Genomic DNA, 144,179 nt, shown 5'->3' on the forward strand with positions numbered 1-144,179 from the left:
TGTCCCTCTATATTATAGACAAGAAAACATATATCTATAACATTATATCACATCACATGTAGATGGACAACCCGGGTATGGATTGAGATGCACTCAGCGTTGATCTGGAATCATATTAATCTGCTGAGTTGGGGGGGGGAAATGCATAAAATAACTGAATTTGAAGTTAAATGTGAGCACTGAAGGTGGTGGCCAATGCCATCCCCTGAGACCCCAAATGACACCCCTGAGTGCAAGGACAGCGATGATGTGTCCTCCTGGTGAACCTTCATGCTCTGACTTGAGACGTTTTCTAATCACTTTAACCTGATGTGAAAGCTGTATCTGTTTGGAAAATAAGTTGCAGCAATAAAATGTGCAGACCCCGTCGACAGTGAATGAATCAACCATTCCCTAAGATGAATACTGAATTGGTGAATTTTTCATTCACCTGTAAAAGTTGTCCTTGGTTAGACTCATGATTATTGTTCCAGACTTTTAGCTTTGCTTATTTAAAAACATACCGTCACGCATCAACATTATTTAATTAGTGGCCATTCCGCAGGATCTGAAGAATTGCACACCATCCAGTACTTGTCAGTATCATTATGCATGTCTATACAAAAATATGACATATTAGGCATGTGCCTATAATGCCTTAACATGGCCATAATCAAGAGCTCTAACAATCAAGTTGAATGGAAGCCATCCCTCCAGCCAGCCATCCAGCCAGCCAGCCAGCCAGCCAGCCATCTTCAATTGCTTATCTGAAGTTGGGTTATAGAGGTCCAGCAGAAACCCCCAGACATCCCTTTCCATGCATGGACACATTAGCCAGCTCTGTCTGGAGGATCTGGAAGCGTACCCAGGTCAGCAGGGACATGTGCCCCGTGGCCTCTTCTCAGCTGGGCATGCCTGGAAAAGCAGATCAGGAGACATGCTTAGTATTGTACTGTATGAATGCCTGAACCACCTCAGCTGTTTCCTTTCTATGCAAAGGAGCAGCGGGAGACATCAGCTACCCTCCAGAGAAAACACATTTCAGCCGCTCGCATCCGCGACCTTGTTCTTTCGGTCATGACCCACATATCACGCTGTATCGCCTTTCAGAATCTGAACGCAATACCGCTCACGCTGCTCCGATTCTCCGGCTGACCTCCCACTCTGTCCTCCCCTCACTCGGGAACAAGAACTACTAGAACTAACTTGGGGTAAGGACTCCTTCCCTACATGGAGTGGGCAGTCCATCGGTTTCATGCTGAGAACCATGGCCTCAGATTTAGAGATGCTGATCCTCATCCCAGCCGCTTCACACTCGGCTGCGAACTGATCCAGTGAGTGCTGAAGGTCACTGACAGCACAATGATGACATCAGAACCACATCATCTGCGAAAAAGCAGTAATGCAATCCTCTGCTCACCGAGCTGTAAACCCTCACCTCCGCGACTGTGCCTTGAAATCCTGACCGTGAATATCACAATGGTGAAGGGAAGCATGCTTCCCTAATCCTTTTGCTCCTGTCCTTAAGACTGTTATAGCCTGTTCATTTGTCTTATCTGGTCTCTGCAGTGATGCGTGGTTGGTTACATTTGTTTTATTGTGTTTTTATATTGATTGTGCTCTTTCTTTTTCTTTAGGGTTTTATTTGCCTTTTACCTGATTGATTTATTTTCGCCCCGGTCTTCGTCCCCTTTCCCTCGAAAGGCCTTGCCTTTTGCTAGACCACAATTTGTCAGGTGGAAACCTTGTATGTCTGAAACCGTTTTTTTTTGTATTGTATTACTATAAAATCTACAAGGTCACAATGCGACACATTGCAACACATTGTGAGCTTATAGATCAGCTATTATCACTACTTTTCGGCGACACTCAGGTATGATGAAGTATGGCATTCATTTATGAAAAAATATAACATTTTGAAATATGGAGATACAAAGTTTCTGCCCAACAGCAACAAAATGCAAATAAGAATCTGTGCTTAATTTGTTTCGCCTGATTAAATAAAGGTTGAATACAAAATAAATAAATAAACTTTTGATTACATGTGACTTTAGAATTAGCTGCCGATAAACCAGGTTATCTTTCAAATACAGCTTTACTGAAACAGTGTTTCAGTAAACCATGAAAAGCTGGTGCTTTCATGGTCCAAGAATGACATCACAGAGTCAACTCTCTACAAAATACTGTATCTAGAGATGACTGGTGGTAACTTTATTTATTTGTTTGGCAGTTAAATTATCGCCATTGACAAAATGGTTTCGCTGTCTAAATCTTATTGCTTGCTGCCATCACATGCCATTGCTTTATCTTATGTAAGAACGCCATTTTTTTAATGAAGCCTCAGGGGAGGATGCCTAATGATATGACATTTTGGAATACTCCCATCAGTAATGTATAAACATTATTTGTGCAGCAGCAACTCTTAACATGCGTGGGTGCGATGGTGTGTGTGTGTGTGTGTGTGCGTGTGCGTGTGCGTGTGTGGAGGGGAGACTAGCAGCCTAGACCCAGGGATGGCAACTGTTCTGATGACTTCCGCTAGGTATAGATATATGTTCTTATGCTTCATACTTCTACATCTCAGGGGAAAATATTGTACTTTTTACTCTATATAACCATTTGAAAACCTTACTTTCTAGTTACAAGTTAAATTATTATACAGCAAAACATCACTTGAGCGATTTGAAGATGGGCGATATACAAGCTCACAATGTGTTACGATGTGATGCGTTGTGAGCTTGTAGATCTGCTATTTTTTACTTTGGTACTTTAAGTATATTTTGATTCCAATTCTTGTACTTTTACTCAAGAAAATGTTGAATACAGGCCTCTTACTTGTAACAGAGTACTTCTACATTGTGGTATTGATTGCTACTTTTATTTAAGAAAAACAAAATCTGAGTACTTCTTCCACCACTGCAGTTAGCCTGTTATGGAAACAACAACAACAACAACAACTGTCACCAAGCTATGGCTGAGTTATATTTAGATGAGAGCGGGTGTTGTACCGAAATGGTGCACGAACTGCAAGCTTGTCAGCTGTGAGCTTTGAATCAGGCTTTAGGTTGAGGGAATTAAGGCACACATGGAATCAGTGGTGGAAGAAAAACTCTGATGTTTTACTTAAGTAAAAGTATCAATACAACAATGTAGAAAGAAGAAGTCCTGTATTCACAATTTAACTTGAGTTAATGTACAAAAGTATTGGCAACAAAATATACTTACAGTACCAACATGTTTTTCAAAATGTGATGCGACACGTTTTGAGCTTACAGACCTGTATTTTCAAGTAGACAAAGAATAACAGGGCTTAATGATCTAAATCTGCAAAGTAACTCGCAACTAAAGTTTTCTAATTATTGTAGTGGAATAAAAAGTACAATATTTGCCTTTGAGATGCAGTGGAGTCGAATGTACCTTAAAATTATACTTAAGAACAGCACATATAGGTACTTTCCACCACTGCATGGAACATGTAGATTGTACTCCTGTACTAGAGCACACAAGTAGGGAAAACTGCAGACACGTGGAAACATGCAAAACACACACACACACACACACACACACACACACACACACACGCACACGCACACGCACACACACACACGCACAAAACACAAGTAATTACTAGCCTCATTATGCACTCACGTGTCAGAAGCATATTAGTCATTAACAAGTGACAGTAGACCCAAGTGTTTTGATGTTTACAGCCAAGGCACAGGAACCCACAAAACACACAGGCAATAATATGGATTTCATTTTACGGGATTACGACCATCATGGGAGGAACGCGCTCATACTGTACACAAAAATGAACACGCACGCACGCACGCACGCACGCACACACACACACACACACACGCACACACACACGCACGCACGCACACGCGCACGCACGCACGCACACACACAGCGGCCATGTTCTCCTCTTCCCTAATTCGTCTACATGTAATCAGATAAGAGAGTGCTGGATGAGGCACTTGGCGCCCACACAACACACATTTGAGGGCCGTTTTCATAATGGATAACACTGAGCTCCATGCCGGCCCACTTAGTCCAGACTCCATCAAACCAGGAGCAGATCTACAACACCGCCCAGAGCAGGTCACGTCACCTACCGTCCACCCACCCAGCAAATAAAATGGAAATCCTGCTTCCCGTAATATGGAAATTGAGTGGAAACTCAGACTCAGTGTGCTGAAGTGCTGTTGAAATTTGCCTAAAAAAGAATAATAAATAAATAAAAGAAATCCAATCTAGACTGGCTGTCAAACACGTGGAGAGGACTGCGTATGGAGAGTAGGGAGTAGTCGACGTGCGACACTTTGATGGCTTTAGATTAAATTGTCCGCAGCCACTGGAGACATTTAATAATGTCTTGAGAGAGACAATCTATTAGTTTGAGCGTACCAGGAGAAAGTTTAGTTGGGTGTTGTCAAAGGCAAGCCCTGCTGTGCTTCTTGTTAATCCCCTAGTGCCTGTGTTTCCCTCTTCTTTTGTCACCTGTTGTCCCTTGTCTGTGTCCATCTGTGTGTGTGTTTACACTGTAGGTGGCAGTGGCATGGTGGGCATGGCTTCTTTCCATCAAGGCACTCTGATGGCTCCTGGGTGATTGTGGCTCATACTGTAGGCTGCACCTGCCTTCCATCAACTCAAACATCTTTGAGGACAACAGTTAAAGCAGTTCAGGCATTTCAGACTTGATTTTAAGCATCTTGCCACACAGTTAACACTTATGGGCACAGTAGCTTACTCCTACAGTGCACTATGGCAAACTGCTTCAATTTATGAAGCAGAAGGGGTATTGTCTACAAATGTGTCAAAACATAATAATGATGATAATATATTAGGCTAAAGTTCCAGTCCAGTAACTTGACTGGACAGGAGGCTTTCTATGAGTGCTGACATCCAGTAGTAGGCCTACAGCGTATAGGCCCAACACATGACTCATGATAAAGAATTAGCTTAAAAGGTTCAGGGCAAATCTCATCAAGTGACACACTGTGGGCTCCCTCAGCGTGGATTATGAAGATGATGGATTCAAATGAGAGGGGCGGAGGAGGAGGGTAAGGGGGTTGATATTAATATCAAACCGCGCCCTCTCGCGATCGAGCGCCACGTCACCAACACCACGTGGTGTCAACACGTGAGTATGTTTCACTACGCACCACAATTTTAGCATGTATGCACATTGTTCATGCCAGTACTTCTCAAAGTGGGGTACGCTAAAATATTGATTTGTGCACGCTCAGAGTTATGAGGGTCTGTGGTGGTCTAATGTGCATGCCAAACTGCGGGTCCTTGAAATTAAAAAAGCCTGAGAAGCAGTGTTGCATGCACTGTTAAGTGGGTCCTGTACAACATGCCTGTGAGTGCGGCAGCACAGCAGAGCTCTCTGCGTTCATCTGGTTCTGAGAGTTGACACTTCCATCTGCGTCCATTTATACACCCTCAGCGGTTAAATTAACAATGAGGGTTTTACCGTCTCTAATAAGGAAGTCACGGCAGGGCAGAGGAGGGACTTTATGCACAAACTTTGGCACAGCGTTGCGTTTTATACACCAGTGGTTCTCAGATTTTTTACTCAAGTAAAGGCAGCAATACCACAATATGAAAATAATATGTTTGACTGGAGTAAATGTTGTGTAAATGTACACCATAAATGACCCCCCCCCCCAATTGTTTTCTGTACATATACATTTATTGCTAGTAGTGTTGATGATTTTGTGTATGTATGTCTCGATTAATTGAACACATACAGTAGGACCACAATGGAAACAAGCCCTTTAGCCCTACACCGGTAGGGTTAGGATAAAAAATGGCACAAAAAAGGCTTTGATAAAATTTCTGTCCTAAAATTCTGATGTCCTGTCCTCACTAGTATAATAATTCAAGTATGTGTGTGTGTGTGCGTGTGCGTGTGCGTGTGTGTGTGTGTGTGTGTCATGGACAAGGTACACAGTGCTTGTAGCTTTGATCCCTTGCCTGAAGGAAGGGCACCTTGAGGGTGGGTGGAGGGGGTGTGTGTCGCTCTCAGAGGATGACAGAGTCATTTGTCAAACAGCAACGGCCATGAATTTACTGCTCCCGCTGTCTCCTCGAGTTTAACCCGCTGTGCTCGCCAACACACACACACACACACACACACACACACACACTTTTTTTCTATATTTGTGAGGACATTAACGTTTAGGAAGGTGATTTTTTTAACACCATCCATCGGTAACAAATCTCTGCCATTTTCAACCATAAGCCTAAAACCAAAAATAGCTGATCTACAAGTCACACATCGCGAGCTTGTAGATCAGCTACTGTATTTTTGGTGCGCAACACATGTGCACAACTAAATATAAATCAGCAACTAGGAATGGGGACCGATAATCAATATTCTATCACAGAATCGATTCCAAAGTTATTGAGAATCGGCATTCAATAAGGCTTTGGCTTATCAATTCTCTTATCGATTCTAGCAGGATCTGAAGTGACGTCATTGAAATCAAATCATTGGCACAAGCATATGTTGTTCTAATAAAGCTTTTGACTTCTGTTCAATTGCGTACCATACTACCGGTAAAGAAAGGAACATGAATTGAATGGCTTTGCATTCAGTTGAAGCCAACATGCTCTACCTCTGACTGTCTGTGGAAATGAAATGAGAGTGAGAGTGGCCCAGGTCAGTACCAGTTTGCCAACAACTACCAATAATAGAAAAAGATCAATTAGTGGGATTGATAAGGAATCAGATCGATAAACTGGAATCATAAGGGGATCAAAATCGATAGAGATGTATGATCACCATCCCTAACCTCTAAACCTAACCTCTAAATGTCTAATCCTAATCTGAATCTTTTACTATCATTGCCTAACATCATTTTAACCATAATACAACCATTTCCCTTGAAACTCGATTTCTACTATACTTGTGGGGACATTTGGCCTCGAGTAGTATAGTGAAGTATAGTGCACACACACACACAGTGTGCATACATGTGCCTGCGTGGGCTAAAATAGTGGTGCGTAATGAAACACACACACACACACACACACACACACACACACACACACACACACACACACACACACACACACACACACACACACACACACACACACACACACACACACACACACACACACACACACACACACACACACACACACACACACACACACACACACACCTGCAATGTACAGCAGGCGATGCAGATCTAATGGAACCAGAGATAGAGAGATAGAGAGAGAGAGATTGAGGGAGAGGCAGATAGAGACAGACAGAGAGACAACAAGGGATTGACAGGGAAGACAGTGCAAAGTGACAGACACAGAAACAGGATTTTGTTGCTGTCGGGCAGAAACCTTGTATCTCCATATTTAAAATGTTCATGTTTTTTCGTAAATTCATCGTGCTGTTGCACAAAAGTAGTGAAAATAGCTGGTCTACGAGCACGCAATGTTGTGAGCTTATAGAACTATTTTCACTATTTGAAACCGTTTTTAAATTAACAATGAAAAAGGAACTGTTCTGGGCATACACGGTTGATTTTCTGTGTTTAATGAAGGTGAGGTGATAAAAGAGCTGTGCTGAGTGAATTCATTTCACTGTCGCTGCGTCAACCACTTCACTGTCACCATCTGGTAAACAACTGTCGCACACACACACACACACACACACACACACACACACACACACACACACACACACACACACACACACACACACACACACACACACACACACACACACACACACACACACACACACACACACACACACACACACACACACACACACACACACACACACACACACACACACACACACACACACACACTCTTAATGTTCACTCCTTCAGTCACACAGAAACACAAATCGTTGTGTCTGTCGGGCAGAAAACCTTGCATCTCCATATCTCGACCTTTATTGTTTTCCATAAATGAATGCCCGACTTCAACAGTGTACAAGAGTGTCGCACAAAAGCAGCAAAAACTACAAGCATGTTGTGAGCTGGTAGATCTGCTATTGCCTATTTTTGCTACTTTTGAAAAAATGTTCACAGTGAAAGTGAAAGTGGTTAAGTCTGTCCGTGGGTTTTAGAAATATTTAACCAATGTAAAGGACTACCCCAACAACGCGGAAGTGCCCTTGAGCAAGGCACTGAACGCCCAACTGCTCCAGTGGAGTTGCTCAGTGTCCTACAGACACTGAGCTGTATAGAGGATATGCGTGTGACATCATCATCAAACCCGGAAGTTATGCAGGAATGCCTTGAGTGTCAAAAAAATACTTTCTGGCCTTGACAGAAAGTATATTTCCCCCATTTCCTGAAAAGTCACGGTTTTGGAGATATGAGGTTTCCACCCTACAGAGACGATATGCTCCCTCAATTTTTCTCCCACGTCTGAGCCATGGATCGGCTGCATTAGTGTCATCATATGGGGCTGTGTGTCACCGTCCCTGTAGGGGTCCATAAAGCCAGCACCTCCACCCTGCAGCGAGCCCCCACGCCTGACATCACATGACCCCAGCAGGGGGGTTGGAGCAGCATACAGTAAACACTGATATACGGTACAATCGCTGCTGCTCAGTGGTGTTAAGTACATGTACTCAAGTACTGTACTTGAGTACAATTTCAAGGTACTTACTTATTCTCAAGGTAGTCAAGGACTTGGAATATGGAACAGGATCTGAGGGTACGGGGGGGGCGCTTGCCTGGAATGCCCTGCATGGGATGAGGAGAGTGTGGAAACCTGACATGGTGGAGAAGACCTCAAGGGGCTGCTGTTTGTAGCTACAGTGGAGTCAGCACTGCTGTATGGGGCTGAGACATGGATGCTCACAGTACCCGCAAGGAAAAGAGCCCTGGATGGCGTCCACACAAGAATGCTACGATTGGCACTATAGTGGTGGGGAAAGCACTCACATTTTTTACTTAAGTAAAAGTATCAAGACTGCAATATAGAAGGACTAGAAACACTGTACTTAAAGTACCAAAAGTAAAAGTACTCATTATGCAGAATGTTCCATTTGAAATGTATACAAATCTTTTGAAAATAGCCGATCTACAAGTTCACAATGCATCGCGATGCGACGCATTGTGAGCTTGTAGATCGGCTATTTTCAAACGGCCGAAATGTAGGGCTGAAGATGTATGTTTTGTAATAATAATCTACATCTACAAAGTAACTAGTAACTAAAGGTTTCAAATAATTGTAGCGGAATAAAAGTATAATATTTGCCTCTGAGGTGTAGTGGAGTAGAAGTAAAAGTATTGGAAATTGGACATACTCAAAGTAAAGTACAAATACCTCAAAATTGTACTTAAGTACAGTACTTGAGTAAATGCGCGTAGTTACTTTCCACCACTGGCACCGTAGATATCATGGGCGGCCCACATCAGAGACGTGGACCTCTATGGGGGGGGCATCCCACGGGTCACAGACCATCTCAGAGGGAGAAGGATGAGGCTGGCTGGGCTCTGCGTCAGGCATCCGGAAACTGGTGACTAGCAAAAACGACACTGTGAGAGCCGACCCAGGGAACAGCCAGGAGGGGAAATAGGCGCACCACTTATACCAAACTGTAGACACAATGCGGCACGACAGCGGAGCGAAGAACACTGCAGAGCTCAAGAGACTGAGGACGTGGAGGGCCGTGATTCAAGAGTCCCCGGTTGCACTCTCGCATCACATCGCATCGCATCATCACGTGCATGCTGTGTATGTGTATGCTCTTCTGTATAAGGATGGGCGTCACATTATGCAAGTCTGCGTGTGTGTGTGAGTGAGTGTTTGAGAGAGCGATGGTGTGTTTTATTATGGGTGGTTGTGTGTGATAGTATGTACATTATGTTGTACAGTATGTACTGTATATCTGTATGTCGGTGGGCCTTATGTCGATGTGTCGAAATGTATGCATGTGTGTGTGGTGGAGCTGAACTGATCCTTAGTGGAGACAAACAGAAAGGGGATTTGCTCCATGAGGTGTGCAGTGTACGCCTGTATGTATGCATGCATGCACAGTATGTGTATGTACACGTATGTGCTTTACATGAGTGGCCTGCAAATGTATGGAACCACTTTCAACTAGTGATGTGCATATCGATACTTGTATTGATATATCGATCGATTGTCTGAATATCGGATGGTATCGATATTTAAAAAAAAGTATCGATATTTTTAAATATTTCCGGTTCCGTTTCCGGTCTGGTTCTGTTTCCGGTTCCCCAAAAATATCGGTATCGTATCGAATTGAAGAAATGTGGTATCGGCACATCACTACTTTCAACCTGGTGAACCCTGTTTTGTTTCCTCAGGCTTTCGGCAATTAGTGTGTTTATTTTGTGTATTGTAAAGCGTCCTTGGGTTTCTGAAAGGCGCTATATAAATTCAAGTTATTACTATTATGTTGAGTGGTGTGTGAGTGTGAGTGTGAGTGTGAGTGTGTGTGTGTGTGTGTGTGTGTGTGTGTGTGTGTGTGTGTGTGTGTGTGTGTGTGTGTGTGTGTGTGTTCATCCAAGCGTGGTGCAGATGGGTGGGTGAGGAACAGTGGGGGGGGGTGAGGTGTCCATGAGTGCTGTCAGTGATCAGCATGAGCACATTTAACGCCTGAACAAGTGACATTTACTGTACAGTAACCCGCTCTGTTTACACCAAAGAAACTACTGGACTTTTAACATTTTGTCCCCAAAGCTCTAGCAATGTAGAAATGCAATTTTGCTGTAGCAAAAGACCTATATTCAAAAATCTACTTGAGTAAATGTACAAAAGTATTGGCATCAAAATATTATTTAAGTACCAAAGTAAAAGTATTCAAATTTGTAAATGTTCTCATTAAAAAATAGCCCATCTACAAGCGCAAAACACGTTGGGAACTTGTAACTTAAGTTTTCAAAGGTTAGAGTAGAGAAGACATTCAGTGTAGAGGGAAACAAGGAGGCGACCAATTATAGATCTCTGCGGGAACCCGGTTAATGAAGTACAGTATGGTTTAAGTGGTTAAAATTCTACTAACAAATGCTGGAGAAACTGTGGTATGGTCGGTCACCCTATACCAGTTTTTTTTTTACTTACTGCTTTTAAAATGACGAGCTCAACAAGATCTACCCACCCAAAAATGGATTGGGGGGGGGGCGGCTCCCTCCCATTCTGTATGGAAGTGGTAGGTTTTCGGTTCTATGCCTCGTACATTTGTATGTAACTTTCTAATACAACTGACGCTTGCGTGCAATTGCTCTTGAAAACAAAGCCTACTTCTATAGAAGCCATGAAGGGAGCTGACAGACCCTTCTTGATGTCAATCAAGTCACCTTACTCCAAGTGGCAGGTGCCAAAATATTTTAGGGGCATGTCATGTGTTCTACCTGTACAGCCTTTGTGATCTACTGGTAAATTGCGATCTACCTTTTGGGCACCCCTGCCCTATACTCTTTTGGGAGTGACGGAAAATACAGACATTTTGCAAAAACCTCAAATAGAGAGATCTCCTGCAACCGCCTGGCTGGAAGTTGTTCACGGTATTGCCAGCTAACCTCGTTCTGTCTGCATGGGGGTTTTGTGAGTGCTCCTCTAATCCAGACCATAAGCCCATCTGACCCATGTTGCAGTTAAATGGGCTTGTCCCCTGCTTTGATATGGTGTGACCTTCGACGTGGCAGAGAAAACTGAATTACCTCTGTGTGAGGGACCAGTGAGCTTGGACGCGCTTCATTCTCTGTCCTACTATGGTGGTTTGTTTTTCACCTCCAACTCTTTCTCCCTCTCAGAAAATGTTTTTGTTCAGAGAAGCTTTTACACAAATATTTTGTGAAATTCCATTTCATGATGACAAATCTGCCGTCTAAAGTGTTGTACACACAGAATTGTTCAGTGCAGTTTTAAAGGGCAATTTATATTTCAGATACTGGGAAAATAACGTGTATAGCGGAAGCCTACATAATATTTTTACATAAATCTTTAATTTTAACATTTTCTGCAAGCATTCATAATATCTTTCTCTTCTTCCACCAGCCTCTTTGTTTCTATGTTTGTACGCCATCGTCATTCCTCCCACACTCCTCTCCTTTCTCTTTTCATTCCTCCTCTTGATTATTCTAACCCCTTTCAATCATATCCTCCTCCTCCTCCTCCAACCTCTGATTCTTTTATCTCTCTTCCTCGACAAACACCTGATCTGTCCTCAGTTGTTAAACATTTAATAGCTGAGGGCAGATTCAATCTACCTTCGGTCATTTTATTTTATTAATGTCATTTATCCATTTGGAATAAATAAATATGTTGACCTGACACATACATAAATACAGTGCTAAAGGATTCTAATCGAGGGTCATAATATAGCCGTAGTCATTTATGTTCCACATTGAGTTTCAGTTTTCACAATATCCATTAGTATGGGTAGATGTCTTTTATTTTAATGGTGCGTGTCTCAGTTTCAAATGGAGCTCTTGAAGAAGCATTTTCCTGTCCCCTCTCAGACTCAGTCAAGCCCGAGTTATACTTCAGTTGCGAGCCATGTCGCGCGGCAAAAATAGCAGATGTACAAGCTATCGTCAGCTTGTAGATCTGCTATTTTCTGCCTGCGACGCGGCACGGTATTAAGTCCAAATCAGACTCATAGAGGGACATCTACACTGTGAAGATCCCTCACACAAACGCAATAACACCGTAGTTATCTTCTCTGGCCAGTGTCAAGCAATGATTGGCCGGCTCCTCGTCCTATTGTGTCTGTAATTGGATAGTGGCTCAAGGCTTGATTAGGGGTTTATTCTCTCTCTAGGCTGCATTAAGGATCAGTTCACCAGAGAGAATAAATGTGTTAGTGAGGAGCTGAGGACATGGTCATGGCATGTAAAAAGAACACAGTGCACCAATGTGTTAGAGCAGTGGTTCTCAACCTTTTCAGGCCGTGACCCCGCAAAATAATCATATTTGAACTGGGGACCCCCAACCCTGACAAGAACTTGGAATTGTAGGAGTTGAGGCATTAGATTTAGTTTGACTCGGTTCCACAGATAAATATTGTGATAGATAGCAGATCTACAAGCACCTTGTGAGTTTGTAGATTGCCTATTTTAAAAATTGAGCTTGTAGATTGGCTATTAAAAAAATTAATAATTGGCACTTCACTGTCATCTGGGGACCCCCCCAAAATCACGTGGGGACCCCCCTGGCAGATTGAGAACCACATGTTAGAGTAGGGTTTGCAAAGATTATTTTCTTAGTGATTATTCTATAGATTTTTTGTAAACGAATTGACGATTAATTTTCGTTAATTTAAACTGCTGTTTGTGTTATGCGCACGTGCACACTGAGCGCGATTATAACGAGGCGATGAAGAAGCGTCATTATTTTTCAAAAAGAGGTCGATTTTTCAGCGCGAATAAAATTATCAACCTGTGTGAATGAGGCATTCACCAAAATAAAAGTTTGATGTGAAACCCACAACGGTGACACCAAAGACTTTGAAATCCTAGCGGGCGTCCTACAGGGTGACACTCTGGCCCCCTCCCTGTTCATTACTTAGCGATGGAAAAAAGCCCAAGCGATGGAGTCTCGCAATCAATGGCAGAGAGGAGGCACTGGGGTTCACGCTGGTCCCGAGGAAGTCAAGGCGAGTACACCCCATCATGATTACTGACCTAGACTACGCAGATGACATTGCCCTAGTCTCGGATACAGCAGATTAAGGAAGGGAAACACCACTGGCAGTATAAATGGAGTGCAGGAAGTTCGGCCTCAGGCTCAATGCCAAGAAAACAAAAGTATTCACAGTTAACACAGAGGACAAAACCAAAGTCACTGCAGATGGGACGGTCCTCGAGGCAGTGTTCTTAGTGTAGACTCCATCCAGGGACTATAGTGGCAAACTGACACTGTGGGAGCCAACCCAGGGCAAAGCCAGGAAGTGCACCACCTACGTAGATGCACTGGGGCGTGACAGCTTAGCTAACAAGACCCTGATGCTAGATTGGAGGGCAGCGATTCAGGAGTCCCGAGGTGTTGGCTAGACCACACTCTCGCATTGCATCGATGTGAAATAATCGCGATGCATTTTCGTATCGTTTATTCGCGTCGCTCCTGGTGTGTAATGACCTTAAGTCAATTAGTTTGACCATTTAAACTTTTTTGTTGTACAAAAGTTCAGCTCAAAATGTGCCAAAATAGCGGATCTACAAGCTTAATGAATGCCGCTTTCTGACTAAAAGACCTGATCTGCCTGACAGCAAAGATATTCTTTCATCTAGGAGAAAGGCTGTGGTTCCCATACATCCCTCCACACTGCACGTCTTAGTATAAAGCCTTCACCTTTAAATCTTTTTGCTTCGCTTTTCCAAAGAAAATCATATCAACGATTCATGTTTTCAATAGCTTATTTTCCTTTTTATTTCCTTTCATTTTATTTATTTATTTTTCCCCCCATTTTGAAAGGATTTTATTTTTATCGAGCGTATCCCTTTATCCATGTTGGGTTTATGCAAACTCATCCTTCCGGGCAGATGCTGTGAAATTGCTTTTGTATTTACGCTACCTTCGTCCAATTCCCACCACACACACACACGAGCACACACGCACATACACACGCACGCATGCATAAAGTATATTCCTGCATGCACACAAATGTAGAAACACACACGCGCGCGCGCACACACACACACACACACACACACACACACACACACACACACACACACACACACACACACACACACACACACACACACACACACACACACACACACACACACACACACACACACACACACACACACACACACACACACACACACACACACACACACAGATCCCAAGAAAGACCCAATCCCTTTACTGTTTGAGCTCTCTCTCTGCACCCTCTTTCAACCCTTTATCTCCTCTCCCTCCCTCTCTCTTTCTCTCTTTCTCTTACAATCCATTCCGTTTTTAAATATGAACACACACACACTCGTGCTCTTTGAGAAAATACACACACAAATCAATAAACAGTATAACATTTCATGCAGGGAGATCAGGAAGTATTCATGACATTTGAGCCACTTAAACCCAGTCTAGAGTGTACTCTAGACTGAGTAAACTGGACCTCAGTTGGCTTGAAACACTTACGGAGCACTTTTTTTCTGTCTACACCACATCTCTCTAAAAATAGCCAATCTTCAAGCTCACAATGCGTTGTTGTGAGCTTGTAGTGAGCCAATGTTCCCCCCAGAATATAGACAGTGGGGTTCAAGGGGTTAAAATGCAGCCAGGGCTGTGATCGTGAGGTCAGTCAGGGAAGCACTCTCTCAGCAGTGGATCATGTGGGTGTACTCAGCCATTTTTCCAAAGCCGTTTTTCAGTCAGCAAGTTCTCTCTCATTTTCCGTTCCCTTCCTGTGCCCTTCAATTTCAGGCCCCCTATATATATATATATCTTTCCTTTGTTCTGCGCCCTTTTTCCTTTTCTTATCTTCCCTATTGGACCCCCTTCACCCTCTCCATGCCTCCACCACGCCATACCCATACTTATCCATCTAAAGCCCCATCAACGTAACGTTACGGAGGCGGACACGATCAGGGCTTCTCTGCCCCGTACCCTCCGTTCGTTTTAATCCGTCCTCTGCATTAAGCCCCAGGGCTATAGGGATGTACAGCAAGACAGACACATGGATTAAAGCAAAATAGAAATCTCACGACTGAAACATTTTGTTAGGCCTAATCTGCGATTTGTGAAACAGCGTGAAAGGAGCTCCCCCCCCCCCCCCCCCCACACACACACACAAGTGCTGTAAAATGAAATAATTAGTAGCCATACAGCCAGCCAGTTGAAGAAATTGCAGACTGTGGCTTTAATCTTTGCTTTTACGAAATATCCGAGATCATTAGGGTTTTCTGGAAGATTGGACATGTATTCTATCGCTAGTTTGACCACTTCAAATGCTCTTTAATCTTAAAATAACTAATAACCGAAAGTAGGCTATCTACGAGCTTGCAGCGCGTAATCAGCTGAAATCAGTCGTGGTGACTGAGAACTTTAAATCCATGCGGACACATCAAACGGCGCACAGCCAAGAAGAAAGACGTCACAGTTTAAAAGTTCATGTTAAGTTTGCAGGCGTATAGCACCTAAATCTGTCGATGAATTCTATTTACTTATGCTGTATATTTCATAACATAATCATACATAAAATAGGCCACAACTTGACTTATTTAATTGGTACAAGTAGAATGATTAAATTTAGGTTCTTTAAAATGTTCCTTAAAGGGACATGGACATTTGCTGTGTTGTGACAATAGACCCTCTGCTGGGAGAGACGGCCCCGGTAACCAAATGGGTGTTTGGGGAGACAAAGACAAACACCTCGCCTTGGTTAACAAAAGAGATTTGTGTTTGCACCAGGAAGAAAAGCTTTTGTTCTATTGTGATCATTTGCTTTGAGGCTCGACCCCATGGTATTCTATTTAGCATAGGCCTACCTGTCTGAACAGCCCTGTGACCACAAGCCCACATGAATGAAACTCACTTGAATGAATCTAACTCACTTGAATGAAAAACAAAGTTGCTTTGATTGTGTAACTATTATTTCTGGGTAAAAACATATACTGAAGTAAAATGAACAAAGTCTAACTATGGCCTGTGTGATTTTAACTAAAGTAGAAGCCAGGAGAAGTAAAAGTATCCACTTTGAATTGATTCCTGTTCCTAACCCTAAGCCTCATTGAGTAACTATTGTTTACAGATGAATGAGAACATGATTCTTGGTACCATTTTAAAGTGTATAATGTGCAGAGTATTAATCTCATAATGAAACTTAATTGTGAAATGTGGTTCTGTACTGAAAGCATATTATTGTTGAATTGATTTCAAGGCATTGTGTGACCCTATTAAAATGCGCAGTGGGCTACCCGCTCGGCCATGACGGATCAGCCTGTGATTGGTTGAAAATGAGGACAGGAGGGGCTCTGAAACCAAGGAGCCTATTTTGAAATCTAGAGTATATATGCGCCTGTTGAATGTGAAAGCAGTGTGCTGCTAATCCTGGACCCTCTGCAGTTACCTTTTATGCTCCTTGTCGACAAATAAAGACACGGAGGAACCTTATCACCACGGACTAGTCTCCTTTGTTCTGCAACCCCACTAAAAGCTTGCGTTTATTCCACGTTATTTAACCACGGTGTGTTACACAAAATATTCAACAGTTGGCGTTGTCGGCAGGACGATTTAACTATCCGCCTTAGGAGGACTTTTTCTGGATGTGTGGAGTTTTGTGCTGCTCAAACGGTGAGTGTTACTATAGCCACATTTCTGTGAAATGGTTTTATCTGAGGGGGTACTCGTTAAAGATCCTGTTGTTTTCTTGTATTCTGTGTACACATACGTGGCAACGTGCGCATTTATGGGGGATGTATGGATTGGGGAGGCCGTGAGGATAATGGGTACTTTGAAGTACAATAATACAGGTTTAGGGGCTCTATATGGGCTCACGGCTTGTTAGCGGCAGTACAACACATGTGTAATTTGGTATGCTGGTTATGCGCATAAAGAGGATGCAGAACCTGTTGTGTAATATGGCTTAAACGTACCTTGTTGCGATATTGAGAACTGAGGCATTGAAAGTTGGGGCTTCGCTTTTATAGCCTTCCCGTGAAAATTTAACTGTAAATAATGGTATGGGGACTTAGTGGCAATCTGTGTGTCCTCAAAACGTGCTCATAGTGGCACGCTGGCGTAAGGGCTGGTCACTCGTGGCCTTGACTGTGTCTTGGGAACAATGGAAGATACTTGTGATTATGAATATTATTCTCGGCATAAGTCTAACAATTAGTCGAGTCAAATCGTTGAGTAGTTTAGCAGAATAGGGTTGAATTCGTATGGTTATGTATTTTGTAGTGTTCTACCGTGTAGGGATAAGAGAGATACATTTTAGATGTTACCCGAGTGTGAGAGGATAAGCCAGCTCCGTTATACCTATGTGTGGCATTTGAAATGCCATGTTTATTTTTTACATGGATCCCGGTTATCAGCTTTATGCGTTTGTACAGGCGCATGGAGACGCCGGCGCGCGCTAGACCACGAGTGCTAGACGCCCGTAAAATGTCTATGACTAGAGGTGTAGTAGCATATGGAATGCTAAGAGGCATGAATCGTTCGTTCGGCTATAGGTGATACTTTTGTTGGAGGTAAAGGGCGATGGATGAAAAAGTGGCGATGTGTTTTTTAACGACTCGTTAAGCCCGGTCTTTATCCCTGGGGAAAGTGTTGGTGTAGGCCAGGAATATAGCATTGCGAATGCTGAAGTAAAGAGATGATATTTGATGAAATTATGTTTGGTTTCTGTTTAGGAGTACATGCGAAATGCGTTGCGTTTATGATTGGGGCTGGTTAAGTGGCTCTGCAAACACTTTTATGTTTCTGCTGAAACTTGCTCTTGTTGTGAATGTCACTAAGGCTTATCTTTTCTCAGCATGTAAATTTGGCTGGCTAATTCTCCTTCTTCCATTGTGCTCTTTTTGGTGAAATACAGCTCATGTCTGTATCTTTTCTGTTATTGTTTTTTTTTTCTCTCTTTCTTTTTCAAACTAGCTTTTGCTAGTCTGTAGTTTTTCTATACAATGTCCTGTGATAATTGACTATATCTGGAGCTGTTTCGTTTTCCAAACTTTTAAATAAGTTACGCTTAGTTGTCTTGATTTTCTGCAAATCTTCAGTTCAATTGCAAGCCAGTTAATAGTGGATATATTTTTATATATCTGCAAGATGTTAAGTACAGGTAGTTGACTGAGTATTTACAGAGGGGAAGATAATTAGCCTGGTTACCGTACCCGTTTGGATTTATAACAATATCATAGGACTTCATGTTACAGTAACCGACAATAATAGGTTTCTCTTTCTACATATCCCATTCATGATTACACTGTGGTGTGGTATTCATACACGTTGGTCTGTTGGGTTATTATAATTAGATTTGTAGTAGGCCCGATCGTTTTCACCTCTCTTAGTCACACGGTTGAGGCATATTATTGGGGCTTCAGCGTGTAATACTTGTCCTTTGGTGATTACATTTGGTGTTGAGATCGAATTCTAAGTATTTTGGCTACAGTGGTCTAGCGGTTTTGCGGCCATCTTGCTTTGTAGTTTTTTGGGAGTCGCTTTGTGGTTCCCTTTAAGTCTGAAAATCTTCTTTTGTTTCCTTTGTTCTCTTTTTGGCTGTTTTTACTGCACTCATAATCGTTTTCCAAACTTTTAAACAAGTTACGCTTAATTATCTTGATGTTCTTTAAATCTTCAGTTCAATTGCAAGACAGTTAGTAGTGAATATATTCCAGACCCATTGCCGGAAGTATAAGCAAGTAACCTTACAAATAACAAATGTTGACAAGGCGCTGTAGTTTTGACCGCATTCAGCTGCCATTTTTGAGGCAATAGGGGTTGGAGTCTAATATGTTTGCAAGATGCTAAGTACGAGAAATTGGCTGAGTATTTGGATAAGGGAAGATGATTAGCTTGGCACGGCTATGGTTTGTGTGGTTTAAATTTGATTTCTTTATTTCTTTACACTTTTTACATTTATACAATAACTCTTTTATGCGGTTTATTCTGCTTTCGTGGTAGCAGTGTATTTCGTTAATTTAATGTTGGCCGGTATTATGCATGAGGAGGGATGTGGTCTTTATTTGATTTCGTAGTAATTCCATTTTTGTAGATAATTTGGTTCTGTGGATTTGATTTTGTTAGCCCGTGGGTAGGTGTGTTCAAGTACGTGTTTGATGTTTGATGTTTTGAGTAAGGTTGTGTCTGTTGTGATGATTTGAAGCACTTATAGTTGTACGTTTTGACAAAAAGGTTGAGGCTTGAAGTTGTTTTTTATGTGAAAGGAGTTTATTAGCAGTATTGAGGAAGATGGCTTGTTCCATTGTAAATTGTTTAAATAGGTTGTATTGTGAGTTATTGGCGAGTTGGAGATCGTTACCGACACATTTCAATTGTTTTATGTGTCGTGAGGGGATGATGAAGCTGAAATGAATAGTATGAAATAATTATCTAAGGACTTAGGTTGAAATTACACAGATATGATTATTTAGGCCTAAAATCAACGTAGATGATCTTTTTGGAGTGTTAAATATAGTTGAAAAAAGGGACGAAAATAATTGTTAGTGTAATAATGGCATGTAGGAGTAGATTGATTATAATTATTTCAATTTGTGCTAAAGTATGGTGTTTAGTATTAACATAATAGTAATACTAAGATAATATAAAGGAAAAGATTTGTTAAAAAGATTTGAATTCGGTCCGTTTTGTGTTTTATACACGACAGATTTAATTTAATAATTTAACTGACTGTTTAAGTACTATAATTTTGTTCCTCCTTATTGACGTAAGGCTATTTTTCTGAGAAATAACAAACCTAGGACGCTAGGGGACTCGACGGGGTTATTGTTGTTTTTTGATAATGCTAAGGGTTGATTATTGGGGTAACGTTTTGTAGCGACATTTGGACACATCATGTTAATTATAGGTCAAACTATAGGTGTGATACGATCTGTGTGTTTTCATTCATGGAAGCATTACATTTTGGTTGGCTACTGGATCGTAAGTGATGCTTATATTTGTGATTGAATACAGAGGGGGGTATTTAGGGTTTGGTTATAATAAAAGGCTAAAAGGGAGGACGATTAAGTAGAAGTTTCTCAATCTTTCTAATTGCAGGGGTTTGGGGGCTTATTCCAAAAAGCGTCTTAATTGTTGCAACGGGGAGATATTGGTGATTCTTATTTTGCTAAAGTGAATTCAATTTTAGTTTATTAATTCAAGTAGACAGTTTGGGAGTTGTAGTTTTCTGCCACAGTGGTAGAACTCAGAACTACAGAACATTGTGTTATCATTTTAGTTTGTCGATTATCGCGCTCTGGTGGTTAAGAGATATATTTAGGTTAGTGTCTGGTGACGCATCTTGCAGTGGGAGTGGTTCCTATTTTATGAACCTGCCCCTTCCAGTGGTTGACGCATCCAAACACCTGGACTGACTCCACCTGGTGGTCGACACAAAGGTTGCATGCTCACTGTATGAATGAGAAGTTTGAGAGGTTCTGTGTTCTTTTGTGTTTTAACATTTCTGAATTATAGAACTTACCTTCTTCTTTTAACAGTCGTTGTCTAACAGTTAGTCAGCCTATTGGTGTTCTATGGTGTTTCTTGTGTGTGAGTTCACTGTTAAGTATGCTTGATTAATGTTGTTTGTTTGTGCTGTATGATTTAATGTTGTTTGTCTGTATTGTGTCTAATTTAATCCGTTCTTGTCTGTTCATAGTTTTCCGTGGGAGGGGAGCGCCAAATTCGGTTGAGTTGTTTCCAGTCCTGGCTAATAGAGGACGGTTCATGTCTGGGATTAAAGTAATGTATTGACCAGACTTACACATTTATACAAATTCAAACATTTAGGATATAGGAGCAACACTATTGGGTTGACTCACGTGTGTGTTGAGTGGTATAGACACATCACACTTGCATTATAATATTCCCATATTATTTCTCCTTCAAAACTGTTCTTAAGAAACTGACAGAGGTCCGTTGTGGACTCGAGACATTTATGATTTGTGTGTGATTTTTAGAAGAAAAAATTGATATAAAACATAGTATAGTGTAAGTAAAATCTGATTCCAGAGGGGAATACCTATAGAGGTTGGAGTAACGTGATAATAATTGTGGTTTAATATCAGTTGGATATTTGATCAACGATTATGGTATCGGTACAGCAGAAACACTCCTTGCAACAAGAGGATTCTTTTATTGATGTGATCAGCAAAATTTTGGGAATATGGGAGAACAAGTTGTTGCACCCTTCAAATCCTTGGCCACAAGACAGCATATTTGACCCAAAAATTATTGACACATTCGGAATGCTTGCTAGAGCATATCAGAAGGATTGCTCAGACACAAAGGCAAAGGAGAATACAGTATTTAAATTGTTTTTCAAAAAGGGTAGAAAATTAACTGAGGCTTATGAGAGATGCCAAACCAGGATGACAGCCGCGCAGGTACGCCCAGGACCAGCTGAGAGGAGCGCTGCATCTTCTGATCTCATTGTATCACCGGGTGAGAAACCTATCGACCAATTGTCAGCCCTGGACACAGGGCATTGCAGTGACAATGGACTACGAGACGGGCTGGGAGCTGGAGCAGTGGTTGATATGGCGAGACCAGATCTGAAGAGCAGCGTCCAGGAAGCAGGTGACAGGCAAGCAAACCCAAAGCCGTTACGACGACATCAGGGAGGTCCCTTCAGAGGGCCGTGCTACATCTGTCAGAAATATGGACTTCTTTGGCGCCAGTGTAACCAGATACCACCGGCTATCAACCCCATTGCTCCACGGGCAGCCCCAGCTCTTCTACAAGGTACCCCACAGATTTTACCAGGTTTCAGCCCGACCTGGCGGCTCCCTGACTGTGTGCAGCAGGGGCACATGGAGTATCAACAGCTGGTTCCCCATCCGGAAGGCTATCGGTCTGCACCACAGCAGACTCCCACCCCTATACCTGCACCGCAAGGGGCACATCAGCAAGTGCAAGGATTTAGACCATTTTCTGGGCCGAGGAACAGGCCTCTCAAGTATACGGGTTGCTTCACGTGTGGTCATATGACTCATTTTGCACAACACTGTCCCCTCCCCGGGCAACACACTTCAGTTATTGCTCCCTGCCGTATGGATGACAAGAAGATATAGGAATAGAGACATTTCAAAAGTTGACACGTACAGAGACATTACTTTAGCTGGACATATTGGAACAGGTGACGTAGGGCAATGATGGAATACATAAACCGTTGTTGACAAGAAAAGAAAACCCTGAGTCACCATTGAACTTGACCTTAAAAAAAAAAAAAAAAAAAAAAAAAAAAAAAAAAAAAAAAAGAAGCGAAGCCACAACTTTATTTTCTACCTATTTTGAATCATAATAGTGATCACTGTCAATTACTCTAATTGGAGATTTAGCATAGAGTTTGATATGCTTTTAGGTGGTTGACTAAAAAAAAAAAAAAAAAAAGAAAAGCATTTTGACTTAGTATAGGATGGTTTGTTGGATGGAGCTGGAGATGCTGTTAGTCTATTTTTGACACTGTTTTTTTTTTTTTTTCCTGCTTATTTCACGTATGGCTATAGGACATTATACGATAATAACAGAAATTGGGACTTCAGTGCTGATCTTTTGGGGTTTAATGAGACATGATGTCCATTAGTATGGCCTTCTGTCTCAAGAGGGGAGGTATAAAAGGGAACATTTAAAATTGGGGTTTTGGACATAGTATTTTTAGGAACAAACTGACCAGTTTATAGGCTAGATCAATATTTAATTAAGAGTTTTTTCGTGACCTACACTAATACCTTTGCATGAACTGAATTGAGTGAATGAGTAACACCTCTTGTGTGAGTGTATTGACTTGAAGGGGTGCATGTTTTATTTCTTAGGAAAGTGTAGGGACGTTTTTTCCAAAATCTTCTCGTGCTAGGAAGGAATGGAGATGCTGAGGAGGAGGTGAACGGATAGGTGATAAGCTGTCAGAGGAATCAGGCTGTCAGAACCGGGTGTCGAGGAGAGGTCAAACGAATCATGTCGGCGGAGGTCCACACGGGATGACAGCGGCTACAAGTGACAACCTCGACTCATCACTGTTCCTGCTGCCAAAAGGGAGACAGCTACACCAGGAAGGGACTCTACCCCCGCCATCAGCTCTACAGGAGACCAGGGTGTGGCCTCATAGCGATCCAGAAGGGGACGGGGCCTCAGATCTAGGAGACGACTGCAAAAGACGAGAAGGTCTACTGTTTCAACTCAGCTCTGCAAACCAGGGGCGGTGTGAATCTTCAACCTGAGGTCAACTTCTCATCTGTCTACTCATCGAACTACAACACTACACGACGGCAGAAGGATAGAGCCACAGACGTCAAGCGGACGGCTAGAAGTTCCAGAATACAGATCTGCAGGACTTGGAGATTCAACCAAGTTGCCATACCCTCTCTCAGTGGAGGGGTGATTTTTGGCGATCCGTGTAAGTTTTCACACGCCTTTTGCAAGCACAGAGAAATGCCCCAGTAAGTGTCATTGGAAAATGACACTACACCCCCACGCTTCATCATTTTCACCACACCCCCCTTTTCTTTTTCTCTTGTCCCAAGCTGTGAACAGTTTTTTGCTTCAATGACTGAACATTCCATAAATACAGGAACAAGAAGAAGATTGCGTTTGTTAGTATAGGCGAAAAAAGAAAAAAATACAGAAGTTCCTTCTGTAAGCGCGTGAACCTCCTGTAAACCACATATCGTAATGTATTCATGATGTCTTTTTTTGATTATGCTTGTTGCAGGTTGTAATGAGATACAGACTATGCTTGATATTAATTGGTTTATTTGATGAATTGTTTTGGTTCTATTTTTTGCAAAGGTTAAATTTGATTTGTGCTTCATTCATGGCGGTTTAATAATTTGACTGGTCTCTAGTGTATTGTTGTGATGTGCTGACCCGGTTGTGTTGAGATCAAGGTTTTTCTTTGAGAGATTACGACCCACGAGTGCACGCGTGGGAGAGTCGCTACTTTGGCCAAGAAGCGAACTCGTTTGTATTCTTTTCGGGGAGAAATTGAGATTGAACACGACTGGAGTGGCATGCCGCGACTATATATATTGGATCTGTCAAATGATTCTCTAGCTATTGAGGAAACGAATGTGGTTCGCGACACAAACGTGCCTTGGTTGATAGACATCTTATTCAGTTGAACTAAGCCAATGAGTGAGATACAGATGGAGCTGATTTTAAAAATGAAGGTTTTGGGTTTATTTTTTGATTTGTATAGGTTACCATTCTACAATCAAGAGGGGTATTGCGTACACTAACTTTTTGCAGGTTGTTTCCCAGGCAGAGGTTTGGATTATGATTTTGTGCTGAAATATATCCTAAAGCTCTGATTTACAGAAGACGTTATAAGTCTTCTGAGAGGGGTTATGCTGTATATTTCATAACATAATCATACATAAAATAGGCCACAACTTGACTTATTTAATTGGTACAAGTAGAATGATTAAATTTAGGTTCTTTAAAATGTTCCTTAAAGGGACATGGACATTTGCTGTGTTGTGACAATAGACCCTCTGCTGGGAGAGACGGCCCCGGTAACCAAATGGGTGTTTGGGGAGACAAAGACAAACACCTCGCCTTGGTTAACAAAAGAGATTTGTGTTTGCACCAGGAAGAAAAGCTTTTGTTCTATTGTGATCATTTGCTTTGAGGCTCGACCCCATGGTATTCTATTTAGCATAGGCCTACCTGTCTGAACAGCCCTGTGACCACAAGCCCACATGAATGAAACTCACTTGAATGAATCTAACTCACTTGAATGAAAAACAAAGTTGCTTTGATTGTGTAACTATTATTTCTGGGTAAAAACATATACTGAAGTAAAATGAACAAAGTCTAACTATGGCCTGTGTGATTTTAACTAAAGTAGAAGCCAGGAGAAGTAAAAGTATCCACTTTGAATTGATTCCTGTTCCTAACCCTAAGCCTCATTGAGTAACTATTGTTTACAGATGAATGAGAACATGATTCTTGGTACCATTTTAAAGTGTATAATGTGCAGAGTATTAATCTCATAATGAAACTTAATTGTGAAATGTGGTTCTGTACTGAAAGCATATTATTGTTGAATTGATTTCAAGGCATTGTGTGACCCTATTAAAATGCGCAGTGGGCTACCCGCTCGGCCATGACGGATCAGCCTGTGATTGGTTGAAAATGAGGACAGGAGGGGCTCTGAAACCAAGGAGCCTATTTTGAAATCTAGAGTATATATGCGCCTGTTGAATGTGAAAGCAGTGTGCTGCTAATCCTGGACCCTCTGCAGTTACCTTTTATGCTCCTTGTCGACAAATAAAGACACGGAGGAACCTTATCACCACGGACTAGTCTCCTTTGTTCTGCAACCCCACTAAAAGCTTGCGTTTATTCCACGTTATTTAACCACGGTGTGTTACACAAAATATTCAACACTTATTTATTTATTTTTAATTGGTTGATGCTCTGTATACTGCAGACGTCAAGTAGGCTACATAAGGAGCCGATATACGCTTGCGTCGCTTTCCAATGCGCACGTGCATCTCCGTACTACGGGAGTATAAATTGACTTTAAGATGGAGCATTTTCAATTTAGGGCTGTGGTTTTCAAAGTGGGGGCCATGGCCCTCAGGGGATGACGCCTAGGGGGCAATTGGTAAGGGGACAAAATGTATACCAACATTTTTACTTCAATTGAAATTATGTTAATACGATTTTTGCCATCCCCAATTTAAGCATGCCATTATTGATAAATTGCAAAAATAGCCAATCTGCAAGCTCACAACTTTTTTCCCCCAGCTATTTCGGGGCGGGGGGCTGCTGCCAGAGGATATTTTTCAAAAGAGGATATGGCTATTTGGGGCTACTTGACATGGGAAGTTGGGAACTAGCAGCACCTGCAGGGAGAAGTTAAGCTCAGCGTAAGATCTACAAGCTCAAAAGATCTTGTGGATCTGCTACTTTTGATGCAGTCAGTCAAGCGTCAGATGACTGGAGCTGTTTTTCATTTGGCGAACAAAGTGTCTGTGAAATGGTGGCACTGCACTGCAATGCTCTGGCTTTGTGCCTTGTAGGTTGATGCTGTTTGGAATCACAGAGGGCATCGAGCTTTCTGTTGCATGTTGATTTATACACTCTTTGAAAGCATCACTCACAGGGAAGCCACAGACGTTTGCTTGATCAGCGGACGTGCCGTGTTTTTCACCGGCGAGCTTGATTGATCGAGGGCCGCTGCTGAAAAGTACACCCTAATTGTTCCAAATGGTTTCCCTTATCAGACTCTCCCCGACTTGTAAACGCATTTGGGTTGTCGCAGAGCACGAGAATAACAAATATCATCGTTAAATCGCAGTGTTGTCTCCCAGTTAAACTGATTCCCAATGACAGGGTTGCAGTGCTGTTGAGAGTGATGGTGATCGTGTAATGGTGATTAATGTGGTGTGTCAGGGTGTAATGGAAGTCTAGAGCTGTGTTCGGGTGCTAACTAACTAACTAACTAACTAACTAACTAACTAACCAACCAACCAAGTAACCAAGCAATTATGTAACTCTGCAGGACTCCTGGGAGATGGAAGCAGTGAAGTCAAGCAGTTGAATCAATTAGCTATACGTTCAGCATGCATGCTTCAGTGCACACATACACGTGCAGGAAACGGATCGAGATAAACTGCGTGCCAGTTGTGCAACCACTCCTGTACTACTTACTTACACACACATTATGAGCACATTGCTGCATGATGACATTGTTTATCACATGCACAAATATACACAGAATTTAGACACAAAGATTCACTCACATAAATAAATGATACAAAAACAGACATTAAAAAATAAGAAATGAATATATTGTGTGGAACGTTGTTTCCCCTCAAGCAGGGATATAAATACTGTTTGAGAGCTGTTTGAATATGAAAACTAACATCCTAGTCAAACTTTAATTGCACAAGATCAAAGAGCTCTGTCTTGTTCTTCACACAAGCCATTACCTACTTCTTCCCCATCACACAAGTGTTGCCAGATTTTGCGAGAGAAATAAGCAACCAGGTCTATGAAAATAAGCCCAAAAGAAACAACTATAGGTCACATGAGCACTTTAAACCTATATACACATGGGCTACTTGAAAATAGCCGACCTACAAGCACACAGCGACACGTTGTGTGCTTGTAGAGCTGCTATTTACCAAAGATCTTGAAAAAAAGTGAAATATTTGGAATATTGTTTATTTTTTATAACAAATCCAAAAAGGTCCTTAATTATTGCTTAAACAATAATTAAAACATTTGGAAGCAAGCCCAAATAAACACTACACTTTAAACAACTTAAAAACACAACCCGCAACTACCAATTTTTACAAGTCATTTTACAGAAAAACAAGCCCAAAGTCGCTGACCTGGCAACACTGTATCACGCACGCGCATGCACATGCACGCACGAACGCACGCTCAGAATATCCCCATTTCCTTCACTCAAAGTGCTTACATTTCTGTGAGCAGGCAGGCACCCTTTGAAGTCTCAGTGATGTGTTTGTCATTCTGCCAAAGCAACAAAGAAATGGATATTCATTCTGAGATTCTTTTCATAATGTCTTTCATAATATAGTCGGAGGTAATGATCTAGAGATGTTCCACGGAAAATTTGCCTCTTGTGCTTTGTTCTTTTATAGTACTGTATATCACAGTGTGTCTAATAAATGTGACAAAACATTGATAATATTCTATGAGAAACTCAATTTTCTTCCAGAAACAGAAGAGCTTTCTCCCAGGAGCTCGCTATAAGCGGGTGTAATTTAATTTTCCCTCTCACCTTCCTGTAGTAGGTTAGTGTCTGAGAGGAAGGGACTTTATTACCAGGAAAACCATGATCCTAGCATTTCCATCAACCTTCAAGTAGTGGTGGGAAGTAACTAAATACATTTACTCAAGTACTGTACTTAAGTAACATTTTGAGGTACTTTTACTTTACTTCCATTTTTCAATACTTCATACGTCTACTCCACTACAGAGGCAAATTTGTACTTTTTACTCCACTACGATTATTTGACGACTTTAGTTACTAGTTACCTTACAGATTTAGATTATTACTACAAAACATACATTAACTAATTAATCCCTATTTTATACTTTTGTCTATTTGAAAATAGTGGATGCGACCAGTTGTGAGCTTGTAGATCCACTTGCTTGTTGATGAATTGAACACATACAGTAGGACTGCAATGGAAACAAGTCTCCAGGATTTTTTGGTGTCATCCTTTTAGCTTTAATGTCTTATGCTGCGTTCACACAGACAGATACAAAGATACAGTCTACTATTCATTTTCAATGGAAGCCAGCGACATGAAGATACAAAGCAACATCCGACGTTTGTAGCTGCTACAAAAATACACATTTTTGTACCTTTTCATCTTTATATCTGCCTGTGTGAACGCAGCAGAAGTAACATTTTTAATACAGGCCTTTTACTTGTAAACAGATTATTTTTTATATTGTGGTGGTTGGTACTTTTACTTAAGTAGAAAATAAAAAGCATCAGAATACTTCTTCCACCACTGCCATGAAGTGGGTGGGAGGTTTCCTCCATAAAATTCATCAGCCACACACACCTTGCATCATTGATCCCGTGACCCCGTTGACAGGGGGTTATGAGCAAAAGCTGCTTCCCCGCTGGTTTACAGCCTCCCCGGTGATTTCCCCCCCCGTTCTTGGCGCGAATTGAGTTTGTTTTCGTGCGACACTCCGTCTCAGCAGCAGCGCCCCAAGGTCAGGCCACAATGCTGTGGCAGCGTTTTCATGTTGTTAACGCGTTAAGACCGGGAACGCATCCGTGTCATTTTAGATTTGAGCAATAACCGTTATTCTATACTTTGGCTATTCAAAAATAGCAGATCTACAAGATCATAGCGCGGCACCGAGTGCCGCGCTACGAGCTTGTAGATCTGCTATTTTTGAAAAAGCATGAACATTTTGTGCAAATCTTTGAATATGTTATATTTGAAGCGAACATTTGTAACTCAAATCTTTGCTTCTTGGGGGCCCTGGAACTAAATATTTTGAGATGGGGGTCCGCGGCCAAATACATATCATTTTGGGGGTCCTTGACATGAAAAAGTTTGAGAACCACTGATAGAGCAACATCGTTTCAAAAAAAAAAAAAAAAAAAACTGTTAGGATTTAGAAGACATTTTGTAGAATCGGCCTCAGGTCTTCATGGGTTAAAGTGTGGCATAATCCAGTGGTAGCCAAGCTTTTTTATGGTCGAGAAGCCCACCTCGTTATAAAAAAAGCTGAGACCCTCTCATCTCATACACAAAAGCACACAAGCAAACCCCCCCCCCCCAAGGGAGGGACACGGGGCCCCAGGTGGTGAAACACTGGCCTAATCTGTGTGTTAGATGGGATGATGTGATCAACGGGATTTCGAGCTTTCGAGAAGATGGGAAAAAAAAGTGTTGGTGTGGGGGTGGGAGTGTTTCATGTGTGCTATGCAGATTGACTTCTCTCCTGGGCTTACTTTCCATCGCTACCCCTTTGCAGGAGAACCCCTTTTTATTTAGAGGGAGCGAGGAGAAAGCGTCTGCTCTGGTTACTCCAGTATACTCTGTGCGTATGAGAAATTTATGAGAGAACACTTTACGTCCACATCGTCAATGTCACTGTCTCATAAAAAATGGGCTTTTCTGATATGTGCGGTGAATAGTGAGACTGGGGTTTACAGACCACAGAACAAGGGTCCAACCCCTGAGCAGAATGTGGAATTGCTCTGGGTACTCCATCTACGGTATACGTGTATGAAATAACAATGTCTTTACCACCTTTATTGAAAAGGTACATTTTCATGTATTGCCAAACATGTAGACTATATTGTGGTGCTGAAGAAGCTGATCTGAATGCTGTAATAATCTATCCAAAGTCAAGAATGTATTATTTTAAAGTAACTTAACATGTTTCCTTTCTTCTCACTAACCCCCATAAAAGCTTTGTTATTCAGCTGCTGTTGGCCACGGTCTTGACTCTTTTCCTTTCTACAGAGGTACCCCTGATGAATGCAGCTTTGTCCTTGCATAATGGCCCTACTTATTGTGGGTGTAGTTAGTTATGTGTTTGAATGAATCAAGTAAAATTTGCTTGCATCCTCAAGTTTTAACCATGCGTCCCAATTCTGGGGGGAACATTCGACACAATTAGCCGATCTACAAGCTCACAGTGCGTCACACAACGCATTGTGAGCTTGTAGATCAGCTGTTTTTGGCAAAGAGATTTGGTGTAGAGGCAAAAGAGAGTGTCCCATGTACAGAGCCAACTCAGGGCCATGTTACTATAGAGGGTTTAAATACTAGCTAGCTACAGTAGGTATTTTTCTCTTAGCCTACTATGTAAACAGATACAGTATAGTAACAAAATGGGTTTTAAACCTTTTGTGCCCAAGACTCAGCAATGGGCAAGTCAAAATTACAAGGCACACCTGTATCACCTGATAATACACTAATATAGGGCATAGCAGTGGCGGACATTTTCTGGTTCCACTTCAAAATAGTCTATGCATATTCCATTGACATTCCCAAAAATATTTATATCAATTATTTTAAGCCTAGAATCAAGCCATCCAGGGCCCTGGTGAATCATGACCATAAAAACGTTTGATTCTGTGAAAAAACTTTTTTGAAAACGGCAAAACAAAGGGTATTTATTAAATATAGTATATCATATAATTAAATATAAAATAAAATCACAGAAAAAAATGTTTAATGGTCATGATTCACCAGGACCCTGGATGGCTTGATTCTAGGCTTAAATGAATTGATCAATATTTTTGGAAATGTTCAATGGGAAAAATGCATTGACTATTTTGAAGTGGAACCAGAAAATGGCCGCCACTGCTATGCCCTATAGAGCCCTGACGGACTTTAAGCGGCGTTAAGCGCCGGTACTTGAGTAAATGTACTTAGTCTACTTCCCACCACTGTCTCTCAGCCCCGCTGTGACATCTCAGGTGTCATCATCCACTATTGCATTCAGCTCCGGTTCCCATTGGCCTTTGATATGTAGAGTGTTATCTTACGTGGCCAGCATTTCTTTTGTTGATGCAAGTTGTTCAAACAGAATGAATAACGTAATATTATCAATTTGTAGACATCTCTATAGGCTGCGTCTGGCTACTGAATTTCCCCCACAGGATCCATAAAGGCCTCTCTATCTACTCAAGGGTAGGCCTGTAAGGCTAAACTTTCTTGGAGCTGTGAAAAAAAGATAAATATATTCTCATCAAAAAGTTGGTTAAATGTATTCAGCCCACTCTCAACTGATATTGTATAAGCACAATCACACATGGATGGGAAGAAACTCGCATTTTCTGCTATGGGCATGGTGCACTTGACTTTTGATTATAATAATTTGTCATAGAGGTTGTCAGATAATGGGATCTCAGGCAAGGTCGTGGGATAGTGTCCGGGCTGATGGAGAGACCTTCAGTATAGATTAATAAGCCACAAGAGAATGGCTTGCTTTCATATTTGTAGTGCTATCATTAGATATTTATGTAAATAAGCGAGGGCGTATTTTGCTGATGCAAAGACACATTTATATTGTATGCAGATGATGAAACCATAACATCTATGTCTCACTGTCTATACACTAGTCACCGCTCAATAGACAGACGGGTCTTTAATGCTGTTCCACACCAGCTAGAATAGTGTTTAAATATAGTGAAAGTAACGCCGTGCAAAACATTTAGCATTCCTCAAATAAATTGAAACAAGCTCCACTAGTGGCCCCTACAAGCTATGCTGCTCCTTACACCAGGTCAGGTCAAAGTGGATTGAACAGAGCCAAATGGGCATACTCAGAGCCCCACATTCTCACTAATGGGGCTTAAAAGAAATAAAAGTAAAGGCAATAAAATGGAAATGTACTATTGTGCTAAATTTGTTGGGGGGGTATTGCATTTTCACTGATGGATTCAAATCAATGGCATAAGATTTAAAGTGAAATAAATAAAGTACTATCCTTTTAAAAGTGGGGTTCATCTTGCAATCACATTATGAGATATCTTATGTGCCAAGTTGATATTTTGGCCTGAGGATAATGCCATAGGAACGGTCATTGGGTCCCCCAAATGGCTTGGGTGCACTTAACACGTTTCATAGCAATCCGTACGAGATTGACCAACCAACCTATCGACCGACCTTACACACCCGCTGATAGCGTGGCAAAACAACTAATCCCGTCTAATAAGCTCCACATTTAAAAGCTTGGTAAAAACATGATGCATCTCAACTCAAGAAAGAAATCCTGTTATCAAGCAGTAAGAAAGAATCTCACTCGTATTAGCCATTGATGGATTAGGATCGTTTGACCGGATGTCCCTATGCTCAGTAGAAACACTTGATCATTTTCTCATATTTAGCTAAGCACTTGAACCCTAGAATCCCGATTTTGGGGCTTACATTTAGCAAAAATTATATTTAGTGTAGAGCAAAAACAGAAGGGGGCTAGTGTAACCAGTTGAGCAAGGATAACAGCTTTTAGTATAGAATGGATAAATTGACTGCTTTATACTAGGTTCGGTTGAGAGCTCAATGTGTGCAAAACCTAAAGAATGAGACAGAGACAAAGGTTCAACTTAAAGATGTATTAGAACAGTATGGTTCAACATACAGAACATCAATTGCATGTATAAGGAAAATAAAAAAAAATGGGGGCCCTTTATGGTCTGAAAGTAAAGTTCAGAGTGTCAGTGGATCTTTCAGGGGGTTTTCCTATGGGGATACAAGGGGAATGGAACCGTTCCGGTGTTCCTACCAGACAGAGTGGAGGTGGGGAATTGGGCTCAAGAATCCAGGTCCAGAATCCAGGTCCAGTTGGGTCAGTTGGGAGGCTCGACATCAACAGGATCGGATCTCCAGCCGAAGCAAAAAAACCTGACCTAAAGGCCAGGTGAAATAAATTAAATTAGCTATAAATTCAATTAGCCAAGCCATCTATAGTTACAAATTATTATTTCATGATTTCCATTACATAAGTCATTATTTCATGATTCATTAAATAAATCAGTCATTATTTCATTAAATAATACATTCTCATAATAAAATACAATAAAATATACTTCAAAACATAGAAGTCATAAAACACTTCATCAAAACTAAACACAAAATATTCTCAAGACAAGGCAATTCCAGCCTTGTCGATCTGGCATGTTTGTAAATGCTAGCTCCACTAGCATGTTTATCATGATCCAAGGCAGATGCATTTCAAATGGCAGATAACATTTGGCAGACCACATTTTACCATAACAAAACATTGACAATGAACCATATTACTTTGACTCACCTTGAGTATGAAGCATAGAAGTAAACAGCACAGCAGCACACCATGCTGCAAACAAACACTCAGGAGGGAGTGGCAGGAAGTGACACCAGGTAACCAGACATATAGGGTGCATTCTGAAATTGCGCACCGGAGCGCACTCGCCTATTAGTTTGTATTGGCCAGAGCACTTAGTTACCTGGGTTACACTAGTATAGAGCCCTTGGGAACCCAGTCAATTAAGTTCAAGTGGCCAATGAACACATTTGGATCACGTACTGTAGCTCTAGTTTTTTTCTTTCTTTTTAACCAGTGTTCATTCATTTGTCTTGCTTCAATTTTCTTTAACTTATCATTTTACATCAGTTTTCAAGAGGCTCTGGCATTGACGCTGTACACAAATCCAGCTAATTGAAAGTCACTCTCATTTACATTTAACTGATGATAAATGCCTTAAACATAAATGCATCAGCTACAGTACGTGGATGGCTCACAGCACAAATCCTCAGGGTTAATTTAAATCTTAGAGTGTACAAATAGGTCCATTTGGTTCAATTTGTACACCCCCAGGGTTAAATTAACACTGATGGTTTTTACAGTGCTCTCTCTGGGATTTAGGTTGCCACCATGCTTGCCAGTGTATTTAAACAATGCAGTCAGGGACAATACAGGCTCAGATCTGCTTGCATTCTATTCAAGTACCATACATACTCCTGGCAGCCATCAAGTGACTTTGGATGAGAAATAACAATACTTTTGACACTCTGATATGGTGCCACATGTGCAAGAAAGCGCTGTAGAACTACGGCTTCTTAACCACTTGAACGCCAGCATCCATATTCTGGTGGAACAGTGGCCAAAATGGTAGACTACTGAACATATTATTAAGTGTATGAAGCTCACTGTTTAAAGAGCACAATACAAGGGATTATTATAGTAGCAACTGTCAAAATGTCACACCTGTATTCTTTTTTTTGCAAATTGCATTTTGCGTTTAGTAAACAACAATCGATTATTGTCCTTCAACAACTTGCTATATCCTCTAGAATTCACATGAGAAACATTAATTTAAAAGCAAGAACATTAAGCAAAGACTGTGCCTGGCTAACAATGCCACAGCTCAACAAGCCACCACAGAGAAACATTAGCTTTTAATGTAAACCAACAGCAATTAGCCTTCGAGTAAGGGGAGGAAATTGAGAAATTACAGTGCAGATTAGCACAGTGGAAAAATGGTTTCAGTAATTCATTATCATAGTAGATGTGTGTGCAATTACTCATTGAGTTTCAATTAACTCCTTGAGATATATAATGTCTTGGTGTTATCCTGATGAAGAAATGAGTTGACTGCATGCTTCACACTGAGCTTTGTACCGTACACTCCCTTCCCGGGTTTCATGGGTGAAGCGTGAAGGTCTTACAATGTTACTGGTATTTTTGGCCTTTTGTTTACCAGAAATGTGATATTGTAAAAGGATTTCAAACCCCACTTTCCCAGAGCATCAGCCCACACGTCTCGTTGTGAAAGACGAGACAAATCCATCCCTGTTCCAGAATGATATCTTGTCTTGTCTTGTCACAAAGAGGAATGAAAGGTTCAAACTCAGTCCAACTACAGCAGTGGTTCGTTTTCATGACAAGGACCTCCAAATTTAATATGCATTTGGCCACAGACCCCCATCTGGAAATATTTTGTGCCAGGGACCCCATAAGAAAAGATTTGTGTAAAAAAGAAAATCAAAATTATTCCAAATCTTTCCTTTAAAAAGAAGAAAGAAAAAAAAGAAAAGCTGGGTACCACCTGGAACTCCCTCAAGGATCCCTGGGGCTCCCCGGACCTCACTTTGAGACCCCCTGAACTGCAGCACCTCTAGCGTCATGATTATCCAGCAGTTCAACTATAAAGCCACACGACTAACGACCTTCAGCTGCATCAGCAGTCATCTGTCATCCAAAGAGAAGGAGTTTGATGAAGACGAGGTCAAATAAACGTTCCGTTGTGATAATTCACCCGCAATAAATCTTAAAGAGCTCTCTCTCTCTCTCCCATCTTTACATCAATGCGTTTTATCATCTCTCTCTCTTTCTCTCTCTCTGTGTCTCTCTCTCTCTCTGTCTCTCTCTCCCTCCTCCCTCTCCCTCATTTCCCCCAAAAAATCCTTCAGTGTGACTCGATGTGGTCAAGGCCTGGCCTAAATTACTTTCACTCCCCTGCCTGACGGATGGACAGAATAACTAGGGGGATGATAAACCGGCTGGTAGGCCGGTGGTACGAGAGAGGAGGAGAGGTCTCTCAATCAGCCTGTCAGCCTCAGTTCCCCCTCTCATCCCCCCGGAAAGGAGGGCTGATGTCATGGTCAATACAGACAGGCTTTCGTCACAGCGGAGAGGTTCGCCCGGGGCTGTTTGTGTATGCATGCTGTGGCACCTGTCTATGTCACGGGGGAGAGGGGGATATAAGGTGTGGATATAAGGAGAGTGTGTGTGTGTGTGTGTGTGTGTGTGTGTGTGTGTGTGTGTGTGTGTGTGTGTGTGTGTGTGTGTGTGTGTGTGTGTGTGTGTGTGTGTGTGTGTGTGTGTGTTGTTTTTTGGTTAAGGGTTACAATTATGACAAATCACATTGGAGTTAGGTTTAAGATTAGGCATTTAGAGGTTAGGTATATAGGGGTTATGGTTGGAGTAATGCCTGATTTATACAAGTTCACAACTTGATACGCCATTTTAGCGTTGGGGTTAAAAATTACAAGAAAATGAAATAAAAATGGCATTCGTAAAATTGCAGTCCAAAGATATTGATATCCTCACAAGTATGGTAATACAAGTGTGTGTGCGCGTGTGTGCCAATTAATTGGGGGCCCACTTACAATACCCTTGCGGCCCACCAGTGGGCCCCGACCCACAGGTTGGGTATCACTGGTTTAGTGGATGAAGTTGTTTCTGTGTTGTGTTAGTGATGTTTTAGCAACTTTGTAAGGTGTGTAAATATGCATGCGGTGTGTTTGTGCGTGTGTGTGTGTGTGTGTGTGGTGTGTGTGTGTGTGTGTGTGTGTGTGTGTGTGTGTGTGTGTGTGTGTGTGTGTGTGTGTGTGTGTGTGTGTGTGTGTGTGTGTGTGTGTGTGTGTGTGTGTGTATAAGTGTCTTTGTTTGAAGGTGTTTGTTTTGCTGTAGCTAAATGGCCAAATTGTCACCATCTGTTGCCTAGAGATACAGTTCCAGCTGATCTGAAGTTATCAAAGAAAACAAATGCTTGCTGTTGCAGCTGGCTTGATAGAAGCTGACAGCTAAGCCCCTTCACCTCAGCATGCCAGGATTTTACCTCAAAAAACAGGAGCATCAACAACTGTTTTTTAACCACTTAAAAGGGATAGTTCACCGCCGAAATGACTTTTTTCTATCCATTACTCACCCCATGGAGACTTGAATTCATGGAGATCATTCGTCGCATTCCTAAGCCAATAATTTGATGACTGGCGGCGGCTCCGGTAGGAGACTCAAAGTGTCAACTTTGAGCCTTGTACCGGAGACATTAGCATCTTACCGCCGGTCATCAAATTATTGGCTTAGGAATGCGACAAAAAACAAAAAACTCTCCATGAATTCAAGGCTTCATGGGTTGTGTAATTGATAGAAAATAAGTATTTTTTTGGGTGAACTACTCCTTTAAACCCTATATACTTACAATAATAATAATAATAATAATAGTAATTGACCAGGGTCCCCCAGAGGCCTATCGTTGGTCCACTCCATTTTCCCCTCTGCACCAAATCTCTTTGCCGTAAATAGATGATCTAAAAGCTCACAATGCTTTGCAATGTGACGCATATGTGAGCTTGTAGATCTGCTATTTACACCGAACGTTCGTCCTACGTTCGGACACTATAAGGTTCATGTGATTAAGACTTGTAAAAATCGGGTCTTTAAACATTATCTACATTACAAAGGAGACTATTTCAATCCAAAACAAGTACTTGCTGCTCGGATTACGTTTAAATTGCATAATTGATTGTATTTTTCTGTATGTTTCTGCTACCGCCCCCCCCCCCCACCCACCAAACAGATGGCACTCAGTTTACACACAGATTTGCAGTCAATGGAAGGTCCACAATGGAAATAAGCTCTCGGGCTTTGATTTCATTTGAAAAAGGACTTACAGGACCAATTCACCCATTTTCAACTTATCTTTATATAATTGGTCCTCACTGATGCTCATTATAAGATGGAACCATTTCTGTGTCTCAGAGGAGGGCTGTGGACAGTTTGGAAACCTGCCTGCCTACCATCATCTGTAGCCTAACGATAGGCAGGCTATGTCATTTCAAACAAGAATTCAAACTTTTTTTGTATATTTTATTAATGCAAGAACAATGGCTTCTATTTCAGCATGTTAACTTTCCAGGGACAGAAAGGCTATAGTTTCAATTAGCGTGTCTTCTCCATCAATTATGTCATTGGTAGGCACTAGGCAGGTTCTGAACTGTCCATAGCCATCCATAGCACATCAATGAGATGCAGACTGAGTAGATGGAAATCGTGCCATCTTATAATGAGCATTAGTAAGGAGGTGAAATGGTCCTATAAAAAGCATCTTATTAAAACAATAATTAGGCTTGCAGAGACAATTTTCATTTCCCAACTCTTGTCTTTTTTTTTTATAACTAAACTTTTTGGTCTCTTTTCTGTTTTCATAATGACAAAGAGTGATTTGTCTTTTTCTTTTTTCTTTTTCGTTAGGGGAAGTCTTCATATGAGCCCTCTTGGGTTTCTTACCTCTCCTGCAGTGCACATTTCTAACAGGCTTCTCTCTTTGTAATTCTGGGTGTGGACAGCCCTTTAGTGTAATTCCCAGAACAATTAGGCACAAACAGAAAAATTCATTAAGGATGAATCATTCATCTCCGACTGCCAGAAAAGTAAGCAGGGAAAGCCTTTTGCCGTGTGCCCGATATAGATCTTAATGAAGGGAGCAATCAATACATACCTTCCAACATGGTAATAGAGCAAATAGGAAGCTAATCCTGGCTCTGAGGGAAGAGTGGGGAGCACAAATGAGCCGAGCCGAGCTGCAGGATTGAATCCTGTGCCAAGTTAGCGTAGAGATGCAGCATGCAGATCTCACTCTGTTGGGAGAGGAGCCAGATACCAACAATGATTAAAAACATTATCACTGCTGATTGTACCCACTTCTCTCTCTCCCCCCACACTGGCTTGTGTCTAATGTCCCCCCCACACACACAGACACACACGCACGCACGCACGCACGCACGCACGCACGCACGCACGCACGCACGCACGCACACACACACACACACACACACACACACACACACACACACACACACACACACACACACACACACACACACACACACACACACACACACACACACACACACACACACACACACACACACACACAAGGTCAGTGACGGATTGTTTTGAATCAATGTTGTCTCCTGCACAGCGAACAATGATTATTTGATTTTTTTTCTTCCCAAGGCCTTGTATTTCACTCATAGAGCATAAAAGCAAGCATGTTCTTATTGGCTGAGACGGTTACTGTGGTATTGTTGTGTATAGACATTTTAGTGACTCACTCGTCCTTGTTTTCTAAGCGTGTTCGTCAAGCAGACGTCATTAGGACATCTCACAGTGAAAGAATGTCATTAGAAGGAGGATGGGATACAATGGAGGGTATGTGCTAACAACCTTTTCAAAACATTTTCATAGATATAAAAATAAAAATGAAAATCAAGAAGAAAAGCTTTTTAAGTGGTGAAAATAGCAGATCTGCTACTTCCACTAGTTTGGGCCCAATTTCTCTTTTGGGTTCTGGAGCTAAGGCAGTGGTTTGGGAACCACTGCCCTAGACCAGTGGTTCTCAACATGTGGTTTGGGGCCCACTGGTGGGCTGTGAGGACATTGTAAGTGGGCCCCAAAATAATTGGCAAGATATTACTGCTATTATAACAAATTGAAAAAAAGTTTTTTCTTTAAAACCTTGAAAATTTTGTTTTCATTGTGATACCGATAAATAGGAACTCAAGCACTCAACGTACACTACTGTATGTTAAAGGTAGGGTAAGTGATATTTTTGGGTTAAAACAAAAAGTATTTTGTTAAAAGGTTAAAGTACTATATTGTGATAGTAATCATTGCTATAGAGTGTTTGTTCAGTAACAGGAGTATCCATGTCTCTCCAGCTCTTCAATACACAGAAAAAAATGAATTTTCTGGTAGGTGTCAAAATCTCAGCCAATCAGGAGAAAGTACCCATTTTTAAGCTTCATTTTTATAGTGTTCCAGTTCCAATTTTGTCTGCTCATTTCTTAGTGTCATCACTTCCAATTTCACTTGTTTAATCTATATCCTGATTGAGTTCTCTATCTTGATTGGATAAAATTGGAAATGAAACTGAAACGAAAATGCATTTTCTGTTTTATAAAGAGCTGGAGAGACAAGGAGACTCCTTGTCTCCTTTTACTGGACAAACACTCTATAGCAATGAGTACTATCACAATATAGAGCTATTTAACACTTATTTTAACCAAAGAAAATCACTTACCCTACCTTTAATTCCATTGATCCAAGCTGGAACACAATCGATTGATTGAAAATAAACATGCTCTGAAAATGCAAACACTTTCGAGATTTTCAAGTGGGCCCTAATCTGGAAAAGGTTGAGAACCACTGCCTTAGACCAGTGGTTCTCAAACTTTTTTATGTCAAGGACCCTCAAATTAATATGTATTTGGCTGCGGACCCCCATCTGAAAATATTTTGTGACAAGGACCCTCGCACAACATTTGTGCCTTAGACCACTGACGACTGTAACTCTGAGACCGCAGAAATGGAACCAATTGTAGACCCGCAAGGGTCCATTTGGCCGGCGGCGCATCACATTTTGTACACTCTGGGAATTATAGACCTGTACGGGTCCATTTGGTTCCTAATAATCATTTTGGCTGGGGACCCCTGGAACACCCTCAATGACCCCTGGAGGCCCCGGACTCCACTTTGAGAATCACTGGCATATACTGACATGCTGGTCATATGAAATATAATAATGAAGCAAAAATGATGTGGGATATTCAAAGGACAGCGAGGTAAAGACAGCTCTCAAACGAACAGAAAACACACCACACTGATCCAACAAGAACTGACCTGGGAACAGTTTTATACACATGAGTGGTTGATTACAAACGAGACGCAGCTGGAACACAACATGAACTAAAGGAAACTAGAACAGGGAACCGTTGCTGTCGGGCAGAAACCTTTTATGTCCATATTCGAACATTTTGTGTTTTTTCGTCAATTAACGCCCTACCTGACCTTACTACATGTATCACAAAAAGCATCAAAAGTAGCCAATCCACATGCTCGAAACGCAGCAGTTTTAGACATATGAGGTTTCCACCCGACAGAGACGATATAATACACAAAGAACAACCCTGGGGCGTTCTTCCACTGCTGGGACAGGAAAGGGTACGGTGACCAGACGTCCCGGTTTCAAGCTGGGTTAATATCTCTAAAACACTCAATGTCCCGGTTTTAAACATTCCCTACCAAATTGTCTGGGTTTCACGGGGGGTTACTAAAGCACACTGTATGGAATATCGAATATATGTCACTGCCACATGAGATCATTTGTACCTAATTTGGTGTGTGTGTGTGTGTGTGTGTATGGGGGGGGGGGGGGGGGGGTCATGTTTCTGGAACAAACAGTAACATTTGTCAACAACTGTACAGTAAATGGTAAAAAGGTAAATGGTGCATTTATATAGCGCTTTTATCCAAAGTACTTTACATAGATTGTGCATTACATTCACCTATTCACACACCGATGACGGAGGATACCATGCAAGGCACCAACCTGCTCATCGGGAGCAATTAGCGGTTCAGCGTCTTGCTCAAGGACACTTCGACACTAACTCTGGGGGGGCCCCCCAGCCCGGAATCGAACTGGGACCTTGCGGTTTCCACTTCACTTTACCCGGCCGCTCTACCCCTGAGCCACTGCCGCCCCTCCAGCAGTGAAGGAGAGGCACTGACCAGCTTGGACATTTAAGACTGTTTTAATTGATAATAAAGGTGCTAGTAACAAGGATGACTGACGTTTCGATGTGAAGTACATCTTCCTCAGAGTCATGATGAGTAACATTTGTAGCATTTGTTGTGCCACCTATGGGTGTAAGTGAAATTGTTTCTAGCTCTGTGTTGCGTTGATGTTGAGGCCCATCAATGTGTGATTTGGGGTAGTTTGGATGCTCCATTCAGTTCTTTCAGCCAATGTTTGTAAAAAAGGTGGGACCCTCCTCCCGTAAGCGCTGGAAGTAAATCATAGGCAACCATGCACACAGACAGGGGCTAAAACATAATCACTGCCTCCCAGCCTTTCGGCCTGGTGGAGATAATGTCATCCACTCACCACCCCTGGGACTCTCTAGGAGAAGGCAGGTTGGGTAGCTGGGTGCTGTCTGCTGGGTCCAATCTGGTTGGATCAGTGTCACGTGCTGATGTGGTGAAAAAAAAAAGCACAGGGAGTGAGGTAGTGATGAAAAACCCAAGACTGGACGTTTTAATGTGGCCGACACAGCTAAGAGCTAACAAAGACATTTCTCACTTATGAGAGAGAGAGAGAGAGAGAGAGAGAGAGAGAGAGAGAGAGAGAGAGAGAGAGAGAGAGAGAGAGAGAGAGTGAGTGGGTGGATGGTTGGGAGCGAGGCTATGTTTTGTTTTGTTTGTGTCTGAAAAATCTGAAATCTGAAAAAAGGAAAGAATGGCTTCTTTGTTCTTTGAGATGCTCAGTTCCTTGTTTTTTTTAATTTATTATATCACCATTATGTCAGCTGACAGTTTTTTTTGTGTTGTGCCATACTTCTAAAAAACTAACAAAAAACAAAAACCGATATAGCCCACGGTATAAAACAAAGACAGCTCTCTAACAGAAACACACGACAAGGATGCAACCACTGACTGGGGGAACACAACTATACACATGAGGGGTGATTACAAACAAGATGCAGCTGGAGCAAACAGGAACATAGAACCAAGAAAACTAAACAGGGAACATAATACACAGGTGCAGAATTCTTTTCAAGTTTATTTTTGGTAATCTAGCTTTCCATTAATGCAGAATAATTACGCCAGAATATTTTATAGCGGAATGGAATCAAAGATCAAAGCTTGGGGGAAAAAAAACAAAATCCCCATCTCCCTTATTCCCCGCTCTGCTACACCCCGCCATAACCTCGGAGTCATCCTATTATTACTCAGTATAATCTGGCCTGTATTCGCAGCTTCATTGTTGGGCTGCGTGTCGGCTGTGTAGTGGGCCAATGTGACACCTGAGCCAGAAGGCAGAGTGATGCAGGTGATTAATCCTCCAGGATGAGCTTGATAATAAATAAACGAACCAGCCGCTTCTCGCCATCTGCCGAGGAGATGGCATCAGCGTTGCCTGTGTTTGTCAGAGTATGTGATTTGTTTATTTATCTTTTTAAACACAGCTAGCAGCGGGGATAAGGATGGTATGTCAGCCCTGTGAGGATAGATATCTTGTTTGGTCCCAAACAAGATTTCTGATAGCCATACACCAGTGGTTCTCAACCTGTGGGTTGGGACTCACAGGGGGGTCCCCACATGATTTTCAGGGGTTCCCCAGATGACAGTGAAGTGACAATTTATGGACTTTTAAGACCTTTTTAATACCTCAAAAGAATTAAAAAATAAAAAGACCATTACTGCATAAAAAGTAATCAACTAAAAAAAAAACGGTCAAACATTGGCCGAATTGTCAAATAATATAAGAAACAGGCAAAGATTTGGAGAATAGCCGATCTACAAGCTCACAACGCCTAGCAACACGATGCATTGTGAGCTTGTAGATCTGCTATTTTCACTATTTATCAGTGGAACCGAGTCAAACTAAATTGAATGCCTCAGCTCTTATATTTCAAGTGCTTATGGGAGGGGGGTCCCCACTCCCCAGTTCAAATATGATTATTTTGGGGGGGTCACGACCTGAAAAGGTTGAGAACCACTGCCTACACTACTGGCTGGATTGCTATGGAATTTGCTGTGCACCTTCAAGTCCTCTAGTGCTTTCACTGCCTCTCATTTCCAAATTATATTTTGAAATGATATTTCATAAATGGATTGCCATGAAACTCGACATGTATTCATGCTCCCCAGAAGATGAACCCATAACTATTTTAATTGAGCCCATGAGGGGCCACCCTCAGGCCAGAATATACATTTTGCACACAATATAGTGTAGGCTATGTCATTATCTCATTTTGAGATGACATGATGAACCATACTGATGCTGGTGACTCCATGGCCTTTCACTCACATCACCCTTAGGTCAAAAGGCAGCACAGTCTCTATTATATGGGCTGCTAGCAGGGCGTCTTGCTTTTAAAGATTATTTGAAAGCCTTTTTGTTCTATTAAGAGCACACCGGAGAGGGACAGCACACGCAAGAACTCCAACCCTACAAGAGAGAAAAGAGAGTAGTAATCATGCCTCTCTTCTAGCCAGCTCAGGTCCTGAGCTAGGAATCACATGCAGGGCTTACGTGGACAGCACATTAATTGGCCGTGGGACCCAGGAACAGGCTATCCGGCCATAAAAAAAAGTCCTGAGTGTGTTAGTTTCATCAATCTGTGCCTGTGGGCAAGCACAAAATTGTTCATTCAGGCTACATGTGACAGACTAGTGCCGGCCTGTATGTGTGTGTGTGTGTGTGTGTGTGTGTGTGTGTGTGTGTGTGTGTGTGCGTGCGCGTGTGAAGAAGAGAGAGAGACAGAGAGAAGAGAGAAGAGAAAGCATCGGATAGAATTAATATCAGTGGGCCTTGGCACATGACCTATGGGCAGTCTCCTGGCTGAGCAGGTGTTATTCAAATACAGCTATTACTATGTATGATATGAGTCAAGGCAAGCGAGGCAATATTCATAAATTCACACAATGTCACAGACATTTCCAAGTTCTACAGTATGCTGGCTATGAACGGATAAAGGAGTTAACTGGAATGCTGGGCTGCTCTCTCAAGAGTATTATTTTTTATGATTCGGTTTCACACTCCATCTGTTCGTTTGTGCCACATTATTGAGGAGGATTGGGGGTAACTGTGTTAATAAATGTCAAAATTGGACAGACAGTACACCCTATTGGTTACAGGCGGACATGACACATTGTATTGCCGCATTTACAGCAGCTACCAGTATAATACATAGTCACAGAATTAGCTCATTTACTGCCTTGTCTAGTTCTTGTATTTCTACATGTATGTATTATGCTCCATGTTGTACTTATAGTTCCATGTTCATGTGTTTCCCAGCTGTATCTCATTTGAAATCACCCCTCATGTGCAGGCCTATGTTGTTTCCCCATGCAGTCCTTGTTGGGTCATTGTCTTGTGTTGCATTGTGTTAGTTTATGTTTGAGAGTTCTTGCCTTTGTTTCCAGCTTCAACCGTTTTTATTAACCACTTGAGGCCCAAGCATCCCTATTTTGGGGGTGAACATTTGACAAAAATAGCAGATCTACAAGCTCACAATGCGTGGCATTGCAATGTTTTTGTTTATTATTTTCGGGGAAGAGATTTGGTGTGAATAGAAAAAAGAGAGTGCACCAAGTACAGTGCGACTCTGGTTGGTTTTACTAGGTTTTTGATCTCCACCCGCCTGCTGTTCTGCATTTGCGTTCACACCACACCAGCATATGACAACATATGTCAACATTATGAAAACAGTATTTTTGGGGGTGCCAGGGAAGAATCATTGGTGTGGGGTGCATTTATCTTTTTCAATATTTCTCTTAATTTCTCAAGACCTTTATTGAATTTGAGATTTTAGGGACAGAGGGCTGGGGGCCAATGCTAAAAAGGCTGTCCACACCAAGCAGACAACTATAACAATAATTATGAGAGAATCCACACGTTGTGGTTATAGTTGTGGTGTGGACTCTGTCATCCACTTGAGTTGATAATAATCAACACAATATATCTATAATTATCGCTGTCATGATTATCACACTGACATTTACAACAGCACTCTCTCCTTGAGGAAAATGTTTCCCAGACACAGCTGCAAAAGTGCTTTTGTGTTGTCCATAGAATGTCTTCTTACATTCAAAGCATCATCTCATGATCAGTGTTGCCAGAGTTTGCGAGAGAAATAAGCAAACAGATCCACGAAAACAAGCTCAAAAGAAGCGACTAAAACATAAGCACTTTAAACCTATACACATCGAAGATAGAAGATAGATAGAAGCTGGCGATGCGTTGTGAGCTTGTAGATCTGCTATTTTCAAAAACATCTTGGGGACAAAAAAGGGAAATATTTGAAATATTTTTAAAACATTTTAACAACACAAATCTAGTACGGGGGTTCCTGGCTCAAAATGTTTTCAGCACGGACAATTACATATTAATTTGAGGGTCCTTGACATGAAAATGTCAAGGACCCCCAAATGTTTGAGAACCACTTATTTAAACTACATTATGAAGCAAGCCCAAATAAGCAACTACACTTTAGAAACAAGCCTAAAAAAAGCAAGCCGCCACTACCCATAGGCCTATTTACAAGCAAGCTCAAAGTCGCTTATAATAAGCGGACATGGCAACACTGCTCATGATGCCACATCCACCAAGTAAGCACCAAGTGTAATATAACACTGAAATTAAAAAGAATGCTCTCAACATGTCATTTATCACATCTCATATATTAGAAAACAAACATGCAATGTGATGTTTTGTCACCATCATGCAGCCATACTGTATAGTCCTACGGAGAATTGTATACAAAGCAGATAGATAACATTTTAATTGACAAAATGTTTCATAGAGTAACATAATCCACAGAGCACAGGTTTTGCACTACACAACTGGGCTTTGAGCTGTGGTTAAAGGCAGCTTATACCACACACATAATTGAAAATGTACACATTCCGCACGCACGCACACACACACACACACACACACACACACACACACACACACACACACACACACACACACACACACACAGAGAGGTTAGTTTGGTCCCAGTCAACCACTCTTAAGCCTCGATACTTTGTCATACGATCTGTCACTTGCCGAAAATCTGTTACTTTCAGCGAGTGACACAGCTGTACGGAGAAATAAATGAGGCTTTATAGACGGTTGCCATCAATGGCACACAGGCAATTACAAATTAATTTATGACGGTGGTTCTCAAAGTGGGGTCCGGGGACATCCAGGGGTCCTTAAAGAGTTCTAGGGGGTCCCCAGCAAAATGTGTTAATATAGCATCACAATCATTTCAACCACTTTAACCATATTTTATACTTTGGCTATTCAAAAATAGCTGCTCGCAGCATGTGACTTGACGGGCTGTGAGCTTGTAGATCTGCCATTTTTGAAAATATTTGAAAAATCTTGAAAATGATTTTTAAAAATGTATATTCACAAATCTTCTCTTCTGGGGTCCATGGCACAACTCCTTTTCAGATGGGGTCTGCGGCCAAATACATATAAATGTGGGGGTCCTTGACATGAAAATGTTTGAGAACCACTGCCTTATTAAGGAAAAATAAAGGGTCTGTTACACAGAGATGACACTCAATTCTAAACCGTTTCTTTTGTTTGTATTTACAAACCTCTTTGCAAAATTAATACTGCATGGGGTTAACAACACATCTTGACCATTTTCTGCACTTTAACACAGTGAATTTGTCTCACCCTTTAAACAAAAAGGGTTGTGTGTTTAGTTATGGATTCTCATGATCTGATTACAAAAAATTATAAAACAGTCCAGTGAAAGCTTTCTTCTCACAAAATATTGTTGAAAGTTTCACTTGTAGTTGTGAGAGAGGCTAGGCTATATACAATGATGCTAGTCATTATAGACATCCCTTTTCATGCATTCACCCCGGTAGATTACAGTATGCTTCAATAGTACTGCAAACAATCATTTTCTTCAACATTATACAGTATTATGTGTATAGCAAAACAGCCTCTCAGCCAACTACTTAACAAATCACTCCTTGTACCTTGTCATAACATACTAGTCTGCTTTACAGATAGACCTTTAGCCGTTTCCTTTTTTAGGTTTGTCTTGTTTTCTTCCTCTAATACATGTTTTTCTAGTTTGAGTCCGTCCTTGAAAGTCTGTTCAAATTTTAAAAATCTCTTTAATGTAAAGCATATTGAGATGCATGTTTTGTATGAAAGGTGCTATACAAATGCATTATCATTATTATTATTATTATCATCATTATTATTACACACTAAACTCCTCAGTGTTATTATCCATTTGTAACCAAACGGACCCTTATGGGTCCAACAACAGTCCAAAGTGGGATTTCGACAATGGCGTCATCTGCATAGTGTTTGAATAACTCCCCTTTTTAGTTGATCAATAAAAGCATGGACATTTTTACACATAAACACTTTCCCACAAAAGTAAACAAACAGAAATTACATTTATAGTATATTACATATTTATAATGTGGGGGTAAATATAGTTATATAACTATATTAGAAAAATGTTGCTGCCAAAAGTTGACAATTGCACATAATGGTTGGCTACAGTATGGCATTTAGATGCTATAGAGCTTAATGTAACCCAAATGTACATTGTTTTTTTCCCTTCTTTCTTTACAAGATGAGGAAAAAAATCCATAACTTTCCTTGGGATAAAAACAAGAACTAGAAAAAACTAAGGAAAACAACAAGTAATAGTTAGGCCCTTTAAGTTCTCCTTTTTTGGTTTGTGTACAAAAACACACGTTTTTAAAACAGTTCCTTGCTTTTCTTCAAGTTCTTCTGTTTCCAGTTTGGCAGAGCGTTGAACTCCACTCGACTCATCTCAAGAAGTTTCTGCAACACATTAAATCAAGAAGACAATAAGCGTCATGGCTGGCCCCACTATTGTTATAAAGCAGAATGTTTCAGGGCTTTGGTGGATTAAAGCTGCAATCTGGCACGTATTCACGTTTTTAATGAATAAAACGTTATTTTAACCAATCTGTACGGTAGAGTATGTTAATACAATATAACTAGCATATCTACAGTGGTTGCTGGTGGTCTTCCTACTCCGACATTGAGAAAGTTAGACCATGTTGTCCGGTACGACCTCTAGTGGTTGACAAATAGTAATGTCTGAAGCTCATAGTGCAATACCTCCCCTGACTGTGATGACTTATTGTCAGATTATTCAAAATGAGGCCTAATGTGGGAGCTTAAAAAAATCATTGGTCTGAACTAGGCTTTAACCCATTAAAACCGGGAAACATCTGTCGTTTTAGAATTTCGCGTTGGCTGTTCAAAAATAGCAGATATACAAGCTCACAGCGCGTCACTTAGTGCCGCGGTGCGGACTTGTACATCTGCTATTTTTGATCATTTTTGAAAAATATTTAGTAGTGCGCAAACTACTGATTCAGAAGGCATTTCACACCTGAAACGTTCACACGTGTAAAAAACAAAAGGTGGTCTTTTGTTTACCTTGAAGTCGTCGTCAGAGAGGTAGTCCTCCAGACGCAGGGGGTCCACTCCCTCCGGCAGGGGCTTGCCGGTCAGCTCCTCGATGGAGTACTGCAGCTTGCTCAGCCTGGACAGACACTCCTTCACCAAGACCACCTTGTTCTTGGAGCCCTCTGCCTGCTGCACACACACACACACACACACACACACACACACACACACACACACACACACACACACACACACACACACACACACACACACACACACGATCAAAAACAGCTTAACGGTGCAGGGTGTGTAAACATTGATGGAAACATTATGAACATGACCTCAGCTATCGATGTGTCTACTGTAAAAGAAATACAAAAATAAAATGGACCATTGAGGGTAGAGGGGGGATAAGGAGGGGACTAAGTATAGACATATGGGGGACTTATAACAAAGAGTTATAGGTGTTATTAAGTATTATTATATTTATTAACATATAGTTAATAATACATGTTATTATATATATTTTTTTACTTATAAGTTATTACTTATAAGTTAATAATACATGTTATTACTTATAACAAAGAGTTATAGGTGTAGAGGGAAAAAAGAGCAGCAAACGTTTATCTTAAACACAATTTTATACAATATAGAGTAGGGGGTCCCTGCTTCATCTCTCTCTCAGCTAGGCGGTCCTTGAAAACGTTGAATACCCCTGATATAGGGTTTAAGAGGTTAATCCAATTAACCAAGTGTGACATCGGAATAAGCAGAGTAAGCATGAAGAAATGTGGGTTTCCCTTTTATAATGATTTTAAACGGAGAGGAGGGTCCTACCTGTGTAGTGACGTTGGGGTCTTTCTCCCAGTGGGGGAAGATATTTGTGAAGGTGAGAGGTTCACAGCCTGCTGTGATCAGGTAGGCCAGAGGAGGGCGCCGTGGGTTCTTCTCTGCAATCCACATCAAAATGCATTATTTAACACTATTTACCCAGGTTTCTATTTAAATAATAATACATGAATAGTGTGTGAGCACAAATCTGTGCTTAAGCCTTGCGTACTGTATGAATGTTTTATTTAAAGGTTTTATTTATAAAGGTTTGGGCTTTATCAATATTTTCTTACTGTAAACCTCATGGTTACATGAGGCTGGGAACGAACTGGGAACAAAGGAACAATCTTACTTTGTTCCCAGTTGGAGCAAAAGGAAAGGGTTGAATTACTGAAAAGTGAATTCAAAGCTTCATTTTGCGTTGGCTATTAAAAAATAGCAGATACAAGCTCGAACATCTGCTATTTTTTTAGTGAGAACTACTGACTTAGAAGGCATTTGTAGAATTGGCCTCAGGTCTTAATGGGTTAAGACCGGGAACGCCTCTGTGTCATTTTTAGATTTCTTTGGCTATTCAAAAATAGCAGATATACAAGCTCATAGCATGGCACCGAGTGTCGCGCTAGGAGCTTGTAGATCTGCTACTTTTTTTTTATCGTGGAAAATGCGTGCAAATCTTTGAATATATATATATATATATTTGAACATTTGTAACTCAAATCTTTACTTCTGGGGGGTCCTTGGAACAAAATATTTTGAGATGGGGGGCCCGTGGACTCAGGTCTTAACCCATTGAGACCTGAAGCCGATTCTACATGTCTCCTAAATCTCAACAGTTTTCTGAAAAACGTATGTTTCTGTATCAGTGGTGCTCAATCTTTTTCATCATGTCAAGGACCCCCAAAATGATATGTATTTGGCCAGGGACCCCCATCAAAATATTTTCTTCCAGGGACCCCCAGAAGCAAAGATTTGAGTTAAAAACGTTCGCTTTAAAATAAATATATTCAAAGATTTGCACACATTTTCACGATTTTTCAAAAATAGCAGATCTACAAGCTCGTAGCGCGGCACTCGGTGCCGCGCTATGAGCTTGTATACCTGCTATTTTTGAATAGCCCAAAGTGTAAAATAATGCTTTTTTTTTAGCTCAAATCTAAAAATGAGACAGTTCCAGGTCTCAATGGGTTAATGGGTCAATTCCTTTGAATCAGGAAGGTTGGGAACGCTGACCTTTGCAGTACTGCAGTACAGTCTCCATGGCACACTTCCTCTGGTTGTCCCAGCGCATCTTGGCCGAGCCGGTGCACTGGGTGTCGTCAGGCTGCCAGCCGTTCCACAGGTACACCTCCATGCGGTTGTCCAGCAGGAACAACGCTGAAATGACACGGGATATTATGAAGAGAGGGTTCAGTTTGGTTTGACTGCCAGGAGACTCAGAAGATGCTCGAGTGTTAAAAACAATGGAGGATAAACACAATAGAGACAGAGACTTGTTATTTCCATTGTGGTTTCCTCTCCTTACAGGAGAACTAGCTCCAGTGTTTTGAGTGTAGGGATGCAGCTGTTAATCGATCTAAATAATTATGTATAATACATTTTAATACAATAATTGATTTTGGGGGGAAATTGATTTTTAGTTTTTTCTTGTTATTATAGGTCGGTGGTTTTCAAACATTTTATGAACCACAAAAAAATTCCCCCCTAAAAAAAAAAATCACGATGCGACATAAATGAGCTTGTAAAGTTAGGTCAGCAATTTCCGCTATTTTTGCATGACACCGTAATACAACAAAGCATGAAACAGGATTTAAGTGGTTAATTGGACTAACCGATTTAGTTGTTTATTATTATTTTTTAAATCTTGTTCTTTCATTGATATAAAATCAAATAAATATGGCTCTTGATTATTCGATTAACTGAAAAAAAGTAATCAACAGAACACACACTAAAGAAACACTAAAATAATGGATAAATGCAGCCCTATAGTTGTGAGTGCTCCTGTAGTAGGCCTACCTGGCTGCTCCGCTGAGTACAGGTTGTCCTGCAGAAAGGGCATGGCCATGACGCCCTCGTTCACCCGGGCTGAACTCAGCTGTTCCTCGGCCTCGAACACCCCGGAGCTGGCACTGAATTTGAACAGGCGGGGCGTGTAATTGTACTTCCCCGGATCTGCAACCAGAGATTACATTAAAGCATTAGGGCTGCTCAAGTGCCACTAATGGCTCATCATTGGTGGTTTGCAAGTATCAGATACGTTGGTGACGAATCTAGAGGCTTGAGTCACTAAAGTGTGACGAATTATAATTGTTTTGATGGGAAGCTCTGACACGACTTGTCTTCTGCAAGACACCAAGCCCAAGTAGTTCCGGAGGAGAGTGTGAAAGAATGCCTAAAATATGAACGTGTTAATTCGTACGCTCTATAGAATGCAATAGAAGGAAAAAAAAGTTTTTTTTTAAATTGTCAGTTAGGATTTAGAAGACATTTGTAGAATCCCCAGAAGCAAAGATTTAAAAGTTAAAAATGTTCGCTTTAAAAAACATATATATTCAAAGATGTGCACATATTTTCACAATTTAAAAAAAATAAATGCAGATTTACAAGCTCGTAGCGTGGCAGATGGAGTGGAGATCTGCTATTTTTGAATAGCCCAACGTATAAAATAATAGTTATGGCTACAAATCTAAAATGACACATAACATGCGTTCCCGGATTGAATGGGTTAAGTCAAAGTGAAGTAGCTTGTATTGTATTGCGTTAGCACAGCCGCACCTTGAAGCATGCAGTCATAAGCCTTCTTGTCCTGTTGACCCAGAGCCTTCCAGAACTCTGCCGGCTCAGAGCCTTCGTCCACCTCCTCCACCTTCAGCCTGCTGCTGGCGCTCAGCTCCAGCTCTGAGGGACACCTGGCACGGGCACGCACACGGACACAAGTATGCACGTGTTATTGGAGGTCCATCTGCTGACTTGTTAAGTCATCCACCCACTGACTATTCCATCCACATACATCTACTTAGGACTGGGCAATATAACAATATTATGTCTGTATCGTGATGAGACTAGACATCGTTATATTGTCGTATGGCATGTGTCGGCTATTACTGGTTTGAATCACTTAAAGGAGTAGTTCACCCAAAAATGACTTGTTTTCTATCAATAACACACCCCATGAAGCATTGGATTTGTGGAGATTTTTTTATTTTTGTCGCATTTGCTTAAGCCAATAATTTGATTACCAGTGGAAAAATGCTAATGTATCCGGTAGGAGACTCAAAGGAGACTCTTTGAGTCTCCTACCGGAGAGACCGCCGGTCATCAAATTATTGGCTTAGGAATGCAACAAAAACAAAATCTCCATGAATTCAATGCTTCATGGGGTGTGTAATTGATAGAAAAAAGGTCATTTTTTTGGGTGAACTACTCCTTTAAGCCCATTTCATACAAAAAAAGAAAAGAAAAGAAAAAATGGAACGCGTTGCATTAAGACACATCGTGAGCTTATAGATCAGCTATTCTCTCTCTTTTTTAAAACAAAACAAAGAAGATATAGTCACAATATGATACTATTGTCACAACATCGATAGAGGCATTTGGTCAAAGTAGCGTGATGTTTCATTTCGTCCATATCGCTCAGCACTACATTATATATCCATCCACCCACCATTACCCTGATACCTTACCTCTGAGTCAGCTTCTCCACAGCCCTGTTGGCGACCTGCCTGGCACTGGGATGGGCCTTACAGCCGTGCCACAGGTACAGCTGGCTTTTGTGGGAGCCCAGCAGCACCAGGCTGGCACGGGAACGTAGGCTGGCACTGTGGCAGTCCACCTCCACCAGAGAGGCCTCCACCGCTGCCTCACCGCGGACGCAGAACAATCTCCAGCCGTCTGGAAAAGAAGATGTGGGCATTGTGGACATAATTAAAGAACTATAGTTCCGTTTACATGCAGCTGTCTGACATACTGTAATTAAAAGGTCACGATGCCAAGATAATGTTCTGTAGATTAAAGGCAAACAAGGACGCAAACTGTACCTCCATTAAAGAGATTTATTTTATTAAATCATCCAAACAAGTGATGTTTCGCAAAGTTAAATCCCCGGTGTTCATTAATCACTTAACACAAAGGATTATTTTATTATAATTATTATTTTTATTTTACCTCTGTTGTTGGTATTGTCCTCTCTACTGCCCTTATGGATGACCAGGCCTCCCTGGAAGAGCTGGAGGAAGCATGGAGGTTCCTTCCCCTGACTCACCAACACCTGGACAGCAGCAGCAACAGACATGTGGAGAGGGAGAAAGGCAAACACCAATTAGCTGCTGACTGATGGATAGAAAGCTATTACTGAGTGTCACCAGAAAATATTTCTTATAGAACTTCATTATGGATATAATGAGACTGATTGAAACTTTTTTTTTAATAACACACATTAGGCTGTACTTGGATAGGGGGTGGGGGGCTGCAGAACCGTCATGTCTAATTTCAAATCAAATAAATTAACAACATTTTAGTTTAGGTTTCATGCCTCAGGACAGGAGTTGCAGATTCCATATGAGATCATATGACATTTCATTAAACACCAATATAATATTTCACTCGCTATGGAATAGTCACACTCACCTGTGACCCTCTGTGGTTGCCCAGTTCCACCGTCATGAGAGCTGACGTTCCCTTCTCACTGACACTGGACTGGCGGCCCTGCCAGAAGAAACAAGCGCTCCTCTCCCTGCCTGGCGTACCGACACTTAACTCCCCCGGCTTCTGTCGCTTCCCCACTGAGAGAGACAACACAGTAAATCAAAAGCAGTTCTGGACACCCAGAGATAATACAGGCCCGTCTCAATGCACCCCCCGCTGCTCTAAAGCCTGCTTTACGCTATGCTTAGTTTGTGTGCAGGCGTCATGCAGCGAAAATAGCAGTTCTACAAGCTCACACTGCCTTGTAGCGCAATGCTTTTCAGTCATTAGGTTGAGTTCCTCCTGTGTTGCAATACACTGTGTGCTTTTTCTGTTGCCTGTCTCTAAAGAAACAAGGGGGTTGGACTGCCAAATATGGGATAAACGATTTATAGAATCGATAAGACAGATAATCAATCCAATTCTCCTTGAATAATCTGTTTAGAGATGCATCATGTTGTTATTCATGTATCATCAGAGACGTATCATAAAAAAGGATATGTTCTATTTACAACTTCACCAAAATGGGACTGATTGCCCTTGTTCCATAATATGAAATATTTTGAAATTAAATGTGTCTGACAGCTGGGTATGAATCACTTTCAAGATGTCAGTTTGGGTTCAGAAAACTCAGTGACGGGCATTTATTTACCATCATTTTGCACTTCATTACCTTACGGTAAACCGCAGGCCGTGCTGCGATGCACGCCGCACCACATCATAACTCACCCACGGTGGTGACAGAGTAGGTCCAGCGGATGATGTACGCGTCTCCCTCGTGGAGCTGCCCCAGGCTCTCCGTGGCCAGCGCCTCCTCGCCGTGCTCCCTGATGTGCCAGGCGTCGACCTTCACGGTGCTCAGCTCCGCCTGCCGGCCGTCCTCCGTCCTCACCAGGCCGTGGCCTCGCTGGACGTCCACGCCCTCCAGGGCGGTCTTGACCGGCGGCGGCTCGTTGTCCAGCAGGGCCTTGGCGTCGCACGGCCGCAGCTCCAGGTCCAGCGAGGACTGGTGGGTGAGGCTGACTGGACTCTATGAGCAGCAGACACACGTACAGTAGAGAGAGAGCATTTTTAGACTCAGAATGTCGAGCCACCTTTCGCTGTTTTCAAAATAATCGATTTTTGAAAACAGCGAAAATAGTACATTAGACATTAGCACATAGATCGGCATTTCTTTTTACAAATTATAAAATAGGGGTTAAGTTGTTAAACAGACTAATCAATTTAGTCAATTATATATTTGTATATATAAAAACATGCCTCTCGAATATTAAATCAGTTGATAAAGTAATTGATAGAATAATCACTGAGAAGATAATCGATATTTGCAGCCCTAATCACATTATGTTTGCTGCAAAGCAGTGTTGAGCCACCATAGAAAGACAATTTCCACTGACATAAAATAAAGAAGTATATTAATGCGACAACCAGCACTGGAACAATGATTGGGACTTAGTTTGGGTTCAAGCCAAGACGGAAGAAGCCATACCTACTTATAGTACATTTAATCAAGTAAGTAGGGATAGGGTTGGGTTAGGTAAGGTTAGGTTAGGTAAGGTAAGGCGAGGCAAGTTTATTTGTATAACACATTTAAAACACAAAGGCAATTCAAGGCTCTTTACATAAAGGCATTTCAAGGCATTTAAAGACATAAAAGGCCCAAGCATGTAAACACAGGAACAAATAATAAGACAGACAGCTACAGTAATTAATTATGGTTATTCATCAGGAGTAAAGTATTATGTAAAGAGAATTATGCAGCACTTGTGAGAGCAGACTTGTTGGAGGAGTGTGCCGCGGTTATTCTCTCTTTTCTCTAAATTTTTTCTTACATTTCATTTTTTCTTGTGACTCCTACCCCTATGGCCATGCTTGGCATCTGTTTGAGTCATAGTAGTGTTTTAGCCCTTGTCTCTTTCTCCATGGTTGATCTTTAGTTATCGGGTCGCTGCTCCCAGCTGTACCCAGACAGTACTCCTCTGTAACACATTACTTGAGGGGGCAAATTCAGACACGTAATTAACGCTTAATTAATGAATTCATGATAAACTCATACATTAATTCTAGTCCTCACCTGTGAACTTACTGTAACCAAGTGTAATATATTATTAGTTAAGGACGTTATGCCACAGTTCCACTTCTATGCCCAGAAGTGCTCATAGGCGGGTAGGAGTAGCGTGGAGGGTTGGTCTCCTATGAGCACTCATCCTGGGCATAAATGTGGAACTGTGAAATAACGTTGATATATTACACTTGGTTAAGTCAAAGTGACTTCACCATCAGTTAATGGTGAGGACCATGACTTAATGATGAGTTCATGATAAATTACGTGTATGAATTTGCCCCCTCAATTTGCCCCCCTGTTAGCCTTTCCTCTGTATCTATAACTACTGTGCTGCCACTGGTGACTGACTTTCCCTTACAGGATCAATAAAGGTCAATCTATATAGTAGCTGAAACCTATATCTAACCTATCTAAAAAATAATGAAATTTAATCAAACAACAACATGCATTTGCCAGGATGTGGTGGGTCCATTTTGACTCTATAAGAGTTAAATTAGGATTGAGGATTTTAACGAGTACCTTCACTTCCTCAGCCAGGGCCATCTCCTCCTTTTTCCTTTCAGCCCAGTCCAGGAACTTCTCTCTGAACAAGGCCGTCTCGTTGTGCTCCGACAGCCTGCCATACAGAGCCCAGCTGGGACGACCCTCCCCCTGCCTGAACACACACACACACACACACACACACACACACACACACACACACACACACACACACACACACACACACACACACACACACACACACACACACACACACACACACACACACACACACACACACACGTCTTACCATCTTCGTGGGGACATCAAAAGCAAATTTGCATTCAAATAAATCAATATAAATGCTATTTCTACTGCTAGTCCAACTTAACCCACATCAACATGCACCTCAACCACACATAACTCTAACCTCATTGTAACCTCTTTATTGTAACCATCATTTCTTAGGGCTAGCCCTAAGAAATGACCCTAACCCTTTCCTCATGAGGACCAGAACAATGTGAGAGCTGTAATGATACACTATTTCCACTAGAGGCCAGCAAATGAAAACTTAATAAAAAGACTCATCAGGATCAGAAGCACCTTTCCATAGATTCAGTTACCATAATATGCTATTACAGAGCCACTCATTTATTGTCTCCAGGTGAAAACAGGCATACCCACCATTTAAATGTGCTCCCCAGTGTTATAATAATCTTCCATTAACCGAAAAATATGTAATTGATATCCAAAACACTATGAGAGCACAAAAAACTGTCCTTATTCAATTTAAAAACGTTCAGCTTGGCGTCCCTGCTTTGGGCATGTAATTATAGGGAAATCTTTTTTTTTTTTAAAGATTTCAAAACATTTCAAAATAAACAGCAAAACAAAGCTTATCTTCAAGCTCACAATGCATCAAATAAGCTTGTAGACCTGTGATTCTCATTATTCTTCGTACAATAATGTATATAGGCCTTAAGCGGGTACTACAGTTATGTCTGCCCCATAGAGCGGACATTGGAACTCACCGTGGGACATCGTTATTGGTGACGGAGGCGTCCAGGGGGTTGACCCTGCAGTTGCTGTAGTCGTAGCTGCCGCTGTACAGCTGCTTGCCCAGTTTGACCGCCACCTTCCTGTCACTCAGTGGCACGTCTTTCCCGTGCCACACGTACACCTCACCGCCGAAGTCAAACACCAGCACCTGGGGGGGGGTGAATGGAAGACCGGGGACGGTGGGAGCAGAGAAAGACGGAAAAGGTGAATGAGTGGAGGAAGATTGGATCATTCCTGCTCTATAAGGTCTTGGTAGCACTTCATAATAATGAGCCGTTCTAAAACATTTATAAACAGTTATAAAAAATGAACTAATCATGAAGAAACCGTTTGTTTTTGAACCCTAGCATCCTGTATGAGTCCAAATGGAATTTGGTTCCATTCGTACACTCTCTGAGTTAATCAAGCACCGAGGATTTTACAGTGTAGATTGTGGTCCCAGATATTATAAAAATGGTATAAAATGGCCGTGGCCTAATGCCTATCAAACGAAAAAATGAATCACTGGTGTAGTAGAAACGTTACCTCTTTGGAGTTGAGCAAGGAGACACTGGGAATGGCGGCCCAGGCGTCCTGGTGAGGGACCAGCTTGTCTCCCGAGAGTCTGTAGACGCCGTTGGAGTCCAACACCCCGCTCTCATACAACTCATCCTCCTCTGGCTCCCCGGCCCCTTATATGATATACAGACATTAAAACATGTAAAGGTAGTGTAACGTCATATTCGTTGGTTAAAACTAAAAATATATTCAGATCATCATCAGTAACAGGGGTCTGCCCGTCTCTCTCCAGCTCTTTAGTAAACAGAAAGTACACTTTATAGTGTTCCAGTTCCAATTTCGTCTGCTCAATTCTTTGTGGCATCGCAAAGAAGTAAGTAATTTCAATTCTATGCGGTATGCTGTATGATTTATCTCTCCTGATTGGATCAAATTGGTATCCCGACCAGAAAATGCATTTTCTGGTTACTAAAAGAGATGGAGAGACCCCAGCTTTTTAACACTTATTTTAACCAACAACGAAATCACTTACTGCACCTTTAATAAAATGATAAAGGAGAAATAATCAGACAGAGCAAGAGGGACTTTAAGTGAATGGAAATTAATGTTTTCCTGGATTTGTTATCTTATGAGTGAGATAGCTAAAAAAGGAGCCAGTGGGGCTGTTAGAGAGTAGCCTCGGAAACCCATGGCTTTTAGTTAGAGAGTGAGATAAATGTTCTTTACGCATGGGTCTGTGTCTGTTTATAGCGTTATACGAGTATTGCCATATACTATAAAAGGTTCTTTGGGTGGTCCATATGTGTTTAAGTGATGATGCGATCCACATATGGTGTGTGTGACATGGGGTATACCAGCAATGGGACTGCGCACCACCTCTCTATGGCAATATATCTGTCAAAATGTGTGGATGCCCATAATCTGAACTCTCTGTCTCTCTGTGTGTGTGTGTGTGTGTGTGTGTGTGTGTGTGTGTGTGTGTGTGTGTGTGTGTGTGTGTGTGTGTGTGTGTGTGTGTGTGTGTGTGTGTGTGTGTGCGTGTGTGTGTGTGTGATGTTTTTACACCTACCATCTACGTCAGTTATCATAAATTCAGATTCAGCCTGGCTTAATGTATTAGCATTTCTCATTCAGACCTCAAAGCATAATCTTCTGCAAACATAGCGTGTTAGCTTGGAACTCGAAGTATTCTAGCCTGGCATGGCTGACTAATCACTGCGTAGATATTATTCTGGAATCTCTGTGTGGAACCTACATTTCCAAGGGGTGAAAAAAAAAGCCTCTGGTGATAAACCCGCCCCATATTTGCATACTGGGCCTTGATTGGTGCCGCACACCTTCGAGGGAAGGGAAATCCAATCACAACCAAGCAGGGCCAGACCAAATCTGCCGAGGGCAATTTCTTTTTCTTTTTTTTGCAGTGGCAGATTCGTTTGGTTTCCAGGCTAGAAGTATTCCACTCTGAAATACTACTTAGCCTTGGAATCCATAGGAATTAACTTGCAGCTAGTAGCATTCCAATGGCACCAATGAAACCCATGCTATACAGTTTTCAAATTATCTTTTTGGTTAACACCATAACATAATAAAATAAAAAAAAGGGCTCTGATTCAAAACAATCAAGCGTCCATTTGAGTTCTCCATACAGTCCAGATATGAATGTGTCAGTACCGCTATACTGGGTCTTTCCTCCCAGCAGAGTCCAGAACTCTTTGGCCCATCTGCTGTCTGTGTTGATGCCTTCTTCCAGGACAGTCACTTGGGGCGCTTTACAACCTAGGTCCCTCTTGGCCTGCACAAATGATGCCATCTCTGACGCCTGGACACACACACACACACACACACACACACACACACACACACACACACACACACACACACACACACACACACACACACACACACACACACACACACACACACACACACACACACACACACACACACACACACACACACACACACACAAATTGTAAACTTTATAGTTGGAATTCTTTATGATAACAGTTCTGATACTTAAAATAAGAAAAAAAGTTGAAGTACACATTGTGAAAAGTACCTTTGCTTTCTCGATGACGTTGGCAAACTCGCCGCTCCACATGAAGCACTGTTTGGGAGTGATGAGCAGGAAGCAGTCGCCGCTGTTGAGAGAGTGGGCCGTGGGCTCCACCAGCCGAACCTGGACGTGCCTCCGACCTGCACAACACACACACACACACACACACACACACACACACACACCGTGAGAATACAGCTACACTCTTGAGTGATCCACATGTCCACAGGCATTGACAAATATCATTAGTCACAGATAGGGAATTGCCAAGAAATGGCCTTGGGAAATATTTTGAAACGAACACAGAGGAATATGAAAATGACAAAACTTCTGCAGAAAAACGTGGGGATTTTTTACCAGGGTATCACTCATTATCTGGAATGCAACAGTGGTAGATTGTGTAGTGACACACTATAACGCTGTCATAAGACAATTCAGAGATGAAAGGGAGCACAGAGATATTAAAGCTGAATATAGATGTATACTTAGTTGCGCACACGGTGTCAAACACCAAGAACAGCCGCTCTACAAGCTCACAACGTGTCGTGGCATGACACGTGAGCTTGTAGATCTGCGATTTCCGTTGCGTGACACTGTGTGCAACAAAGTACTGTATACATGCTCCGTCCAAACATTTCTTCGGAAAGGGAGGTGATATAACTCGATAACGGAACTCGTGCACCTCCAGATGTCCTGACTCTCCGGACTATAGTTCGGAAAGCCTGTCGAACTGGGAGATTTTCTGACGTTGGAAGAGCATGTTATTATTTTATTTACTCAGGGGATGTTTGCTGAGAACTAATTCTCTTTTTCAAGAACGCCCTGCCGCACACGCGCAAACACACACACACACACACACACACACACACACACACACACACACACACACACACACACACACACACACACACACACACACACACACACACACACACACAGGAGCTTCAGTATGTAAGTATTGGCCTTTTAGAAGCCCAGTTTTCTCAGTCACTGACTTCCATCATACAGAATGTCCACTGCCTCTCTCTCTGACCTTTGATGCGTATGAGCATGAGCTTATTGAAGGGAAGCGTGCTGTTGTTGGTCACAACTTCAGTGGACTTCACACTGCGCAGGGACACCTTGCGGAAGTTCTCCTTGCTGGCCAGGCCGGCCAAGGCCACGTCGGCCAGGTTGGACTTGGAGTGCTTTGCCACTGCAGAAGATAAAAGATAGATAGTGGTTTAGAGCAGTGGTTAGAGCAAACCTTTTCAACAGAGACAAAAAATATAAATGTAGTGTCTCCCCAGGACCCAAACTTACAAAATACATTATGAATGTACCACTTGAAGTAGTAGTTCACCCAAAAAAATACTTATTTTCTATCAATTACACATTATGAAACCTTGAATTCATGGAGATTCTTTTGTTTTTGACTCATTCCTAATTTGATGGTGTATTTCAAATGGGTCCCGACCCAGTGTTTGGGAAACACATGGTTAGAGACACCGTTATCAGCTAATAGAGGATGAATCCACACCTGAGAATGATTCATCATCACATGCTGTTACATACACACCATAGTGATCTGACTTATAAGCCCTTTCCTTTTGGAGTCATTGATAGCATTGTTTGACACTATAGCTAATAATGTAAGATCCTACTGTGAGAAAGTATGAGAGAACAAGGACAGGAATAGGCCTAGTATACATAAGGAGAGAAAGGGAAGTGGTTTTAATTTCTTCTTTCATGTGAGTAATCTGTAGTTGTCATTTCCTGTTGTTGTAAGCCTCTCCGGTACCACTCGGGTCAGAATGTGTTTTGCGACGCAACGAGAACCGAGTCAAAAAGGAATAATTACGTATCCGTCATACACCAGATGAAATTCAGAAAAATACCATGTCGAGTGCATATTCATTCCTCTGAATGATCATGCGTCTTTGCCAGATAACGGCAGGCTATTGCCAAGATTTTTGGAGCCTGCGTCAGTTAAACGGTTCATTGGTGGTTCGAAATCTAAGGTCACACGAAATGTAAGGTCACATGACAACTTCCAAAACCAAAGCTACGCCAATGTAAGTTGTCAATGAGCCATTATGTATGGAAAAACACTTGTGAGTGAATCAAGAGCTTTATTCAAACTCCAGTCATACTGAGATCAATTGGAATCAGTGACGTTTGGATTGATTCCCCCAGGAGATCCCTCCCTAGAGCTTGGTTCTGCTCAAGTTTTCTTCACATTAAATGGAGAGTTTTTACAAGCCACTGTTGTGAAATTCTTCTCAGGGGGGAAACATTGGGTCTCTGTGCTTTATATTTGTTTAATATTTGTATTAGTTTTTCCCAAAAATAAGACAGACATAAAGGATTCTTTTTTAAAGAAAAAGAAAAAAGAGCATAAACAAAACTGTGCTCTATATTTAAAGTGTCTTGAGACAACTTGTTGGGATTTGGCAATACAGTATAGAGTTTTTTGCAAATTAGTAACAGATCTACAAGCTCGAAAGTTTTGAGCTTGTAGATCTGTTACTTTTGATACCTTTGAATTTGAATCCTGAGAAGTGACAGTTTTGGACATATGAGGTTTCCAACCCGACAGAGACGATATAATGAAGTTGAATTGAATTTGATAAGAGAGTGATTGGAAGGTCTTACTCCTCTCCACTTGTATCCTCTTGGTCTCCACTGAGGCCACGTTGAGCCTCTGCTCGGTGTAGACCTGGCGGATGTCGTTGCGGGCGGCCAGGGCCCTCAGAGGGTTCCTGGAGCCCTGGTTCCTCCTGGCCGGACGCATGGCCCGCTTGTGTTCCGTTACAGCTGAGGTCAGCCTGAACACACACACACACACACACACACATATTAAACACATATTACACACACACACATTTTACACACATACTGTACGTAAATCGGTACTCTATAAGAATGAGATGAAGACCATCTATTATTAAATAATGTGGACAACTTCAGTCTTCGTGTGAATAGATAGTAGCGATACTGATAGTGAATATTTTTTCCTACTGTATGTTGATTTCGGCCCACTTACTTTGATAATAAGACCAGGCAGTAATGAAGATGATTGGTCATCATTACTGTTGTTATTTCAAATCACTTTGCAAATTTATGATTATTATCATTAACCTACACTGGGGCATCTGTTTGAATTGTTATCATTAATCTACATTGGGGCATCTGTTTGAATTGTTATCATTAACCATTACAAGCTCATTACGAGCTCATAGCACAGCACAGAGAGCCGCACTATGAGCTTGTAGATCTGCTATTTTTTGAAAAATCATGAAAATGTGTGCAAATCTTTGAATATATATTTTTAAAGCAAACATTTGTAACTCCAATTCAATCTTTGCTTCTGAGGGGTCCCTGGAACAAAATATTTTTAGATTAAGGGGGGAGTCCGTGACGAAATACATATCATTTTGGGTGGTCCTTGACATGAAAAAGTTTGAGAACCACTGATATTATAGCAACATATACGGTTTTCAGAAAACTGATTTGGAAGACATTTGTAGATGCGTTCCCGCATTGAATGGGTTAATCTACATTGGGGTATCTGTTTTTATTGTTATCATGAACCTACATTGGGGTATCTGTTTTTATTGTTATCATGAACCTACATTGGGGTATCTGTTTTTATTGTTCTCATGGACCTACATTGGGGTATCTGTTTTTATTGTTCTCATGGACCTACATTGGGGTGTCTGTTTTTATTGTTATCATGAACCTACATTGGGGTATCTGTTTTTATTGTTATCATGAACCTACATTGGGGTATCTGTTTTTATTGTTATCATGAACCTACATTGGGGTATCTGTTTTTATTGTTATCATGGACCTACATTGGGGTACCAGGTGTAATCTGGCCCAGGTCCTCCTCTGTCATGGTGATACTGGAGTTGAGTGCCGTGGGGGAGACGGCTTTGTAGAAGCTGCCGAACGTCTCCTCGTCATCCAGGGTCATCACTTCCTTCTCTGTCTCCGCTGTCACCTCGATGGTGGACGTCCTGTTGGGACCCACGCCTGACCCGCCCCCAAGGGAAAGGCAGGAAACAGGAAGTGTCACTGAGAATGCCTTTTGAAAATGTGCGGTTTCATACTGTATGTTTCTAACCACTTAAAAACCCCAGCATTCGTATTCTGGGGAAAACGTTCACAGAAAAATAGCGGATCTACAAGATCACAATGCGTCACGACTCACGACGCAACACATTGTGAGCTTGTAGATCTGTGAAGATATTTAATGTACAACAAAAACTGAAAATACACTAGCATAGAGAGCATAGAGCCCTGTGGGACTCGGGTTAACCAAGAATAGGGTTTAAAGGGATAGTTCCCCCCCAAAATGACTTTTCTTCTATCGTCACCCCATGAAACCTTGAATTCATGGAGATTCTTTTGTTTTTGTCGCATTCCTAAGCCAATAATTTGATGACCGTTGGCGGCTCCGGTAGGAGACACAAAGTGTCAACTTTGAGCCTCCTACCCGAGACATTTGCATCTTTCCACTGGTCATTAATTATTGGCTCAGGAATGCGACAAAAACAAAACAATCTCCATGAATTCAAGGCTTCATGGGGTGACTAATCGCTAGAAAATAAGTCATCTTTTGGGTGAACTATCCCTTTAAGTGGCTAATCTAGGTGAAAGTTTGCCAATTCAAAGTCAGTATAGTGTATTAACACACACACCATGATAAAAGGACAGCATGTCGTAAAAAAAAGTTTAATATATTATATCTACAGTACGTGGCATATCTGTTGGCTCAGCAGTGTGTTTGATGATGTAATATGAAGTAAATGTCTCATCTTTACTGACATGAATCACTCCTGTCATTGCTGCACGGCAAATAAAGCAACTTGAACTTTGGAACGAGGTTACATATGGATGTGAAAGCCAAAAGTGGATGTGAAATTGAGTTCACTATAATGTCCTTTCACTAAAAGTGATTTTAAAGCCGGGGGAGCAATACAGTACCTTTATTATGGAGTTTGTCCAGGAAGGACTCAAGCTTGTCGAGCCTTTTGTCCCCCTCCACTTTGACATCACTTCTACTGGAGATCTCTGTCCAAGCAAGAACCAGACAACAAAGTTGTGTTAGCCACTGTCAACCTGGCATCCCTCCTTTGGGCATGGCATTATTGGCAAATATTTTCACACATTTTGCAAATTGTACATCTACAAGCTTGTGAGCTTGTAGATTAGCTTTTTTATTTAAGCCTGTATTTGACATTGACAGTGGAGATAGTATGGAAATGACATACAACAAAATGGTCTGGCCGGCCGGGAATCGAATTAGGAACTCGCTGTTCAGGGCATTTTGCGCTCAAGTGCCCTAAACACTTTGCAGTAGTTATGTAAATTGGTCTATTGTTATTGTACTCTAAAAATGTCGCAATGAAATAATAAAAATAGTCGATCTACAAGCTCACAATGCGACGCATTGTGAGCTTGTAGATCGGCTATTTTTTACTATTTTATATAATTTTTTTAAATAGTAATGAATAAGGAACAGTTTTGGACATGTTGTCGGGTTTACACCTGACAGCAACGATGTGTATTTTTCCAACAATTATGTGATAGCATTTTCTATTTTATGTATATCTATAAAAAACATATACTAGTACCTTCTTGTGGCTTTACAGGCGTGGCAGAAGACTTCTTGAGGTGGATGAGAGGAGACTCATCTGAAACCAGCCCTGGTGGAACACAACAACATCACGTCACTGTCTCTGAGCTGCTTCTTTGGGTGTTTATCAAAAGGGTGCCTCCCTTTACAGATGGTATGTTAGGAATTAAGGCCCAGAATTAGACCCGTAGGTAACCAACAATAAACTTCCACGCCACTGACAAAGTACAAAAGATACATGGATTCATGACATTCTTGCATTGGCTGCCGATGTGTGATAACAATAATTATAATAATAATAGTAATATAATACCCTTTGGGGTGTTTTTCATCACTGTACATCTGCTCATTGTGAAATTTGTCCTCTCTATTTACCCATCCCAGCTATTAATAGAGCATCTGCAGAACAGGACACTAACAACACATGGACTGGGGCAGACCGTGGGTTGAACTGGGGACAGTTAGGATTCCCAGATGGCCTCTCTACCCACTGAGCTATGGCCGGCGTGATGTCCTGCTACTTCCTGTAGTATCATATTATGACTCACCATCTACCGCATGGTATATTTCCGCAGGCCTGTAAAGACCGCTGCAAGGATGTGCTCATTATTAGTTATAAACATAACCCACTCTTGACCACATCACTGGTCCATGTTGAATAGAGCACACTAATGCACAGATACTGCATTAGAACAGGGGTCTTCAACGTTTTTCAGAGAGATGAAGCAGGGACCCCCACTACATATAGAATAAAATTATGTTGCAGATTACTTTTTTTCGTAGATTTCATGGATAGGTTCATAGACTTGTTTGACATACCTTATCTTTACTATTAATATGTTGAATTTGTGTTAATGTGCATTTTCAGACAGTCAACCTTTTAAACCCTCAATATTTAGTCAACTTGGCTCACTTGGTCTGCTCTTTTTCCCTCTACACCAACTCTCCGAAAATAGCCGATCCGCAAGCTCACAACGCCTTGCAGTGTGAGGCATTGTGAGCTTGTGGGTCCGCTATTTTTGGCTAATGTTCCCCATCACGCAAAGATTTGGCGGACCCCCTGTAGTTAGTCTGAGGACCCCATGTTGAATACCCATCATGCATTAGAAGTTGCAGAGTGAGACGGTTACATCATGGTTCACAGACGTCACACACAGTGAATGAGAAACTGAGTAAAACAAGGGAGGGGAAGAAGAGAGGCAGAAAGAGAGACAGAGAGAGAGAGAGAGAGAGAGAGAGAGACGTACAGCAGAGACACACAGTGTTGCTCTACCTCTCTTGGCCATGCGTCCAGCCACAGTGAACTGAGTGGAGTCATTGGCGGCCCCTTTCCCTCTGCTCTTCCACGATTCTTCCTTCTCCTGCAGGATCTTCATCCTGTCCGCCAGCGACATCTTGGTCTCCACATCAGCACTGGACTTCTGACACACCACAACATAACATGAACATCAATTAGTCTCACTGGCATTGTCATTGCTGCTTCGCTCAGTGTTACTGATGCAAACTACAAAGCTACAATATGGGATTTACGTACAGTATTTCAATGAATAAAACATCATTTTAACCAATCTGTAAGGTACGTAAACACAATAAAACTAGCACATATGCAGTGTTTGGAGGTGGTCTGCCTATGCTCTTCCATTGAGAAATGTAGACCCTGGTGTCGGGTGGTAGGACAGCCTACCGGTTGACATTGTCAGTACATTAGATTATTATTCAACATAGTATATAGGCTTAACCCATTAAAACCAGGAACGCATCTGTGTAACCGCTTAAACCATTATTTTATACTTTGGCTATTCAAAAATAGGAAAAATCGTGAAATTTTGTGCAAATCTTTGAATAGATATATTTTTAAAGAAAACATTTTTAACTCAAATATTTCCTTCTGGGGGTCCCACGAACAAAATATTTTCAGATGGGGGTCGGCCCATCTGAAATACATATAATTTTGGGGGTCCTTGACATGAAAACGTTTGAGAACCACTGATATAGTAACATACGTTTTTCAGAGAACTGTTAGGATTTAGAAGACATTTTGTAGAATAGGAACCTCAGGCCTTAATGGGGTTAAGCAAGTGGTTAAATAAAGCAAAAATGGACTAAATAGAACAGGCAGATGAATAAATGCAGTCAGTAATGGGCCATCCACATCCACTTTTCATTTTACTTGATTGAGAGACACCAGGACGGACGCAAAGGTGGACAAACACAAAGCAAAAGACTCTAGCCTGCTGGGACTGAAGGAAAGGAAAATGGAACGTAACAACATGACAAAGATCTGCTGATTTCTGGACATGTATATAAACGCTGCGGGCCGTGAGAGAAAAACCACCCCCACTCTGTACTTCATCAGTCAAAACTCATTCTTAAGAGCAAAAACATGATCTACTTTGGGTCTCTGTAGAAAAACAGAGAGAGAGAGAAAAAAAATAAAAGTACCCCAAAACATAACTGTGGACTTGGTTCATCCATCATACACGCTGTCTGTGGCCATTTTTCACAGTGATTTACTCGGGCCTGATGTTTCTGCACCTGAATTCCACCATTAAAAATGAATTACCATGGCTGTACTCCGGAGGCCCCGGGTTCCCACTGCAGCCCAGGAGCAGTTTTGCAGTCATTAATGATATATTCCACTGTTAAATGTCCACGACGCGTTTTTACTGGCCCTGGATGGATTTACAGTCGGCTGCTATCGTTTACTCCTTCGCCAACGACAAGCTATTCATCTGATCCAATATACCAGGCCCTGCCGATGCCTGAACCAGACAGCCTTGGACGTAAGCAGCAACCACAGAGGAGACAAATATGCGTTCTGTTGTTTGATTAATGGGGAATATAATGACACATTTTGCTCTAACCATTTCGCTAATTGTCTCTGGAGAAATGTGAAACACATGGCTCCCCCACTGCAAACAAATTAAACAATGGGGGGGGGGGGGGACGTGGTGAAGAACAGTTTTAAAGGAGTAGTTCACCCAAAAAATGACTTATGTTCTATCAATTACACACCCCATGAAGCCTTATTCCTGAGCCAATCATTTGATGACCGGCGGAGTCTCCGGTAGGAGACACGTTGGAGACTCTTTTGAGTCTGCCGGTCATCAAATTATTGGCTCAGGAATGAGACAAAAACAAAAAAATCTCCATGAATTCAAGGTTTCACGAGGTGTGTAATTCATAGAAAAAGTCATTTTTTTGGGTGAACTACTCCTTTAAGCTTCATTTTATACTAAAATAACTGACTTTCAAGCTAACAAGCTAGGTAACTTGTCGTGATGCAACAACTTGTCAGCTTGTAGATCGGCTATTTTTGATCTTTAAAAAAAATGGCTTAAGTGGTTAACATGAATGACAAAGGCGTAAGGACATGGGTAAAGATGATAAGATTACATAAATGCAAAAAGCTAATTGCCAACGCCAAGAAATGGTTAAAAGTGTGTGTATGGCTGTGCTTGTGCCACAATAGCACATTATGTACACCATACATATTATCCCTGTTGGCAAGAAACCTTGTTACAACATATTTTAATGACCTACTCATCTGCAGTGTCACACAAAAAATGCTGAAATCTCGAAAAAAAGAAAAAAAAATCTTCTCTTCTGGGGGTCCCTGGCACAAAATAGTTTCAGATGGGGGGGTCCGCAACCAAAATATATATCAATTTGGGGGTCCTTGGCACAAAAGCGTTTGAGAACTACTGATTTAGACGGCATTTGTAGAATCGGCCTCAGGTCTTAATGGGTTAATGGGTTAAGAAGAGAGCAGGACAGCCATATGTGATGGATGGGTGCGATGCGATGGGGGCCTGGCTCCTCAGAAGCACTCATCAAAGTGGCTGAGTACTGTTGATCCGGGGAGGTCTGTGAGCTCTCATAGCTGCTCAGCGAGCTCTGAAGAGGCAGCGTAAACAGTCAAAGATGTCAGCGGCGTGACAAGAGGCCACGGCGATGGATTACGTGATGTATCCACAGCTGAACCCACGTTGTCAACGCGGATCGAGGACCGCAGTGACGAGGCGTGACAACAGTAAGCCCTGTGCCGTTTAAGTGGTTTTACTAAACAACATTAGCGTCACTTTTCATGATTAGTAACAGGTCCTGGATTCACAAAATGAAAAGTTATTCTACCCTCCTCTGGAGTCTCAATATATTTTTTTTTAATAATTCATGTAGACCATTAGGCTTTTTTCTTCTTTATAATCTATATTACGTTATAATGTAAAACTAAATAAATAGAAACTGTTCTCTGTAGAGGACCTTAGGAAAAGATTAACTATGTTAATAATGTGAAAACAGCATTACTTTTCAGGATTCAAATTCAAAAATATGCGCCACGTTCTGAGCTTGTAGATCTGATATTAGTGCTACTTTTGTGTGACACTGTAGGATGACAAAGTAGGTCATTCATTTACGAAGAAAACGTGTGCATAGTGCAAAGTGATTATCACAAGTGAACTGCCTGAGATTTTATGAAAATCTATTATCTATTGGCTCGACTGGCCCCCAAAAAGTGTCGATAAAGAGAATTCTTGACAGACTGACTATTACAGGAGCCAAAGGCTGGTCTGGTAGCCATAATACTAGTGGTTTGAGAGACCATCGTGGAATAGAAATATCGCAAGTCTGATCCCTGCAACAACAACCAATATGTCCATTAATAGTAACCACTGCCTAATCATTCATTGCATGCTACTCGGGGATGAAATTGTCAACTAAATGCAACTTACACACAAAAGTGAACACATTACATAGAATCCAAGCCCCTGTTATACGGTTGGTTCACAGTACTAGATGCTTGCCTGAGATATTCCTCTGCTTTGTGACTGGCTTCTTTCAGTTTAACTCTGAGCTTCAATTGTCATAATAGGTCTGAGGAATCTTAAGTGCTGGTTTGACCATAGTATGAATGCAAGAACATGCAGCAGTGTGCAAAACAGTATAGACCTACATTATGCTTCCACTGTTTCTCTTCTGCATGTGTGCATAACGCGCGCACGCACGCACGCACGCACGCACGCACGCACGCACGCACGCACGCACGCACACACACACACACACACACACACACACACACACACACACACACACACACACACACACACACACACACACACACACACACACACACACACACACACACACACACACACACACACACACACACACACACACACACACACACACACACACACACACACACACACACACACACACACACACACAGTGATATCTATATCATATCACAGAGACTGCAGGGCATGCAGGTAAATACATTAATCCTATAACAGCCCAGACTGAGTGGTGTGTGTTTTCAGTCCTATCAAAAATAAATGAACACTACAGCAGTACCTTTGGAGTGTCCATTATCCATGCCACTATCTCTAAGGCACACACACTCACACAAACACTCTGCCAAGCCCCCCCGTTAGAGCCAGCAGCTCAGTTTTCTGGAGTCTATCAGAGAGGGGGAAATACCTCGGCCTGACAGGACCCCAGAGACAAGAGAGGAGAGGAGAGCAGAGCCGAGGCACTGGGGCCTCAAAAACACCCACAGGAAACCACTTTACGCTACCCTCTGCTTCACTACAGGCAGCGCCGTGGGCCAAACCACAGACACGGATATCTACCATCCAACCACAATCGTGTAGTGAAAGCTAAATGTGTTGTCAACGCCGAGGTGTCCCCGAGTTCGGGACGAGGGCGATCACAGCTCGGATATATACAGAGAAAGACAGAAAGGAAGAGAGCTTGTGTGTCAAGGAAGACCATGCAAAAAGTTATATACATGCAGCAGTAGGCATGTAATGATTTATCGTAAATCGATTCAAAAACGATTCAAACTGGTGACAATTTAAATCGATTTACTGTAATACAAAATGTATCGTGATGCAAACAGCAGAGAAAATACAGGATCTTTGTAAGAGAATAGATTAAAAAAAGAGTTTTCAGTCATTTGCTACTGTATTGAAAAGAGGATAAGAGAAAACACAATATTGTAAAAAATAAAAAAAGAAGAAAATACTGGATTTGTGTAAGAGAAATATATTTGTTTTTAAATGAGGAAAATAATTTTGTGTTAAAAAAATTGTGAAAAATCGTATCGTGAACCTAGTATTGTGATTTGAATCGTATGATGAGTTGAGTGAATCGTTCGTTACATGCCTATGCAGCAGACACATTTACTTAACAGTACACATACAGGCCACACACACACTCACCTGAAGAGACTAGCATAGGTTGACGGGTGGGTTGGCAAAGTCAAAAGGGTATATAAGGTAGAGCCTGGAGGTGAAGGCTGGAGAGGAAAGGAAGGAAACTGGAAAAAAAGAGAGGCGGAAGGGTGAGGTAGGGCTGGAGAGGAAGAGGAAGAGGAGGGAGGAAGGAAGAGAGAAATGATGCGGGGAAAAGAACAGAGGAGGGCAGCTTAGAGATCCATCCCAGAGAGTCCCAGCTGGAGTGAGAGGGTTTGCAGCATGGGTAGATCAAAGAAGCAACAGGGGGGGTCTTTTTAAACCTACACTGCAAAATCCTTAGGTGTTAATTTAACTCTGGGGGTGTATACATGTAACCAAATGGACTACATTTGTATGTAGTGTTAAATTAACACTGAAGATTTTATTACAAAGGAAGTGAAAGACCGGATTTTGACCATCCACAACGGAAAGGAATTGTCTATACTCATACTGAGACATGCATGTTGCGCTTACATCATACAACAGGGTGGTTGGAAACCCTAGTAGTCGTGATGTAAGTGCAAAATGGCTGCTGTGTGAACATGATTAACGGAAACAAGGGGCAACGTTTAATTAACAAAAAGTACATACGTACGTACTATAGGTATTACGTAAGGGTGGGGAAACAAATAAGAACATGCATTATTATGAGTACAAAATGTGCATAACATGGCCTAAACGCTGGCTTTACCACAGACAAAAACTCTTGAACATGAACGGGGCAAATGAGACCGCAAACTGTCCCTTTAAAAAAATAGCGAGAGGCTTCTGGCACACATCACCATTACCCTGTGTATATGCCCACCTCCCCCACCCCCACCCCCCCAATCCGTAAGTGCATTATCTCCAAGACATTTCCCGGGAAGCCAACACACCAGGGACATCATTTCCAAACCAGCCGTCTCAAGTTCGGCTGGCTGGCAGTGCCCAAGGGGGAGACCTGCAGGCCGGGACAACACAATTGGTTCTCATGGCTTACAGGGGGATTGTGAATAATAGCAATGAGGTCACCGTTATTGTACTCGGGCCAGTTGGAGAGAAAAAAAAACAAAAAAAGGAATAGTCATTCCATTTGTGCTGTGAGCAGCATGCATGGACAGATGTCAGGCACATTTCCAGTGAGCGTGACTCTCATACCTGGAGCATGACTTGCACACGTTTTAAGCGAACGAGATTCATTCTTTTCCCCCTGCGCTGCAAGAGCATTAGCATGACTTGACGTAAAGTGTGTGATAAAGCTTCAGGTTGCCAGTAAAAACAAAGAAGTGACGCCTTATTATAAACAGCTGTCGCTCAAAAGGAAAAACACCCACATTTTTTGGGGGGGAATATAATTTCCAATAACAAGGCCTTTGCTTCGATGAAACATACGAGTTGTGAAAAGAAAAAGACTTAGAGGAAAAGGGTAACGGGAAACATCTGGGGCGGGTGGGAGAAGAAGGTGGCCCATGGTGCGTGCCATGCAGTCCTCCACTCCCCCGGACATCTACTGAGGAACGACAACATCTGCAACGCCTCAGCTTTTGTACGAGACCAGGCTCCAGCTTGTCCTTAATGTGAAAAACTGATGTGCTTTGTGTGAGAGATTCAGTTGAGGCTCCAGAAGGATGCAGGGGCAATAGACTAAAGTTTCAGTATGAAGGACAATTTGGAGTTCAGTAAAATATGTGCTTTTTTGGCAATCAATAAAATATGCAAGTGTAACAGAGTGGTTCACTACCTCAGCCTGATGGCCTGAAAGTCTAATATCTCCCCTGAGCGACAGGGATATCCCATTGGTTTAGTGGTTAAAATGTTGGCTTTCCACGCGGGAGACCCGAGTTCGAATCCCGGGCGTTTACACAAGTAAAAAGAGGAAACTCTTTTAACTCCTGGGTAAAAATACCTAATGCTTATTATTTTCATGCAAGTGAATGACCAACATCTGAGGGCACCACTGCAGCCATTCACATAGCTTGCCGAAGAATGTCTTATCTAGAGCACTCATCCAAGTTAGCTAATCTCAGACTTCAGCAGCAGCTACAGAGCACTGAGCGTTCCGGACCAATGACACTGGCAATGATCTTGGACAGATTGAAGGAACAAATCCGCAGACATTTTGGAAGCGAGCTGGGCCTTCCCTCAGGCGTACCCAAGGAGCAATTTTTGGTGCCGAGAGTGGAATAGCGCTGAGTTTATGGTTTTAGCGTTGGATTTGTCATAAAGGAGTCAGCCAGAACAGATATAAAATGACATCATTTTTCGGTATTCAGTTGATAATTTGCAGGGATTTGTTTGGAATGTCTTTGCTGTCTGCAAACGCTTAAGATGTGCCTTTTCCAGCCTACGAGCGGATTTATCCTAAGGTTAGCTCATCATTGTAAGGCAGATGAGCTAAAAACCAAAAGCCCTCAAGAGAATCGCTGATCTTGCTCGATCGACATCAAGCCAAGAAGAGGGTCCTCGTACGTAAACAAACGTGACGTGACGTGCCTCAAACGTAACACCCCATTTAAAAAGAAAGCTTGGTCATGGAAGGATTGCGTGCAGATTTTGCCTGTGAGCTCTGAACAAGAAACAGATAGAGAGAGAGAGAGAGAGAGAGAGAGAGAGAGAGAGAGAGAGCTTTAGAAAGAGAAGGCATTCCTTGTTGGTGAAATAGTAACGGAGGGTGAGGAGGAACAACCCATGCAACAGATGTGCCCGCAGAGAGAGAACACCCAAAAAACACCAGTGTGGCGGAGGAGGTGGTGGTGCTGGGAGGTATATACGTAGCGTATCGTAGTGTGGGATTTATTTTTATGGGGGGCGGAGGCGTGCTCCCCTCGGCCTGGGAGAGTGGCTTTAAGCTGCGGATCTGCTGGATTTGGCATCAACGCCACTCCCAAAATCCTCCTTCTTTTAACAAGTCCTCCACCCCCAAAGTCCTGCCTCCCCACCCACCCACCCACCCACCACCTCCTCCTCCTCCCACTCGGGCAAGGGAAAACAAGCTGATTCAGCAAGAGGAGGAGGGGGAGAAAACTTAAAGCGTACCCCCTCCACTGTCTCCTGCACACAGTCAGCCTCCCCTCATCATCACCGGGAATGACTCATTCGTTCCCCCTACGCGCTAAACTGGTGGGGAAGCCTCGACATGTGGTGAAGAGTCATCAGTGTCTAAATCAAATGAGAGGTACCCCTCTGTACATACAGTACATCATTCTATCACGCCTCCCACAGACTCTGGTCTCCTTCATAACGGGACCAAAAAACCTAGCACTTGTTTTAATTAGAAAATTGTCTGTTTTGATGTGTTTTGATTTGTCCCTCAGTAGCACTTTTGTTTCATTATTTTATTGCGCTTATGTTGCACTTTGAGATAAAAAATAATAATAATACAAATTAAATGAAAATGTGAGTTGTCTCATAGACTACTAATACTTTATATCATTGCTTGTGTTAACCCTGGTATTGATGCTGGCTATTCCAACACACAGCAATACAGGGGGGGGTCAGGGTTGGGTCTATATACCTTTTTCTTCCAGGCGTTCTCTGCGTCAGAAAGCTGGTTGAAGCGATCAGCCAGGGACTTCTGGACCACTTCTTTAGGCTTGGGCTTCTTCAGTTTGCTCTTCCACTCCTCTTCTCCGCCAGTCGACTCTGTCATTCTGCAAGTAGAGCAGGGAAACAGAAGACACGTTTAGCTCTGTCCAGTCAAAGAAAGATTTGTCCTTGCTTTTTTTACTTCTAGGCAGCCCTCCTACAGTGTGTACAGTATGTTGTTTCATTGCTTAGTATATCAGATTGATTTGGGATAATTCCCTTTGAAGAGGCTGTTGAATGGGCTTGAGCTGGCTCTGAAGTTCCTTGCGATTTTGGATGGGTTCCAGAAGTCTTAATTTGGGGCGAGATCTGTTTTCTGTGATCTCTGAGAAACTTCCAACCACTCATCCTCAGAGAAGCCCCCCCACAGGAGATATGACCACCAACACATCTCTGAATGTCAAGCAAAAGCCTGGGAAAGGGGGATATATCCCCACAACTTTTTTGTGTTATCCTTTTAGCCTTTAAGTGTTTTACTGTACCTCCGTGCTGTTTACATTTTGGACTAATAAAGTATTCAATCAATCAAAAAGAGAATGGTAGGGAGCAAAAACAAAAATCTACATTACTCCTATCAGAGTACCTCATACTTTTATATTATGCATAATAAAAAAAAAGATTAAAAAAAAAGCTTACTTAATTCATGTTTATTAACCCATTAAGACTGGGAAAGCATCTATGTCATTTTAGATTTCTTTGGCTATTAAAAAATAGCAGATATACAAGCTCATAGCACGGCTACGAGCTTGTAGATCTGCTATTTTTGAAAATTCGTGAAAATTTGTGCAAATCTTTGAATATATATATATTTTTTTAAGCGAACATTTCAAACTCAAATCTTTGCTTCTGGGGGTCCCTGGAACAGATGGGGGTCCGCGGCCAAAAACATAATTTTGGGGGTCCTTGACATGCAAAAGTTTGAGAACCACTATATGGCAACATAGGTTTTTTCAAAAAACATTTTTTTTCAAAGACATTTTGTAGAATCTTCCTCAGGTCTTAATGGGGTCATTTGTAAATGCCCCATTCCTTGCAGATAAAATAGCGCGTGTGCTGTACGCATGCGTGCGAGCGTGCCGACCTGTGTTTGAACGAGGAGCTCATGCTCCCGTCCAGGCTGCCCTCCAGCTCGTCGCCGTCCTCGGACACGGACGGCGTCTTCTCCAGGGAGGCGCTGCTCTCCTCCAGGCTCTCGTCGGGCGAGGGGCTACGCATCTCCTCCAGACTGTCCCCGCTGCTGCTGCCGCCGCCGACGTCCCGCTCCTCCCTGGGGAGGCTGAAGCTCCCGCCGTCGGTGCTGTCCTCCATTAGCGTTGAATCTTCGTCTCGTTCCTCCTCACCTTTCTCCTCCTCCTCCACGCCCACCTCCTCTTCCTCCCACGGCTCCTCCTGTTTGTTCTCAGCGAGGGTGAGAGGCTGGGACGGGCCGCTCTCGGGCGTCGTGGACCCCTCGCTGTGGTCCGACTCCATGCTGGTGGAGCGGCTCTTCTTGAGGATCCCCTTGATGCCGCCGCGGGGCCCGGAGTCTTGGCGCTGCAGAGACGGCGGCTGGCTGGGAGGGGAGGGGGGCGGAGAGGAGGAGAACCTGTCCTTTGTAAGGCGGTGGGTTCTGTCAGAGGGCCGAGGAGACGAGGGCTGGAACAGAGAGACAGAGAGATAAAGATTAACCGTCTTTGTCCGCGTCCCTTGTGTCTGTGAGTGAATCAATAGATTATAGCAGTGAGTCGATACGTTGGAATGTATCCACTAGCTTAATGGTGCTAGTGTCACTAAGTTTTGTTTTCTTTGCACTCTACCGTTTGCCCTGTCATTTGTTGACTCATTTGTTGACTTTGTTGACATTAATTGAACTCCAATCTTGCACTTCGGAAATCGTTCTGGATAAGGACTATACAACAGTACTGTACTCAGTATATATTCAGTACTATGCAATACTATTCAATCACCATATTCTATCCCCCCCCCCTGCCCCAAAGGCAACTCTCCTTCCAATTCACACTGCAAGACTGGAGTAACACACACACACACACACACACACACACACACACACACACACACACACACACACACACACACACACACACACACACACACACACACACACACACACACACACACACACACACACACACACACACACACACACACACATCTACCACTGTTGAGTAGGTGACTGCATTCCAATGCGGTGTTCCACTGTTATTATGTTAAAGACAGATTGTGGGTCTGATGTGTGTGCGTGTGTGTGTGTGTGTGTGTGTGTGTGTGTGTGTGTGTGTGTGTGTGTGTGTGTGTGTGTGTGTGTGTGTGTGCGTACTCAGAGCAAACAAATGACATGTACTATTCAGGCATACAAGCACATGAAGCACATGAAAACGCAAACAGACAAACGTAAAATGAAAAACATGATATTAAGCATGAAAGTGTTCTACAATAAATACTGTACTGTATCATACATCAATACATGTTCTAGTTCAGGATTCCCCAACATTTTCTGGATAAAAATCCGAAAGATTTGCGTCCAAACAATGTCTGACCACAACATGGCTATGAAATTCATGTCTATGAAATTAATTCAAGGACCCCAACGGAAACAAGCCCGCAAGGACTTTTTTGGCCGGACCTTTTAGACAAAAGCATTATAAATGTAACTGTGTTGTTTTACATTCTTTTGCCTAATAAAAATTTCAATCAATCAATCAATGGCAGCCGTGAAACCATGACATTCTTTTACATTCTTTTTTTAATAAAAAATTGTTATATTATCATTCAAATCATAGTGTTTTGCCAATTATTTGGAGGCCAGCAGGTTGGACATCGCTGTGCTACTGTGTTTGTTTTGAAATTAGTGTTATTTGATAGACACACCCCGCTGTGTTCAAAATGAGATAATGTTGTCATTAAGCTCAGCGACAACAGGGTTCTCAGTGGGGGGTCAAAGGTTACAGAGGAGACTGCAGAGAGGGAGGAGCAGGAGAGGGGGGGGGGCAGCTGGGAGTGAAAGTGCAGCTGTACTGAAAAACACCAGAACATGGCTGAGAACATGTGTGTTGGTGTTGGATTGAATATACTAAACGAGGCCCAGACTGCTGGCGTAGCGGTCCGGGCACCTAGACTGCTAATGCAGCCTCTCAGCGTCTCGCGGGTTTGAATCCCGATTCCGACGACCTTTGCTGCGTGTCACTCCCCAATCAGTAGCGTCCCCAGGAATTACATTTAGGGCAGGCGAGATTTTTTTTTAACCCCAAGATTTGAGTTTGCTTTATATATATATATATATATATTAAAAAATAGCAGATCTACAAGCTCAAAGCGCGGCACTCGGTGCTGCGCTATGAGCTTGTAGATCAGTATATCTGCTATTTTTGAATAGCCAAAAGAAATCTAAAATGCCACAGATGCGTTCCCGGATTGAATGGGTATGTGTGTGTGTGCCTGACTGCCTGTACTTGGTCTTTAACACTTGTTAAAAACCTGTTTGGGTTCTCAGCATAACAAGTGAGGACTGTAAAGAAAGCAGTGGCTAGCAGCTCGCATACAGGAGATGAAATGCAGCATCATGCAGTGTGTGCATTTTGCAACTATGCATCAATGACGATCTAAAAGAAAGCCCCCCAAAAAGTTATGTGGAAAGGGGATGAGTAAGTGTTTCAGAACTGCAAGACCACAGTTTTTAAGTATGAGATCTTTCCACGCATGAAGCCATGCGATCAGACTCCAGTCTGTGGACTGCTGTGTCTCTCTTTTTCCCTGACTCATTTTTCCATGCGAGAAGTTTTGTTCCAAAATGAGATTTTTGCCCCCGAACCAACAAATGACGACTTAGTAGCGAAGTGGATTCTGGAACCATTCAGAGGTCATCGGGCAATCTGATCTTCGGCGATATTTTTCAGGAGGCTCTCAGCTTCTACGAAACGTTTCCCCCTTAAATGTTTTGATAGCCCTTTGAATACAATGTTCAAACCACACATCAAAAAAGCCAACCTTCTCCTCTTCCTCCACGGTGGGAGAGTTCTCCCTCCGCGATGCCTTGTCGCTGGGATCTTCCTCTTCCCTCTCCTCCTTTCTGGAACTCTTTGAAAGGCTAGAGTATCAACGAAAACAAAGAGAGGCATAGCAAAGGGTTAAGGGAGAGAAACAAAGATGAACAGACAATGGCATTTGTGAAATGCTTTGATGGTGACAATCCAGAGCCTGCAGAGGAAAAGCGGAGTGACGTACGATCCACATCATCAAGCAACAGAAACCAACCGGTTCTTTGAAAACATAATTCACTTACAGTGTACATTGTATCTAATCAAGTGTACTAAATGTACTATGGAACAATGAGAAAACAGATGCCCTGAACGTAAGGATAACAGATGGGAAGTGAATGCATCTAACCATTTATATAAAATAATACAATAAAATAGGCATTTTATCTTATCTAAATTTGAGCTCTTTTTCCTTGTGAGTCAGAAGTGTGTCTTTGTGTATGGAGGCTGTGGTTTGAAGACCGGTTCAAAACATTCCAGACAGGCATGCATTCTGTCATACAGTACATCTAGTGTAGGATGCGCACACACGCACACGCACACACACACACACACACACACACACACACACACACACACACACACACACACACACACACACACACACACACACAACCCCCCCAAGCGTGGGTGGACATGACTCAGTGATAGATGGCTGCGGCTGATAACCTGGGGTTAACTCAGACAATGCAAGTACACACAAGCGTTCACATTCTAGATGTACGGATAATATGTAATCTCCTTTAACTTCTGTCTCAGAAGTTATAAACCCTCTGAGACGTGTGCACGCGCACACACACACACACACACACACACACACACACACACACGGCTGTGGACAGAGTGCTAAATACAGTTTGGCGGTGTGTGTGTGTGTGTGTGTGTGTGTGCGTGTATTTCCTGCAGCATTGCTCTGCAAGTTTATCTGGTTAATCTCTCCATAGGTTTTCATTAGCGGGCTGCTTTTCGGATCATGGCCCTTGATTATTTGTTCTCCATTTCATCCACAGTCTTATTTATGTACAGTGCAGTCTGTGTATTCACATTAAAGTCTAAACATTTCAGTCCCTGTGCTTTAACGGTGCCATACGCAATATACCAGAGCCAACATATTCACGGCATGACTCTGTTGAATGACTCAATACGTAATTAGACTCCCAAAAGAGCCATCCTGGAACACCTCAGTAAATACAATTTACGGTAATTCTCCTAACTGAATAATGTGACAATTTTTCAAACCTGTCAAATTGAATTATAATGGGTCCAGATATTAGGTAATCCGGCTAATGATATGATCGACCCCACACAGTAAATTCCCGAGCGTCAGTTTCACTCGTGGTGCAAAAAGCCTGACCCAAATGGACCCGTAAAAATGGGGGCATTTTTTTCCCAACAAGCCGGAATTAAATCAACACTCCACATTTTGCAGTGTACCCACCTGGAAGAAGCTGCATCCTCCTCACTGGTCACAGGATGAGAGTGCACTCCTCCGTTGTCATCTTCATGCCGACCGCTGCTTCCCTCCTCCGTCTTCTCCAGCTCCTATAGGAAGCAGAAGAGAGATGAAAAGCCATAGCCATAGAATGGAGGGTTGAAGTGGTTAAGAGAATCAATTGTGTGACCTGAACATCACTGGGGAAGGAACTAAGTGTCAATGAAAATTAGTTTTTCGCATTAAAAAAAGAACATTTACGAAGACATGCTTTTCTTGCACACCAAACACCTACTCTGAAATTGCCGTCCGACGAGTGGCTGCGATGTTGTGTCATTTTCTCGGGAATTTTTCGAAGTGCGAAATTCGATTCTTGCGTTTTTCCTGCATGAGTTAAAAACGGTTGACCAATAAAAACTTGCATCGGCGTCTTGGTGCAAGGGGCCTAGTACTTTTCCCTCCTTCCAGAAACTAGAGGGGATGATCCATTGAGCAAGTCACTAAAACCCTGGCAGTTCCGATGTCGTCCATCATGGCCTTAAGTGTGAGACTGTGGTTGCACTTGACAACTCCAAGGCTTGCGAGAGCATGCATGCAATCAACCCACCCTGAGTAAATACAGAAAGCCTTAAAAAAAGATGACGGAGAGGGGCATTGTGGGTATTTTCCACATTAACTGGGCTCCTCAAGGGAAATGCCATAATAGGGTTTTTTCTTCTTTTTTTTTTACTGTCCCCAAAGGTAAACAGTGACTCACCCAGTCCTCATACAGACATACAGTATGATTGGCTATCCAGTCTAAACCCAATAGGGGGGCTTGGACATATTGTTACTTGGACAGGAGAGTACGGTGTAATTGGGACACAACATAGACTTAAGAGATTAGGTTTTTTTTGGATACCGAGCTTAACATAATAGCAGATTGAAAAGAAAACAGAAACCGCAATCTATTGTATACTTTTAGTGCAGTCTCTGTGGTAAAAAGGGTCTAGTTAGATTAAGTCATTATGCAGACACTGGAGACAGGAATGGAAAATGACCAGAAAAGAGAAGAGAAATGGACCTCTGAGAGTTCAAACAAAGCTCTAGATTTTTACTATGTAGCAACAGAAATCACATGAGGAGTTTTGCTCTATGATGAGATATCGACCATTTGTAAAACACAACACTAACACTTTAAGAAAATAAAGTGGTGCCTTTTTTCCCCAGGAATAGTTAGCAGCTAGGCTTCTAAAGTCTTTGAAAATGATAACACAAAACGATAAACCAGACTATTGTAGACCATTATTCAAGCGACGATGGATGTGATTGATCTGAAAGTAGAGGCTGGGAGAATGGAAGACAGTAATCCTACAAAAATGAATGAGCTGCGTCTTTGTTCAGCAGGCACAATGGAATTATTCTGTCTGCACGCAGCATTAATCAGCGCTGGGAGGAAGACATACTACATACGTACTATATGACTTTAGTGTGATTTATACTACGGAGGCCCCCTGACCTCACTTTCTACCAAATCTCGCCTGCTGGAGATGCTGAGTCATTGGCCTTCACACCGGGGACTGTATGGAGGAGAAATGAGTACATCAGGGCGAGTGATGACAGGGTCTCTGACAATTTATCACTGCTGTTCTTAAGTCTCACTTTCAAGGGGGAAATACAGAGAGAAAGAAAGAAAGAAAGAAAGAAAGAAAGAAAGAAAGAAAGAAAGAAAGAAAGAAAGAAAGAAAGAAAGACGGAGAGAAAGAAAGAAAGAAGGAAAGAGAATAGATGGAGCAATAGGTTCTTTGTGGGAGCCATCTGGGTCCACTTGGCTAACCCTTGGCACTGCTCCTGCATGGTCTGTGAAGGGCCAAGTCACATACAGCCCATGTACGTACATCTGTTAGAGAAAGAATCAGCCTGACCACTTCTGCTCATTAAATGCCCCTGGAAAGAGCACATACTATGCTACTTGTTTAAACAAAAATCTAGATGCTTTCAAAAAACAATTCTTTTTGTTGGAGGTATGCAAACATTTTCTACATTTTGTCCTTGAGAGAGTGTGCCTTCCAGCATTCTGAGTTTTGCTTTCTTTCCACTGCAGCCTCGGGCCCTCCGAGGACAAATCTACATGTGGAGGACTTTGGCAAAGTGTGGATCCAGGTGCAGGCGAGTGCTGGGCTTTATGGAACGGCTCAATTTGTTATTAATGGAGTAATATTGGAGGGGTGGGGGGGGTGGACGGGAAACCATGGAGGAAATCACACAGGAGGGATGCTGGGATTTGACATCCACACAACTACGCATTTTGTCAAAACGTTCCTGGATGCATGGCGTGTAGAGTGGGTCTATTTTGCTACGCTGCTGACAAACCCTTCAGCCTGACATCCAAGTTTTGGTGCACGTTCTAAACTGCCAGCAGATCGCCGTGACAGTGCGTGTGACAGCTATACGAGACTGTACTGTATACGCACAGAGGGAACACGACTGGGCGTTCGACACAGGTATAAAAGCACAGGAGGGAAGTACACACACCCACACGAAAAAGAAAAACACTGACACAAGGTTGTGTGCGCGTGCACACACATACTTACGCATGCAACGTTGAATTTGTGGACAATGGGGGTAAGAATGTAAAATACCCTACCATAGAAACAGACATCTTGGCAGCTACGCTTCCCTTGGCTGGATCAGCAGGCCGCCTGTCAACTGTGAGACACACACACACACACACACACACACACACACACACACACACACACACACACACACACACACACACACACACACACACACACACACACACGCCAGGGTTGATAAGGGTTACAGTGAGTGTTTTTCCTTTCATTAGTACAGAGTATTGTACTGTCAGAACAGCCAGGTATAGCATTACCTTATAGGATGAGAGCAGGATAATAGGCAGTGTGTGTGTGTGCGTCTGTGTGCGTGTGCGTGTGCGTGTGCGTGTGCGTGTGCGTGTGTGTGTGTGCGTGTGCGTGTGTGCGTGTGCGTGTGTGCGCGCGTAAGAATCTGGCTCTTTTTTATCATTTGGGAGATCATGGTGGTGTCAGATCAGGTCAAACATTCAAAGAAAAAATAAGGCACGTCCTCAGTTTCTTGGTGCCGAGCCAAAGATGCAAGATCAGAATCATGAAAAACAAGATGGGGGCTCGCAACTCGCTTTAAAATGCTCTAATTGCATTCACAGCACAGCAGCAATATACAACATTTAGACCCTGCGGTCTTTTTCAAGTATATGATCAGTATCAGATCAGGTCAACCACACACAAACTCCTCCAGTGTTAATTTAACTTTGGCAAATGGACCCACACAGGTCCGTATTAACCCTGTGTGGTGCCCCAGGGCAACCTCAACTTGAAGTGCCTCCCTCCACACTCCCACTTTCAACCGAACCTCCACACTCCCACTTTCAACCGAACCGAACAATTACCATACTTTTAGGCCTGAAAACCCGGAAAATCTGAAAACATGTCAGTCAGTATGTGCTTAATGTCCTCAAAGTCATGCATCCAACAAGTTGTAAACTAAATGGACCTTCCGTTCCAGAGAAAATGGCCAAAACATCTTGAAAACGGCCACATTCGCCATTTTTTTTATTGAGTTTTGGCCATTGTCGCCTGTTTATCTTTGATAACACGGGCTAGGAAGGTCGGACGGCGACAAACTAGATACCTGAGTAAAGTTCACTTTGAGCTGCATCCAACACATCCACTGACATTTCTGTCTGCCTTACCGTTAGGCCACTAGCTACAGGCATTTGAAATATATATGAGCCCTCATTGGCTGGTGCCCCATGGCACCCGCCCCCCACGGCCTATGGATGATCCGGCCTTGGACCCACACAACGCAACCCACACAACGCATCGCTTGCTTGTAGATCGGCTATTTTGGCGTTGCATGACAAAGTACAAAGTAGGGCTTGCATGGTTTAAATATGAACAGTGAGGATTTTCTGTACAGACCAGAGATCTCTAGTGTGAATAGAGAATGCAAAATGCGCATTCTCAGACATGTGCAAACATGGACAAATTACGTGCAGCATGTGTGAGCGACTGAGCGTGCTACAAACAAATATAAACTTGTTTCAAGCATTACTACTGCTTTGAGAGTGCCGAGGTATGCTGGGCTTAACCAGCATAAAACAAAAGTACTTTAAGTGGACAGTTGGACATGTATGAATGAGATTGAAATGAGACCTGGTTTGTGCAGATGTGTCTTATCAAAACTACCTCGGATCGCTGCTGTCCGGGCAGAAACCTTGTATTTCCATATTTTAACTGGTCGGCTATTTTTGCTATTTTTAACCCATTCAATCCGGGAACGCATCTCTGTCATTTTAGATTTTAAATAACCATTATTTTATACTTTGGCTATTCAAAAATAGCAGATATGCAAGATCATAGCGCAGCACCGAGGGCCACGCTTTGAGCTTGTAGATCTGCTATTTTTGAAAAATCTTGAACATCTGTGCAAATCTATGAATATATATATATATTTTAAAGCAAACATTTTTAACTCAAATCTTTGCTTCTGGGGGGTCCCTGGAACTAAATATTTTGAGATGGGGGGGGGTCTATTTTTTAATTTGAATCCTGAAAAAGTAACCGTTTTGGACATATGAGGTTTCCACCCGAAATCAACGACATGCTCGTGGCCGTGCACTCACTAATTCACTGACAAACACCATGATCTCGCCATGAGGACACGCTATCTACAGAGTGGGAGAGTGTCGTCCAGACACCACCTGTTCCGTGATAAAACCCTTTGAGAGCCCCGAAGATAAACTGGACTTTCCCACACAAGCTTGAAAAAACACCCGACCGGGAGAACTCTCATAATATCATCTCCCACTTGGCTTTTCCTTAAACCAAATTCCACGCAGACTGAATGCCTTGCAGGTGTCTTTGGATCACAGCGGGGGAAATTAAAGGGGGGTTGAAGGGGATGGGGCTATAGTAGGCTGGGAGAGATCACTGTCAAGGCTTTGTCAGAGGATTCGGAATTAATTCTTTGGGCTCCACCGTCATTCAGTGTCTGGGGAATTTAATGGTGGGATACAGTAATTTCCTTTTTAAGAATGAGGCTGAGAGAGAGAGAGAGAGAGAGAGAGAGAGAGAGAGAGAGAGAGAGAGAAATGCAGACATACTTTAAGAGAGAAATATAGAGAGATAAGACTATAATTTGTTATACAAGTCATCAATTTCCGCAGAAACTCCGTATTATGAATCCTAGGATCAGCGCTCCGTGTCATTGTAGGCGCAGGATAAGTTATGCTAATTCAAAACAACGGAAAAGAGAAAAGTCAACAAGGTCTATTTCACTCTCTGGTACTAAATCTGACTTTTATTGTTGCAGGCCTGTTCCCGAGCCAACGTGTTCCTCCCTCCCTCCTGAATACAAAACAACAATGGCACGTCTAAACAAAAAAACAAAGAAAATCTCTTTTCCAATAAAGCGCCGTTTGAAGTCAGGTTTTTGAAGGCCACAGCACGTTTGCGTTAATCTTTCCCCCAAATCCCCCCGCTGTCCAAAACCTCGGCGTGATTTACTCGGGATGATGAAACATTACGCATCGGAGGCTGGAGGTTCCACTCGAGAGGCTACTCTTCTGGTTTTGAACAGAGTCCAAGTCCACTTCACATTGTCCTCCCCAACGGATAGAGGAGATATACAGTATTCAAAAAAATAAAAGGAGGGACATACTCTGGAAAAACCCTCCTCTCAGGATTACTGATTACTGTTCCCAAAGCGATTCCGGACCATCTCGAGGGAACGGGCCTCGGTTTCCACCTCTGGATTAGGGTGGAAGGGGGGGGGGGGGGGTTTGGTGTGCAGCGCCGCGGCAGTTCTTGCTGATGTGAACGATTTTACCCAGCAGCCTCGGGGGGATTTTCTGCTCTCGTTATATTTGTGCTCTCCATTTGGATGGTGTGAGTTTTTCTGCTGCTACGTGTACAGTAAAGCAGTGGTTCTCAAACTTTGTGTCAAGGACCCCCAAAATGATGTATTTGGCCACGGACCCCCTGGTTAAAATATTTTGTTCCAGGGACCACCCCAGAAGCAAAGATTTGAGTTAAAAATGTTTGCTTAAAAAAGGATTTGCACACATTTTCACGATAAAAAAGAAAAATAGCCAAAGTATAAAAGGTTAAAGTGGTTGAAATTATTGTGATGCTATATTAACACATTTTGCTGGGGACCCCCTGGAACCCCCCCAAGGACCCTTAGGGATGCCCGGACCCCACTTTGAGAACCAACGCAGTAAAGTACTGTGCTGTTCCCATACTGGGCTTGCTGCTATTGAACACCCATTTAGATCATCATCTGCTCAGAAGTCCAATAGCAACCAAATTGGTTGCTATTGGACTTCTGAGCAGATGATGATCTAAATCAGGGGTCTTCAACGGGGGGTCCGGGACCCCTAGGGGGGGTCCTCAGAGTTACTACAGGGGGGCCGCCAAATCTTTGTGTGATATGATTTTCTTTTTTTTACATTTAACCCTATAGCCTCCCTTTACCGAGGAGAACTTTAGCCAAAAATAGAAGATTTACAAGCTCCCAACACGTTGTGAGGTAGAGGGGAAAAAAACACAGACCAAGTAAAAAAGACAAAAGTTTAAAGGAAACACAATTTTATCCAATATGTAGTGGGGGTCCCTGCTTCATCTCTCTCTCAGCTAGGGGGTCCTTGGCCTGAAAAACATTGAAGACCCCTGATCTAAATGAATCGGTCATTTCGCCCCACTCTGTCAGGGTGGGGTATCCCACCCTCCTGAGTATGACGTAAGAGCAACATGGCCGGTGTGAATATGATCAATGCAAAAATAGTGAAAATAGCCGACCTACAAGCTCACACGACGCGTTGCGATCATGCAACGCGTCGTGAGCTTGTAGGATCGGCTATTTTCGAACCAACATATGCTTCTTCAAACACAACAGAAAAACCACAGTGTGGTGGTTTAGAATCAGGGCATGATTGCATTATTTGTGTGGTGGAGAAAACAAAACATAAAAAACGTAAGTGGAAATGCATGTGTGCCAGTTTGTTGTGCGCACACACACACACACACACACACACACACACATGCTGGCGAGAGCAAAACAGTTGAGGGGTCGGGGGAAACTCCTGATGCAACTATGAGGCCAGTGTTGGCTAGAAAACACTGTGGGTCCTGCCAATCCTGAGGAAAAGTACAAACGCCTTGCCAGCACAACATACACACATGCACACACACGCATGCACACACACACACACACACACACACACACACACACACACACACACACACACACACACACACACACACACACACACACACACACACACACACACACACACACACACACACACACACACACACACACACACACACACACACAATGGCCAAGCTTTCCCTTCTTCCGCTCACTGTCTTTTCAATGTTTTGTTCCACTTCCTCCGCCTCTCTTTCCCAGGACGGGCATTTAAACTGGTCAATTTAATAGATACTTTACCAGCCACTGTGGCAGGTGGTGATCTTTACTGGGGTGATTCTTCAAAACACCAACAGATCAAATCATACATTTTGGAATATATAGGACACAAACGCCCTACCGGTGTGTTCACAGTCATAGACTTGGCTGGAGGACCAGATGACGCTTATTGCTATATGGACACCATAACCAACGTATCTTCATATCATCACTGTCGGGGAGGAAACCGTGTATGTCCAAAACCACTCCTTTTGAATTACTATTCTAAAAACATTTTAAAATAGTGAAAATAGCCGATCCACAAGCTCACAACGCGTCGCATGGCGACGCGTTGTGAGCTTGTAGATCTGCTATTTTCACTACTTTAGTTTGACCCTCTTTGTATGATGAAGTAGGGCATTGATTTACGAAAAAAACATAAACATGAAAATATGAAATATGAAGATACAAGGTTTCTGCCCGACAACCCGTAACAATATCGAGTTTCCCTGTTTGACGCGGAAGTACGGTGCTGCTGTATGAATGGAATGTTCATTCTATACATTCATTTCTATGGATTAAAGAATGAAAGCAGATGATACACTATGGAATAAACCCATCACCATGGAAAGATAATCATTGTGTCCCATCATTGTTTCTAACCCTGATTGCCTACAGTATCAACAGTTTTGCGGTGGGCCTGCTCCATGAAATCAAGTCCAGATTCTTAAACAAGATTACAAATTAATATCATCTCTCATCGTGAGAGAATACGGTACAGGGAAGTTGTTCGGCGCTCTGGGCCCCACGAAGATACATCATCATCACCACAATATTTATTAAACTGTAAACACTATAAACAACAGCATCTTTGTGTGGGCCCCTGTAAACCCACGGATCCAGGGTTCATCTAAACTTTTCACCTTTCTTCACCACAAGTGATTGGCTGTTCTGGTGGTCCATGTGCCTAAGGGGGATAATATATCACGTACCCAGGACCTTGTGGATCAGGGATGGGCAACTGGCGGCCCGCGGGCCGCATGCGGCCCGCACCGTCACTCAATGCGGCCCCAGGCCAAAATCCCCCCCCCCCCCCCCCAAAAAAAAAAAAAAAAATTTAAGTAGGACGAGCTCGCTACAGTGTCTAACGTTACATCAATTTAAATTGATTTTTGGCCAAGTCTACACCTGCAACCACACGTAACTTCTACTTTATTCTTCTTATTCCTTGTCTTTGTATTGGTATTGTTTGTGTTGGAGCGCCTCAGTGCGGCTGCAGAGTTCATGTGCAACCTCTTCCAGAGAGAGATAGAGACACTACTAGACACTCTGCTGGAGACACAAAACAAACTGTGTAGACTTGGCCCTTTGAAATAAAATGTATTTTGCCCCCCAAAAAAAAAAAAAAAAAAAAGGTTTTCTTTTTTTTTGCATTAGTCGACTGCCAGTCGACTATTGGCAATTAGTCGCCAATTAGATTCGACTAAACAAATCCTTAGTCGGGGAGAGGCCTACTAAATGCTAAATAAAAACAAAGTTATAACAAATAATAATAATTAATATCCCTTATTTATCACATATGTGACTATTATGGGCTTTTTGAGTAATGGGGTACTACTGGCGAGAGTGCCGATAAACGGGCGGGCTGGGACCAAAATCCAGCCCTGGCATTTTGGTCCGAACCGGCGCACCGCCCTCGGACCGTTTTGCCAACGGGAGGGGTTTTGTCAAGGGGGGGGGGGTCCCTGCCGATAAACAATGCGGCCCCCCTGCCGATAAACAATGCGGCCCCCCAGAGTGATTTAGGAAATTTTGTGGCCCTCACCATCTACAAAGTTGCCCACCCCTGTTGTGGATGGTGCAGCTCATAGGAAACTTCAGTTCTCAAAACAACAGAATTACAAACTATGGGCTTGATTACAGACGGTTTTGTTTACAGCAAAATATCCCAGCTGACTAAAGGAGAATGTCTTGTAACTGCTGGACTTAATTCCAGCAGTTCAAATCTATTTTGGAGAGTTCTAGTCCACGGATTAGAGATGTTTTGATATTTAGTCAAAAAAGCGCTATTTCCTATACATTTGAAAAACTCAGATTTGACTAAAGTTTCTATTTGAGAACATTTAACTTATGAAAGCAAAAATTAAATATTGATCTTTACTTTATTTAACTACTTAAGCCCTATTCAAAACTTTTGTTTCTACAGGCCTTTCTACAAGCTTTGTGACATGTTGTGAGCTTGTCAATTTGCAATCTTTCAACATTTTGGAAGACTTCAGACTTTTCAGCTATATGACATGACCAAACTAGGGATGTCAGGTTGAAAGTGGTTAAAAATCAGGATTTAAATAATGGACAATATATTGCCTAACCTTATCTAACCTTCCTGAACCAAAGTGCAGAAATTCATGAGAAAGCTAATAAACAAAGGGTTATTACCTGCAGCTCAGAAAATCAAAGCTAGCATTCAACTGAAAATCATTATGACGTGTTCTGCCAGACTTCCTGGTTTAAAGAAGGCCAGGTTTGTTACATTGTTGTGCGAATAAGACAACATTACTCAACACAATTGAACCAGTTTGTTTACTCTGTCCCCTCCTCCCATGTGCAATACATACAAAGTCTGCATCATCCTCATGTCTCTCTGTCACTCTCATCTGTCACGACACACACACACACACACACACACACACACACACACACACACACACACACACACACACACACACACACACACACACACACACACACACACACACACACACACACACACACACACACACACACACACACACACACACACACTCTGTAGCGTGACGTGAAGGCCACGATGACTTTTATTCATCCCGACAAGCTGGCAGACACACAGACAGACCTGCCGGCAGCCTGTCAAGCAGGATGGAAACCCGGAAAGGCTTGTATTAGAAATGCAGGCAGGCATACGTAACGAGACAGATATAGGCAGGCTAGCAGGCCAGCCAGCAGTCAGTCTGCTATAGAAAGACAGACCAGCTCTTAGGTGGGCAATCAGATATGAGTGGGCAGTGAATTGGATCAATAGGCAGCCAGACATAAGAGGCAGGAAGGTTGATCAAGTAGACGGGCAGGCAGCCAGAGAGACTGACCACTAGATGTGAGGCTGGATAATCAGTTCAGACAGGCAGGCAGGCATTATAGGGCATTATATCTCAAAATATTTGGTTCCAGGGACCACCAGAAGCAAAGTTTGAGTTTCAAATGTTCGCTTTAAACATAGATATATATTCAAAGATTTGCACACATTTCCACAATCTTTCAAAAATAGCAGATCAACAAGCTCAGAGCGCGGCACTCGGTTGTATATCTGCTATTTTTGAATAGCCAAAGAAATCTTAATATGACACGGATGCGTTCCCGGTCTTAGTGGGCTAGTAGACAGACTTTATGACAAACACAACAACAAATGCAGAGACAGGCAAGCAGGCAGTCAGGGAGAAGGGTAATCAGGCAGATAAGCAGGCTATGGGCTCAGGTGTTTTGATTGTGAATCAGGAGGGTAGCTATAGTGGCCGATGTGCTGCTACACTAAACATTTCCTCTTCTCTCTGTCAGAGCAAGTCATGTTTGTGCATGGTAATGGTAGTCGTCCTACCAGGAATAATATAATTGTCAAAACAAAACATCCATGCAAATACTGACACCCAAGTGCATGCAATTCATGCGCGTAACGCAGCCGCACACGCATGTACGTAGATACCCGCTGTAATGCATACTTGTTTTCTTAGCACTCTATCTACTCGACGACTTACCCTGTTGTTGTTGGTGTTGTTGTTGTCGTCGTCTGACTAGGGTTCACGCTGCTTACTCCGTCCTTGCACATAGTTAAGTGGCTCTGGATGAGAGCATCTGCTAAATGCCTAGCATGTAAATGCATGCACACTCGCACCGTCACCTACTGCACAGCATGCACAACCTCTGACTCAGTAGCCATTAAACAAACATGCCCCATTCATGAGCCAGCACAATCTCTGCTGCACAGCATCCCTGCTTCTCTCTCTCACACACCCATGCACAACTGAGCACAACTCAGGGTTAAGGTGAAGCACTAACTTTAAACCCCACTGCGAACACAAAGAGGGCCAAGAGGCAAAATAACATTCCTTATTTGTTTTCATTCCTTCTCAGCAGGAATCAGGAGTATCAGAAAACGCATCCTCTTTATGATCTATAGCCCCGGCATGTGACCTGAACACGGGTAATAAAGGCTTGTGTTTGCGTGAACACGGGACGCTACAAAGAACTGTGACATGAAGGAGTGTCAGCCCATACAGCCACAATGGAGCGGTTTGAGTGCAGTGAAAGAGGAGAGCTCTTACCCTTGGGCTCTTCCAAGACGCCAGCTTCCAGCAGCCTGGAAGAGAGACAGAGAGAGAGAGAGAGAGAATCAAATGAGGTCACAATTTTAAAGACAGAGGAGGCGACAAAAGGTGGCATGGATGGTATGAGTACTGATCACAGAGGTTTGCACGTGTGGACACGTGGACACACACACACACACACAAAGATGAGCATACTGTGCAGTGAGTTCAGGCTAACCTGCCCACGTGTACAGCGCGCACACACACACACACACACACACACACACACACACACACACACACACACACCTCAGCTACTCAGAGATCCAGCAAGCTGACAGAACGCTTGAACGGGCGAACGCACTACAACGAGGTGACAAACAAAAGGCACAAACCCGGTGCTGCAGAACCCCACTTACCCCGTGCCTCTCAGGACGAGCTCGCTACAGTGTCTAACGTTACACTAATTATCATCAAGTCTACGTTCTGCTCTCCAGTCCCCCCACTCCACTCCCCCCCCTACTGGCAGTGATGTAACAGCAGCGCTTGTGTGTGTGTGTGTGTGTGTGTGTGTGTGTGTGTGTGTGTACCATTTGGGGACAGTCATTCATCTCAAAGTAATAAGCATTAAATATGGATGTGATGGATGGGAGCGCAGCTGCCCAGGGAGGATGGGATGATGGGGGGGGGGGGGGCAGTGATGTAACACAAGGGACGGGGCGAGACCCGCTTTAAACACAATGGAGTGCCGCGGTGGACAGCTGGTTGGGGTCAAAGGTCACTGAGGCGGGGGGCGTACTCGCAGCGTTGTGGAGAGCTTGATATCGATGTGTTAACCTGATATGGACATGATTTGCATTAATTGCTGCATTGACCATTTCTTAACAACTTGAACTCTACATTACTTTATTGACCGGCTTGTGAGCTTGTGAGTGTTTGCTTATTTTCGCCCCAATGTTTGCCTATGATGTCGTGCCCAGAATAGGGATGCTACAGTTCATGTGGTTACATACAAAGGTTGGGGCCGGGTTTGTGGGTCGGCAGCCAAAGAATACTGTGAAGAAGTTATTCTGTTATTGGAAAATTATAAGCATAGTTGGGCTCAAGTGTAGGTGTTCAATTTAGGGTTTAGCCCCACCAAAAACTCTAATAAGCCAGGATGCTTATTATGCAGAAACCATTGTGTTTCGGGTCCAGGGTAAGTCATTATGGAACAGGGGAGGTGCCTATGTGAGGGTGAAGACATATAGACCCCACCCCACACATGGCATAGAATGAAACATACACACTTTTCAATATGGACATACAGTACAGTGTCATAGTACCCTGCCCAACCCTTTTTAATTAACGCACACCAAACCAAAAGCTAAAAGAAACCCACAATGCAATATCGTTTCTATTGTCTCATATGTTCAAAACTATTGTTCAAATTCAAAAATAGCAGATCTACAAGCTCAAAACACGTCGCTTTGCGCCGTGTTTCGAGCTTGCAGATCTGCTACTTTTGATGCTTTTGTGTGACGCTGTAGCATGATCAAGTAGGGCATTAATTTACGAAAAAACACAAAAAGATGGAGATAAGGTTTCTGCCCGACAGCAACGATATTCTGCCTTATTATGCTTCTTTACTACACTCAAGTATGGTTCAAACTAGGGATTAATACTAGCGATTAATTCATTAATTGATAGTTGATAACCTTATTGATCGATTTATCAATTTGGTCCGCGTTTTTTAAGAACCAAAAGGAAAATTCTCGTCAGAAACCGAAAATGAGTGCAGCAACATAATTGCCTTGATGTATATGACATTAACGAGCGTCAACAAGCATCAGCTGGACACAGACACACACACCTCCCCTCTGCAGTGCTCTATATGGAGTGTGTCTCATTTCTCTCCAAAAGCCCTTATGTTGGAATATGATGAAAGAGTTCACTAGCCCCAAAAATTCCAATTCTTTACGGCAATTCATCGATTATAGATTAAATGTTAACATCCCTAGTTCAAACTCAGGCTCAAAATCCCTACAGTCGCTATGCAGGCCTGCCCCTGGCTCAGTGTGCTGGCTGTGTCCTGACACAGCCCTGGGTCTCAGAGCGCCTCTAAGCCAGGCCACGCCCCTCTGAGATCCCCCATAGCTAATCGTGGGGGACCCCCGCTCTGTCCGTCGCCGGCTGAAGAGGATGGGGGTGGGGGGGGGGCGCGCGGATCAGCTCCACGCTACCGTCTAAGCTCACTGGGGAGTAAAAGATAAACGGACAAATACAAAGACAACAGTGGAGAGAACAATGGTGGAGGGGGGCGAGGAAGAGAGAGAGGAAGAGCACAAAGAGAGACGGGGGGGATGAGAGAGAGAGAGAGTAATGAAGAGTGAAGGACAGTGGAAGAAGAGGAGGGAGAGGAAGTCGTGTGTCATTGTGTCATTTATTGGGCACATAGATACACATAGTAAACTCCCTCCATCTCTCTGACATGATGTAGTACTAGGGCTGGGGAATTAACCAAAAATACTGCATATCAAAACCCGACATTTAGAACCAAATAACCCAATTAATCTAACCCATGTAGGTTAATCGAATAATCGAGAAGCAGCGTTTGTTTTTGTATATAAAAACAAAATTCACAGGAAATTCTCATCGTTTTTTTTATAATCGACTACTAAATGAATTAGTCTGATTAACCACTTAAGCCCTGCGTGTAGATCTGCTATTTTTCACTATTAAAAAAAATAATCATTCATTGATCGTAATCGAGGCAAAAGTTTGAAAGAATATAGGGAAAGGGAAAGAATATAGTGTCAGTGGAATAGTGGTAGAAATGAGCTGTGCAAGAGGGCTACATGCATACAAGATGTTTCTAAACATTGTGGCATTTCTCACATTTCTGCAGTTATGCGGTGGCGACCATTTGTCTCCAATTTGCTTGGTGAACTCTGGGAAATCTGCTTCCTTCAGGGGGGGGCAGGTACTGTACTGTTCAGCTTTGTTTTTAGCAACATACTGTACAGACCATAAGCCATGTAAACAGCAATTAGCTGAAAATACCATTCCGTGATCTTGTTCATAACTGGAGGCATTTGACTCTGGAGAGCACCAGCACCATAATGGATGGTGTTTATTACAATAGTCTAATGACAGTACAACCTCTGAGAACACACGTGCATGCATGCACACACGCATGCACGTGTGTCGCACACACACACACACACATACGAATGCACATGGCCTGACTTGAAACTAAAACCTCTGAAAACCTTTGAGGTATGAGAAATGTTGAGGCTGTTGTCAACCGCGTACAGTACTCACATCTTTACATGTGTAAATATTTATTGTGCGACGATGCATGTCAAGGAGAACCACACAATGATAAGTATTTTTGAATGCGACTGTAAATGAGTGAGCGGGCAGGATGCCTGTCTGTTGGCAGATAAGCCCATTTCCTGATGTGTTTCCATTTATCGCTGGGAGAAATTGTCGCCAGCTTCCTTAATGCCGTCCCCCATTCCACACAGACACAACATGCCGTCACACAGCCTTCAGTGAATGTGGGTAAAATGACATGACCTTGACACTGCAGCAAGTGTTGGCTACCTGGCCATTTGTTTGTGTGTACACAGTATCTATGACTATGTATGTACTCCAAATACATGAGTCAGTGGATATATTTCTATTTTCAATTAACCCATTTAGACCTGAGGTCGATTTTAAAAAACGCCTTCTAAATCCTGACCTAAGTTTTCTGAAAAATATATATATTAAAAATATATATTAAAAAAATTACAAAAAATGATGTTGCTATATACAGTACATAGCAACAAGAACCCTAAAAGGGGTTCGCGGCTTGAAAGGTATGGTTACGTGATGGGGTTCCAGGTTAAAATGGGTTAAAGTAAATTCAATTATTTTAGAAGTGAAAAAAGTGTCCCATTACCATCAGATGTTCAAATTAGACTATTTGCTCAATGTGCCTTCTCCCACTAGAGTTTCATCGCATTTGAATAACTAGATTGTAAAAAAAAAACTAAAAAACGAAATCTATAATGTATGCACTATGCACAGTAAAATCCGCAATGATAATTTAACTCTGACAGTTGACACATAAGGGTCCATTTGACAGTTGACACTTTGGCACACGCTCTGTTTAAAGTGTCCAGATACATATATGTCATTATATGCTATGTCACTGTCTAGAGAGAAGTGGTGACAGGCTTGTGCGGTTGGCAGTCTAAAATAGGCCAAGTCACAACGTCAACAACAGGACTGGCCTGGCCTGTGGAGGCTGACGTGACAGACGTGTCAGCTGAGCCAGCCTTTCTGTTCTCTGTCAGCGAGTCTGTAGTCTATGTACCTTCACAGTGACACCACAACAAAGCTTTCCCAAATAATCTTTCAATAGAGGTGGGCCACCATAGTAAGACAATCGCTCGTCCCAAAATTAGAGAAAGTGTAAGACATGAAAACAATGTTATTTAGCCAAAACGTAATCACACAACACACATTCACGGACAAAACGTTCATAATAATGAAGATACTTTTGGCAATAACCACTTAATCCTTGCACAGGGAGTAAAGCAACAACAAATCTCACAACATTTTTATAAGAATATTTTTGTTAGGCCTTGATTTATGAAGCGGTGTGACAGGAGTTCTCCACACAAGCACTGTAAAGAATTAGCACAATATCTAGAATTATGATTAAACCTATGTTCTTGCTGTTCTATACTGTAGTTGTACAGCCAACCAGTTGAAGAAACTGCAGATTGAGGCTTAACCTTTGCTTTTATGAAATATCTGAGACTGAGAGGTTTTATGGAAGAAGCTTACGAACATCAATTTACAATTCAAGCAATAGAACATGTTATTTTATTCCTACTTTGACCCTAAATACACTTTTATCTTGTAAAAATAACTGACATATTAAATTCACCATGACATGCCCAAAATAGAGATGCCAGGTTGAAAGTGGTTAACATCAAACCTGGGAGCAAAACTTGAGCAAAGATTGAGCCAAAAACTAAATAGCCCCTAACCTCTACTGCTGTGAAAAAAACTGACAAGAAAGATAAGAAATGCTGCAATGCTCACACGGCCGAGACCTGCAGCAACCTGTCAAACAACAATTAATTTTGTAACACTGCTGCAACAACACAAGGCATGTCTTTCCCAATCTAATAACGTAAAAAGGTTGATAGGATCTGCTCGCACGCCAGTCAGACTTATCTTGGTTCAATAAGTACGGGGCATGAACATTTTGCTTAGAGCATTGTGTCGAGGCACATTCAAACCCTCATCACATTCTCACTGGCTCTCTCTCCTCCATGCTAGTGGTGGAAAAAGTACTCACATTGTTTACTTAAGTAAAAGTATCAATACTGCAATGTAGTACTTAGAAGTAAGTAAAAGTCCAGAATTAAAATTTTGCTTGCGTAAAAGTACAAAAGTATTGGTATCAAAATGTACTTAAAGTACCAAAAGTAGAAAGTGCTCATTAAGCAGAATGTCCCATTTCACAAGTTTTCAAATGTATAAAATCTTTTGAAAATAGCAGATCTACAAGCTCACAATGCGTCGCATCGCGACGCATTGTGAGCTTGTAGATCGGCTATTTTCAAATGGCCAAAATGTATATAGGGCTGAAGTGGGTAATGCATGTTTTGTAATAATAATCAAAATCTACAAAGTAACTAGTAACTAAATTTTTCAACTAATTGTAGTAGAGTAAAAGCACAATATTTTCCTCTGAGGTGTAGTGGAGTAGAAGTAAAAGTACTGAAAATTGGAAATAATCCGGTAAAGTAAAAAACACCTCAAAATTGTACTTAAGTACAGTACTTGAGTAAATGTACTTAGTTACTTTCCACCACTGCCTCCACGCTAGTGTGCACATTCAAATCTCTCACTCGCTCTCCCCCCCCCCTCGGGGTGCTTGTCAGGACGAGACAAGCCTGACGGTGTGCACTCAGCACAATCCCCAGCTCCATTACAGCAAAGAAAACATCCCTGAACCCAGGATGGGACATGTTTTGCGTTATCCATGAACAGGACTCAGGGCATTCCTTGCCACTAATAAGGCCCGACTTATACTTAGACGTGTGCGGATGTCTCGCACCAAATATAGCCGATCTGCAAGCTCACAAACGGGTCGCACTGAAACACGTTGTGAGCTTGCAGATCGGCTATTTTCAGTGCGCAAGCAAGACCGGCGAGCAACTAAGTATAAATTAGGCATAAGAGAGAAAAAGTCTTCCCAGGATACCCGCTCACTAGACCTAAAACGGCTGTAAATTGTACCCAAAACAAGCAGCTCGTACGTCATAACGTCCAAACATGGCAGTCCTGCGCTGCCGAGGCATATGGCCAATTTTGGAAATGTTAGAAGTGGTGTTTACTTCAAAGAGGTGATGGGTACTACTATCTATGGGCTCTGTGAATGCACCAGCCAGATGCATGAAGGATCCACTGGACCCTGGAATCTGGATTTGTACTGTGCAGAGAGATGCCTGGCCGCCTTCATTCAGAGCCAACTACCCTTTGCTTGAAGTTTTCAATATCCAAGACAGTCAGGCTGATTTATTTAGTCTTGATTCATTGGAACACTTAACTGTACACACACTCCCTAACGGCAAGGCATATGCTTCCTAATTTGGTCTATAGAGACGATATATGTCCTAAACTCACCTGTTATGCGAGGACAACTTCACAGCGGAGGCCGATTCTGCTTTCGAGGATAAATCTACGTGATCGGTGCCACCTACATCCACGGAGGACTCGCCGTCAGCTTGCTCTGCCACTTCTGCAGCTTTACTCCTGGGGCCCCTCCTGGTGTGAGTGTGTTCTGATCCATTATCCTCCGACTTCTCCTTCTCCTTGCTTAGTGACGGGCCCGTTTCCGACGAATCGCCGATTTTCCTGTCCCTGCGGACATATTTGGAGGTGAACTCGTCCGTGTTGCCGTAGCGCTCGGCGAGTTCCCTCCTCCTCTCGGCCTTGTAGCGGGCGATTCGTTCGGCCTTAGTCTCCAGGGCGGAGCTCTGTAGGGTATCAACACCATCCATTCTGCCCTCCCCTCTATTCAACTATAGCCCAGAGTTCAGGGGATTCTGGACCGACGCAACCAAACTGAGCAGCCAGATTCCAAGTCAGTTATCCTAACTGTCCAGATCAGAGGCAGACAAGTGGCGTTTGGACTTGGAGTTGCTCTTCCCTTCAGATCTCACTTCGTCCAAGTCATTCCAGTGCTGCAAAACAAAACAGGTAAAAAGCATTAGTATACGTGGATCAGCAATGCATATCACAAAATCCCATACAATAGGCTCTTAAAATCTTTCCAGAGCTATAAATCTGTGGGTCAGGGAGATACATACAGTACTGCTTCGAGCCTGGGGGTCATTGCAATGGAAATTCTATGTAACTGCCTAGGAGCTGGAGCTTCAAGCCAAGCCCAGCAAATATCCTGCCCTGACTAACAAACCCCCCTTGTGAGGATGATGTCAGCTAGATCTGCTCAAAGATGAGCCTGCCCCCAGACCCCGAGAACCGACTGGCTGATCACCGCACTGAGACTCTCATGTAACCTCTATGTAATCCACCCGCTGGGAGAGATGGAAGGAGGGTCGGGGTGGGGGGGGCACGTAAAAAAAAGAAATCAACTACTATAATCATCCTTTTTTTCCCCCTCCTTAATTGGAGGCCAGTGCCTCAGCCCTAATCGCAACTTGAACATCATCCAGTCACGTAATGCTGCTGTATTTACTACAGCGAGAGCAGAGCGATGAGCTCACACAGCACAGAAAAACCACACGTTGGACTTGGAGACCGGAGAGGTCCCGCAGTCGTAGAGAGAGACCCACTTAAACACACACAGGCCGAGCTGACAACAGCAATAAAAAAAAATATTATGTGAGCACAGTCCCGCTCGCTCCACATAAAGACAAAGCGCATGGGGGGGGGGTGTTTCTATAAGGCCGTCTCACGGCACAAATATGTTAACGATACCTATGGAGGCCACAGCCCTCTGGACACCCTGCAAGGAGCTGAGAGACAGAGTCAATGCATGGATGGAGGAATGTTTATATAAGTGGGGCAGGGGGGGGGGGGCGTGTGTGTGTGTGTGTGGGGGGGGGGGGGGTGGGGGGGCCTTAACGTGTCCCTCAGGGATTTTCTACAGTAGAGGGCAAGGGTTAATTCAGCACATCTGGGTTTGCACATTGAATAACTCGTAGCTAGTAGGGATGGGAAAGGGGGGGGCTGTACGCGCTATTGTTGAAACTAGAGGAGGGTGTGAGGCGAACGTTTCGTCGCTGCTGGGCAGAAACCTTGTATCTCCACATTTCAACTATTTTTTTTTTATGGAAATGAATGCCCTGCCTACTTCGTCGTACACTTTGTTGTGATGCAACACATGAGCTTGTAGTTCTGCTATTGCGATGGGCGTGTGTCTGTGGGATTTATCAATATTGATTGAACAGATGAAAAGTATTAACAACAGCTTGTGACTAAATGGTAACTACATCGGATCCCTTGGAACAAACGCTTTCCTGAAAAGTAACGCTTTTGGACATCCGAGGTTTCCACCCGAAAAGAGGCGAGGAGAGAAGAGAAAATGGAGAAGGAGGAGAAGAGGTGTGTGTGTGTGTGTGTGTGTGTGTGTGTGTGTGTGTGTAGGGAAGAAGGGAGCTAAAGGAGAGGTGGTGTCATCATAAGGCAGAGTAAATGAACTCAGTCCAAGGAAGCCAGTGTTGTAATGATGACAGCCGCCCACAAATCTCCTGAAGCCTCCACTAACTACCTGCTGGATCATAAAAACCCCAGCCACAATAATCCAAGTCTTGTTCCACTGAAAAAAAGGAAAAGAAATATGGTGTGGAAATATTACACGGGAAATCAGTGCGTGTCAGGACACGTCTGTGCATGTGTGTGTGTGTGTGTGTGTGAATGGACACAGTAAAACCACAAACTGTTATTCTAGCAGACAAGTGCACCTTGTCTGGGTCTGGTTCTAAGCCTTTGTGATGTCTAAGGGTATGATCACACTGCCCTCCTTAATAAGCACCGCCTTTTTATGCTAAACCTGTGAGAAATTACCAAAAAGGCCACCACAAAAAGACATCTTCCTTTAAAAAACTGGTCAATTGCGCAATTATTGGCAGAGCATTGCGCCTTCAAAAGTGGGTAATGGTTAAACTTTTTTGATAAATGCACAATATGACGTGCACCGCTTTTCATCTGCTGATCATCATGATAAATCATGTCTGCTGTCTCAAGATTGCTGGCTCAGCCATCAGGTCTGCCCTTTGGTTAGCCTGATGTAAGCTTTAAAATGAGCTTCATCCAGACGGAGCTCCTAGACGAGGTTGTGGTCTGCCCCATACCGCTGTCGGGGGTGGAGGATGTCACGTCTTTCATTTTCAGCAGAAAGGGCGCTCTAGGCAGTGCTTTTTCTTCATAACATTCAGACAATGTGAACACACCCTTAGACGGTGCTTCTCACCCATATGTGGTCCCGTTTCTAAAATAAACATTTCTAGGAGAAGCAGTGTAAGAGCAGATTATTCACTTATTAACCAATTGAAAGTCCTTTTTCTGGGGTGAACATTTGACAAAGATAGCAGATCTACAAGCTCACGATGCATCGCGTAGCAACGTGCTGAGAGCTTGTACTGTAGATAGTGTAGAGTGAAAACAGGAGGGGGCCTAGAATAGAGCCCTGGGGGACTTAGGTCCACTAAGTACAGGGTTTAAGTAACCACTTACCAAAGGGTAATTTACCACCAAAAAGTAGGGAGACCTACAGTAAATAGCATGTAAAAGTTACCGGGCCCAAACACTAATTGATGAGGTCAAGCCATTTACACTGTAAATGGATTGACCTCATCAATTAGTGTTTGGGCCCGGGGCAAAGTAAGAGAATATCTAAACATATTTTGAATAAGTTAACATTGACTTGAGAGAGCACCAAGAGCAGCCATGCTCCGAGGCATTAATAACTGGTGGCGTCATCATCTGTACCTTTGCTGAATTTCAATCCAAAGCAAAAACATGCACACTTCCTTATGAAGGCAAAGGTTCCTGAGGTTGGATGTGGATTTCAGAGCAAAGTTGCCAAAGTTCACCTACCTAAGTCACATTACCTATAAAAGGAGCACGGAGCGGTGTGCCAAAGCATGATCGCGCAGATCCAAAACAAAAATGCTGCTTTGTTTGGAAGCTGCCTATGTTATTTCAAGCGAACAGGGGGGGGGGGGGAGGTTGGCTGGGGGGCGGGAAACCCAAGGCTGTGAGTCATACATGAGAAATCATCACCCCTATCAGGGAATGGTGAACTCACCCGAGGCTATTTGTTTTGTTTTCTCTTTACCTTTTTATGGTTGGTTCTCGAGAAGAAGGGTTGGTTGGAACAAGTGGAAACATGCAGGGCCAGAAGGCACACTACACAGCGAGCTCTTCAACGAGGCCTTCGTGTGTCTCTGTGAGCCACGAGCAATGTTCCAGCACAAGCAGATGTTTAAAGGCACTTTCAGAGCGCAAAGCTTTTATAGCGCAGCAGACCTCATCCATTTCCATCAGCGTTTTGTGTGTACCCTGATGTTTCTGACAGATGTACTGTGGCAGTCGGTGCAAACACATCTTAATTTGCGGTTTTGTTGGTGGACGGGACACTTGATAAAGGTCACCAGGGAACATATCGCTTTACACCAGGGCTCTACTTTAACAATTCATGTCTTCATTTTCCACAAACGCAAGCCTGACAGTTTACCAGTTAAGCTCATATTGGAAATGTGGATTCTGGGGACATGTAAACAAACCAAACCCTCTGTTTTGAAGAGCTCGGTGTTGCTCTCCGGCCTCTCAGCTGCCCCGGGGAACTGTTACAGGCCATGAGAGGAAGCTCTGTCCCAATAACGGCCAAGTGTGTCACTTCCCGAGGGCGAAACATATCCTATTTCATAAAAGCTCAATTAATCACGGTATTGTCCTCCCAATCTGGGCAACTGTCCAGAGTTTTCTCGAGGGGAAGGATGGGCGAGGACATCGCCTTCGGGACGGGATCAAGGGGCATGTTTCCCTCTCACGCTGAAACGAGTGTCTCAAGTCATTATGTGTCCTGTACTCTCTGAGGTACGAGAACTCCTTGGCAGTCTGTTATTTGTTTTCTTTCCCCTGCAAAGACCACCCGCCATGCTGGCCAGCAACCTTGGCTTTCCCTGTGCAGACTTGCATTTCTTACCAGCTAAATAACTCAAGCATTCTACTATATAGGCCAACACTAAAGCCTGGGTTATACTTAGTTGCGCGTGGTTGTCACGCACCGAAACTAGCTGATCTGCAAGCTCACAACGTGTCACGCTGTGATGCGTTGTGTGCTTGTAGATCTGCTATTTTACAGTAGGTGTGCAATAACAGCAAGCAACTGAGAATAAATCAGATGTAACCGAGAGAGGTTGCAATACCCCACACACCATTCAAAGAAGACTGGGTCTCTGCAAGGCTAGCTCCATATGGGCAGGTCCTATAGTTTATCTAAATTGCACTTATCTTTTTGACCCGTTACAAATACAAGCCTTGATCTGAACACCAGCAGGTCAACTGGCTGGTGTTACACAACACTGTGTGACCAAAACCTCATAACTCAACCGTCATGCAGAGAATGTATTGAAAGCAAAAGCTCTCAAAATACTTTTTTTCCCTTTTCAGTCCCTCCCCAAAATGCCAGAAAGTTCTGGCCAACAAAAAGGTTGAGGTGAAGTTTTATCAACACCACCAGGATGAAAGTTTACAAAATGTAAACAACATTTTCCCTTTGGTGATCCAACAACAGCTGTGGCAAATTCACTAATGGGGAACATCTTGAGATGGAGTAAGTTGATATTTAGATTTAGAAGCATGCGTAAATGATAGCACATTGGTTCAATTCAACCTGTAACAGAGTTAGTGCAAAGTTCAGTCTGATCTTGTTAATGGATAGTATAGTGAGTCAGGACTGAGTCAAGCTGAACTGCAAAACTCTGAGAGTTAAACTGGGAACGGGAAAAAGAAGGGAAAGAATGGGGAACAGCACAGACTCCATGTCCACCTACTGACCCCATCCTCATTACTCACAGCCCACTGGTGTCACTATCTATATACGAGAAGCATTAGAGTTCACAGTGGGGGAATGAAAACACTATCACACACTGACCCCTGTAGAGAGTATGCTCTTAAACATGGGTTCAAGGGTTCATTCCCCTCGTAGCAGGACAAGACCTATAGTCAAAAAGCTGCCTCGGGGGGCCAAACCGCCCGACCTGCAGTCTATTAAGTCTCTGGATTCCTTCAGAAATCGCGTGTCTGTGCAAGAACGCTCAATGGGGAATGCAGGGGCAACACCCCAAGATCATCAGAGCGCAGAGATCGTGACTGTATCGATATTCTAAGGCTTCCTCTTGTATTGTTTTAAAATTAATGCCAAGACTTAAGCCTGAATAAACAGACCCATTGCCTGCGGTCCACTTATGGACAAGAGATGAGTGCAATTGTATGTGCGCTGTTATTAAGGTCTTATCAGACACACTCTTCCTTTCAACACGGCCTCGAAACACAGACCTCACAGCAGGGATAGATAGGGGTCGGGGCACTAAAGCAACAAAGGCATCTACATTAGCTGGAAGCAACTGCCGACAGTAGAGGTATCAATGCATCTCATCACTGAGCTTACAGGCAGCAAACAGTCATCCCAACCCAGTTTTCAACAATGTTTGCATTTCACACTTACAGTAATAGTGTGAGATAATGTGTAAGCATAGAGCCAGCTTAATATTACAGCCAAGGCTACAAAAACTGATGGCATCTGAAAATTGGATGATGGCAAAGCCAAACATTTTCAAATGTTTTCACTTATTTTAAAGGTTTTCAAAAATTGCAGATCTGCAAGTGTTATGTTTATTTTCGCTATTTGTCGTACAACAAATGATGCATACATAGGGCATAAGTGGTTAAAGACACCCAGAAATGAGATTTCCTTTCCTTCGCATGCAGAGAAGTGCTGGGTAAGGATACAGCCAGCTCCTGGCACACATTCTTCCTAAGAGAGGAGGGTGGAGAGTGGAAAGTATTTCCCATAGTGAGAAACCCAGGTGTCAGTACAAAACAGCAAGACCAGCAGTCTCTGCTGTGGAAGTTCTAAGGGAATTGATGTTTGGAAAGCAGAATGACAAGTAGAGTCTTACTTGCATGTACTGCTGAGCGATATGGACAAAACAAATATCTATGATACCTCAATATCGATATTGTGCGGCAATATGGACTTCATACAGACTGCACGCCACACACACAAACATATGCAACACATGCAATACACATACTTAGGGGTAAATAGTTATTGAGCCGTGTGCACATATCACATATGGATAGTATTTAGAAGCAGGACGCATGCACACACTTACACCTTCAAGCACCTCAAAATGGTCTAGGATTATAATGTACATACACATACGTTGGTATTTCTATTTACCTTCTATAATAACTAAGTGGATAAAGGCAAATAAGAGAAACATTAGTCAGGTACTGTAAGTTCAGAAAACATCACATAACAAAAGTCTAAGACAATATCTAGTCTCGTCATATAACAATATTGATATAATAATATCGATACTGTACTGTATGTTGCCCAATTCTACTTCTGCAAAGCAAAGTCCAGAGTATCAGGCTTAACTCTGAGTTATTACACTCCGAGATATTTTGTCCCTGAAGCATCCATCAGCCCAATAGCACTACTTTTTCTGCAATCTGAGCAATGGAATTAACTAATTTGCCAATATGAGTTAAAAAAGAAAAAGATTAATATCAATAATTCAAGTGCAGATCTACATTTTCTTACATAGTATAAAGCTATTGTAATGTAAAAGGAATGCTGCGTGGAAAATGCAACCTTACCTTTGCCTTTTCACAATGCTTTTGAAGACAGTGACACAAGAGGAATGTGATATCCCTTTGCTGTGGGAGAAAGTGTCTGTGTGGCCTATCTGGTGTCTGTGTGTCTGTGCATGCATGTGTGCCTGCCTGCAGCCAGGTCATGTGACCAGCCAGTCAGAGACAGGCTTGGTTATGGGTCATCAGCTCCTAATCCAATAACCATATCTGACTTCTGCATGTGCTAAGCGGCGACTTAGACCTATTACAAGTATTCATTATTCAGCCGAGCAAATGCATCCGAAAACACTGAAAAACGGAGGCGGGCCTTATTGTGCATTTCTTCAAACCACCCTCTTACAGTAATAGACCGCGTAATGAGAGGCCAACATGTTTCTCATTATAAAGCCATTTTCCTGCACTTACTGCAGTCTCATTTAAGGGCTGTGCCTGCAACCGTAGGCAGAATGAAGACAGGGTTTAATACTAATAGCAAATCGTACAGCATTTCCACCCTGCGCTGCTGAAGCGGGCATCGACTAATACAGGAGCGGTGCGTTTCCACTAATGATGCTGAAACACTGTATCATCATGACTCAACTTCTTCCTCATTGACTGAGCTGGTGAGGGAAGGGTAGAGCATGGAAGGAGAGACGAGAAGATGAGAGGGGAGAGTGCGGTTTAGAGCTGCAACTGTAGATTATTTTCTTAGCGATTATTCTATCAATTACCATTCCAATTAATCTAATAATCGAGAAGCGCGTTGTTAAATATTTGTGTTTTACATACTGTATCCACGTCGAATCAATTAACCACTGAACACTTTACACCCGATTTTGTTAAAAAATATTGATATGTACATCACATATTCTGATGACATGCCCAAAATAGGGATTGAATGTGAATCGATTATCTTTTATAAAATCGGTTAAATCGGTTTGATTAACTGTTGCACCCCTAGTAGCGCAGAGGAGGAAGAGGCTGGGAGAATTGGGGTTGGGATGGGGGGAAAAGCAGAGCATAGTTATATAAAAATATAATTATGGGGTAGAGTATCAAGATTAGATAAGAGGGATGGTGGGGTAGGGGTGGGGGTTGGAGACAACTGCTACTCGGAGGAGGGTGGGGGGGGGAGAAGCAGGGAGAGGCGATGGGAGAGATGGCTGGAGAGAAAAAGGAGGCTTTTGTGGGTGGTGGAGGAGGAGCATGTCATGTGTCTCCAGGGTGCCAAGAGGCCCCATGCAGCCTGGTGGTGCTGGTGGCGAGGGTCTTAGGGGTCTGCTGCAGTAAAAGGAAGATGGGGCGAAAATGGGGCCCGAGACTAATCCAGTGTTTCCCAAACTTTTTTGCTCGAGAGTCGAGACCCAAAAGAGAGAATTTTGACGTCTCCCCGGGACCCAAACTTACAAAAATAGATTATGAATTAATCACTTAAGCCCTATTTAATACTGAAAATAGCCGATCTACAAGCTCACAATGCGTCACGTCGCGATGTGAGCTTGGGGATCTGCTATTTAAAAATGTTAATGTTTAGATAATGTTTGGGTGTTTTATTTATTTATTTAGAAAATGTCTTGAAATAATAATACAAATTGTAGGCTGCGTAAAAAAGGGACCCATAAAAAAATGGTCTGTGACCCCGAAATGGGCCCCGACCCATTGTTTGGGAAACACTGGACTAATCCATCTGACACACACACAGACACACACACACACACAGAAATCCTTTTTACCAGAAGCCCTGCTGACTGAAGCCAGTCATCCATAAGGCAGTTGACATTACAACCCCCTGGTCTACTCATGCCTGGAGTCTGTGTCACCCAAAAGTGACCCCACTGTAATGAGCAGTGCATGAACAACAGACCCCCTACATGTCTACAGTACATCTATCTCACTGCAATGTGGATCAACCAACCATGCTTATTATATTACCAATCTTACCACCTCCCCTCAGTCAGCTAATAAGTCATGTCTACCAAAGTTCTCATAATGATTGTGTTGTGTGCTGTGGGCAGTTGTACACAGTGTGTGTGTGTGTGTGTGTGTGTGTGTGTGTGTGTGTGTGTGTGTGTGTGTGTGTGTGTGTGTGCGTGCGTGACATAAGAGAAAAAAAGAGACAGAGACACACAGAGACAGAAAGAGTTCCCCCCCCCCCCCCCTTTAACCCAGAGGTTGTTTTTGTTTTATAGTCTTTCTTTGTCCCAGCCTTCCGGCTTTCTGCATTCAAAAAGGAGCCATTAAACATGACGCACACGAGAACGCAAACAAGGAAATAAATGGGTGCAAGAGAGAGAGTCAATATGGACCCATAAGGGTCCGTACCCATATTTACACTCACAGGGTTGAAACGGACTGGATTTTGCAGTGTATGATCATGGAGGTTGGACTGGAGGAAGGGTGGGGTTTATGGGACTTTATCTGGCTGGCAGATCAGGAATCTCTCTCTCTCTCACTGCACACACACACACACACACACACACACACACACACACACACACACACACACACACACACACACACACACACACACACACACACACACACACACACACACACACACACACACACACACACACACACACACACACACACACACACACACACACACACACACACACACACACCCACACAAAGCGTGCTAAGTTGGATTCCGTTCAGAGAGCTAATGTAGGCCAGATACACACACTCAGAGGGCTTTTTAATGGGACAGATGTAGTAGCTACAGATATATACCACACCAAGTGTTATCCTGCTGCAGTGCTGCCCCGACCACAACCAACCACACCAAGCACACAATGCAAGGCCAGTGTGTGTGTGTGTGTGTGTGTGTGTGTGTGTGTGTGTGTGTGTGTGCGTGCGTGCGTGCGTGCGTGCGTGCGTGCGTGCGTGCGTGCGTGCGTGCGTGCGTGCGTGCGTGCGTGCGTGCGTGCGTGCGTGCGTGCGTGCGTGCGTGTGTGTTTCAGATAAGATGGGCCAATCGCAGTAGGAGGAACAAGAAGCTGAAAGACTTTCGGAACCATTTCCACATGTACTTCCAGTCCTTTCTTGTGATGTATCACCTTGGCCCCACTCTCCCGGACCCAAATTGTCAAATAAAAGCAACATTTTAAAGGGCACCCATAGGAAGAAATTACAAAACAAAAGCCTTCAGACACCTTAGAGGTATAACAGGTAGGATCTTCCAAAAAAACCTATGTATAGAGTAGACCCATATAAAATAATCCCTCTCAATCATCACTTACAACCCACTACAAATGTGTGGTGTGTCGACAAACCGCAACCGACGAATCCTACTCGTTATAACGTTAAACTGCAAATGTGCGGAAACCAACCAGTAGACCTGACTTTGACGAATATTGTCCGTCTCAACTTCAAACAAATGCATGACAGACAATTAGGGTGCAATTAAGCATTAGACATCCATCACAACAATTCCAAGTAATTTGATGACAGACATTTAAAACCTGGATCTGAAACCGATACAGGGCACAGAGCTGAAAGAGAAAACCAGGTCCCAGTCAGAGCCAGATCACGTCTGCTACTCGGACTGAAGCCAGATTGCAAAAGGCAGCAATAAATTCTTAAACTTAGAGTGCCACAAGCCTATTTCCTTCAAAATAATGATCATTGGGTATTACCGTTATATATCGCAATCCCCCCAAAATAATGGTACATTTAAGTGTTACATTTCTGTGGACGCATCGAACAGCTCATAAAAATACTGGATTCGTCATTTTTTTTCAAAGCCCACCCTGTCTCACCAAAGCACTTCTCTCCCTACTCATCCTTCTCCTTTGCCAAATAGAAAGAGCGATCTTTTTAAACACTTTACAACTGCTTCGCAACAACAATGCTGGTGTAAATAAAACTTAAGCTGAAATGAAAGAAAATCAAAGAAAACTTCTACATGCATGGATGGATTACATGCTGTAGATTATCAATAAATTCCATATGATCTTGACTATACATTTTATGGTTGCTGATGTTGAAGTGCATTCACATCAGGCATGACACAAGTATTTATTTGAGTGACGCGACTCATTAATAAGTCAATGTGAGGGGAGGTGCATTTGTCCTGATACATCAGGAGTGCAGTCTGTTCTGCACATTTGCCAGAGTTTACCAAGCTTGTAACTTACATTGGGAAAGTGAAAATACAGTCTTGGTCTTGAGAGGTAATGTTGAGTCGTTAGACAAATGAAAAACAGAAAAAGTACCAAAATCATGGCACTGCGTCTTCAAAGCGTTTCAGATGACTAATTAAGGTGTTGTTGTGTGGGAGTCCTGAGCCATCAAAGGATATAAGCCTATTATAGATGGCCTTTTATTTTAGAAAACATTGTGTACACAAAAAGTTATCTCAATATACTGTATTCTTTGGTCAATATCATGGAGCATTATTCTCATTATTATTCCCTACTACATAACTTGGGGAAACATGAATGAACCACAGGACAGTAATCCCCTCCATCACTCTTGCGCTGGGAGTTTCAGTCCTGTGCCTTCGGTTAAATACCATCTAATGTGACTTTTACACTTGTCAACAGCCGTGGACTTTAAAACTAGTTCAGGCCCAGACTGGCGCCCTGGACCCGTGGGAGAATACTGAAGTTCAAAAGGCTTAACTAACATCTCACTCTATCAGATGAGCGTTGAGGTAGGGGAAGTGGTGAGAAAGAGGCAGAGTGCGAAATGTAAACGGAGAGAGAGATGGGACACAATCACAGAAAAGACAAAACACTGAACACATGGAGGGGCATACAGCGACAGAGAGAGAGAGAGAAATCTAAGTCATATGGGGTCTCTCCCTTTCTCTCGTGATCTCTGGCAATCCACTGGACAGCATCTGGACAGCTGGAATTTGACCAAGGTGGGGGATGTGGGAGAATGGAGTTTCTCATTTTGCATGGGGGGTGGGGGGTGGGGGGGGCACAGTATTAATAGCTGAGATACAGTATTAAGAGAGGTGGAATTAACCATTGAATGGCAGACAGCCCTGACTGTAAGCTGGTGTGAGTGTTTTTAATGGACACACTGTGGCAATGCTGCAAATGTATTCTGTTTAAATGTCACAAATTAAGAAACCCATCTTGCTCGCACATAGCGGTTCACTGAGGATTATGGGTATCAGTACAGTGAAACGCCTTCTGAAATGAATGCCTTGTTCTGAGGCATGAATGTGGGGAAAAGCAGTTCAAAGTCAAAGTGGGCTACTCCCTCTGAATGTGACATTTCCTCGTTGCAAGCACTCATTTGCATGGCCACTAGATCTGCGTCAGGTATTAGCCCTGCTTGCATGTTGTTTACTGTATAAAGAGTTCAGTTTTTAAGGGTGATATTTGTTGTTGATGATGTCACTCCACATGAAACCTCAACTCTCAGTATTGCTCATGTTTTCAAATGAACTGAGGCACTGATGGTCCCGAGAACTCATTGAACTCATTGCATGTTTTGAACAACAAATGGCTGTTAATCTAAAAACAAAGCAAAGAGGAATTAAACCTGTCATAAAAATATATAATATGATCTGTTCTGTTGGCATTTTCCGTAGAGAAAGACATAAAATGGAAACATCGTCATTTTTGAGTAGAAAGGACCCGTTTTGTGGATCAATGCTAAGCAAACCTTGTGCAACATCTGTATTACTAGTGCTTCCATGTCCAAACAGAAGGCTTTAGAAATCCCCCAACCCACATCTGGTCTACCCGGATCTAGGATATTAGTCTGTCTGGCTCCAATGGTGTTTCATGGAGGAACCGCAGATCCTGTTTCTGCTATGGAGCAAGTAACCATTTAACCCACTTTCAAACTGGAGTCTCTACTTTTGGGCACGTCAATATACTGTACTACTGTAGGTGAAAATCTTCTATGTTTGAACCTTTTTGAAAGTATAAAATAATAGGCCATAAGTTGTTAACCCTTGGTTTCCTCTCCCTCACCTTTGATACACCCAAACCCGATCTTTGCATCAACTATTGCCTGTGTCCCATTTGGATGGCAAGAAATGATATGATAAAATCGAGTGAAATGTAGTAAGGTCTGGCTTTGTGACGCTTGTCTCATGTGGTCCCCAAAAGAAGTGCATATGCCTCACAAATGAAAGTCAGGTGTGCAATGAAATTCAACCCTGAGCAATGTGCAACGTGAAACTTATATTTGTGTAAGACATCTGCATGGGCCCCGGCTGTGCAGGCGATGACTAAATAATACAGTTTAACATCTTGAGTGTCAATGCTGGAAACCTGCCACTCTAATTGCTAGCCTCGCTTATAAATATGTTTTAACAGAGATTAGCCTCCGGCTAACCCCTAGCACCCTTCTCCGGGGAGTTCCAATTGCTCATGTTGTCACATCCCCTCTCCCTACTGTAAATATTTGTGCTGTGGAACTGCCTGGCGGGGCGGCAGACACCGGCCTCCGCTGAGTGCCGAGGAGAGAGAGGGGAGTCGGGTTAGGCCAGGAGAAAGGAGAGACAGAGGAGGTGAGTGGGTGGATTTCCTGGCTTATAGCCCATTGACTGTAGCCTGCATTTTTTGTATCCGTTTGTGGAAAAAGAAAACAGTACTAGAAGACCATTCGTTTTTTTGTTGTTGTGAGGTAATAAGGGTTTAAAGCTAATGAAGAATAACAGTATCTTCTTCTGGCCCAGTGGATAACTTCTGTAACAGTGACCCTGCAATAACTGCTTTATCGCCACCAGGCCGAAGGCAAAGGGGAAAAAGATTACAGTATGTTCTCGCTGCAGTATGTTTTGTTTTTGTCAATGTCTATTGCCAGGGTCTATTTGTCCGGGGTTAATCTCAGAAACCAATGGACTGATCAACCATCAATTTCTGTTTCATATTTCTTTTAATATCTAACTTACTTTTTCTATAATGGAGGTCAAAGAAGTCAGTCAGATTGGGCTGAAACCTTGCCCAATTATAGAATCATACATCATACAAAATATGTCATAGATGGCTGACATCATAGACTGCCACTGGCCACAGTTCCTGGTGGATCTATGCGCTCTGCTCCACTGAGCATCTCTAGTTTATTTAGACTGGGGTTCTTTTATAGGAAATTCTGAGGCCATGAAGCCTCTACCCAGTAAAACGATTTATATATTTTTAATTTGACCACACACACAGTGGAGGCTTAAAGTGTAAACATTTTGTTATTGCCCTGAGATACAAATGCTATGTTCCCATGAAATGCAGGTGCAAACTTGTACAACAACAGATTCTTCAGCAAACACCAAGCTATTACTGTAACTGTATAAACAAATGTATAAATATGTATACTGACCCAAGCACAAAGCTTAAAAATAAGATACTTTGTGATTAAAAACATGACTGAAATAAAAATTGAAATAGCTAAAATGATGGTAAGCTACCTATGCAGAAGATACACAAGCACAAACCTTGCTTCAAGGTATCTTCCTCTTAGTGGCCCATTAAATGCTGTAATTACCCAATAAATTACCCATATAAATCTGAATTACAATTCTAAATTACCAGGTTGGAGTGTTTATATCCCCTCAATTAAGGTTTGGCTAAGCCACACTTTGCGTCAGGTAGGCTACATAGTAAAATTCGGAATTGAACTCTGAACACTTTACAATTAACACTGAATTTTACTGTGTATTTCCGCAGTTGAGTGAGCGACAGCCCTTATGTTTATGATGACAGCATGCTGGCATAACAGAAACACTGGCCTTTTAACGATGAGTTTGAAAAAACTGGACACAAACACACATAGGTGTGGCAACACAGTGAAGGCCCTTAGCCTAGGTCTTATGAAGAATCTTGAAGATCTACCAACTAAGTGGGAAAGGTTAAAGTCTAACATAAAAGCTGCCGAACCTTTGGTTCACAAAGCAGCTAAAAACAAGTCAAACACAAAAGCCACCAAACAAAATTGCAATGCACTGGCTCTGCAGGCCCAGACTGTAGCATTAGTAGCTCCAACGAGGTCTGTGTTATTTCAAAACAAGCTTTATTTTGTCAACTAGCCCTTCTTTGCCTAAGAAAATAGTCCAGTGTCTTTCTTGGGATACTAGTAGCCTTGTTCCGACACCGATACCAGTATCGGAAAAGCTGCCGATACTGCCTAAAAATGCTAGTATCGGTATCGGTGAGTATGCCAGTCTGTGCCATTCCAATACCATATCAGTTATAACATGATGATATGTCATTTACAGTAATCGATTATTTTCAGATGGGGGGGGGGGGGGGGGATACATATCATTTTGGGGGTCCCTTACATGAAAACGTTTGAGAACCACTGATATAGCAACATGCGTTTTTTTTCAGAAAACTGTTAGAATTTAGAAGACATTTGTTATGGGTTAAGTGGAACTGGATAAAAGAAAATAAAGTCATGGTCACCTATACATTCTTCATCTGAAGTGGTGATGCAACACTTTGCACACATCACCTGTTCCAACTTCCAATATTCCCATTGAGCCCGCAGCCCTGATCCAAAGCACACTTTCCCCTCCCCCTCCTCCTCCTTTTCTCCTCCTCCCCTCATCAGCCTCCCCCCCAGTGTGTTGAGTAATGAGACGCCTGCAGAGAGGCAACCCAACACCGCCATGGGCTGACATTTACGTGTTCAGGTGAACGCCAAACACTTAACCGCTAACTCCCAGCGCTAACGCTCAACTGCCCAACTACAATGGAGCTGCTGTCTCTTTGTTTGGGGTCTTTTACACGGTCCAGTGTCAAGAAAGAAGGCAGGCAAAAGAGCAAGAGGAAGCGTGCGCTAGAGCATTGGTTCTCAAAGTGGGGTCCGGGGACCCCCAGGGGTCCTTGCAGGTGGGGTACTAGGGGGGTCCCCAGCAAAATGAGTTAATATAGCATCACAATCATTTTTGAACCACTCTAACCATACTTTATACTTTGGGATATTTAAAAGATAGCAGATATACAAGCTCATAGCGTGGCACAGAGTGCCGCACTATGAGCTTGTAGATCTGCTATTTTTGAAAGAATCCCTGGCACAAAATGTTTTTGAGATGGGGGGTCCGCAGCCAAATGCATATCATTTTGGGGGTCCTTGACATGAAAATGTTTGAGAACCACAGTGCTAGACGAGAGGAGAGGAGAGGAGAGGAGAGGAGAGGAGAGGAGAGGAGAGGAGAGGAGAGGACCACTCCCTGCTCTGGCATGTTGGAGCAGGGGGTGGGGGGGGGGGGGGGGGAGGGGGTGGGCTGTTGTGACATGACCGCTGTCAGAGACACAGCCCTGGTCTACCTCTCTCTGAAACAAGAGCAGGAAGAGCTCTATCCCATATAATGACATATTGACACACGCTCTAATGATTCGTAGTACAATACATGAAAGCATAATTATGGTCCATTATGAAGCATAATAAGTACGATTAGGCCTAACGTCCTGCAGACTGGATCCTTTTTATATTCAAGCCAATTAAATGATGTAATTATGTAACTCGCATAATGGCCTTCCCCAAAATGGATACAATTACTCATGTCGGACATGAGCTCTTCAACCACTTACAGTATGTTATTATGACCTATTAAAAATGTTTCAAAAATAGCCGACACAAGTTTGTAGATGTGCTATTTTTGAAAGAATTCACCTAAAGATATGTCCAAAATAGGGAAGCCAGGGTGAAAGTGGACATGTACAGTACAGTACGGCCAATTGACAGCTGTACAGCTAGAACCAGATGCATGTCAAGGACCACACAGGGCAAAGCAGAGCCGTGATCACATACTGGGCAAACAAACTATGCCTCCACAACGCACTCACACAACGGTGCAAAACACACACACCTCAAATTCTAGCACCGCACAGTCCAAAGAGTCCAAAGCTTTATCCGTCTCCAAAGCATATGCCTCCTCGCCCACGCAAGTAGTTTGCATATTTTCTTTGCATTCTGTGCCGTGTCATGTTGACTTGACACAGACAAACACTGACTTTGATTCCAGCGTGCCGTGTACTGCATGCCAAGTCACATAATCCATTCCACTGTATAGCCACCAGTGTGAGTGTGTGTGTGTGCCACGGCCTTTTTTCACACCAGAAACCAAAACGAGTGTTTACAGTAACTCTGTCAGTCTGTAAAGTATTTCAGCGTGTTTCGTTTGGCCTTTAGCCCTTCCTTCGCTTTCTTATCCCTCTGTGTTTTCACAGGTGTCTTGCAGAAAACTTCCCTGAAACTGCTCCCCTCTGTCACTGCTTTGCTTCGCAGAGGGACTCCCCAGTCTCTCCCCACTCCCATAAGGACGCTTTGGTCTCCCACTTGAAGAAAGAGTGGAGGCGAACTGTGGTCAACTGGGCTCCGTCAACCAGAACACTTCTGGGCAGCTGGCCAAGTCCAAGGACAGTGGGCTAAACAATAAGCTTGGCTGGTGTGACGTGGAGAGGCTCATTCAGTCTCGTATGGCCCCCCGTCCATTCAAGCATAGGACATGGCAGACACAGGGCATTCAATAGACAGTCTGGCACACCAGCTGGCATGATGGAAGAGCTGTCACTTTCACTGTAGCAGGACAGTCTGAGGAAGGCTTCCACTAAATCGGATCAAATGTCTTGGAAATGGCTTGAAATTTAATTTGAGGAGATCAGAGTGGTAAGAAGAACTGTCTTTTTGTCAATTCATTATGTCATGAGAACTAGACGGATTAGGGAAGGAAGCTGCTCTGAACAACACGAGGGTGTGTTGTGTAGTAGTGTGTAGTACTACAGTTTCATAATAAAGACTGAGTGCAATGTTTAAATGTTGTCATACCAAATTGTGGCTGATGTGCCACAAAATATAATTATAGGCTATAATCACTGGTGCTGATCACCATCAGCAGCACCAGTGATGGAAAGTAACTAGTACATTTACTTAAGTACCGTACTTAAGTTAAGTAAAGGTTTGAGGTACTTTTACTTTACTGGAGTATTTCCAATTGTCTATACTTTTACTTTTACTCCACTACATCTAAGAATCAAATATTGTACTTTTAACTCTACTACAATTATTAGAACACTTTAGTTACTAGTTACTTTGTAGATTTGGATTATTAGTACAACACTTTGGCTATCTACAAGCTCATAATGCACACATTGTGAGCTTGTAGATCTGCTATTTTCAAAAGATTTGTATACCAATATATTTTGGAACCTGTCAAATGGGATATTCTTACTTTTGGTACTTTAAGTATATTTTGATGCCAATACTTTTGCACTTTTACTCAAGTACATTTTGATTTCAGGACTTTTTCCTTTTATTTAAGTACAAATGTTGAGCACTTTCACCACGTTGATCAACACATCTGTCATCACAGTCAGCCAGTCTAACAGGAAACGTTTTCGCTAGAGTAACACTTCCAACCCCGACCAGACCAACACACTTTCAGTTTAGTCATTACACAGTAACAACATGACACAGAATACATACAAACAATGTAACTTTACTTCAACTTACCCGTAAATCGCTTGATGTTGCTCAGCAAAACAACATTCCCCCAGTAAAAAGCAGTCAGTGGGCTATTCTGGAAAAACCTGTGGAGACTGGAGGGAGGAATAATCGCTTTCGCAGATCTGACAGTTCAAAATAACTCGAAAAAACGTGACTCTATTTCAGAAAATAAAAAATAGTAAAAAGTAATGGAAAATGAAACAGCATGCGATGAAGACAGCCAGGCTTTGTGTTGTTGTCCTGAACCGCGGGAGAAGAACAAAAACATATGGAAACTTCTCTTTGTAAAAAGAGACTTTCCGATATGTTCCTTGCACCGCTGCAAGCCTCACAAGCAGACAAACACAAAGGTAAAGTAGTAGATTTACAAACCCTACCACCACCTCCTGCTGATCTAAAGTTGTGACTGACTGACTGCTGAGGCAGTGAGCGCTGCACCACTCACTTCAAAAGTTGAAACCCCGCCCCTTTTCGCTGAGCGTGCGTTATTGGTTCATGTTCAACAACACAGAGTCATTACAGCCATTAGAATAGGCCTAAATACAGCCCATTTTAATAGGCCTACATGTCTCAATAATAGTGTGCATCAGAGTGCAGCAGTGGTGGAAAGTAATTGAATACATGTACTCAAGTATTGTACTTAAGTATAAATTTGAGGTATCTTTACTTTACTGGGGGATTTCCAATTTTCAATGCTTTCACTTGTAATCCACTACATGTCACAGGCAAATATTGTACCTTTACTCCATTATAATTATTTGAAAACTTTAGTTTTAGCTAGTTACTTTGTAGATTTTGATTATCAAAAATAAACATATATTAACCACTTCAGTCTTATTTATACTTTGGCTATTTGAAAATAGCAGATCTACAAGCTCACAACGTGTCACAATGCGAAATGTTTGAAATTTGTACTTTTACTCAATTTTGAATACCTGACTTTTACTTGTAACAGAATATTTCTAGATTGTGGTATTGCTACTTTTACTCATGTAAAAAATGTGAGTACTTCTTCCACCACTGCAATAGTGTGCATCAGAGTGCAGTGGTTGAAGAAGTACTTTTTTTGTACTACTTGAGTGAATCTACTTAGTCACATTTCACCATACAGAGCCATTACAGACATTGCAATAATAGGCCACACTATTGAGACATTTAGGCCTATATTGCAACTGCAAGCATGATGATGTCATATCTTGTTTCAATGAGCGATTTTGCACGACACTTTAAAACTAATAACAATAAAATACAACGATAAAAGAAAATATAACAATAAAACAGGGCAATCAAATGATTATGTAGCTGGCTGCTACAGTATAATATGTGACCACAAGCTCAGTCCAGACCAGTGGGCTGGGAACCAAGGTATTACTGCTGAAAATAGCTGGGGCATGAGTTGGACAACTGCTGCAGGAAATTGTGGTTTTGAATCCATCCCGTAAGCAGAGGTGGATCTTGACTGTGATGGATGTCCTTGACTCTGGTGGAACCTTTTGATATGCGGCCGCTCATGGGTAGCCTGAAGAAACAGCTATCCCTGGGGTTGACCTAACCATTCATCGCCCATTGGTGGGAGTTGGACCGCTGTAAAAAATGATATGGACAGCGTTGCGCCCATAGACTCTACAGACGGTAAATGAAGCCTATTTTTCAGTGATTTCAAATCCGCCATCTTTCTATATCTGGTCCGAAAAATGGACTCGGAAATTAATGCTATTGGTTGTGTAGTTTGCCAATCAAAATCATCACAATGTAGCCACACCCCTCCTACAGCATACCCTACTTTATCATCAATTTTAAAATAAATGGGACCATAACCAAAACGCATATGGTGATTGAAAGAAGACTTCAAACTAGCCACTGGAAGCATATAGTATTTATGACTGTTTATTAAGGTAATAAAATCAAGTGTAAAGTTTGGCAAAAACCCATCCGCTTGAATAGAGCCTAATTGCTTCTGACACTAGCACGGGTGAAACAGCGAGACTACAGGCCATTTATATGAACTGTCACTTCCTATATAGCCTTTACAACTCGGATGCTAGCCCCTTGTTCAGGAGGAAGCAATGAATGGTCCAGTAGGACCAAGTGAGAGTGCATCAGTGCTGAGGGCCGAGACAGAATGCAGACAGAGTGGGCCGATGAACAATCTCTGCCCGAGGGAGCTGTTGGACAGACTGCAGTCTTTAGAAGCTTTCGTCTTAAGGCGCCCAATGGGGGGAGCAACATCACACCCTGAGGGGATTGATGGCTACAAGAACCGCATAGACACTGCCACGACTGCCTGACCAAGAAAAGGTAGTACGGTGGAATGGTGCGGGCAGACTACATCCTGCACGGGGGCAGAATATGTGAACAAAGGGGGAGTACAGTAGAAGTAGGAAGAGACACTATTATGAGACCAGCCATGCTGCGATCCGGAGGCGGTGACACTGGTTGAAAGACAGGGGGCAGAGCTGAGGACGGTGCAGTCCTCATTAGGAGTAACAATGAGGAGGTATAAGACCAGAGATGTTCTGCATAGTAGTGTATATCTGTCTTTCATTAATGTCACTATGATTTGAGTACATGGGGGCCCCATTTGAAACAAGCCATTAGGCTTTCATGGGTTTTTCAATTAAACTGTACTTTCATGTGCTTTTTTTCTGCAAACTTCTAAATAAAGTATTCAATCAATCAATCAGTCAATCAATCAAGATGACTAGGAAACCAACCCATTGTGGTAGATTTGAGGATGGAGCAGGAACCTAAGTACCCAAGAGAGGTGGACCCAGTAAATGAAATCGTATGGGGAAAGCTGATGCACTGTGGAGACCTCCGATTAATCAGCCGAAAAGAATGAGTTTCAATGTACAGGCATCCACACCACAGACCAGACCGCCATCCTCTCCTTTACGATACATACGGCAGTGTGTAACGAGCCATACAGGGGACAACCAAGCAGACGATAAGGAGAATAATAGCTGCAAGCAGCAATGAGATAAGGAGCCAGGCAAGGAGTTTGAGTTTTGAGTTTAGGATCCTCATTAGCAGTTACACCTGGCAACAGCTATTCTTCCTGCCGGGTCCACACAGAATAATACACAAACATATTAAGCAAAAACAAGTTTAAGGAGAAGAATATAGAATGATGAAGGAGAGAAGATGAAGGGGAAGATGAGATGGTGAAGTTGAAGAGGAGAGGAAGATAAAGAGACAATGAAGTGTAAGATGAGGAGAAGAGGAAGATGAAGAGGAAGATGAACATACTGCCCAACACGCAACCTCTCTCTCTGACCTGATGGCACCAGTACACCCCAAGGTCGCCCACAAGAGTAGCCACATAGAAGTCTTCCCGGGATGCAAACTATAGTGAAAATAGCCGATCGACAAGCTCACAATGGGTTGTACAGTAGATCTGCTATCACAACTTCCTTTTCTTTTTTTGTGAATTTTGAGGGAACATTTTTTTAAATCTTTTGAAATAATAATATTAAAAAAAAAATCGGTTTTAATCACTTCAAACCTACATCGGCTAACCCTAACCCCCGATCTACAAGTTCACAACATGTCAACATGTCGCACAAAAAAAATCGGAACAATTTGGAATATTTTTCAAACATAAATCTTGTATAGGGGTCCCTGGCACCCATCCTTTCAGATGGGGGTCTGAGGCCAAAATATATATATTCATTTGGGGTCCTTGACACGAAAACGTTTGAGAACTACTGTTCTAGAGAATCTAGTGTTGGTGAGGCTTGGCTGACGGTGCAGCCAAATCGCATCGATCTACTAAAAGAGAGCAACTAAATGCACATTCCTCCACCCCAGGGGTCAGTAGCTGCAGGCTGGCAGTGTGCTACTGGAAGAGTAGACTGGGATTATTTGTTTTGCCGTCTGCACATTGCATCAAGTCTAGAGTTGCATATGGAAACGGTCTGTGTCCTGTATGTGCATGTACGTGTGTATGTAAATGACAGTAAGTGGGCTCTAGACCGGATATCAGCACTGAACCGTACATAGTAACCAGGCTTTCCACACCGTACTGTGAACATCCTGGTGAAGCAAGGTTTGTAGAAGGGTACTTCCTCTTTCTTTGATGTTTCACCCAGGTGAGCGTGGTTAAATGTCTAAACCTACCCCTAAACCCTAACCTTAACCTCACAAGAACTATGCCTAAACATAACCTTAACCCTAAACCTTATAACCTCACAAACACTATGCCTAACCCTAACCTTAACCCTATACCTAACCTCACAGAAACTATGCCTAAACTTAACCTCAAAACCACGCCCGCCTGGGCGACACACAGGGAAAAGAGAGAGTTATTTTCTAGAAGAGTGTAGCTTATATTCTTCCACTGAGAGAGTGAACAACACTGCTCCATGGGCTGCCGGCAAGGCCCGCAGACAGACAGCAACATTGGTGCAAAGGGCTCATCCGGCGTACACTCCAGGGGCCACAGCCACCAAGCATCATGGTGATAAGCCATCTCCGCTGGCAGCTCCAGGGGGGGGGGGGGGGGGACAACAGGTAGTCAATGCTCCTAGCCGCCAACTTTCAGCGGTGGCATGCCACCTAGAGGAGGTGTCAACTCAAGTTACCCTGCAACAACAGAGATGGGCTCCAGATATAGCTTTCTTGTCCATGCAGGTACTAAAGATCCTGTCAGACCTCTGCCCAGAGGAACAGAAAAGCTGCTTCCCTTATGGCCAACTTAAAGCAGAGAGTTTGGCTACCTACCAAGAGGATGCCATAAATCTACTGTCAGCCAGAATGAGGAGAGAAAGGGAGAGCTTTGCCACTGACCTACGTTTCCTGCCGACGAACACTCTACCATGCTCTATAAGAAGCACAACTGGCAGAGCCAACCAGGCTCCAAGTTCCCCCAGGCCCCACACCAGAATAAGACAAGATGAGTGTGTAGAAGATGACACAATTGATGGAGAGACAGTGCCATCTTGTGACAAGGATAGAGTGCACTGCTAGATCGCCGCCTGATCGCTGACTTGACCAGATAGGCCAAGCTGAAAGGCTATACTAGAACTGTGACCTGAATGAATGTTAGGTGCCACTGATGACCACCCAGTGCCTGGAAGAATGGAGCACAAGAGGTGTCAGCTCTCCAAGCTGACACAGATACAGGAAATGACGGGGACAGTCAGTGTCATTCCCACTGCCCCCGAAACCATCGACCCCCAGAGGCTGTGGCGAGAGTAGGTCAGCGATGTTATCCTCAACCGGGTCTGGGATTGGACTGGAACAGGACAACCCCTAGTCAACACCCTGAATGGTATGCGGTATCAGCTCTGGATGAGCACAGTAAGGCTTATTACTCACAGCTACAACAGCTGGCAAGCACCTGAGGAGAGAAGCTCCTGGTGCCCCCCCCCGCCTCTGCACTCAAGTAATCCAGCTGGTTGTGGGTGGGAGACCTTTCTAATCCAACTGCGGGGAAATTCCCTTTTAGCTTCACCCAGCTGATGACTGCTTAGATGGTCATGATGAGCGCTTGAGGGGTCAGGCCACATCGGGGTCTCCAGTTCTGTGCATTGACTTCAGGCCCGGTTCTACTGGTCAAATTGCAGGCATGGTGTGGAACTGTTTGTCCACAAGTGTGACTGCTGCCACCCAGAAAGGTCCTAAAGGGACCACCAGAAGCTCGGGTGTGGGTGTTCGACCCACCATTAAATCTAATTTAACCCATGTGTAAAATGTACTGGAAACACCCTAGAACAGGACTCCAACTGAAAAACCACAACATAAATCATACATGCTATACACTGAGTTTGTAGGCAGCGTTTTGTTTTCTAAATTCAATGTAAGTAGGCAGTCTCTATTAGTAAACTATAACATAAACATTGAAAAATAGAAAACATAAGATATAAATATAAATCAAATATATATAAATATGTATAACTTATTTAGTCTAATTATTTTACAGTTTATTCAAATTCTGCTCACTTAGGCCAATTTTGGGATGAACACATTTTGAGTATCGGCATAATACAGGTGTATTGTTTTAGAACTGAACGGATCTCTGTGCAAAATTGAATGCATCTTTGTCCATGGGAAGACAGTTTTAGTCAGAAGACTAAAGAACAGACAAAAGGGTGAACGGCATCAGAGCTGCTGCCCCCAAATAATGAAAGTGTGGTTCATGATTTCTATTAAGACTAAGTGCTTTTGTATTTCACTCTCGCCAGGGTGATGGAATATTTTTCCTCAAGGTTTTCTTTTTTAAATTAGTGAATACCTTGGTTCTTATTTAATTAATCTCTCTCTCTCTCAGTTCACATGAAAATGTATATAGTAGTTATGGTATTTTAGCGCCTCCTGCAGCATGTATAACAACGTCTTGAGCTGTTATGATTTACAACTTAAACTATACTGTATGTCACGGTTTTCCCATGTAGGCTTGTTAGTAATTGTAGCACAGTAGATCTACTGGGACGACCTCACCACTAAGAACTCAAGCCTTAAAAAGGCAAATGTTTGGGGATTGAGTTGAGCAAACAAGGCAGGCTGCTGTGTTTCAAAAGATAAGAGAGAGGGAATAACATTCAGTAATAACTTAATAACTCTAAAATGACACAGCATGTGGTCCTATCAGCAGCATTCCTCTTTCTCCTGACTGCTTAACTGGGTAATGTGGGGACATAATGTGTTGGGGGGTTGTTGTGGTTCTGGAACGTCACATACCCTCGAGCTGGGATAAATTACTCGGTTGTGTTTACTCCTGCCAAGGGTCATTGTCCCAATCTATAACACATCTTGGACGCTTTCGTATTTCGCAGGCTTTGGGGAAAGTGGGGAAATATTTTTTAAAAAGACATGTTTTTTGCCTCTGGTTAGAAGATATCAAAGTCTAGAAAAGTATTTTTTGCACCAATGTATGTGGCGATACAGTACACACACTTATCCACCCATCCATCCATCCAATTATCCCTGTTTCCCTTCACTTTCTGTCATATCCCAATTTCCTTCTTTGCAAGTCACGGACACACACACACACACACACACACACACACACACACACACACACACACACACACACACACACACACACACACACACACACACACACACACACACACACACACACACACACACACACACACACACACACACACACACACACACACAATAACATGCAAGTTTATGTATTTAATGCAATGTGTTAAATGCATTCTCCAGCCTGTCAGATACAGTGTTTTCTTGTTTCACAGGTGCTGAACCTGGTCAAGATGTAGTAGTTAACTGGAAGACATCAATACATTAGTAAAAAGCTAGAAACCAGTTCTCACACTGTTGCAGCAATATGATGTTTCAGGCCGCTGAGACCTTTGGGTAAAATCTAACTCGGCAAAGGCCCCAGCTCAACAAACACCCAGAATGCTGCATCAGGATGCACATATGCGCTCAAGCATGCAATGGCACAGAATGTCTTGACATTATTTAGCTCATTCCGAGAATGACTGCATCATTAACCACTTTAACCCTGGTGTCCCTAGTTTAGGCAAGTCATTATCTAGGTCAAACCTTTGACATATTGAAAATGTAAACAATTTCAAATTTCACACTTTTTTACAAAAATAAATAAATAGCCGATATACATGCTCGGTTATTTGAAACAGGGCTTAAGTGGTTAAAGAGAAGGGGAAAATGACATATTGATTAAAAGAAATAGTAGTTGTGTTTCAGTGGATGGAAAATTGGAAATAATGATTGGCTGTCTGTATGTCTGTGTCTAGGAAAATTGTAGTATTAGTCAAAACTTGAGACACAAACAAAAGTGTTGCATTTTGATGTTTTGCGCTGCACCAGTCCTCCTTTGGTTCCTCTCTCAGGTGTGAATTTAGCTTGGTAACAACAAACCAACCTGGAAAACAAATAGATGATATAACTAGTTTAAATGAACTACTGGTGTCTGATATGCATCAATCAATAAATAATCACAGTTGAAAGAAAGAAAATACATGATTCCCTCAACTTGAATAGTGCACTAGAATTTACAAGCTCAATATTCATAATAATATGCCTGTGGTCGATATGATTAAAGATAACAGTGAAAACTACACTCAACACTATGTATCTTAGCATTTTGACGCTTTGTCCCTGACATATCACAGTATTCATATTGTACCTTATCTGGGTTTATGTTAGGACATGTCCAGTTGTACAGATAATAGTGGCAATTCTTGTCGCCAATGTTGAACTTGAGCTTCTCTAGAAAGCCACCGTTCTCCATCACATTCAGCGCAATGAAGACATCAAACTTTTTCTGTCAAAGAGAGAGATATGTTTATTACAGTTTATTTGTTGTATTATCTGGTCTCTGCAGCAATGCGGTGGGTTACACATTTCATCCAATCAGGAGAGAGAACCCCACACAAATAATGTATTAGTTTATGTTCAAGTTCAATTGTGTCTGCTCATTTATTTGTTTCATTGCTTCCAATTTCACTTGTTTATCTTGTATCCTGGATTCCAGCATGAGTTCTCTCTCCTGATCGGTTAAAATTGGTATTCTAACCTGTCAATTTATTTTCTGTTTACTAAAGCGCTGGTCAAATTGGAAGACCATTGTTAGAATACTCTATGCAATGTAATACTTATTTTAACAAAACAATATCACTTACAGCACCTTTAGAATCAAATGTCGTATGTTGTATTCTCAGCCTTAGAATATGATACTGAATGAACATTTTAGAAGGTTAGGTATGGCTATTGGTAGCAAATTAATAATAATAAGGCTGGCACTTCTACTGCCTTCCCATGTGTGTTAGTGCACAGTAAAATCCATACTGTTAATTGAACACTGAGGATTATACTGTGTGCATACAGCTACACAGCATCAGTGTCTACAGTGATCACACACAGGGATGCAGTTGGATACATGCTTTACAGAATGGCAAACAGAAAAAATAGTATCTTTATCATTAATTGTAAACTTTAATTTTAATCTGAGCTTTACTTTGAGAAAGGTTGCTGGCACTATAACAACTCACATGCAGTACTACACTGCCTACAAACAATCAGTTTTCAACCTCTGTTATGTGAAATGGGTTTATTTATTCACAACCGTGAGAAACATCTGAATCATCTACAGTACGTGCTCAATGAATTAATTGGCACTGCGCACGCACACACACACACACACACACACACACTTACAGTTTTGGCCAGAACCAGTGTATCCTCCATGAGACTGAGCAGGTGTGTAGCAGTAGACACACAGTAGAGGAGATGGGCTGCCTTCAGGCTGCTGTGCACCGGGTGGTTCAGCACCCTGCTGGACTCAGTGTAGAAACTCACCACGTCTGTCAGGATGCCATCACTGCCCTGTTTGGACACATCGTAGCTTTCGCATTTAACCTCAATTTCAGGTTTCTTTATGCAGATTCTCCCAGAGAGAGAGGTAATTGTATAAGTGTCCGCTCCAAATAACTTTATTGTCAATCATGTAGGTGTCTTACCAAACACCAGTGCAAGTTATATTGTATTAACATACCATACAGATTGGTTAAAATAGCGTTTTTATTGAAGTCCCGGATTATGGTTTATCTTTACATTTTGCATTGTAATGGTTGAAAACATACAGTACTGATCTACACTGTGATATTATGTCACCAGATGTTCCTAACCACGCTCACACTAGAGCATATTACAGAAATGCTAATTAATAGTAGTTAGTTGTATTTTTCCCCTTCGCTGGACTATGGGTTCCAATAACCATATTGCAACATTCCAGTCGCCCCTCACTAAACCCAGGGCACACAGGCAATATTTCAAGCTATCTGTTTCTAGCCTCACTAGTGGCAGGGCTCCAAGAATGGCTACAGTATGTCGGTCGATCTGTTCAGATCTTTGGTCAAATATCTTAAAACCTCTGGCTGGATTGCTATGGAATTGGCTGTTTACCTTCATGCTCCCCAGAGAATGAACCCTATGGATTTACGTGACCCCAGGGCCTTCCCTCTAGCAATTAGGCAATTAGCAAATTAGGCCAAAAGGATGGTTGTTCAGCTCAAACCACATTGGTCCAGTTGGGAGTAAGGACCTCCATAGTCCCATAGAGGCTGCTAATGGGGCTTTTATACCTGATCTTATTTTTTTATTTTTTTAAACCAGTGAAAACATGTATTTGAGCAAAGACACTGACAAACCTCCACAACATAGGTGTCAATCACATTCTCCCTTGGTAAAAGCCAGTGCTCTACTTCCGGCAGAGACAAGATGGGGCTCAGGTGGAACTTCTGGAGGTGTCCCTGTAGGAGAGAATGTACCCCCGAAGCATCCTGCCTCGTCATACAGCGCAGGCCTGGTGTCTTGGTCACCTGGGTGAGAGAAGGAGCGCAAACATGGCACAGATATGTTTACCTTGAGGTATTTGAAGAAAACACAGAAAAACAAGTTAGCCTTCCGACTGAGGCAGCATATAGGAAAAGGTAAATAAGGCCTGGTCTTGCCTGTAGGAAAAAAAGTCACTAAAATCTGCAGGTTTTACAAAAAACATCTAATTTTGACAATATTTACTGGTCAATATCACTACTGCCATTTTGTAGGCGTCTAAAGTAGGCCTATTACCGCCCATGAAGAGACATGTATGTGCAAGTCTCATTCCTCATTAATGACTTCAAGAGTTTTACTATATTTCTCTTTGATACCAACTTGTCACACAAGCCTGATATGCCTGTGTGTGCCAATGTGTAGTGAAATGCATTTTGCCACAAGGTGGCACTGTATGCAAACCTCAGGCAAGCGGTTGAGTTTGAGAGCTCTCTGCAGGGCCATGGTCTGTCTCTGACCTGGGTAGTCTACGTCCATCAATTTACGCGGGTTCAGAGAACGATGCCAGTATCTAAAACAAACACACACAAGACACAGATGAGTGCTCTTTGGGCTATGTAGCCTAATTAGTGCACTGCGCGCGCGCACACACACACACACACACACACACACACACACACACACACACACACACACACACACACACACACACACACACACACAGTGTGCTCTTTTGGCTATAGCCTAATTAGTACACCATAGACATCTGCTGGTGCTCAAGGTTTAGAAATGGTTACAATTTATTCATAAAGCTTTGCCGAGGATCCTAAATTCGTCTTTTGTCAATGACCTCCAACCGAATGCACATTAGCACAAGGACCCTTGCTATTTTCATATTTAATTTAGTGCAGAGCCGCAAAACAGATTGAAACCCATGAGCAGAATAACTAGAATATGCATTATTATTCTTTCAATCACTGTGTAAAGTTCTGGCTATTCCAGTATCAGTTTGCACTTTGATTTGATTGAACTGAATGAATGCTAATCAGTCCAAACCTCCTGATTTGTACCAGCTCCTACGCAGTATAATAATTACAGTTAACTTATCCATTTGAGAGTTAAAACTGCTAACTTTTAGTGAATATAATGTTACTTTAACCAAGTTGTATGGTAGAGTATGTTACTACAATACAATTAACCCCACTTTGTAGTAGGTCTCTTCTATTCAAAAATGGCGAGCCTGGCTTTTGACGATATATTATAACTCTATGGCTTTTGCATACAGTAGCTCCACAGCAGAAATGTCAGCGCTTCCAAGGGGGACCTGTGTTCCAATTCCGGGTAGGACAATAATAAATTACGGATTGCATCATTAAATCATTGGTTCCCAAACATTTTCAGCTGAGACCCAAACAAACCTGTAACCGCTAAAATAGCAGATGTACAAGATCACAACGTGTCACGTTGTCAGCTTCTAGATCTGCGATTTTCAATATTTAATAGTTTTGTATTTATTTTTATTTATGGATATATATTAAATGTTTTGAAGATTTATTTTTATATAGCAAAAAATATATAATACCGGTAATACGACATGCAACCCAAGCAAAAAGTGTGGATATTTATTTGTGACCCATGAAAATGGGTCCACGGCCCACTGCTTTAAATGAACACTGAAGATGTTCCTGTGCACATGTAGCCTGCCTACCTGCCAGTGGCCGTTGGTGAGGGCAGAACTCCGTCAGCTGTGTAGACAGCCTGGTAGACGCCCTGCAGGTTGACCCGTCTGGTGAGCTCTCGGATCAGAACCGGACTCATCCGCTTGGCACGCAGCTTCTTGTGGACGCACAGGAAGTTGACCTGTGCCACTCTCTTCTCCCTGGGAACACATTCTATCAGGACACCTGCCTCTGGGGGTTTCTTTCGAGGCATTTACAAGCAGAAAACTCTACACAGGAACATTCACTGTCATTTTTTGTCATCCTGTTGTTGTGGGTACTGCATGGACAATGGTGGAAGAAGTACTCAGATTGTTTTTGTATACTCTGCGTAGAAGTAGCGATACCACAGAGTAGAAATATTGGCCTACTCTGTTGCAAGTACAAGTCCCGTATTAAACATTTTACTTGAGTAAAATTACAAACGTATTGGCATCACACAAAATCACTCATTATGCAGAATGGCTCATTCCACATTTATATTATTGGACTGTAGTCTAATTAGTAATGCATTAATGTTGCAGTTGGTAAAGGAGGGACTGGTTTTATGTGCTGCTGGCTAGCTTAACCTATAATATTGTTAATGTATCCACATTTGTTGCAATGCAAAGTAACTAAAGCTGTCAAATAATTGAAATGGAGTAAAAAGAGCAAATTCTTCCCATGAGATATAGTGGAGTAGAAGTATAAAGTATTGCAAAATGGCAATAGGCGAGTTAAATAAAAGTACCCCAGAATTGGACTGAAGTACAGTGCTGTAGGCTACTTGAGCAAACGTGCTGTTATTTTTCCACTTCTGGTCCTGGTTCTTTTCTCAGTACCACATGCTAGCAGAGTGAAATGAAATGTGACTCGGGGCCCTATCTTGGCATTTTTGACAATTTCGATTTTTTTGTTATCTACATCAACACGTTGTGAGCTTGTAGATCAGCTATTTGAACTATTTTAAAATGTTTTTCAAAATAGTAAAAAATGGCAAAAACATGATAATGGGGTATGGTGGGTGTAGTTCATTAACTACAGCAGTGGTTCTCAAACCTTTTCACGTCAAGGACCCCCAAAATGATATGTATTTAGCCGCGGACCCCCATCTCAAATATTTTGTTCCAGGGACCCCCAGAAGCAAAAATTTGAGTTGCAAATGTTCGCTTTAAAAATATATATATTCAAAGATTTGCAAAAATGTTCACGATTTTTCAAAAATAGCAGATCTACAAGCTCATAGCATGCCACTCGAGGGCTGCGCTATGAGCTTGTACATCTGCTATTTTTGAATAGCCAAAGTATAAAAGGTTAAAGTGGTTACAATTATTGCGATGCTCTCTAAACACATTTTGCTCGGGACCCCCTGGAACCCCCCCCCCCCCCCCCCCCCAAGGACCCCACTTTGAGAACCAATGAATTACAGTACTCACGTCTCATATATGCGGACATTAGCAGGAACGGCAGCGATGAAGCCCACTAGCTTCTTGTTGGTGTTGACTCTCACCCCACAGTGCCACTGGGCCAGCCAACCAGGAGACTGCAGAGCCCTGGAGAGGAAGACACTCACTGTATGTGAATAAAGGTTGAACATTAACCACCTGAACTCTATCATCCCTATTGTGAAACTTTGCCGAAAATAGACGATCTACAAGCTCACACGTGTCGCGTTGTCATTGATGCGTTGTGAGCTTATAGATCGGAAATGTTTGGCAAAGAGAGGGTGTAGAGGGAAGAAGACGCACCAAGTACAGTGCCAACTCAATATAGAGACTAGAGTCTAAGTGGTTAAGCTGCGGTGATTTGCTGATGAACATCTGGTGAAAACAAGAAATAATTCAGTCAAGTTGTCTTGTATGAATGTCTGTAATCTGAAAGGTAATGTTGCAACAGGTATTTCTAAACATCTGTGCCTATGCTTCCTGGGATGTGGGGCCTTTGAGCCACAATAGGCCCAATCTGGGAACCTTTTCAGTAAAAAAAAAAGGGGGAAATATATATTTTTAAGCAGAATCTGTCTTGAGAGATTACAATAGGCTATTCATGTGAATATGTACATGATTACAGTTGATGTCAGCCCCAAGAGATGGCAATATCATTGTTTAACATTCAACTGTTGGAACAATGCTAGACTACAAGTTAAATAAGTGGTTTTGCATGCAAAGAGTTGGTGGTTGTACAGTATCTCATTAAAAGTGGAGTAAAGTGTTACTTTAACGATGAGAGTGTTCAAATGTAACCAAAAGGACATAATAGTGTACCGCTAGGACCCCTAATTCAAAATTGAGACACTTGGAAGACTTATGGAGGCTGCTCTAGTGCTCCCACGGGGGGAAGATGTGTGAAAATAAATTATAAAATTGTGAAGCAGTGCGGTGCTGAAGCCGCATGCAGCCTTCCTTGCATAAATGAAAGGAAAAAAAGAAAAGTAAATACAAAAAGTCTCATCCTTTTGCGTTCCCTTCACTACAGTTTCTGGTTGCTGCCAGTATTATATATAGTAGTATGCACTGGTGATGATGTCCTACAAGGGAATCAAAAACATGGCACCAGCCTACCTTCAGGACATGATCTAACCCCCACACTCACTTAGATCAGCTAACACAGCAAGTGTGTTCGTCCCCCTAAAACAAGGGTTCCCAAACGTTTCATGCCCCCCAAAATATTCATATTTGAATTGGGGACCCCCGACCCTGACAAGCACTTGGAGTTGTAGGCATTACATTTAGTTTGACCTGGTGAAACTATTTTCACAATGTGTGCCTCTTTCTTACGTAATATTTGACAATTTGGCCGATTTGGTATTAAAAAGGTCTTAAAAGTCATCCAATTGTAACTTTAGAAATGTGCATATACTGTAGATACCCTCTATACACCTACCTACTGTATGTTGGTTTGTTTACTGTTGAGTGAGAAAACAATGTTGCGCATTAACCTAATCATCTGGGGACCCCACCAATATCATTTGGGGACCCCCAGTTTGGGAACCACTGCCCTAAAACACCCAGGCCAACTTTCCACACACACATCGTCCTCCTCTTCTCCTGACTCCCAAGCTGTAGCCTTTTTTAATAAATGCTACTATGCAGATAAATGTTGGTTATTTGTTCATGTGTGATGCTATTTAGATTTCTTTGCTTGCAGACACAAAATAAGAATGCTATTTAGAGAGCATCTTGTTTAGACAGATGCTAGGTTTGATGTTTACAAGTTTATTTGAAGTACTAAATTGTTTTCGATGCACTCTACACTCTACTTATGTGCCCATTACCCTGTCATTGACAAGGGTTCATGCTATTTACTCTGATCTTGTTCTTGTGAGTCACTCTGAATAAGAGCATCTGCTAAATGCCTAAACTGTAAAAAAGAGAGAGCGTCAATGCTTGAATCTTACCACTGCAAGTACTCAGGAGAGAAATCATATCCGATGGTGTTGTCATCCTCTTCCATGTAGTTTCCATTCAGTAGAGAGCAGAGCTCTTTCAGCTGGAAGACAGAAGAGGAGAAGCAATGAGATGGCGCCTTGTCTTTGCTACTGACGTGAGTCACATTTTTCAATAAAAGAAATAGATTTGCAAAAATAGGTGATCTACAAGCTCACAACGCGTCACGCTGCGATGCAATGTGAGCTTTTAGATCGGCTATTTTCACAGGGGGGCTGCAGCCTGTCCTTGCATGGAAAAGTTTGGTAACCTCCGCTCTATTAAAGCACCAACATGGCCATGAAAACAAAAACTGTAACATTTATTTTGTTGTATTCCAAATGAACCAACCGCTTGAACCTCAGCATCCATATTCAGGGGAAACTTTAGCCAAAAATAGCTGTTGTGAGTTGTAACCTAAGAATAGAGGATTTAAGTGGCTGTAGATTAAGTAGAAATAGAGAAGCTCAAAGGGGATCTTTACACAAAAGATAGTAGAAGATGGCCTTTGGACGGGATGATAGGAGCAAATCAGAAAATACAAATGTCACATAGTCAAAGAGACAATTCAGTGGCCTGATGAAGGCCAGACTGTAAAGCCAGTCAATAGAGGATTTTATCTGTTCTGTGCGAGAAGAGTTGCCTGACATTCATGTTATCTGATTTGAATTAAGGACTGCTTGATCCCAGCACAAAAATACCTAGCTTTCCAAATAGCCACACTGGAGAGTCAATGTTGTTTTTGTTCTGTGTTTCAGTATCTGACAGCTTACTTTGCCCACACACATCATTCGTTTTTTTCACGACCCTGAGATGTGCGGGGGTCTCTAAAATAATTCACATTTGGGTGGAGATAAATAACAGTCTAACGGTGTGCTTCCGGTGTGTGTGGGGGTGTGTGTGAGACAGAGAGAAACTTCACTGCGCACACACACACATGCACACAGGAAGCAGCCCTCTACTTACAACAATTGTATGAAGTCAATTACAACAACAACAACTGAAACTGGCTGATATTGCGACAAGGTTTCAATTGCCTGAAATTTGCCAGCCCAGGCCCAGAGCCAGGATGAAGGGAAAAGAGCACTATTGTGCATTTAGTTATTTTGGAAAACATTTCTTTTAGCCCATGTATTTGGCCGCGGACACCCATCTGAAAAGAGTTTGTGCCAGGCACCCCCATAAAAGAAGATTTGTGTTAACATTTTCGACAATTATACCACATTTTTCATTTCTCTAAATGTAAAAAAAATAGCTGATATCGGCTATATTTCAATAGCTTAAGTTTAAAATACATTCTTTATTTTGCAGGGGACCCAATGGAAACCTCACAAGGACCCCTGGGAGTCCCGGTACCCCACTTTGAGAATCACTACAACTAGCCTATGTTGTATCTTGTTAATGAACAGTAAATTGATACTCAACATTACACCGAACAATGCATTATTTGTGATTCAAATAATGGTCGTTGGTGATGTATTAGCGACCCCTACACTCGGTTGCTTTCATGCAGGGAGCTCAGACCTCTCCTTATTGGAGGGGAACACTGCCTAGCCAAACAGAATACAAGATAAATAAGTTATTGAATTCTAAAATTATTCATGAACACTAAACCCCTACAGTTATTGTAAACTGAAACAAAACATTCACAGAACGGAATAAGTATACCACCCAGTCTTTCACAAAAAAAGGGTGAAAAGATGAAAAGTTACATGATATGCCTAACTGACAGTAAACTACATTGTGTAACCCATTGGTTCTCAAAGTGGGGTCCGGGGACCCCCAGGGGTTCTTGGCGGGGTACCAGGGGGTCCCCAGCTAAATAAGTTAATATAGCGTCACAATAATTTTAACCTCTTTAACCATTTAACCATACTTTAGCTGTTAAAATATATAGATATACAAGCTCATAGCGTGGCACTCGGTGCAGCGCTATGAGCTGCACCGAGTGAGATCTTTGCTTCTGGGGGTCCCTGGAACAAAATATTTTGAGATGGGGGTCCGCGGCCAAATACATATCATTTCGGGGGTCCTCGATATGAAAACGTTTGAGAACCACGTGGTGTAACACCCACCACAGTAGGGCTGCTCAGATCCAACGTGTCCCAGGAGAAGCCTTCAGGCAGAGAGTAGGGCTCCTTGCGGATACTGGTCTTCCCCTCCTCTATCGGGCCGTGGGACGTTATACTGTCACCTGAGGACACAGAGAGAGAGAGAGAGCCTTGTTTGATCAAAGAGATTAAAGCATCTATGCTGACATTATTTTCTATCTCTACACAGACAACACTTTCAAATCTATTTTGGCACAGGCTGATAGATGGCTGAGGCTGAGGATTCTTTTCTATGTATTTAGTCCATCCTGACATTTTGATTCAAGGAATTTTGCAGTATAGGCTTACTAGAGCAGCGGTTCTCAAATGTTTTTATTTCAAGGATCCCCAAATAAATATGCTCCACCTGAATGTTTTGTGCCAGACAGGGACCCCCGGAAGCAAAGATTTTAGTAAAAAATGTTCACTTTCAAAAATGATATTTCTTATATAATATAATATATAAACATGTTCACGATTTGTCAAAAATAGCAGATCTACAAGCTCATATCGCAGCACAAAGTGACACACTATGAGCTATGCTTTTTTTGTAGCCAAACAAAACGTGGTTAAATCAATTGTGACGCTGTATTATTGCCTGCCATGGACAAATTAATTCGTCAAATTCTGCTTTTTGCTGGGGACCCCCTTGTACCCCCCCCCCCCCCCCCCCCCCCTTGTACCCCTAGGGGTCCCCAGATCGGCAAAGACATTTTGTTGAGAGGGAAAAAAGTATAGAGGGTTTAAGTGGTTATGGTCAGGCATGGCGGTTAGCCAATGAGATTACGTGACCACAAACTCCTGGATTCGGAGATTGTAGAAATGTGTTATCATCAAGTCAGGAAACACAACCTTAACTTCAATGCAAAGACTAATACTCCTTCTGCCAGTGGTTGATGTCGCAGCCTTTTATTATCCATACCCAGTTTAGGGACAGGTTGCGTGCTCCAGAACTGGTAGTTGTGTCTTTGAGCCTCCTGAATGGTTCTGGGCAGAAGGTGAGCCACTGAGAAGAGGTGGAGGGCTTTCTGGATCTCCTGCTGTTTGTCCTCAGGCAGACCAACCAGCTAGTGCAGAATAAGAACACATGAGGAAGGTATATACAGTAGATAGAGCATCCAGCTAAAGCAGAACAAGAACAGATGGGGTTGTGTATACCCAGCCGGAGGTATATGGGTTTACACAGCAAGAGAAATGGAAGCATCAAAAGCAATACTGTAACTACAGTAGACATTATATAAGCATGTGTTGGTAACATTTAACATTGCAGTTAGCACTAGCTCAGTGGCAGTGGTGTAAAGTAACTAAGTACATTAAACTCAAGTACTGTACTTAAGTATAACTTTTACTTTATTGGAGTATTTCCAGTTTTCAGTCCTTTTACTTCTACTCTACTACATATCAGATGCAAATATTGTGCTTTTACTCCACTACAATTATATGAAAACGTAAGTTACTAGTTACGTTTTGATTCTTTTTACAAAACATACTTTAACCACTTCAGCCCTATTTCGGCCATTCGAAAATAGCCGATCTACAAGCTCACGATGTGTCGCGAATTCCAGACTTTTACTTGTAACAGAGTATTTCTACATTGCAGTCTTGATACTTTTACTTAAGTAAAACATTTGAGTACTTTTTCCACCACTGCTCAGTGGCCTTGTGATTAGAGATATCCACCCTGAGACTGGGGGGGAGGGGGGATCAGGGTTCAATCCCCAGCCGAGTCATAACAAAAGACTGCATCAAGGGTTGGATTGCGGGTCAGACCCTGCGACATACATGGTGTCATGTCCAGGGGATGTGCTTGTACATGTTGGCAGGGAGTGTACTAGCACATCAAGCTGCCTCACACTATACAGAAATAGGAGATAGGCGCCTGACCTAGGGGTTAAATGGATCAGGAACCGTTGATTCTAAAGGCTACTTACTTACTCACAGGTGGCCCCCAGGGGAAATAGCCATGGTCAGGTTAAGTGGCACATTCTGCCCTTTATTCACACGCGCATGCACGCACACACACACACACACACACACACACACACACAGATGCATACCATCTCAAATGGGTCTCGTGGTCCGTCTTTTCTCCAGGCATCTTCTTTCTTTGGTTTCTTTTTGTTCTTCGTCACACTGCCGTCGTCCGTCAGACTCTTATCACTAAAGACAGTTAATACCAACAACTCATGTTGTTAACTCATCAATATTGCAATGAATTGCGTGCCTAGAGTTTCTAACATTCATTGTTTATGGATATATAACAGTGGTTCTCAAACTTTTTAATTACAAGGATCCCCATAACTCTGAGAATGGACCCCCATAATGGACCACATACAGGTTCATTTGGTTCCATTCATCCTCAGAGTTACAGACCTCTAAGGGTCCACGTGGAGGCCCTTCAAGGAACCCTGAGAGGGTCCCTGGACCCCACTTTGAGAACCACTGATCTGTAGTAATTTTTCTTGAAAAACTGTTGAAAGTTTGGCTACTTACGTCAAGTTTGCATCGGTCATTGTGACGGTGCGTGTCCTTAAAGCTGAAAGGACAATGTTTTGTGACTGCATGCAGCTTGTTCTCTCTTATCTGGGGCTGCAGTAAGGGAGGAGAGGGGCGGTCTCAGATACCCACGCCCTACTCTCTACCACCAGACCCTGCAGATAACTCAGGACAATGCCCACAGTCAATTACAACTATATAACCAATAGCGTGACTACGACATGCAGATTTAGTGGGGCTTGGTGTTCAAAATCATAAGTGTGACTATATTTCACTCAGTGTTGGAAAAAGTACTCATATCTTGGACATAATTAAGAGCATAACAATACAGCAATGTAGAAATACTCTATTACAAGTAAAAGCCCTGTATTCAAAATTCACATTATGCTTAAAGTACCAAAAGGCCATTATGCAGAATGTCCCATTTCACACGTTTTGTTTAAAGTTATAAAAAGCTCATAACGCATTGCATCGCGACTTGTTGTGAGCTTGTAGATCGGCTATTTCCAATAGATGAAGTTAAAATAGGGCTCAAGTTGTTCATGTATGCTTTGCATTTATATCTAAATCTATAAAGTATAACTTGTAACTAAAGTTCTCAAATACGCTAATCGTAGTGGAGTAAAAAGTACAACATTCGCCTCTGAGAAGTAGTGGAGTAGAAGTATAAAGTATTGAAAAATGGAAACACTAGTACCTCAAAATTGTACTTCAGAGAAGTACTTGAGTAAATATATTTAGTTACTTTCCACCACTGATTGAGCAGATTTCATCAGAAGAATTTCCAAGAATACATAAATAAATGACAATATCTGGTGTTCAGATATTTATGTATTTATTGCATGCGTGTATTCATGCATGTAGCCTACTGTACATTTATTGATATGATGGAAACCACACACCAGTTGTTTTGTCACATAATTATTAGTCTGGTTTCCAATCAGTGGAACAATAAAGCCTGAGTCATACATCGGTGTGAGACAGCTGACCCGGCCTATAGGGTCACCAGGTGTAACACACAATAATAGTCCCTGCCTCCCAGTCCCCAAACACATTATACCAACACCAGTTTAAAACCAAAACGGACTGATTTATTTTTTGATTTGAAAGACATGGGTAAATTACCTCAGGGTGGGCCCTGGGCAATAACTCCTGATCAAAAGACAATCCTATTCTTACCCTTTTCATAAAGAAAATGAAAATAAAAGGATCTGATCTAGTTACTAGTATAACGAAAGAAAAAACATTAACAGACAATAAAAGTAAGGCCACCCACCTCTACACTACTATGGCTGTACATTGAACCACATACCCTAGTGAATCTAATACACTGGCACACACTGAGACACAAGACTGACTGGTGTGGTTGGTTGGAGGCTGGCCAGGAGGAAGACATCAGAGGATGGTGACAGCTACTAGTGAGCCCATCGTCACAGGAGCCAAACACCAGCCATGCTCCACCTACTATAGTTACCCTACACGCACACCCAGCCACAATCTGTCATCATGCAGCAGCACCACTCACCCATACAAAAGAGGGGAAAAGACACGCACAGGGAAAGACACCACACAACTCATTGTGCTTGTAGGTCGGCGATTCTTGGCCGTTTTCGGCACATGACACCATCACACGACAGAGCATAAATTAGGCTTTCAACAGGGCCTTAATAACAGGGTCTTTGACCCTTGCATTATGGACTATGCGGCATAGACAAAAATATAACTTATTCTATTGTCACACTCGATAAGTGCATAAAGCAAATGTAATGGCAACCATGTATGTATATATCTAGAGGTTACGAATGTAACCCCGGTTTTAGTAGGTTTGGAGTTTACTACTCACTATGGGATATCAACGCCCCCAGGCGATGTACAGAGCAACACACACGCTCCCGATGCCAATTCACTGATTGGCTTAGGGTATGTCACGAGTCCGGAAGACCCGGGAGTACAAAAGCTCCACGTGACATAGGCTCTTCCTCTTAACATTCACCTCTCTGCATGCCAAATGCGCACAGAAAGGGGTGTCTGGTGAGTAGTAAACTCCAAACCTACTAAAACCGGGGTTACATTCGTAACCTCTAGTTTTACCACGGTTTTCCGTTTACTACTCACTATGGGATTCATAAACCCCCCTTGAGGTAATGAGCCACACAACCCTGACAGGCCCGCACGCCCCTCAGCCCCTAGGTCCCGCCCACACGGACGTGACCTACGGCCCCACGGGCGCTCCCAACCCACCGGGCTGGGGCGCGGGATAGATAATAAAGACTAGGCCCTGACAGGCTCCAGAGTCCGCCTATTTACTAACAGGCAGACACAGGCCTGCCTCATAACTCAATATGAGGAACAGGGCCCCATCTCCTGGGAGCCAGCCCAGCTGGTCTCATGGAAACCCCAGAGGAAGTCGAGAGATAGGGAGAAAAGCCCCAAGCCTACACCCTTCCCTTCACTGGCCTGGAGGCATCTGCTACACCTAGGACCGCGCGCGCCAAGGACGCCGCCGCCACGTCCAGGCTGTAAAAGGCCGCAAAAGTCGAAGGAGACGACCAAATTGCCGCTGCACAGATCTCCTGGATCGAAGCCCCCTTGCAGAGAGCCCAGGACGTAGCCATGCCTCTAGTAGAGTGGGCCCTCAGACCCCCCGGGACTGGGGCCCCACTGCTGACATAAGCTAGCTTAACGGCATCTCGGATCCATCTAGAAAGCGTCGTCTTAGTGACCGCCTTCCTCTGAACCCCCACGCCAAAAGAGACAAAGAGTTGCGTCGATGAACGATTGGCCGCTGTCCTCTGACAATAGAGCTTCAGGGCTCTCACTGGACAGAGACAATGCAACCGCTTATCCTCCGCCGAAACGAAGGGAGGCGGATGAAAAGCCACCAACTCAACCGGGTCTGGGGCCACCACCCCGGTCTTTGTAACGAACGTCAGGTTGGGTTTAAGCAAAACCCTTCTGTCGTTGTTCAGGAACTTCATGCACTCCGGACTCACCGAGAGCGCGTGCATGTCGCTGACCCGTTTAGCCGTAGACAGGGCCACCAAGAGGACCGTTTTGAGACTGACGATCCTCAAATCAGCAGACTCAAAAGGCTCGAACGGGGGACGGCACAGTGCATCCAGCACCACCGTCAGATCCCAGACTGGGAACAGTGGCCTGTTAACCGGTCTAGCTCTCCTGGCGCCGCAACCGGCGCACTAATGGATGCTGGCCCACCGTCTTGCCATCGAACGTCTCGTGGCAAGCCGAATGGCCGATAAATACACCTTTACTGCTGAGAAGGATAAATCCCGGGCTAACCTTTTTTGTAGAAAGTGAGAATGCTACACACCGAGGCCTGGAAAGCCATCACCACCGGTGACTGCTCCAGACACCAAGATGCGAACATATTCCATCTAACATCATAAGCATTCCTCGTGGACACGGCCCTCGCGCCCTGAATGGTAGCCACCACGTCAGCGGGGGGGCCACACGAGCTTAAAATTGCCCTCTTCACGGGCCAACCCACAGGTCTAGGTCCTGAGGGTGTCCGTGGGACACCTCGTCCCCTCCCTGCCGCAGCAGGTCCACGAGGACAGGGAGGGCCAGAGGCACGTCTTAAAGGAGCGGAGTTATCTCCGATCTCCACGTGCCCCACGCTGGGACCACCAGCAACACCGACAACCCCAGGAGTCTGATCCTCTCCAACGTAGGAAGGATCAACTCCATTGGCGGGAAGGCATAAAGCAGTTCGCTCGGCCAACTGTGTGCCAAGGCGTCCATGCCCATGGAGCGGTCCCCCGCCTTCACTGAGAAAAAACGAGAACACTTCGCGTTCTCTTCGGAAGCAAACAAATCGATCTGGGGGCGGCCGAACCTACACCAGATTTGGTCCGCCACTTTCGGATCGAAAACCACTCTCCGTAACGGAGACCGCCTCTGGACAGCAGGTCCGCTCCGCGGTTCTGGAGGCCCGGCACATGAGACGCCTGTATGGATGCGAGTCGTGAGTCGCACCATAGCGTCATCTGCGCGCTAGACCGTCCAACACGAAATCACAGCTCCTATACTGACCCTCTGGGACAGAAAGGTTGCTCGTGACCATGGTCTGAGTGCCTCCATGCACCATGGAGACACCGTCACTGAGCGACGACCTGAGGTGGGCGGGATCCGAAGAGCCCTCAGCCACCTCTGAGCAGGTCCCATGTAGAGCCTGCCTTAGCGGATTAAGTGAGTGGCCGAAGCCAGAAGACCCACCGCTTAAATGCATTGTTTGTAAGTAACTTGACGCCCCTGGCGGAAAGACCTCACAAAGCCAAAACGCTGTCTATCCTCTCCTTGGATAGGCGTGCCCTGAGCGTGTTCGAGTCCAGCGAGATCCCCAAGAAGGTGGCCCGCTGGGACGGAACCAGAACGCTCATCTGGGCGTTGATTGTGAAACCCAGTGACGTCAGGTGGGAGATGGCCACGGTCGTGTGCCGCGCCACCTCCCACTCCGAGCCCGTGGATATTAACCAGACGTCGATGTAGGTCGACAGACGGATTCCCTGTCTCCGTAGTGGAGCAATGGCCGCATTGGTACACTTTACGAACACCCGCGGGCTCAACGACATACCAAAAGGGAGAACCATGTACTCGTACACTTCCCCTTTGTAGCCGAAGTGCAGGAAATTTCTGTGTGGAGGCCAGATTGGAACGTGGAGGCAAGCAACCTAGAGGTCGATGCCCGTCCACCAGTGCCCCTGACGTACCGTTCGCAACGGCTTCACGGTCGTCAACATTGAAAAGGAACCCATTAGGCACTTGTTGAGGCCCTTCAGATTCAGAGAGGGCCGTACGCCCCCCCCCCCTTTTCTTCTCATCAGAAAAAAGTTTTGAACAGAAAACCCCAGTTGGTTCTGATTCGTAGATATTTCTCTGATGACGCCCTTGCTCAGGAGAGAGGCCTCCTCTCTCAGAGTCAAGGCTGCTTCTATCTTCCGTTTGAGAGAGAAACACTCGTCAGACATAGGAAGTAACACAAGGCATATGGAAAACACACCAGTGCAACCACAATGTGTTGTTGTTGTTGTTCAGGGGAGCTGATCAGTACAACCACAGTGTGTTACTGCTGTACTGAGCTTAACCAGTAAAAACACAGTGCAACGCTGATGTACTGGGAAAGTAAACAGATTCGGATTGCAACCCTCCCAAAAGCTGCTCACCGAGCGAGCGAGTCGGGAGGGGGCGCCGCTGTTATCAGTCCCGTGGACAACGTGC

The 144,179-nt window shown here is 42.8% G+C and overlaps 2 protein-coding genes across 2 annotated transcripts; both read right to left on the minus strand.

Annotated features, from left to right (window-relative positions):
• Nucleotides 1-46,632: 46,632 nt before the first annotated feature.
• On the minus strand, nt 46,633-119,360 carry svild (supervillin d). Its single transcript, XM_084077971.1, has 29 exons — nt 118,968-119,360; nt 100,338-100,897; nt 93,681-93,715; nt 84,500-84,561; nt 81,880-81,983; nt 80,392-80,491; nt 77,489-78,042; nt 76,337-76,472; nt 67,878-68,025; nt 66,603-66,674; nt 65,953-66,039; nt 64,818-64,998; nt 63,616-63,788; nt 62,015-62,176; nt 60,985-61,121; nt 60,597-60,744; nt 58,953-59,098; nt 58,400-58,575; nt 57,408-57,543; nt 55,553-55,853; nt 54,767-54,921; nt 54,305-54,407; nt 53,824-54,031; nt 52,916-53,049; nt 52,157-52,312; nt 51,374-51,517; nt 50,147-50,259; nt 49,340-49,498; nt 46,633-48,712 (listed from the first exon to the last, which is right to left on the minus strand). The coding sequence occupies exons 2-29, from the start codon at nt 100,712-100,714 to the stop codon at nt 48,626-48,628; spliced, it is 4,494 nt and encodes a 1,497-aa protein (XP_083934097.1). The 5' UTR covers nt 100,715-100,897; nt 118,968-119,360; the 3' UTR covers nt 46,633-48,625.
• A 5,909-nt stretch (nt 119,361-125,269) lies between these two features.
• Nucleotides 125,270-139,032, minus strand: LOC311059875 (glycylpeptide N-tetradecanoyltransferase 2-like). Its single transcript, XM_084077973.1, has 12 exons — nt 138,939-139,032; nt 138,503-138,605; nt 137,368-137,512; nt 136,431-136,549; nt 134,328-134,419; nt 132,367-132,483; nt 130,942-131,112; nt 129,696-129,804; nt 129,110-129,280; nt 128,118-128,285; nt 127,087-127,224; nt 125,270-126,822 (listed from the first exon to the last, which is right to left on the minus strand). The coding sequence occupies exons 1-12, from the start codon at nt 139,007-139,009 to the stop codon at nt 126,799-126,801; spliced, it is 1,428 nt and encodes a 475-aa protein (XP_083934099.1). The 5' UTR covers nt 139,010-139,032; the 3' UTR covers nt 125,270-126,798.
• Between the last annotated feature and the right edge of the window lie 5,147 nt (nt 139,033-144,179).

The sequence above is a fragment of the Gymnoscopelus microlampas genome (assembly GCF_963454915.1).
Source record: "Gymnoscopelus microlampas genome assembly, chromosome: 14".
Taxonomy (NCBI): domain Eukaryota; kingdom Metazoa; phylum Chordata; class Actinopteri; order Myctophiformes; family Myctophidae; genus Gymnoscopelus; species Gymnoscopelus microlampas.

What these genes read in the sequence shown, in the direction of transcription:
- LOC311059875 (XM_084077973.1), bottom strand. Translation starts at nt 139,009, where the DNA reads ATGCAGTCACAAAACATTGTCCTTTCAGCTTTAAGGACACGCACCGTC. An exon ending in GCAACCTGTCCCTAAACTGG is followed by an intron (nt 136,550 to 137,367) that starts GTATGGATAATA and finishes CTGTGTCCTCAG; the next exon opens with GTGACAGTATAACGTCCCAC. An exon ending in TTGACACCTATGTTGTGGAG is followed by an intron (nt 128,286 to 129,109) that starts GTTTGTCAGTGT and finishes GTGTCCAAACAG; the next exon opens with GGCAGTGATGGCATCCTGAC.
- svild (XM_084077971.1), bottom strand. Translation starts at nt 100,714, where the DNA reads ATGGATGGTGTTGATACCCTACAGAGCTCCGCCCTGGAGACTAAGGCC. An exon ending in AAGTTGTCCTCGCATAACAG is followed by an intron (nt 93,716 to 100,337) that starts GTGAGTTTAGGA and finishes TCTCTCTTCCAG; the next exon opens with GCTGCTGGAAGCTGGCGTCT. An exon ending in GAGGATGCAGCTTCTTCCAG is followed by an intron (nt 80,492 to 81,879) that starts GTGGGTACACTG and finishes TTGATACTCTAG; the next exon opens with CCTTTCAAAGAGTTCCAGAA.